The following is a 144,179-nucleotide window of genomic DNA, read 5'->3' on the forward strand; positions in this document are numbered from 1 at the left end:
CCGGGATGGGATATCATTGTAAATATAACTGTGAACAATAAAGTAATTAAACAAGCCATCCTTAGTACGTGACGGGGGTTATTAATGTGTGTGAATGTATGTATTCATACAAAGTCCAGGTATGACAGTGTGCGTTTATAAATAGGTAAGTGATGGACATTGCATGCCGTCTTCGCGTAGACTCAACCTTGGATATGGACAGGTTTACACAGATTTTTGCTAAGAAATAATAATAATAATAAAATATTGTATAGTGCATGGCGATAAATGTGTATTTGTTCGCGTAGTGGAAAGTGATTATGGCTAAGTTACTAACCGTTTTGGTAAGTTATGGCTTAAATATGATTTAACGGATGTATTTTTTACAATAGGTTATTGACCTTTCTATAATCATTTAAATACAATGATATTTTAGTTCAATTGTTTGAGTACCTACATGAAGCTGTATTCATCGTCGGTAATAGAATAAAATATCGCAATTAAACTTTAAAAATTAACTTATATTTTGAATTTTATAATTAATATTAGAAATATACATTATTATAAATATTATTTTGCAGTTTATCTTAGGGAATATACTTTTATCGATTGCACAAGAAGATCACTTTATAGACGACCCTCTTGGACACCAAGAACGTATTGAAGTAAGTATATTTAAATGATTATTTAATGAATTTGCGCCTTACTTGATGACATGATATGAGGTTAACGTATTACATTTTATACTCGTAGAATAAAGATTATTATTAAAACAACTTATTATATTTTTATTAAGTTTATTACTAAATAACTAATAACTGATAAAGTTAAGTGAATAGAATACTTAAATGAAATCAAACGATTATGGTTTAAAGTCGTGTTGGCAATGAAGAAAAATTTCGCGTAAAAGAGTAAGTAAAGTGTAGCATAACCTCCAACTCTTCTTTTTTGTAGAAGAACTTATAATCTGTAGAAGGATATTTATCAAAATTTGTGATCATATGCTATGTATAAAATAAAACGAGACGCCTTTTTATATGTTATAAGTTATATTTAATGTATGGGTAGAAAACTAGAAATTATTATTAAGCGATTAAATATGGTTCTATTTATTTTACAAGGAGAAAGTTTTCTCAACAGCTTTTACATAGAAGTGAGTACATAAAGTGATTTGTATTTATACAAAATTAATATAATAAGAACGACATTGCTCAAGGAAAAGTATAGAAATTGTTATTTAAGTCCAAAAATAATGGTCTCTAAATTATCGCGCTACATTACAAAATCTTTACAACTTCTTAATTTTGAACTCTAGAGATTTTGAAGAGAAAGTCTAGAAGAGTAAAGCCATAATATAAACAGTAAAATTTAAAATGTAACTAATCAACTCTAGTTTTTATAAACAAATGTTAAAAAAATAATAACGTGACCCCTGATTGAAAGCCTAAATCTTGTTAATATTAATTAATGATATATGTGGTTGATTACTGATAAAATATGTACTGTTTTGAATGAGTGGTTTTATTTACGAAATACTTGTTATGTTATGTCGCAAAGTACGCAAATATTGAAAGTGAGTCGATGTTGTAATATAATGGACCAGTATTGGTATCGTTCACCCAGATTTTCCCATAACCAGCTCTAAGGTTGTAAAAGTATAATCGAACCAGTTATAGCTTATTGCAACTCTTAATTTTGCTACAACAGTGACAACTTGAGCATTAATAAGCACTTATCAGGTGTTATAGGTCTTACAATAATCTGTTATGTAAAATAAAAGTAATACGAACTATTCTTGTTAAAGTAGAACATCCTTTTAAAATTAAATATAAATTCCTTATGAAGTTATATAATATTCACTCTAAAAAAAGTGAGCGTGTAATACGGTAAAGAAACGAAAGTTAACATTCTGTCATTGACATTGAGTAAAGCGATGAGCACGCGCTCGCGGCTCTCTCGTCTTGAACTTGAGAAGACGGCCGGCGGCCAAATAAAATGTCATTTATGTTTACAAACAACAATTTGTGAAGAGTTTTAACATATCTCTCATTTTCAATCTTATTTCTCTTGAAAATAATTAATCACTTCGTTGTCAACTGTAGAAAAATCAAATATCTAATAGTGCTGACGGTACGTTTCGTGTAGCTAAAAGTAAATTTTAATGCGAAAATTATTGAATATGAAGCTCAAGTAACTTTAGTTATTTAGATTGCACTAAATGTTAAAAAAATCTTAAATATACAATTTTTATTTAACTTTAACCATAATTTCTGAGTAAAATGTGATTAGTAAACAGTTTTGTAATTTAAAATATTTTTGATAGATCTAGTGAACTTGTAAATCTAGTCAGGATAACAATCAAAGAAAATTAAAGTTTTATTTATATGTTAAGAGAACAAAATGCAAAATTATTCCAGTTCTACTAATGTTTTCGTAGTAAATTATTTAATGTTTGTTCTTAATATTTTCTTCGGATTAGTATTAATGAACTAATATTATATGAAAGATTAAGTGCGTTATTTATCAATGTCATGCGTGTAATAAAGAGGCTCATAAAATTTAGTTGATAGTAAAAAAGTGTAACAGTATTCAAGAAGCGTAGCGTAAAGGAAAGCGTTGAAAGTGTGTAACTATTAGATAGACGCAACTGACATCTGTACTCTCACATCTTTTCGCCTTGATTACACAAGTTGCATTCCAAGTTTATGGAAACTATTAAAAGACTCATTGATTATTCTGAATACTAAAGTATAATCAAGAGACATGCAACGAATCGTCATAATAAGTAAAACACGGAGTCAATGCACGCAAGGTATCATTTCACAAATTCTTCAGTTGGGTTTTTTTTAGTAGTCAATGTCGTCAATATAATTAGAAAATGTCTAAAGTTTTTATCGATTTATTACGGGTGAATTGATGTAGTGTTTATGATTTCAGGATAATCCAAACTACTCATTTGGTTATGGAGTCACTGATACTCAAACTGGTGATGTGAAGACTGTGTGGGAAGCCAAACAAGGAGACACTGTAAAAGGTAAATAATCAAATAAATAAATACATTTTTACAAAATAATGAGTTAGTTTAAGTTTTTATGTTTATTCTTCAGGTCATTACAGTGTAGTAGAACCAGATGGTTCTATGAGAACTGTAGAATACTCTGCTGGGCCTAATATTGGATTTACAGCAACAGTCAATAAAGATGAACTACACCCTGACCTGTTGATTGATGAAAGTGGTATGGAAGACAAAGTTATTCGCGACTATGATAGGTATTATGAATTTTCAGAGGAACCTGATGGAGAACTATCATATAAAGCGAGCGAAAGAAAACGGAATCGACATCCATACGAATCTTTATTTAAAGATTATTCTTTACTAAAACGAGAAAAATACACAACTGACTTAGAACCTAGTGAATATACGCACAGTTTTACCATTAAGCATCCTCACGAAGATCTAGATTCGGAGGCTACCGCTCATAGTCACGTGGGATTTAAGTTCGAACCAGATTGTAAAACAAAACATAAAAAGAAAACCAATACATATAATACAGGAAATTCAGACTTCCGTAAACAAAAGTATCCACCTTTGATACAAGATTCTTACAACGGTGATTTCGATAAGTATATTGGTGATTCAACAAATATGGAAAAGCTTATTCAAATGTATAAGCAAAGTGAACAATATAAACCTTCAAAACCTGATGATTTCGGATGGTCACCAACCAAACATTATCAAGGTCACCAAGGTTTATCAGATGCACATATAGATGACCCATATTCTGACTATACTCCCCCAAGACCTAAAAAGAAATATAAGCCACATAAGAACCCTGAACCATTCGAGCCTGAAGATCTAGACGATTATGTTTTGGTGCCTAAAAAGAAACACAAAAAACCTTATAGAGTAGTAGATTCTCCTGAATATCCACCAGATACCGATGAGAGTTACGATGAAAATTACGATGACGACAGGTATCACAAACCCCCACGAGGTGTAAATCACAAAGAAGTAGTACGAAAAATTGTAAAGAAAAAGAAACCAGGAATAAATTTATTAGATATATTTGATATATAAGTAATATACAAACTAGGTTAGGTATTGTACATTTCGGCATTATTTATTGGTATTATAAACTCTAATTTATGAATCGTAACTAAAGTTTTGATTGGACGTGTTTTTGTTAAATCCATGTCCTCAGTTAAATTTTTGTGTTACCAACCTGTGACTGTTATTTAATAAAACCTTTATTGTTAATGCTTTTTATTGAAAGTTTACAATAAAAATCTACATGTGGTTTGATTTTAACAACAATATTATGTAATTGGTTTAATAGGCTTTCGTTATGCCACCTAAAGATTGCCTTGAACTTCTTTTGATTTCTATTATATATTACAAAAAGTGTACCGTAATTGAGCTGTATGCTGTAAATAGAGCAATTGAATAATATAAAATACAGTTTTAATTATGCAATTGTTTCATTGCAAGGTAATTAAAGTTATGACGTGGCGATATCAGTTAAATGCGTTTGCGCAACTGATCTTACAGTGATAGTGAAAGTAAATAAACTGGAGCAAACGGGTGTGTAGGCCACGTATTACTTCACAAGGACGTTAAAAATGTTTCAATCATGTGTACTTACAGAAACTTTAGTATTCTCATAAATATATTACTTAAGTGCTGAAAGTTAATAAATAAATAACTAAAATAAGTGTAAGGTGCATAAAATGTTGCGACAAAGATTAACTAGAACGTTTAATAATTGTTTATTTACAATGCAATCCACTGTTTATACTCGTACATACATTTGGCAATGAACAAACTTCAAAGACCAATTGCAAGAAATCATAATTATTATAAATACATTTTTGTAAATAAGAAATTACTTTACTTCTTAATATACCATAATATTTCTAATGCTATTTCTACAAACCTACCAAAAAGTTGTTACTATTTTTAAGCCAGAAAGTATTATTTTCAAAATCATGTACTAATTTGGTCCATTATTCTATGTTAGTAGGTATAGCAAAATTAAACTCCTGGTAAATGTAGGTAAGAGTTTAATTTAATTTAACTAAAATAGTTGATATAGGAGATTACCTTGATTAATAGATTTCCATTGGAATTTCGGTTACTTAACTGAAGTAAATTAAATACAGCACAATCTCGGTAGCCTAATCATTGTTGAAACATTATCTTAACACGAAAGACTTGAAAGTGAACATTTATTTAAACAGTGCGAAAATTGATTGATTAGTTTTATTATTTCGTAACCGAATCATAAATGGTTTTTGTAAAAACTATAAACCTTATAAAATTATTTAGAATTTTTTATAGAAACGTATTTAATATGTACGATTTTATTTTTGTGTTACCCACACATTATTCATCAAAATGCTTAGAAACGTATTTTGCAATCACTTTAAAAGACCATATCTATTTTAGTATAGACAAAGCGTTTACCTGGATAGTTTACTCGTGGTGCAGAAATTAATTTTTATAATTACTGCGATGATGTCCGTTAGGCATTAACCGTAATTTAGCTGTAGCATTTCTAATAATTTCCACTATAATTTATTTAAAAAAACTATAATGACGTTACGGAAATTACTCATTATTTGAAATAATAGAAATTATATACATGTAGGAAGATAGGATTGAATTACGCACATTCGCGACGATATGCGTGATAATAAATTCATTTTATTTCACATTATTTTTTTCTTGTAATAAATTAATTTGTTGCAGGGAAAAAGTTATCGTTATGGTTAAACAAGTATTTGCTAATATTGATAGGTGATTTGAATTAAGCAACTGACTATTGAACCTTATTAGTGGCGTTAAGTATTAATATAATTCGTGTAGAGATAAAATCATATCGTTTAATAAATAGTTTTCAATAATAGTCTAAGCTAAAAATGGTCTAGATAAGGCCAGAATGTGGACCAAATTCGTTGTCTCACGAGTGGTATTATGTTTTATTCAACACGTATGTGGTCGTGAACATTCACCGTTGGGCGCGGCCGTGACACGCCAGCTATTGTCGCAATACCAAAGCCACACTCTTTCTTATACCCTTTAGATTTAACCGTATCAACGCACTTTACTAAATCTTTAATAATCACCTTGAAATTTCACCTAACAAGGTTACTCGTATAAAAATAATATAATGACGTTTATTAATAGTATTTACACAAAAACTTAGCTTTTATTTATATTGTCGTATTACATTTCATTTTTACAATATATCTGTATGTAAATTCAATTGTCATGCAAATATGTGGATAATTATGTATTCCAATGTAATTTAAATTTCTTAATTAACGTTATACAATTCTCGTGTCACAATGTTAGTTAACATACTCCTCCGAAACGGCTGAACCGATTTTTATTTTATTTTATTTTTATTTTATTTATAAAAATAAAATTGATTTTTATGAAATTTTGTCTGCATATCGGGTATGTCTGAGAATCGGCCAACATTTTTCATAACCCTAAGTTATAGGGGAGGGGATTAAGGGGGCTTATAACATATATGGCAAAACAACGTTTGCGGGGTCAGAATTACTTAATATTAATTTGAATTATCTATCGAATAACATACATAATATCCGTATATAAGATAACGATTTTGAAATATTGTAATACTCAAATATTGTGACAGTTTAATTTTTAATGATATAAAACTTTGTACCCGTTTTTACGAAAATTAGGCGGACGGAGAAATATAAAACTTCGCACACTTTTAGTTTATATAGAGAAAGAGTGCAGAAGGCTATTATAATATTTTTTTAAACTATGTATAAAAATACATTAAATCAATAAAAAAAACATTACACACAGTAGCATTTATTTGACACTAACACGCATATGTACTTTTTTATTATTATTATAGAAGTATAGTCTTTGACAACAGAATCTTAGTAATATTCAAACTTATAAAAAAATATTATGGTCGAATTTCGACCTCTGGGCGACCACTACTTCAATTAAATAAGCATTATTAGATAATAATAACTCAAAATGTACTCATCAAATCTCGATCAAATTTAAAGGGGATCACATGAGAAGCACTAGCTTTCGTTTTTTTTTAAGTTGGTTAGTACTATAAAGTATTTGAAAGTGAGGGTAATATGTAATAAGTACAACTAAATGCAAAGTTATGTATCTCAAAAAAGGCTTAGCGAGATTATTTCAATATTTATTATATTTATTACATATTTTTAGTTCTTAAGAACAGTATTATTATTATTTCATATTTTGTTTATTAAAATAAATAATAACGTTGACCCTATTATAATGACGACCGCTCTCGTGTAATGGTGCGTGTACCGTGTCGGCGGCGCCTAAACACCGACGGTCGCGGGTCCCGCTCGGAGTGGATATTTTTGTTTATACAAATATTTATTTCCGTTCTGGTTGTTAGTCCTAATGGGTCGCCCCACCGTGCCTCGGAGAGCACGTTAAGCCGTCGGTCCCGGTTGTTATCGTGTACACCTGATAGCGATCGCTACTCACAGTAGGGAATATAGTGATGGATTGAGCTCTGGTCCTTCTTCTACTTGGGGAAAGAGGCCTATGCTCAGCAGTGAGAATATTAAAGGCTAAAGCGCGTGTTTAAAATATGTCAATTATAGAATACTAGCGACATCTGTTCGTCCATAGTTTTTTACACGATAATTATTTGTACCAAAACATTCTACGAAACACGTTGCATCGTATGGTATACGTATTATTCCGATGGGTTCAGTAGTTTTCGTAGTATAACTGAACAAAAAACCGACTCTCCATTTATTAGTATAAGATATAAGATTTCATTTTTATATTCCTAAGAAATTTATTCATCTATTTTGTGCAATAGTTATAAGTGTTTAATTTTGTTTAATTTTAGGAGAAAAATGTTTTGCACACACGCACACACATACTCTTTTTACATATCCTAAGATGGACATGAAAACATTTTTTATACGATTTTCTAATTTCAGTTAATTTTCTAATCAAATTTCTTTCAATAGTAATAAATGATGTGTTATTTATACTACCTACTATTGATAGATGTTAGTCTATATCACTTCTATGGTTAATCTTTATTTTATTTACAAATAAATTTAATAAATATGTCAGCAATAGCACTGTCGGACGCAATTAGTAAGGAATTTATAAACAACAGATGCACATCGTTCGATATTCAACTACCCTCACTTATTATATCACTCAAGTTATTCTGACGTGTATAAAACGAACAGTGCAACCGCCGCTAAGGCAGTCTTGGCTCTGGCTTGGCACGATACATTTGTTGTATCCTGCTAGTAGCTTAACCTAGACTCATTCGATAATTAATTTGTGCATACGAATTAATTGTTACATATTAGGGCGGATAACTCGAGCAGTGAAGGTGAGCGTTGATACGTATCTCAAAGGAGATCTCCTTAAACCTACACCTGGGTCGCAAGTCCTAGGCACTGCTCTGAGTTACTCCCTATGCCACACGATAGATTGGATCGGATCGCATTACAATTTTGTTATAATCATTTTAAGTACTACCTACATAGTATTGTAAAGAGTGCGAGTATAACCTACGCCCGCGCCCTGCAAACATAGAAAAGGACCTTCCAATTAGTCGAAAGACTACAAATAAATATAAAATCAAACAAACAACCCAAGGTTAATTAGACATCTTATCTAGACTAAATTAATCTGCTTTTTTTTTCAATCACAGGTTTTAATTACCTTGAGTTATAATAACCTGATTACGAATCTGTAAGAAGTTGACTTAATAACACACTAATAATTTATTATTATTTATTTCATTGGCTTAGTACATCCTGAGATCTGAAGTTTAAAAAAATTTAATCTGTACACAATTTTAATGAACATACACATTGGGAAGGTACAAAATAAATAAGGTAATATATACATAAATAAATTTAGCACGACCTACATGTAACAAATAATAAAGTTTCCGAACTTTTACACCGATTGTTGTTATTATCAGGACAATGTTTGTATAAAAGAAAATTAATAGAAAAAAAATCCAAAAAAAATATTTAGCAGTACGCACCTTCATATTCATTTCTTTGATCGTAATGGATAAAAATCTCTAGTTGTAAGATAAAAAAATGATAAGTGCATAAGTCCATTGTAAATATACATATTATTATGCCATTGATTAAGAAAGTGATTGATTTTCGAAAGAAGTTTCAATGTAAAAAAAAGATGCCCGCGATTTTGGTCCCAATTTGCAAGGTATAAAAAAAATATCTCCTTAATTGTATTACATTCACTGTATCACAGCATACATTTGAATGTACTGATTACTCTTCCTTTGCCACACTTTACTTATCGAATTTACTAACATATTTAACACTTTTATAAATACGGTGACAAATAAATTGAGTTATATAAATTGAGCCACTTTAGGGTTGACAGTGATACATCGAAACCGGGCTTAAGTCCAGCAAAAACTTAGTTATGTGGGTGTTATGAAAGTGATATCCCTATACAGTTACATGGCATTTTTATTTTGCCTTATATGATTTATGTCAATAATTAAATCAATCAGTAGATCAAGAACGTGAGACTATTTATAAAATTTATTTACAATAGGTATATTAATTTTTAGTATGACGGGTTCAATAGCTTATTCAAAGAAATTATATCTCTCTGTTTATTTGTAGGTACATCTTTAGATATTAAATTAAGGATTGGTACATCAGGATAAATCAAGTTCAAAATCTAGAGATGCCCGTTTTGGGAAGTACCTTACAAAAGATCAGAGCTACGTAATACTGCTAGTTAAATAATACTAAGGTTGTTACGTGCTTGCGATGCTTTTGCAACACCAGAAGTTTTTACGCTTGCTTACCATCAGGTAGGCCGTACACTTGTTTGCTAGTCGTATAAAAACATGACCTATCAGTTTGGTTTTATAACTTCATTAGGACTTAAGTGGTATGTTTATTGAGGATGGTTATTGTTTATAACAATGCGTCCTTCCTGTTTTAACAAACGGTGTAGAGATGTGGACGCTGCCGAGGGGATTGGTCCACAAGCTTAAAGTCGCGCAACGTGCAATGGCATGAGCTATTAGCAAGTTGAAGTGGCAGTGGGCTGGTCACCTGAGTCGCAGGACTGATGGCCGTTTTAGCAGACATGTCCTGGAGTGGAAACCGCGTCTTAACAAGCGCACTGTGGGATGCTCTCCGGCTCGCTGGACCGACGATCTATGTAAGATTGTCGGTTGTGGATATATAATATGTACAGAAATGTGGTTAAATATTATGAAGCGTCATACTAAAACTAGCATGTTTGGCATTTGAAGTAGAAAACATCAGAGGCGTTATTCGACCTTCATTGCAGTAATTAACATAACTAGCTAAGCGAGGTTTAGGCGCCGGTTAGTGACACGATGAGTCATTTAACATTATATAAGGTTTTGTACACAAGTTCAGACAGAAAATTATGTAAATGAAAGAGAAATTCAAGTAGATGTATGTAAAGTAATATGAAAACAACTTCAGGAACACAATTAACTCTATAAAATTACAACACATTTTAAATAACCTATTAATTCTTTCCCTATTTTAAGTAGTTGCCGTGTATATAAAGATTAAGAAGTACCATTCAATTTAAATATTTGAATTATTAATATTTTAAAAATAGATTTGCACAATAATACAATGATACATAACACAAATACTTTGAGAATGATGCATCCGCTTTTCGAATTCCATGACCATGGCAAACATAATGCATACAATTGAGTCTTTTTTTTATACAACTAGGTCGACAAAAAAGCGTACGGCTCAGCTGATATCAGCGATGATCGTAGCTTATGGACGTCTGCAACACTAGAAGCATTGCAAGCGTTTAGGTACCATATCCTTAATTTCCCGCCGGAGCTCTGAACATGTTACCAAAACAGGAGCACAACTCTGCTTGAAAGCAGTATTATTTAGCTGTGATATTCTGTAAGGTCGAGGTACTTACTACCCGAGTCACTCTGTGTGAGAAAGGTGATGAATGTGAGAAAGAAAAAGTATGCAGCATGGAAGTACGAGAGCGAAGCGAGAACGCGAGAACTGGTATGAAAGAGTAGCTAGCAAATACAGTCTCGACCATACATGTCGGAGGTCCAGAAAAAAAAAAAAAAAACTACCCGAGTCAGCCAGCTCCATATTTTGAGCAGGAAATTTCCAACTGTGCTCTACCTCAGTCTTAGCGAAAATGTACGATGAACCTTAATAAATTAATTATTACACTTTGGAAGGCTATACGATCTTGGTTTACGCGGTCAAAAAATAAAAGACTTACCGCAGGTTCAGTGCTCTGATTTCATTGCATTACTTTTGGTAACATTCTTAAAATGGCTTAACATTGTTTCCTTCAACCTTCATAGTTAATAATTTTATTTTTTACAAATTCTATATTACTTTCGTGTCGTTCTTAATTTAATGCTTAACCAAGGGAAAAAGAGAGCCAATGTCATATATTTAGATATTCATTTCTAACACAAGTTGTTCTGACACAGTTTATGTGCGTACGAAATGGATCAAAACTATCTTTATAGAATTCAGCATTCGGTCATTTGAAGTATCTGGTTGTGCACTGCCAGATCACTGTAATTCGTGAATACATGAGCTTCGTTTGATATTTAAATAATTGCTAATAGTTGAATAAGACTTCTCAGAAAGTCCCTTTGAATTTTCCGTTTGTAACATTTTTGCGAAAAACGTTGAATGTAAAGCGATATAGTTCTGATAGGTAATGGTAACGAGAGAAAGTTGCCAGTTTAAAATTCAAAACACGTTTAACAGTTTATATTTAATCACAGCGAACAGATAATCGAGTAATTTCTATTTTATTTAGATAAAACATACATCCTCTATTGAAATTTTATTAGTTATTTTATATTTAAACTAGATTTTTATCTGAACAACACCAATTTACAATTGTATGTAACTCTAAAAAAGCAATTCACATTTATGTAATAAGCCTGAGATTTTCTGTTGCTTGTTTGGGGTGTCAGAGAGTTATAAAGATTTTAAGATGACAAAAAGCTTGACGACACTGTTTGCTTATGTTATTTATTTTGAATTTCAATTTTACAATTTACTCGTATATTAAAAATGAAGTTTTGAATGAAATCTTAAAATGTATTAGGTTTTAAATAAGATTTTAAGCCTTTGAAAGGCAATAAATCTAAACTGTTGTCGATAATTGTGATGACAATGATGATCACAAAAAAAAAGAATGATTTAATTTGGTCTTTCGGATGTTATGCGCGTACATGCATTTCACCGAGTCTTTTTTTATATATAGAGAACGGAGATAGCCTTTAAAAGAAAAATGTTCTATGATTTCTTAATGTCGAAATTTGTTATTATTTTAAATTATAAATGTTTTTATATGTATTGAGCAATATTGTGACCTTTATTGGTTTGCGAAATGTTTATGTCACCTACGAGTTGTTTATTAATAAATATGTATTAAAAGCAAATAATGCTCTTTGTTTTTTATGTTAGTTTAGTCATGATTTTTTCGTTTGCAGAATTTTATATTAATTTAAAATTTTTAACCTTTATGAAATTTAGCTTATTATTAATTTACGGTATCAGCTTCTGAACATGCAAGTTATAATCTGCAAATCGGTAAAAATCTTAGGGAAAAATTATTGTATACAATTTTGGTGTAGTGGCGAGAAAGTTCTATACACGTCGACGTTGTGGGTTTGATTCTCGGTTGGAGTTGATATTAGTATAATGTATGTCTGTTAAAATAAGTTTTTATTATCTGAATGTTTTTATTAGTGATTGAAGGTATTATCATAAAAGCCTGATAGGGATTATCTGTCTTGGTACGGAAATTGAGCGCTATTGATACAGCGTCGTGAAATAAAATCTAACCTTTCGCATAAAAAAATTAAAGGCTTTTGCCCTGGTGTGGGACGTTTACGTGCTGTTTTAGTTCAATTTAGTAAGCTTTATACATAAAATACAACATTTATACAAACATTTTTCTTTTTCATTTGTAATTCTTTTCACATGGCTTTTTAAGAAAAAAAACTGGTGTGCTTTTAACCAGACGACTGAAGTAACACTTTTGTACATAAGCCTGAACTTTGTCTTAGATATATGAAAAGTAACTGGATATAAGAGAAAGAGAGAAAGATAACGTGTGCTCTCGCACTTCCCTCTTTATTGGGAAACAAACAGCACAAAGAATATAATTAGTTCATGTTCACTTCTCTCTTTTGCTCCCTTCGCCTCGCCCAATCACAATTTTCGTAACGCTCTCGTCACGCATTCACTAGCTTACTCCCTAAGTCAAGTGTGCGTAAAGAGGTTTTAGTCCAAAAAACATTATATCACTACATCAACGTATACGTCCGTAGTATAAATTTGTTACGTACGTACGTAACAAATTTATACTATTACATCACTTTTTTTAAATATATGTGTTACAAATATTGTTTTAAATATTTATAAAATTGCTATACTTTATTTATATAACTATTTTTAAAAATAAATGAGTATTTTGGCCTAAAGGTAGGCCTAAATATCAGAATCAGGCCATCAACCAAAAAAAAATATGAGTATTATTTTGTGGGTAGAAATGGGATTAAAAAGAAAAAATATGGACTGGGGAGGGTAAAATGTAATTAGGGACAAGACGAATGTGGAATAAGTAGTGAAAGATTATTTCTGTTAAAAAGAAAAAAATATTCTTTTGAATTTAATCATATGTAAATATGTGACGATCTAGAAAATAAATTCAAAAAGTGGGGATTGATACGTGAGTGTTATTTGCAAAGCCTTCTACCGCTAACAAACGATATCTTCGGCCGTGTCGGAACAAATAATAAACGTTCGAACATAATGCTACTTTACTTGTATATAAATATCCGAGAAAGAATTTATGTTCTACTTTTAAAATAGGTCTTAATACAAAAAGTTACAAATACAGCAATTTATTTTTGTTTTAAAATATCATTGACCAATCAAAAGTAAATGAATATAAGTTTTTGTTATAATTTTAATAGAGTATAAGCGAGTGGAAAATACCTATCTCAAATTTTATAAAAACGGATACCTATAAATTTACGATATTAAACAATTTTAATTTTATTAAATTTACTGTTTATTTTAATTTCTGCTTTATTTGTGAGATTATATGTTTCGAATGGTGTGGCTGAATTAACTTGATATCTTCAAGGTATAAAAAAAACAAGGAGTGTGCTTTAGAAATAGTTACTATATACCATTATAGGCAACTCTGCGTTTTCCTGAAGCGTGTCCTAAGCGACACAGTGTCTGTCTGATACCGTCTAAATCGTCTACAATAGACGGACTAAGGCTAATTATGACAATTTAAAAATATATATTTATGTATATCACTTTTCTCAGAACAAGTTATTTCCCGCTCATATTATCTGTTCGGTTTTTGTTTACATATTTATCAAACAAGTTTTCTCACATTTTGTACAGGGTACATCTTGCTACGCCTTGCATCCTTTGCTTGCAGCGTTTGGGTTGGCAAATACCTATAATATAGATAAGGCTATAATTATGGCTATATGCAAGCATTTTCTTTAATATATTTTTATTTTAAGTATTATAAATTATATTGCGTATTCATTCATAGTATAAAGTAAATTGTCTGAGTTCATTTACATTTACAATTCTATTAGTCTTAGCTTCGTATAATAGCGCTTTTATATAAATTAAATTCAAAATCCCTAGAGTTCAAAATTAAGAAGTTATAAATATTTTTTAATGTTGCGAGGTAATTTAGAGTCCCTTATTATAACAATTTCTATACGTTTCTTTGAGCAATGTTGTTTTTATTATGTTAATTTTATATAAATACAAATCACTTTATGTACTCACTTCTATGTAAAAGCTGGTGAGAAATCTTTCTGCTTGTAAAATTAATAAAATAGAATAATTGATCGCTTAATAATAATTTCTAGTTTTCTACCCATACATTAAATATAACTTTTAACATATAATAACTGTGTTTGCTCACAAACGAAAAAACTGACTTCAATTATATCGACAAGTAGACAACGTAGGTAGACAAAAAAATAGTCAAGTAATACGTGTTATCAAAGATGACTCAAAGCTTTTGATTAAAATAAGAATTATCAAAATCGGTACATCCAGTGAAAAGCTATGCTGTATAATAAATACAACGAAATCAACAAAAAACAGTCAAGTAAATACGCATTATTAGATATAACTAAAAAAGTACTTTAATATTAAAACAAAAATCATCGAAATCAGTCCACCCAGTCAGAAGTTCTGAGGTAACATACATAAAAAAGTACAGTCGAATTGAGAATCTCCTCCTTTTTTTAGAAATCGGTTAAATACTCAAATATAAAGGCCTGTAAATACGTCTTATATTAGTTTTTTTTTATGTTAGTATTCTTGTTCTTTTTTACATATTCAAAAGAGATCCTGTAGTAATTTTTGCAAAAAGTAGATATGTGATATATTTCTGAGCAGCGATTTTATATGTTAACGTATTAAAGGTTATGATATTAAATATTGTAAATGAAAATAATGTTAATGAATGCAATATTTATGTAGCATAAACGGTGTTTAAATATTGTTACTATCATATGAATATTTTGTTACAGTATTAAACTATAATAAGTAGTTATCACGCTAACTGTACGTTACAAAGTTTAATTTATTCCTTATTCTACACTCTCAAGTGTATAAATTTATGGTTCTTAAGCCAATTCTTAACTTGCTTAGCTATGACAGAATTATATGGATGTTCCAATATAAATTCCGATTAATGCAGTTAAGAATCTTAGATTTATATATCAAATTCATTTATGACAATTGATTAAATTATTTTTCTAATTTGACAACAATAAGTACCTAAAATGTTTTTTGCAGACACCTCCATTAGCATGAATTGGTAAGTTTGTAGTAATTTATTTAAATTACGTTACTTGTATATTTTTTACTTGAAAAATATATAAGTGTAATGCTGATAGAATATATATTGTAGTAAATATTAAATGTATAACGTCCATCTTAAACCTTACTATCTAGATTATTGTGGGCAGCGCCCATAACACATAGTTACATAGTTTTGTGCGCGTGCGACACCACAAGCGGGACCTTAGGTCTACCTATAGGGCATAGTATTAGTACAGCCTCTATATAAGCGCCAAGTATCTCAGGTTTAAGCACACATCAAGTCTTAGTGCTTAGTGATCTAGTGTTCTAATCTTAGACATTACAAAATGTTCGCAAAGGTAGTATGACATAATGTGTATTTTATTAAGTCTTAGTACTTAATAAAATCAAAGTATTATTTATTATTATTTTTTCTTCTTTTTTTTGTATTTTTGTAATGTCACAACTATTTTGCAAATTAAATTTTAATTTTGGATTACGTAAAAAAATTTTATAATTTTTTTTTTGTCAATTTCATTAAATGATCCAAATTGATTGTGCCTTTATTGTATTATAGGCTATTGTTGCGTGCGCCTTCTTAGTGGTAGCCCAGGGAGGGCTCATTGCGAGTCCTCATGGGGCTATTTCATCTCAGAGCATAGTTCTCGGCCACCCGGCTCCTGCCATTGCCACACATGCCGTTGGCCCTGCATACGCTGCACCTGCGTTAGCCGCAACCGCATATGGATTTGGACTAGGTAGTGTAAAATTGCATATAGAAGATTGTTCTACATTTTTCTATTACGTAAAGGCTTATTATTAAAATGATAGTTGACTATATGTATATATATATACACACACACACACACATATATATATATATTGTTAGTTATTGGTCAATATTATTAAAGTTTTTTTGAACCTAATTAGTTAATATGCTTTATACATTTATTTCGATGAGTAAGAAATCGCTCTTTAGCGATAAAATCGCCTTTATACATCTTATATTTATCTTTTTTTTATGTGTCTGTATTTTGGTGTACATTAAAAATAAGAATAAATAATACTGGGATACTTTATAAAGTAACTTATTGGTTTACCTGTGACTTCGCCGCATAAGAATTGATAATTTTGTACATGCTATTTATATATGTGCATAATCTGTACGACCTCAATATGCCCTCCGTTATTTATATTACCTTTATATTCAATTATCATTATAATAAGACAACAGCTTTGGATGAATATAGTTAAAAAAAAGATATGGCAAACAAGCGTACGGCTCACCTGATAGTAAGCGATTACCGTAGCTTATAGTCGCCTGCACCACCAGAAGCATCGCAAACGCATTACCGACCCCACCCCCAATCCCCACAGGAGCTCTGATTATCTTGCTCACCACAGGAATACAACACTGCTTGAAAGCAGCTGTGATCTGCAAGATCGGGCCACTTGGGCTGCTCCAAATTTTGAGTAGAATATTTTCTGCTATGCGCTACTTCAGTTAATTACTATTGTTTTAACAATCCTAGGTCACGGTACTATCCTTTCTCACGGCTCCGTGTTGCATGCGCCAGTCGCCCATGCCGTTGCCCCTGTTGATGTATATGTAAGTAATGTAATATTTTGATAAATAAAAACTAAAAAAATCTCTAATAATTGTGTTTGCTAGCAAACGAAAAAAAACGATTTACAGTACTAGTCATCAACTACGATTTTCGAGGGTTTCCTTCAATTTCTCTGGAATTCCATCATCAGATCTAAGTTTCCTTATCATGGTACTACCCTTGGGATATCTCCTTTCCAACAAAAAAGAATAATCAAAATCAGTTCATAAGCGACGAGGTTATCCCCGAACATACATTTAATATATATATATATATATATATGTACGGTCGAATTGAGTAACTTCCTCCTTTTTTGAAGTCGGTTAAAAATTAGTATTACTTTAATATTTTAACGTTAATTCACAATCAGCTACAGTTTAAATAGGGTTTCGTTAAATCTGTGCTTTACCTTCCATTTCGTATTTAGAATTTAAACGAAGAAAACACTTTTTGTTTATTTTTCGAAAACGTATTTTTTAAAAATGTGGTAGATAATATATAAATATTATATATATTACAGGCCCACCCCAAATACCAATTCAACTACGGTGTTACTGACGGCCACACCGGCGACCAGAAGAGCCAATGGGAAGCCCGTGATGGAGACGTTGTAAAGGGCCAGTACTCTCTTGTTGAACCTGATGGCACCATCCGTACCGTCAACTACTCTGCCGATGACCACAATGGGTAACACTATACTTACATTACTATGAACTTGCTATTAATAACGTGTACTGTATGTGTGTAAGTTGCTTCATAACGATTAACTAGTATATATATGACTACAATGTTCGAATAATTATATTTGCTCGCAAATGAAAAAAGACTAACTTTAATTTGCATTGACAAGTGATACAAAAAATAATCAATTAAATACGCATTATTAGCGATAACTCAAAAAGTGCTAGACTCTTTCAATTTTAATGATAAGATGACAGGAAAAGCATCAGTTTTTGATCAAAAAAATAAACAGAAAAAACAGATCACCACTACCACCAGAAAAATACTAAATAGTTATGAGGTAACACATATAAAAAAGAAAATATAGTCAAATTAAGAACCTCGTCTTTTTTGAAGTCAGCTAATTTCGCTTCAGCCTGTAATATCCCACTAATGACATGGTCCTCTTTTCCCATATAGGAGAAGCTTAATCCACCAGGCTACTCCAATGCGGGTGGCGGATATATTCCCTACTATGAGTGAGGATTGCTATCAGGTGTATATGATAACAACCGGGACCGATGGCTTAACGTGCTCTCCGAGGTATGGCGGGGAGACCCACAAGGACTGCACAAACGCCCAGACCACGGCAAATATCTGCATGGCCAATACAAATATGCTTGGATCGAACACGCAACCACCAGCGCAACTGCCACAAACCAGTGCTGTGCCTGTTGCGCCAATGCGTCGTCACACCATTTATATTATATGAATTTACATGTTTAGTTATTTGTATATTAAAATTGAACGATAATTTAGAATCTAACAGTATAATATTTTTGTCTTTTCAGTTTCAATGCTGTTGTCAGCAAACATGGCCACGCAGCGCATCCCGCCCCCGTTGCGCACGCACCAATTGCTGTAGCCGCTCCCTACGGCCACGGTGCTCTCCTCCACGGCTAAATTACCTAAAACTGACTTATTTATTTCCTAAGTTTACTTAGAGTAAGACAGAATACGATAATGTAACTTGAACGCTTCGTGGTAACGGTACAACGGATGGTCTGCTTAAAGGCACAGCGTTTCATAAGGTGTATTCGAGATGGGACGACGGCCCAAGACTTTACAATCAGTACCTCCTATTAAGGTGCTAACTTTTGTAATATAATTTCTTTTAGTTTGTAAGTCTTATACCGTTTTCAAATTTAGTTAAGAATATACATTTTATGAAACGTTAGAAATTGCCTAAGGGGTGCTTGGAGAAGGCTCCAGTTTTGCTTATGTGTAATATACCTTTTCTCATATATTTTGATTTTTATTTTGTTCCGATTTATTGACAAAGATTAAATTTTTTTAAATAAAATATAAAACTATGCTGTTACTGAAGATTTGATTATGCAACTTTTGATAGTTTTTTTTTAATATTGTTTAAATCAAAATACCAGTCACCAGCTAGCTCACCAGAAAATCTCTAAAACCTAAAGAATATATTAACTTTTATGTTATTACGCGCATGAAATTGAACAGTTTTTATATGATTTTAACACTCTAATAAGAAATATTTCAAGATTTTACCTCTCAGGAAATTAACAGAGGAGGTCACATTATTATGACTTTTCATTTTTAATAAAATTATATTAAAAAAAATCTCAAATGATGTAAAACCGTCATTCTATCATTCCATAGTTGAAAAAGTATTAAAACCAGCAATATTTTAGATATATTCATTTAAAATCTTCGTTTATACCTAATTAATATTTAATCAATATTTTATGATTACCAATGAAATATATCACAGTCAGCTGTAGTAAGTAAAAAACGACAGAATATTATTAAAAAAATAATATATAAGTATTCGTTTTTAGTTTTTCTGATGAGTCTGTGATGTTACTTATTAGTATAGAATATTCTTATTTTCTCATATCATGATCTCATGCAAACAAAGTCTCATGTAAGTAGTATGTATCTTTTACAACAGTTATCGTCGCGCTTACATTTTTAACATCGTTTCAATAAACCGACTTAAAGAATCAGAGACTATCAACAGAAAGCATAAACTTTCAAAAGACCGAATATTTTAATGTTATTGTGTCACTTGCGAGCTAAAGACAAATTAGTCTGCCCTCAGTCTTCAAGTGAAGAAGAGACCTTTCTTGTATAGTCACACAATCACACACAATCACAACAGCCTTTCGCAGTCCACTACTGGACATAGGCCTCCACAAGTTCACGCCAAAAATGGCGTGAACTCATATCGTTGTATATTAGACACGATTATCTTATAAGCATCTTAGTAAAATATTTGTCACATAATTAACTATCTTGACAACAAACACAATATTAATTCTGTATAATAAAGACATGAGATAACAATTATATTGAAGACAAACATAACAATAATGTTGCGTGGTAGAAGTACAACTGTGGTTTGTTGAAACTGTATTCCCAGAAGACATAAGCAATATTACATTTAGTAAATTATCTTTACAACATTTTTTTCCACTAAAATTACTTTTAGCCCTTACTTATTTCATAAACATAATTATGTAATAAATATTCATTGCAAGAGATGACATTTTTTAAATCCAGTTATTGCCCTCCTACATGTCACTGAAATACTTTAAAACTCGTACAAAAATGAAAGGTTAATATAAAAACATCAGTCTTTTTTATTGCTCACCATTAATCGGTAGAGTTTAAAATATCAATCACACAAAATGATATCTAAAGTAAGAATCGTCATTTATAAAATTTTATATCAATAATTATATCACCAGTAAAAATTTCTTATTATAATAAAAAAAATATATTTTATTTTTATAATTTGTACATTACGAATCTGTTTTTTGTTACAGATAATCCTATTTATAACTACTGTTTTGACCATTAACGCACAACAATACTCACGAGAATATTCCACTTCTTCACATTCGCTTATTTCACAAGATAGTTCACAAATACCACGTGGTCAAAGCTATACGGAACCTATTGTCCATCGACCAGCACTATTTCGTAGACTATTTCCACTTCATCTTGCTCCTGTGTATGAAAATGTCGTAGAAGATAATATGCCCACTTACTTTGCACCAACAGTACAAGAAGTTCTTCCCTCTGTATATAATGTAGCTCCTAACATCCATTACGCCTATATTGAAACTCCTGTGGTTCGTTACGCTGCTTCTTTCGATTACCCTAATATCAATCATGTTAGTTCTATTCATCATCATAATTACAATTATCCTGTAATTCACCAAGAACATGCCGTAAGTCTCCCCGCGTATTGTTTTGCTTTATTTAATTAATTTTGTAATTATTTCAAACGTTTCGTTATTTTCAGACTTCTCCCGAATATGAATTCAAATACCGTTTAGAAGATCGCTACATCGGTAATGTTGAGTACAAGCAGGAGAAAGAAGTCGGTGATTACGGTACAGGACACTACAGTTCGCACAAGCCTGTTAGTTCGGTTCGCACCGTACTCTACGATACTGACAAACATAGCGGGTAAAAAGTTGTATAATTGAATTTGTTCTTAAATACAAAAAATCGACTTCAAATTACACCTGGAAGTATAGTCCAGAACATATAATAGAGATAATTCAAAAACCACTCGTCAGATCTCGGTTAAAAATTTAATAGCACGACAATCAACTGCTTTTGCATAAAAAAAAGCAATCATCAAAAACGGTACACCAAGTAAAAAGCTATGAAGTAGCACACATAAAAAAATCGATTGAGAACTTAACCTCTTTATAAAGTCGCTTAAAAATGTTACGTCTGATTACTTTAGTAAATATGTTTTATTTTCTAGATTCAGTGCTGTAGTGGATCACTCTCAGCCGTTGACGCACGTCCTTCCAAGTCATCGTAGTTCTTACTCTAGTTACTGAATAATTAAATATTGAAAATATTAGATGATGTTAATTTGAAGCCTCATATTTTTAAGAAAGTCTAGTCTAAACATCATCTTCACTTGTTTTTCTTGTTTATAGATTATAATTGAAATTTACATAAAACGTGTAGCGATTTCTTGCAGTTTTATCCATACCAAAATATTAAGTTACTAATATCTACGTATATGTGTGAAACTGTTTGAGATTTACATATTTTTCAATCTTTAAATATTCTTGATTGAAAAGTAATCAAGATTATTTTAACGTATTTCAATCAGACCATTTGTCTGCACTGAAATAATACTGCAGTTTTTTTTAATTGCATTATTCAATTTATGTGTATTTTGTAATGTTTATAGCAGTACTTTACATGTTTATTAAATAAATTAACAACATGATATTTGTTCTAGATAATTAAGTTGCAGTTTGTTTTATTAACAAATATAAATAAATTTATTCATTAAATAAAAATATTTTATTCATAAATTATAAAATAAAAGAGGGTTATTTTTAGGACGCCTATCCTAACAGATATATCATTTCACATACTGCGTACGATTTTTTTCGGGGGCTTTTGGTTACTTTTTTCAATTGTTGAATTTTTTATAAGTTACTTTTTTCTTTCTTTTTAATTTTATTTGCTAATTTTATTTATTTTTAATTTTATTTAAAAAAATAGTTTTATTTTTTTTTAATTTTATGATTGTAGTTCTTCTGTGTGGTTATTTATGATGAATGTTACATTGATACCGACACTTACGGGTTTGATAATGTTTTTATAAATATGTATCTGGTTTGGCTCTTTGTATTTAAGTATCTCAAATGCGTTGAAAGCCACATATAACGGTCAGTCCTCATGCTTAAATAATTATTTAAATACTATTTAAAATATAAATGCATTTGTATATGAACTTTTCTTAATTATTCAAATTCAACATCATTATGTTTTTATGACTTTGAAAAGTTAACTAGTAACATTATTGTTATTATCTTTATTTCCACTCCAAGTAAAGCAGTCGTTAGTTATAAGATAATTATTGTATTAATATATGATTAATAAATAATTAATAACTATTCGGTTTTCTGTCAACCTCCTGACTGCTTCAAACTTAATCATTACATAATATAAAACAAAGTCGCTTCCCGCTGTATGTATGCTTAGATCTTTAAAACTATGCAACCGATTTTGATTTGATTTTATTTAGTAAATAGAGTAATTTCAGAGGAAGGTTTATACATATAATACATGCATAATATATTAGGAGAACACTGATAGTTTTTGCGACCGCGCGAAGCCGGGGCAGGTCGCTAGTTCGTTTATAAAGATTCACTATAACAATTTAAATGATCGAAGGGATTCAAACCTCGAACAAATTAACAAATTAAGACTATAGATTCGTTGCAAGGCCAGTTCTTATTCAAAAATTATTGTGAATTCGTATTTATAGTAAAAAGTTTCGATGATATACAATGTCTTTAATTACCTTATGTCCCTTTCCTTTTACTCACTGCCCAGATCACTGCTTTACTTTCATTTATTATTTTTAAGTTCTTACTTATTGTCTCTTTGTTCAGAAACTTGGTCAAATTTTTTGGTTTATATACATTTAGTTTTATTAGATTAATCCATATTTATCTTATTTAAATAGGACAATGTAAAAACAGGCACAAGACGTGGACGTCGTTATAATAGCAATGTGTTTTGCTCCTAATCAATAATTTACAAAAAAAAAAAAACAATTCGAAAGCTTTCAGCGTCGAAGGGCATGCAATTGTTGTGTTTTAATATTTATTTTCGATTATCTCGGTATCTAGAACTATCATCATCAAAACACACCAGCACCAGTATTTATTAAGCTATATAGACCGGGTTTTCTAGGACTTGCTTATTGCCTCAAACATGATGAAACGGACGAACATCCCACATAACGTGGTGATAAAAAGGGCACGGTCGAGGATGTCTTACACTTCGACTTTTTAACCGACTTTCAAAAAAGGAGGAGGTTCTCAATTCGACTTTATTTTTTTTTTAAATGAGAGATGAGATGAGTTATATCTAATAATGCGTTTTTACTTGACGCTTTTTTCGTCGACCTACGTTGTATTATACCACATAACTTTCTACTGGATATACCGATTTTGATAATTCTTTTTTTGTTAGAAAGGAGATATCCCAAGCTTAGTACCATGATAAGGAAACTAGGATCTGATGATGTGATCCCAGAGAAATTGATGGAAATTCTTGAAAATCCGCAATAACTTTTTACTGGGTGTACCGATGTTGATAATTTTTTTTTTTGTTGGAAAGGGGATATTCCTGGTTTGGTACCAAGATAAGGAAACCAAGATCTGATAATAATAATAATTTTAGCCCCATTATAAACATTTTTGCTAGTATAGTATTGTATATCAAAAAATAAACACTGGTGAAAACAGTCGGATCATCTATCTAAAATAAGTTATTTCGAAATAAAGGAACAAATTTATCCTCTATTATTATGGACTGATGATAAAAATAATTGTGTTTGCTCGCAAACGAAAAAAAACCGACTTCAATTACATCGACGAGTAGTAAAACGTAGATCGACGAAAAAATAGTCAAGTAACTGCGCGTTATCAAAGATTACTCAAAAAGTGCTGTGTGGCTACGGCACTAAAGAATTTAGCCACCCCCTCTCTTCCCGTGGGTGTCGTAAGAGGCGACTAAGGGATAACAAGGTTCCACAACCACCTTGGAACTTAAGAAGCCGACCGATGGCGGGATAACCATCCAACTGCTGGCTTTGAAATACACAGGCCGAAGACGGGCAGCAGCGTCTTCGGTGCGACAAAGCCAGTACTGCGGTCACCAACCCGCCTGCCCAGCGTGGTGACTATGGGCAAAACACATGAGTTCACGTTATTTTTGGCGTAAACTTGTGGAGGCCTATGTCCAGCAGTGGACTGTATAGGCTGTAATGATGATGATGATGACTCAAAAAGTACTTATCAGATCTCAATAAAATTTATATGTGACCACATGATAAACATCGGCTTTCGATTAAATTAAAAATCATCAAAATCGGTACACCTAGTAAAAAGTTATGCGGATTTTCAAGGGTTTCCCTCGGTTTCTCTGGGATCCCATCATCAGATCCTGATTTCCTTATCATGGATGGACCTGGGATATCTCCTTTCCAACAAAAAAAGAACAATTAAAATCGGTTCATAAACGACGAAGTTATCCCCGAACATACATTAAAAAAAAACATATGTACGGTTGAATTGAGTAACCTCCTCCTTTTTTGAAATCGATTAAAAAAGTATATCACAAACTTTTGAATACCGTTGGACTGTTGAATACCGTAATATATCAGATAGCGTCAGCAGCAGCTAGTGAATAAGCTTCAAGTGGTTTCATGTTTAATTTGATAAAAAATAAACTAGATCAATCCGAATTAAAAACCTGTTTAAAATTGTCTCTGTTAATAAAGTCATATGCAATGAATCGATTTATAAGCACTTGTTTTGAATATAAAAGCACGAGTAATTTCGATTAAAAATCATTAAGTTTTTAAGCTTACAATCAATAACACACAAAATGTTTTTCAAAGTACGCTGCCAATTTCTATTAATTAATTATTACTAGAGATATATATTGTATCAAACACGATTTATTTTTATATCTTTTTATTTTTCTTAATAACTTAATGTTTTGTACAGGTACTCGTCTTAGCTACTTCGTTGGTAGTAGCCAACGCACAATATCACGGACAAAGTCACGGCCACGCCGTTTCTTCTCAATCGATCATCCGACATGACATCTCCCAAGATCAACACAACTACCACCAAGTCCAAGCCGCTCCTCTAGTTCATCACGCAGCTCCAGTAGTTCACCATGTCGCCCCCGTAGTTCATCACGTTGCTCCCGTAGTTCATCACGCTGTTCCCGTCATCCACCAAGCTGCTCCCATCTACCACGGTGAACATCGCGATTCCCACGATTACCACGTAAGCAGATTATTTCCAAAATTTTTAAATTTTGGAATTTTGTTACTAATTAAATAACTATTTATGCTATTTTATTACATCGAATATTAACTTAAAATTTTCCACAGGCTCACCCCAAATACGAGTTCCAGTACCAGGTACAAGATCACCACACCGGCGATATCAAGTCTCAACATGAAGCTCGTGATGGTGACCACGTTACTGGATCATATAGTCTTCATCAACCTGATGGTGTCCTCCGTACTGTACATTACAACGCTGATGATCACAGTGGGTTCAACGCTCAAGTAGAATACTCCGGTCACTCGCAACATGCTCAGCCAGCTCATCATGCTCAGCCAGCTCATCATGCTCTTCAATACCATCATTAAATTTGACACAGATAATAAATAGTTTCTAAGAATTTTTTTAAATAATTCATGTATAGTGATTAAAATTAAGTAATAAATGAATGAAAAATTTATCCGCATTTTTTTATCGAATCCAGTTTGTAGTTATGACATGTAATCTTAATCTTCTATAATACAGATTATAATCATAATCTCCTATAATTATATTATAAAATATATATAATACGGGAAGCAAAAACTTTGTACCCCTTTTGACGAAAATTGTGTTAACGGAGGTGTATGAAATTTTGCCCACTTATAGTTTATATAGAGAAGGAGTTCAAAATGCTAATATACTTTAAAATTATGCATAAAAATATAATTATTAAATCAATAAGAAAAAACAATACACATACTACCATGTATTTGACACAACACGTATATATCTTTTGTTGATTGTCGGTCTGTAGTCAAATTGAATATTTTTTTAAAGGTTCAAATTTTTAATTAGGGTCAAATTTCGACCTCTGGTCGGCCACTAATATATATAAATTTCGCGTCACGTTGTTTGTCCGCGATGGACTCCTAAACTACTTAACCGATTTTAATCAAATTTGCATACCGTGTGCAGTTTTCTAACTTGAAAGATAGGCTATATTTTATTTTTATATATGTAATTATTATATTTAAATAAAAGACGTTACGAAGTTCGCCAGGTCAGCAGCAGCAGCAGCATTCTGTTGTGCTATACTATTTTGACAAAGTTTCCATCAAATTATTTAGTATTAAGCTATGTACAGTAATCCCATAGCACTGATATTTCCCATAGGTGATTTAAAATGAGTTTTTTTTTAATTAATTCAGTCTGTAATATCCCACTGCTGTGTATAAGCGTCTTATTTATTTATTAAACTTTATTGCACACACAAAAAAGAAGATACATTTTAGAACGAAAGCGGTATTATCGCTTATAGCGATCTCTTCCAGACAACCTTTAATAAGGTAGTATATCAAAAATATGTCGGTGTATGTATCCTCTTACCCACTGTAGGAGAAGAATTGAGCTTTCATCCACCACACTGCTCCTCTGCGGGTTGGCGGATATATTCCCTACTATGAGTAATTATTGTTGTGTATAGTAACCAGAACTGACAGCTTAACGCGTTCTTAACTTCAACACGTAACAATTGTATCTATCTACATGAGTCGTTATAATAACATCCTTGAATTCAAACTTAAAGGATTTAAGGTTATGGGTAGTTAAAATATTAATAATATTGTTGTTTAAATAAAAAAAACTCAGTATGAAAATTAAAATCAAATCACCAATCTAATGATTTTGTTTTTTGAACACTAGTCTTCACACAATCGAACGAATAATCTTCTTTTATATGAAAAAAATAATATATTTATGAATAAGTAAGTACTTTTGGTTTCGGAGCGTTTGGAAATAATTTATATTAATTTACTACTAACTAACTTAATTTAAATAAAATAAAATGAAAGACATGTAACCGATTTGGAGGCTTTAATGTCTCTGCTTAAATACTACATTCTTGGGCCCAGCGGATGTCAGGGGGGGCCGACCAGACGCTGAGTTTGCGTCTCTTGCTTATTTCTATGAATCTTATACATTGTAATGTATCCTATGTTCTACCTAATCTAGAGCGGATGGACGAGTCGTAATTATAACTAAGTAGTATTTTCAGCTTGTGATAGGAGTAAACATAAATTGATCAATTTCTGTAAGGCTAAATAATAAGATTCATTCGTAACGATTATTATTTATATTTTTCTATAATTAAACTATGTAGCCTATATTCAAAACTTTAACAATTCTTACTCTAGACAAAGATGATATTTTAATGATTGTTACCTTAAATCTTTACAGGTTTTTACAGCATATGTCATCATCATTATCAAAATCTCAAAATCTACAGATACTATCTTATAACAAAGGGATAACAAACGGAAACCAAGTCGCGAATAGGCTATTTGTATAAATAAAATTTCCAAACATATATATTATTTGTTTATTTCTTAAATTTAATTAGCATACGTGATTTTTTTTACAATAGTGTTGTCCTAAAAGCTCTTAATGATGGTACTGTGGAGCATGATGAGCCAGCTGGGCGTGTTGTGAATGTCCGGAGAATTCAACTTGAGCGTTGAATCTGTAAACAAATAAATAATAATTATAAAATAACAAAATTAACTTTTACTATTTCATAAAATCATTACGAGCAAAAAATCTATTCATTGTGTCGTAAGTCTAAGAAAAATAATTGTGTTTGCTCGCAAACGAAAAAAAACCGACTTCAATTACATTGACGAGTAATACAACGTAGATCGACGAAAAAATAGTCAAGTAACTACGCGTTATCAAAGATTACTCAAAAAGTAGTTATCAGATCTCAATAAAATTTATATGTGACCACATGACCGGTAAAAAGTTATTGCGGATTTTCAAGAGTTTCCCTCGATTTCTCTGGGATACCATCATCAGATCCTAGTTTCCTTATCATGGAACTAAACTAGGGATATCTCCTTTCCAACGAAAAAAGAATTATTAAAATCGGTACATCCAGTAGAAAGTTATGCGGTATAATACAACGTAGGTCGACGAAAAAAGCGTCAAATAAAAACGCATTATTAGATATAACTCGAAAAGTAGTTGTTAGATCTCAAATAAATTTAAATGGGACCAATTGACACACACCACCTTTCGATTAAAAATTTTTTTGTCGAAATCGGTTCACACGGTCAAAAGTTCTGATGTAACATACATAAAAAAAAAATACAGACGAATTGAGAACCTCCTCCTTTTTTGGAAGTCGGTTAAAAAGTAACGTCCCTCAAGATATAACAAATACTATTTTGATCTTATTTGTAATGTTCGTCTTTGTATCTCATGTACTTAGTAAAAAAAAAATGACCCGCTATGCTTGTCAGCGTTGTAATGTACAGTACGGAGGACGCCATCGGGCTGGTGCAGACTGTATGAGCCAGTGACGTGATCACCATCACGAGCTTCGTGCTGAGACTTGATGTCACCGGTGTGGTGATCCGCTACCTGATACTGGAACTCATATTTGGGGTGAGCCTGTTGAAAACATTAAGTTATTGTTAGAATGTGAAAAAATCAATTATTAAAACTTACAATTACTTAAAAAAAACCTCTTACGTAGTAATCCTGGTGTTCATAAGAGTTGTGATTTTCATTGTAGTGAACAGGAGCGGCGTGTTGGACTATGGGAGCGGCATGGTGGACTATGGGAGCAGTATTGTGGATTATGGGAGTGGCATGGTGGACACTGGGAGCTACGTGATGAGCTACAGGAGCTGCGTGGTGAACTACGGGAGCAGCGTAGTGAACTACAGGAGCAGCTTGGACGTGGTTGTAGTTGTGCTGATCGTGGGCGAGGTCGTGACGGATGATCGATTGAGAGGAAACTGCGTGACCATGGCTTTGTTCATTATGTTGTGCGTTCACTACCACAAGTGAAGCCGCGAAAAAAAGTACCTAAAACAATGAAATATGATTATAAAATTTAAAATTAGCAAGCTAGCTAGATAGCGTGGTTCTAAAATTTATATATATATTTTTTTTTTATTTAATATAAACTTACTTTAAAAAACATTTTGAGGTTTTTGTTGTAAGTTTCGGATCGAAATGATATTTAATCGAGATAGCCCGTCGCTTTATATTCAGAATCTCTTACTACGTGTTAACTTTTAACTTAAGTGACAACCTGAAACCGGTTCATACATGGGGAGATGGAGGACAATTTGAGTATTATATAATGTAATTTATAATTGTAACCGATTTAGTACTTTCTGTGCCAACAATAACATAACATAACTGTAATGAAATTTTCATTCGTTATTGTTCTGTTTTCAGAATAAATTCTACTCGTTGTTTATTATTTTTTTTTTAATATTTCCACTTATTTCATGAATTAAGATTTATGCTTTTAAAGAAATCCGTATGGTTTTACCCGCCCGGCACAAGTCAAAATTACATACAAATTTTGAGAAAATAAACTGTGATCTTCTTATCTTACATTTTTATTTGTTTTATTCTAAATATCATCACAATCACGTCAGTAGCTTTGAACTTGTGATGTTTCTGGTGGTTTTGACCTACAGAAATACAAATAGAAATACTTAGACCATGACCAACGTCTATATAGCACGAACAAAAATTTTTCGCCAGACGATTAGAGCTAGTGGCTCTATATAAAGAAGAATATTTCATTTCAAGCTTTTCTGTCTTCTGCTGAATTGATTCATCTACTTGACAGCTTCTATTTTCAGAATTTTCTTATTAAACAAAATTAGAAAAAATAATTTTGAAAATTTACTTTCATCATGAGATAAAGCGAATACGATATTTTATAAAAGCAAAACACATATTTTTACAAGGACGAACATCCTTCAAATATATGTGTGTGTGTGTGTTATGAATATATGTTTATTACATTTTTATGATAAAACCTTTAAATCGATTCTTATGAAACTTATTACGTAAAAAGTTTATGATCTACAATATTTTTTTATTCTTTAATTCCATAATTCCTGCAGGACTTGGGAAAGGAGAAAAAACACAGATCTAAGTAAGTTTAAAACTCAGTGTGATAACTACTAAAATTTGATATGAACGAAACTAAAGGCCCTTTTCGAAAACGAAAACTACAATCATTACGTAGGAGTTATTACATAGTTTAGAAAGTACTGAAATTTTTACAATTACAAATTACTTTACTTAATATTTGATTTTTTTTTTACTCCAATGGTATAAACTGGTTTCAGGTTGCCAATTTAGTAAAAGGCCTACGTAATATGTACTTTAATACGTATCAAGCGTTTTTTAACATAAAGGCACGAGCTATCTCAGTTAAACATCATTGCGATCCAGACCTTACACCGAAAGTCTCATGATGTTTGTCAAAGTAAGTTGAGATTAAACAAGATTAAAACAACTTAATTAAATGAAAACAACGTAAATCCATAAAAAAAAAAATATTTCGGTAGAACATTTTTCAAAATCATGTTGTTTTTTTTTCAGATACTTTTTTTTGTTGCCACCCTTATGGCAGTAAGCGCGCAACATCATGGACAAAATCACGGTGAAGCCATTTCTTCTCAGTCAATCATTCTTCATGATATCGCCCACGATCAACAATACTACAAACCCGCCCAAGTTGCTCACCATGCTGCTCCCATAGTTCATCACGCTGCTCCTGTAGTTCATCATGTTGCTCCTATAGTTCATCACGTCGCTCCTGTTGTTCATCACTCGGCTCCCATAGTTAATCACGTAACACCTATAGTTCACCACGTAGCTCCAATAATTCACCACCCAGCTCCTATAGTTCATCACGCGTCTCCTGTAGTTCATCACACAACGCCCATTGTTCACCACGCAGCTCCCTTAGTTCATCACACTGTTCCCATAGTTCACCACGCTCCATCTTTGGTTCACCAAACACCCATCCAATATAATGAAAACCATAATTCTTATGAACACCACGATTACTACGTAAGCAGTTTTTGTTTCTCTGTAGCTATAGCATTAATATTTTAGTAGGCATTATTTTAACACTAACGTTATTTTTTCTTTAGGCTCACCCCAAATATGAGTTCCAGTACGAGGTGCAAGATCACCACACCGGTGATATCAAGTCACAGCACGAAGCTCGTGATGGTGATCATGTCACAGGCTTTTACAGTTTACACCAACCTGACGGCGTCGTGCGTACCGTACATTATAATGCTGACAAGCACAGCGGGTAATTTTTTTTTCTATTATTTTAAATATATTTAAGAGCTTTTATCCATACGTACATGATAAGCTTATCTATATACAACTAACAATTTCAACATTTTAAAATAAAATAAATTGTATTACCAAATAATTACTAGATCTTAACTTGATACTACTAAATACAAACTCTAGTATAGTTATGGCACATTGGGATGTTGGTTCAGACAAACAAGCCGACTTCCAATAACTTCAGGCCTAGCTTGGACACTAAATCTCTAGATTTGGTGGATTCCATTTTCTTCCAAAAAATAACTTAAAAAAGAGTCTTGAGAAATCTTTGCAAACATATAAAGTAAAAACGTATACCGTGTTGCTTATAGCTGTTAATAGTAAAACGATTTGCTCATATTGCTATTGACATCATTATCAGATCTATAGCATTGCCCAATAATAATTGCTCCAATATTTATTCTTTAAAAATATTTCTTTTCGAGTCCGAAAAAAATATGAATTTTAAACATGAAATCGTAGTATTCGTTACTCTGGAAGCTTAAAAACTTACACCAAAAAAAATGCTACTTAAGTGTGCTTGCTAAACATGAAATACTTACAATTCTGGAAAAAGTTCAGCAGGAGCTTTTTTATTATTTTTTATTTTTTATATTTATTCCAGATTCAATGCACAAGTTGAATTCTCCGGACACTCACAACATCCCCAGCCGGCTCATCATGCTCCACAGTACCATCATTAAGTGATTTTGGCATTAAGTTTACTTTAAAATAATATTAGAATTATTCCTACACATAGTGTTAGTTTAAAATAATAAAACAAATAATATTTCATTTTCGATTTTTTTATTCCACACATTTTAACACATAAACACGTACGTAATAGAGAGTACTCGCTAATTGTTTATTAGTTTCGTAGTAGAAGCAATAGGAAATTTGTGTATATTATGTTACATCACCAGATGATTCCTCGTAAGTATGTATTACCTACAGCTAAATAAATAATTTCCATGTACAGGACTTATCAATTTATTTGCATAATTAATATAATATGATTTTGCACAATATTTTGTTTACCAGTGTGGTCATATCTAAAAATTATCTAAATGAGATTATAAATTAATTTCTTATAAGCATTTTTAAATATATCTATAGGTCTATTGTGTAAATGTTTAAAGTCGATTCTATAGTCCATTGATTACACTTATTATAGTTTGTATCTAGATACATGATCAATTTATATTTATGACTTCATACTAAACGTAAATTTAAGTCTGTACACATTTCAATGTGTTGGTATTAGTCGAAAATAAATCCAAGGAAACTACACCAAAAATAATCTCACATATTAACGAGCCGACGATTTCCCATTATAATTTTATTTTATTCGTAATAATAACTGCTAAAAAGTATTACAAATTAGTAGATTAAAATATTGCAACGTTTCACTAAAAAATTAAATAAGGGGACCAAAAAAACCACAATCATTTTAATTAGTATACATGTATATTAAACAAAACAACATTTTAGTATATTTATACTTAGTAAGACCCAAACAACTATTTATACTTAAATGTTCCGTGAGTTACTCTGCATAGACACAAACAATTATGCTACTATTTCAGTTATAAATAAAAGTTGCAGATAAATAAATTAATGTGTCCAAATGTGTGCTATTTTTTTATAAAAATGATTATATACTGTTTGTTTCCATTAAAAATTAAATAAATAAATAAATAACAAAATAATTTGAAAATATATCATTACAAAATATGTCGACCATGACTTCATTCGTATAGATATTTAATTATTCTATCTTTTATTTTTAGAGTGGATTTGGTGTTGATTCAAAATATATAATTTAATAATTAGTCCAGCTTTAGTGTAATTTTTACGCGTCACTATATCTTAAACGTTTTCTTGTCATATCACTTGTCAAATAAATTACCTAAAATGACAGTTTCATGAAACGTGATAGAGCATGAGGTCTGCGAGCAGTCAGGTCTAGCGCACGAAAGTTCATCCGTAAAATCGTATAAAAAGAAGTCCTAAATTATTGTAATATTATGATAATATGCTCTTTTAGCCCTTCTTCGTAAATGTCGTTAATTTCTACGCGAACGAAGTCACGGGTACCTGCTAGTAAAAATATAAAGTACTAACAATAAAAATTGTTTGGTAATATAGTATTTAATTGTTTAGTAGAACGAGTCCAAAAACTGTTATAAGTCATTATATCTAATATCTACGTAATACGTTCTTGAAAAATGAATATGTAGTAAACAATTGTGCATATAAAAGCACGAATATTTAAAATTTATTATCATTGTTATTAGAATAACACACCAAAAAACTCATAATGTTTATTAAAGTAAGTTGAAATTAATTTGATTAATAATTTAAAAATATACATTAAATTTTTTATTCAAAAAATATATTTCTTTACTTATGTCATATTTTAGTAATATATTACGATTTATCTTTATATTTAAGACCGTACCAATTTTTACAGTCAGTAATCTTTGCTGTCGCGCTGATCGCGGTGAACGCGCACTATCTCGGACAAAGTCACGGTCTCGCCGTTTCTTCTCAGTCGATCCTCCGACATGACGTATCCCATGACCAACACAACTATCACCACGTCCACGCTGGCCACGATCATCATGACTATTACGTAAGTGATTAAATTTATTTACCTTTTCTCACCTGGCTGCAGGTAAGTATAGCAATCTATATATATACTAATATTATAAAGAGGTAAAGTTTATAACTTTGTTTGTATGTAGGGGGTAATCTTCGCAAATACTGATCCGATCATGAAAATTCTTTCACTAACAGAAAGCTACACTATTCAGGAGTGACATAGGCTATATTTTATTGTAATTGAACAAAAAATTCAATAAATAAGAAAAAGATTAAAATATAATATCAAAATGGTAAATAACTTAGCGCCATCTATCGCTATTAGAAAACAATTTATTAGTCTTTCGACGTTATTAATTTAGTCTTATTTTAGTCTATCTACGACGTTTTCTCGATTTTTTGATAGATGGCGTTGGAGCAACATATTATTTATTTAGGTGCTATAAAGTTCTTTAAAGTATGTTATTTGGTTAATATAATAATAATTAAGGCCCAACAAAGTGGGCACGAGTCGGCTAGTCATATAATATGGGTGCCTACTATTATTTAATATTGACACTTTTAGCTTACTACATGAGACACAAAATTATAAGTAAATTAGTTGTTAATTAATTAATTATTATTAATTGCAGGAGACTTACGGTGGCAAATGTGTTTTTTTTTTTTAAATCAGCGTAAAAAATTGTTTCATCTAATTAACAGATAGGGGTATATTTTTCTATTCCCGGATCATAACTATAATGAAACTATAATGAAACAACAATGAAAACAATAATATAACATTTTCACAGGCTCACCCCAAATACGAGTTCGCATACAAGGTAGCTGATCACCACACTGGTGACATCAAGTCTCAGCACGAAGCTCGTGACGGCGACCACGTCACAGGCTCCTACAGCCTGCACCAGCCCGATGGTGCCGTGCGCACCGTACATTACAACGCTGACAAGCACAGCGGGTTCAACGCTCAAGTAGATTACTCCGGTCACTCACAGCACATCCCAACAGTTCACCACGCCGCTCCCGTGGTTCACCATGCTCATGTCTACCACAATGATCACCATGACTCTCACGGTCACCACGATTACTACGTAAGCAGAATGATATTTAGAATGTCTAATTAAATATTATACTTACAAGTATTTTACAATGATAAAATCACATAATTTGTTTAACAGGCACACCCCAAATACGAATTCAATTACAAGGTAGCAGATCACCACACCGGTGACATCAAGTCTCAGCATGAATCTCGTGACGGCGACCACGTCACAGGCTCCTACAGCCTGCACCAGCCCGATGGTGCCGTGCGCACCGTACATTACAACGCTGACAAGCACAGCGGGTTCAACGCTCAAGTGGATTACTCCGGTCACTCACAACACATCCAGCTAGCTCACTATGCTCATCCCTACCTCTACTAAATTATTTTTAGACTCATTGTGACTTACAATGTTTAAAAGTGTCTGATATATACTATTAACATTTGACAATAAAGAATTAAACTTACTTTAAATATTTCCCATGTTTACTTATTTCGTAAAATAGGCATAACCTGCCGTTGTACTGTCAAGTGTCCGCCTTTAAAACATAACCACAAAATTAGCTTTAAAGTTGTTAAAGCTTTGAAATTGCATTCAGCCTGTATCATCCCACTGATGTGCATAACTCCTTTCTCCACTTAGAACATTGGATTTTACCGTACTGCACATTGGATTTGTTCACCTCAGAATACAGTTTATTGTTCAATTTTATTAGTGAACTGAATCAAATACTGACATACAAATGAAAATATCAAGATATGTAATCTGGTATAGTGCCCATTGGCATTTTAACTACTAAGAAACTGCCTTAGTGAATTCAAGCATGATCTATAGAGCAATCAAAGGTTTCCAAATAGGTGTCATTTTAAAGATTTTTTGGCACAATTTACTCAGAGTTTAGTCGAATAATCAAACGAAAAAAAATCCCTATTTAATGTCGAAGATGTTTTACATCGTTTTGGAAAAAAGCTGATAATCTCCAAAATGTTGGATTGCTTTTTATCAAACATAGTAAAGAACCAAAGCAAGGAAACGCTTCCATATTTAAAAAAAACCGTTTCGTACTCAGTCACTCTGTTCGAGGCCTACGAAGTCGTTGACAGACACACAGGCAAACGTTGCTGTCAAATTTACAACATAACACTTTTTGCTTCGGGTGTTAATTAAAACAAAGATGATTAATAGAGCAGGTGTCGGTTGCTCGATAGACGACGTCGTTATGAACTATTTTAGTTATACAGACGACATGGTTCTGTTAGGCCCTCCGGTCGTAGAATAAGCTAAAGAGAACGGACTCAGATATAACAAAAAAAGGATGAAATTTTAATCTTTGAAAGAAAAAAAAACTATTTAATTTTCATCCTAATTTACATATGTGTAGAACTCCTCTGAAACAAGTATCCGAGTTCATATACCTTGGCCATATTGTGAATCAACGCATTCAGCCTGTAACATCTTACTGTTGGGTATAGGCTTCTTTCTCCGTGTAGGAGAAGGATTGGATCTTAATCCACCAAACGGCTATACTGCGGGTTGGCGGATATATTCCCTACTATGAGTATGGTCGCTATCAGATATTTATGATAACAACCGGGACCGAACGCTTAACATGTTCTCCGAGGTACGCTGGAGAGACCCATAAAGACTAACAAACAGACCGGAAATAAATATTTGTATAATCACAACTATCCACTCCGAGCAGGAATCGAACCTGCGATCGTCAGTGTTTAGGCACTCCCGACACTGACTACTCGCACCACTTCACCAGGGCGGTTGTTATGAATAAACACCTGGAAAATATACTAGCGTTATCGAGTGTGAGCGCAGAGCTCTGCCAGTTAGAGGCAATATGTTGGCTCGTAAATTTGTATGATGTACGTTACAGGTGAATTTAATTTTATTTAAAGCCAGTCCAAAGCCAAGTCCAAGCCAGTCCAAGTTTTATGTCAGTCCTTTTACACGTGTTGTCTATGGGAGAACTACACACGGCGAGCATATAGTGCTTTGCGTGTACACTATAACAATGAACTAAGGGTTTTGTTGACAAAGCCTCGGTACTGCAGTGCATCGGTAATGTTTTCGGAGGCTCGTGTTAACTTCTATGCGATCATACGCAAGCGGACCGCATATTCAATGAGCAGATTACTGAACAACTCTAGACAACTTAGGATCTCCTTCCTCAGCACATTGGCTGTAAAGCTGGACAGTCCCCTCTGGATTTGCTGGGATGGCGCACATGTATGCCGTGTGGTGTCAGCCGAGTAGAATAGCACCACCCCCTTTCTTCTCGTGGGATCGTAAAAGGCAACCGAGAGATAAACCTGGCTCAAAATCATCAGGGTCCTGGAGTTGGAAAACTTCATTCGGAACCCGGAATGGGGTCTTTGTCAAGCATTCGTGGCATAGCTCTAAAATGCAAAAGACACCTGTAGCCGAATTGGCTCCACACGTATCGATTCGTCGTTCCTATGGGCCTAGCCAGTGAGGTCGAGAAGGCAGCGCAGAGCTTAGGCAACTCTGCGTTTTCCTGAAGAGTGGCCTAGGCGACACAGCGTGCCTGACATTGTCTAAATCGTCTGCAATAGACGGACTAAAGCCAATGCACACGTAGCAGTGAGGCAAGCCTCAATAAATCTGTTTGGTTTTTCCAGTTTGCATCACTTTTACTTATTTTATCTTCTATTTCTTATTAACTTTGTTAAATTGTGACGACATGTTATGTATGTATGTATGTATGTATGTATGTATGTATGCATGTAAGTATGCTTTGTATGTATGTAGATATTTTATGTATATATGTTGTATGTATGAAGTATGTTTTTTTTCTATATATTTTTTTTAAGTAGGGAAGAAAATGCATCATGTTTGCATGCATAATGTTGAATTTACAAATTATACAGATAATTGCGCTGCTACCTTTTCAATGCATATTATCCTATATCTAAAGGTTCTCTGGAAGAGATCGCTACTAAGCGATAAGACCGCCTTTTGTACATTACTATCTCTATGTGTAAATAACTGTTTTATGTAAAAAAAATTCCGAGTGGTGTGCAATAAAGTATATTCTATTCTATTCTAAATTTGATACGTTTTTTTGTTCAATTTGTTAAAAAATATATGTATAACGAATGCCAGTTGGCGCTATCAGATAGACAAACACATTACAGATTTTTCTCTGAAGTTTCTGTGGATTTCAAACTTTATTGAAGATCTTTAATCATAAAATTTCAAAATATATAAAATAATATCCTTGCTACAACTATGGCTTATATTAACACAACAATTTTAATGTAATACCGACATTATTTATTGGGTTACAAGTTGCGCGTTCTCAACATATGTGACAAAAAGATTTGTGTACTTCTTCAAGCGCCTTAAAGACGTAGCCACGTGAAACTGGCAGTGCTGGAATGCTGCGGGAAAACTTAGTAGAGACGGATAGAGCCTTTACAGTCCAAAAACGTTTAAAGATTGTTATCGGTATATTAATTTGTAAATTTCTGGAAGGACATATTCGATAAACAAATATCTACATTGATTTAAAATAAACAGTTACTTATTTCGAAACAATTCTCGAAACAAACATTTACCACATTTTAAATGAGTATTTACTGTATGTCTTTTTCTTCTTCTTCTGGTTAAAATGGTTTTCAATAGTGCCAAATGAGCACAGATGATTTCGCCAATGTCACGTAGAATACTGTATGTCAATTCTAGACACAAACATCTTAGCATTTCATGGATTCACCGTGTGGGTGCCGGGTCCATCGTGTGACCGAAGAAGAAACTCAGAGCAGTTCCCTCGTAATAAAACACCAGACTCGTAACAAATTGCCAGTTAATATATACATATATATTTTTTTTTAATTTCTGTTAAATTAATTGATCTATAATATTAACAACTAATTGAATGACAAAATGACACGTAGGCTCAGCAGTCATAGCACTGGCTGTTGCGCTTGCAGATTCAATCCCCGTAATGATAAACATTTGTAAATGCCATATAGCTGTTTGTCGTGCACTGGGTGTTTGCGATTGTGTATTGTGTTTTCAGACCTCCGACACAGAAGAACATTCTACTTTTACCCCATTTTACCTATAAGTGTGAAGGTTTATTTGTTTATTATTTAAGATAATTGTGATATTTTACTATTAATTAGCTAAACTTCTGAAAGTTTCTATTTGAAATAATCATAACCGTTACAATATAAAAAAAAAATTGAAAAAATTAATCATGTAAAATTAGTAGGTACAGCCGTTCTAAAGTTTTGTATTTAACGACCAATTTAATACGAGATTATTATTTAAAAACAATATTTATTGCTTTTAACCGACTTTAAAAAATGAGGAGGTTACTCAATTCGACCGTATATATATATATTTTTTTATGTATGTTCGGGGATAGCTTCGTCGTTTATGAACCGATTTTGATAATTCTTTTTTTCTTGGAAAGGAGATATCCCAAGTGTGGTACCATGAGGAAACCAGGATGATATGATCATCAGAATGATGTGATCCCAGATAAATCGGTCAGCAGGAACGGGTAGTTCAAGACCCGACGAGAGTGCACTCCGCCGGGTCTTGAACTACCCGTTCCTGCCGCCCCCGGTCGATAGCGGAATCCTGCCACGCGACTCCCGGGAATATCACCTGCACGGCGAACCAGGAGAGTACCTGAGCCGAACTGCATTTGGAGCTTGTGTGAATTGAGTGCTCGACCCCGCCCATATGACAAAGGAAACCCTCGAAAATCGTAATGACGTCTAGTGCGTTTGTTAATTTTTTTCATCTACTTACTTTGTATTACTTGTCGATGAAATTGAAGTCGTTTTTTTTTTCGTTTACGAGCAAACACAATTGTTTATTTTATAAAATAGCATGTTATTTCAAAAAAGTTATAGCATAAATTAAATTTCTTTAATTATTATATATTTTTTTAATTATTTACATTGAGTAAAAATACGTGTAATATGTAGATTGAAATGCTCAATTTCATATACCATAGTCTGACAAAAAAGTAATTATTCATTTATTTATTTTAATTAGAAGTACCAATAGTAAAAATCATTTCGTAAAAGTAATTAGTTATTTAGTAGAACGAGTAAAATTGCTGTAAGATATCATTATATCAAACATCTACGTAATACGTTCTTGAATAATAAAAACGTAGTAAACCATTGTGAATATAAAAACACGAATACTTCAAATTTATTATCATTGTCATTATAACAACGCATCAAAAACTCAAAATGTTCATTAAAGTAAGTTTAAATTAATTTGATTAATAATTTAATAAAAATCTATTTTATCGTCACTTTTTTTTCTATATTTTGAAATACAGTTAATTTTATGTTTTCTTATTGTATATGTTATATATTATGATTAAGCGTAACATTTAGGTCAAATAAATATTTTTTTTCACAGGTAGTTATCGTCGCTGTCGCGCTGGTCGCGGTGAACGCGCACTATCTCGGACAAAGTTACGGTCTCGCCGTTTCTTCTCAGTCGATCATCCGACATGACGTATCCCATGACCAACATAACTATCACCATGTCCACGCAGCGCCACTCCATCACTCTGTTTCCATAATTCATCCAGTGATTCACCACGCTGCTCCCGTGGTTCACCATGCTCCCATCCACCACAGCGAACAACAGGACTCACACGACTCTTACGACCACCAGGATTACTACGTAAGTAGAATAGTATACTTAAAGTATTATTAAATATTATATACGTATTTACAGTGATAAAATAATGTAATTTGTTTAACAGGCACACCCCAAATACGAATTCAATTACAAGGTAGCGGATCACCACACCGGTGACATCAAGTCTCAGCACGAAGCTCGTGACGGCGACCACGTCACAGGCTCCTACAGCCTGCACCAGCCCGATGGTGCCGTGCGCACCGTACATTACAACGCTGACAAGCACAGCGGGTTCAACGCTCAAGTGCATTACTCCGGTCACTCACAACACATCCAACCTGCTCACCATGCTCATCCCTACCTCTACTAAATTATTTTTAGGCTCATTGTGCTTTACAATGTTTGAAACTGTTTGATATATACTATTAATATTTAACAATAAAGAATGAAAATTTATTTAAAACTTTCTATGTTCATATATTTACTTTTACGAAGTCATTCTTAATATGGACATAATTATGTCAACCACAACCTTTCTGACAAGTCGTCGAGGACCACTATAGGACCCACTTGTAAAGCGTAAAATCAGTAATTAGAATTGCTAACGCTAACTAAAAATTGAATTAACGCTAAAAATTTAATTTATCTACTTTTAATTGTCATCGAAATCGGTCACAAATAAAAATAATTCATTTTACAATTTTAGTTGTGAACGTTATCAAATACTAAATGAAGTGTTAAACATACAAGTTATATATATAAAGCCAGTTTCAAAAAGAAATTTATTTTTATACATATATAGAGATAAAAGTAAGGTGAAAATTAAATATTTAAAAAAAATTACGGTGTGTTTGAAACATAAAACTTTACACCAAATTTCGTAAAAAAAATAAAAAAGATAAAAAAAGGCAAAAACTTGGTTTTTAAATTTTTTCAGATGAATTTTCAGGTTATGTGAAAAAAGTGTTAAGACAAAAGTTGTAGATCTTTTAACTACCTACAACTATGCTTTTGAATTTTTTTCTATAGGACTTGTAGTTTAGCCAGAAATCGAGATAATCCTTTTTTTAATCTTAAATCGGAGGGGGCTCCCTACCACTTCCCGACCTCCGATCGCCCGTAAAAATAAAACGGTAGCTTTAAAATCGTGACATCAAAAATATTACGCTTCAGCCTGTAAATAAAAATATTAATGGGCGTGTAATAACTCAATGTTATTTATAATCCACGTAGAGACAATACAATTAAATAATTATTAGATTTAATTATAATTACTGATCATTTATTTACTTTTATGTAAGTAATAAAGTTCCTATTTAAAAATTAATACATATATAGTAAAAATGCGCACGTTTTTTTATCAAAATTTAAGTTATATTATGTTCATGCTTTGGTTAGAAATTCAATCTCGGTTTGATATATAAAGATTCCTATCTTTACATGTGAAATCGGGATAGCAGGATATATCTGCTCTTCTGGGGAAGTACCTCGACCTTAAAGAAGATCACAGCTAAACAATACTGCTTTCAAGTAGTTTTGTATTCCTGTTGATGAGTAAGGTGGCCAGAGCTCCTGATGAGTATCTGAGGTAGAGTTGGCAAAGCGCTTGCGATTCTTCTGGTGTTGTAGGTGTCTATTAGCTATATAATATAATATATAAGCGAAGTCATAATTGATTGCCAGTACGATAATGTTTTTATTATACTTTTATAATATTGTTTTAAGACAGACACTAGAATCACGCACTTTTCTCAGAAAATTTTAACTCACTAGTAGATAAATTTTAATGTTTTTTTTTTTTGTGTTGCCAAAGAAAACCTTGTGACGATGTAAATTCTTAAAAGTTTACTTTATTATTGACCAGATATCCTATATTTGTGATTTTTCATTCAAAACTTACTTTAATCAAAATAAAATACATCCTCAGACAACAATTATTAATCAAAGCAATATACGTTACTATTTTCAAAAATATATACACAATCAAATTAATTGACGCGAAGATTTTCGAACTTAGACCTAGTTATGTCATTAAAGGTTTTTTACGTTGCAGGTGTTTTTAATCGTCTTCAAAAAAAGAATGAGGTTCTCAATTCGATTTTATTTTTTTGTATGTTTGCTCGCAAACGAATAAAAAACGACTTCAATTACATTGATGAGTAGTCATATATCACAGGAAGACGAAATAATTGTCAACTAAATACGCGTTGTCAAAGATTACTCCAAAAGAGTATAAATCCTCGGCCTAAATAAGGCCTCGAAAAAACTTAAATGAAACCACAATAAGCATCCAAGCATCAGCTATCGATTCAATCAAAAATCATCAAAATCGGTTCACTCAGTGATAAGTTATATGGTATATGTATATAATAGAACGTAGTTTGACGAAAAAACAGTCAAGTAAATACGCATAATTAGATATACTTCGAATAGTACTTGTCAGGTATCCATTAAATTTAAATGGGACTACATAACACACACCACCTTTCGATAAAAAAAAAAAAAACTATTGAAATCGGTACATTTAAAAGTTAAAGATAGTTAAAGAAAACACACATAAAAAAGTTCTAAGATAACACACATTAAAAAGTACAATCGAATTGAGAATCTCTTCTTTTTGACAGATTTTCACTTATAGTGTAAACAATAGATATATATAAATATAATAGTCACAATAAAAAAAAATGTACAGTAAGCATACGCTATAAAAAAAAACAACCAATCTATGTAGAAGAAACGAAATATGAATTCTTATACCCGAAAAATATACAAAAAAGTGAGTAAAAATATACAAAAAAGTACTCACTCAAAAGAATACCTTTGTACTATTTTAATATTATATTTTATATAACAGTACTGTTCTAAAAACACAGTCCACTACAAAACTATAATTGTTTTTGTTGCAAACCTCATCATATTAACGTTAACTTTCTTTATTTTTAATAAATAAGGAGAATGAAAATAAATATAATAATAAAAATAATACATAGCAATATTAATGAACAGACATAAAAAATGTTTCTAATTAAAACCAATTTAAAAGGTTAACAATGCAAATTGCTTAATAATAGTGAAATAATTTCAAAACCATATACGAGTTAATTATTATTCTTTTCATCTAATTAACATGTAACAAAATTATGATTACATATTAACTATGAATATAAAGGCTCGAAAAATAACATTTTACTATCATTATTGTTCGAAGCACCCTACAAAAACAAACTCAATATGTTTTTCAAAGTAAGTTTTAGTTTAATCAATAAATGATTTAATGACTTTAACAAATCATTATAATATGTTAATTTTTTGTCGTTGTTAAGTAGGTGTTTGTGTTTGTTTACGACAAATATGATTTTTTACAGATAACTATCTTCGCTGTCGCGCTGGTCGTGGTTAACGCTTACTATCTAGGACAAAGCCACGGTCACGCCGTTTCTTCTCAATCGATCATCCGACATGACAACTTGCACGATCAACACAACTACCGCCATGTCCACGCAGCCCCATTTCATCACTCTATTTCCATAGTTCATCCAGTGATTCACCACGCTGCTCCCGTGGTTCATCATGCTCCCATCCACCACAACGAACAACACGACTCACACGACTCTTACGATCACCAGAATTACTACGTAAGTAGAATAGTATACTTAAAGTTTTATTAAATATTATGCAAGTATTTTATAATGCTAAAATAATGTAATTTGTTTAACAGGCACATCCCAAATACGAGTTCAACTACCAAGTAGCCGATCACCACACCGGTGACATCAAGTCTCAGCACGAAGCTCGTGACGGCGACCACGTCACAGGCTCCTACAGCCTGCACCAGCCCGATGGTGCCGTGCGCACCGTACATTACAACGCTGACAAGCACAGCGGGTTCAACGCTCAAGTGGATTACTCCGGTCACTCACAACATATCCAACCTGCTCACCATGCTCAGCACTACCTCTACTAAATTATTTTTAGGCCCATTGTACCTTATATTATATATGAATCTGTAACATATTTTTCATGTCTTCTATTAGCATAAGTACCAAACAATAAATAATGAAAATTACTTGGAAATATTTTTGTCTACATACCTAATTGCGTTTATAATAGGTCTATTTCACTATCATTGATAATCCATTTCACTTAATATATAATTAAATGTTATCAAACAAATATCAAAGTACCTAACTAGAAAATAAGTGTATAAATAATTTTATAGATAGCAAGTAAGTGTATATATAAACAGAGATCATAAGAATAATAATGACAATAATAATTAAGGTAACGCGCAATAATAAAAAAAAAAAAATTTTTGAATATCATATCAAAAATTGACCGCTCCAGCGGGATTCGAACCCGCGTCTCCGACTGACCGTGTCGGCGCTCTAGCCAATTAAGCTATGGAACGATGTACCCGCTAGAGCGAAATTTTTGATATGATGATTTTTATTTTCGGTTTAAGCGAACCGTGGCGCCGTCTATAGTGAGTTCTTTACAGAGACCCGTAACTATTCAAAGTTTCATATTGCAATGAAAATCTTTGACAGGAGACGACACCATGCTTGCACCAGAGGGGTATAAAGATGGAAAAATATAAACAGTAAAGTGACGAGATCGTATGAGTACCTATACTCGTGAGTTTAGTAAACTTTTTACGTATATTTTACAGGGTAGGGTATTTTATAGGGTAAATTTGTTAAATATACATGAAAAATATTGCATTTGCAAAGACTAAATATAACTCATAAAAACCAATTCTTAAAGGGATCATGTCTAGTCTTTAGTATCTTTGAAATTTATAAAGCAGTTATTACAATAACTATAACTGATAAGGATGTCCGGAAAGAGCAAATATTTTATAAAAGTTAAAATAATTGTGTTTGCTCGCAAACGTAAAAAAAAACCGACTTCAATTACATCGACGAGTAATACAACGTAGATCGACGAAAAAATAGTCAAGTAACTACGCGTTATCAAAGATAACTCAAAAAGTAGTTATCAGATCTCGATAAAATTTAAATGTGACCACATGATAAACATCCGCTTTCGATAAAATTAAAAATTGTCAAAATCGGTACACCCAGTAAAAAGTTATTGCGGATTTTCGGGAGTTTCCCTCGATTTCTCTGGGATCCCATCATCAGATCCTGGTTTCCTTATCATGGTAGCAAACTAGGGATATCTCCTTTCTAACAAAAAAGAAATATCAAAATCGGTACATTCAGTAGAAAGTTATGCGGTATAATACAACGTAGGTCGACGAAAAAAGCGTCAAGTAAAAACGCATTATTAGATATAACTCGAAAACTAGTTGTTAGATCTCAAATAAATTTAAATGGGACCAATTGGCACACACCACCTTTCGATTAAAACAAAATTTGTCGAAATCGGTTCACCCGGTCAAAAGTTCTGATGTAACATACATAAAAAAAAATTGAGAACCTCCTCCTTTTTTGGAAGTTGGTTAAAAATAAATTAAAGATGACGAATGTGAGCCGCATTGGAGCAGCGGGGTGGATTAAGCTCTGATCCTTCTCCTACATAGGGAAAGAGGCCTATGTTACAGGCTGAAGCGAAGCGACAAATGTGATTGATACTATGAAAATATATACTTGTATTTAATACTATAAAATGTGGTCCGAATACTGCAAATAATTTCTGATTCACTTAACCTCGATAGACTGATTCTGTATCCAAAACACTCAACAAATATTATAATAATACCAACATTACTTTTGAGAATTGTGAAATTATGTTGATTATAAGTATAAAGTATTTTATGGAAACTGGTTTTAAAGTTTATTTTACAAAAATACGTGTAATTGACTAATGAGACCAAAATACGTGTAAATGCCAATGAGCATTAAAGTAAATGCTGCAAACACATATTCTGTAAAAAGAACAACTATTATTATCTACTATCAACTAGATTTATTTTGGGATAAATATCGGTTATTTAAACCAAAGATCTTGAAATTTTTGTAACATTAAAAACCCTCTACGGTACTAAAGTCTACCGTATTATGGTAAATATTTTTAGTACGATGTCAGTAGATTTTTGTAACCCTTTCAGAATTATTTGAACTCGAATATCATAAATGCATTAAATTATTTTCACATTTTAAATATTTATTTATTCAACCCTTTACATGCAAAGACTGTTTACAAGTCCATTAAACCGAAACATTTAACTGAGGTAGGGCACAGTAGGAATTTCCTGCTCAAAATATGGATCAGCCCGACTGGGGAAGTAGGCGTCTATAAGCTACAGTAATCTCTTACCATCAGGTGAGCCGTACACTTGTTTACCGACCTAGTGATAAAAAAAAAAAAAAAAAAAAAAAATAGCCAGTGAGGTCGAAAGGGTGGCGCAGAACTTAGGCAACTCTGCATTTTCCTATCGAGTATTCTAGGTGACATATTGTCTATCTGACACTGTCTAAATCATCTGCATAAGACGGACTAAGACCGATGATGATGGTTACATGTAAAACAAACGAAAAAAACTTGACCCCAAAACTTCTAAAGAATTTTAATACTACCAAATTATAAACCACATTTATTTATTTATTGTCTTTATTTATATTATAATATACATTTATTTTATGTTTATTTTTATTATCTTCATAGTTAAGTACCTTCTAACAAAACTTCTGCATGGTTTGTTTTTTTTCTTTATGGATTCAGGCTTTCGATAATACAGCATAAGAACAGTAGGTACTGCTAGTTGCTAGATACATAAATGGGAAACGCTACATTATGTTCTCTGTTTACACTTTATCTCAAGCCAAGATTATAGTTTTATTTTAATTTATTTAGTAATTCAGCGCAGTACACGAGAAAAATGCTGACAAACAAAAATACAGTTTTCGCTTCAGTATCGATTGATAGATTGGTTAATTTAGCCTGTAACATCACACTACGGGTGTATACATCTTTCTCCATGTAGGACAAGTCTATTAACGATTATGCCTATAGAGTGTAATTTAAAAGACACTTTCAAAATATCTTGATATACAGATTAAGAACTATTATAGTTTTATTGTTATTCATTTGTTATATTATAATAAGAACAGTGTAGCGAATTACTTTACTAGTCGAAAAATTAAGAGTTAATAACGAAGTAATTCTAAATACAAACGATAAATCGTTATTTATACGGATAGTTGTTATATTACGGATACGATGACGTTTCGATCATAATATAATTTAAATATTGGATTTGATTTCACGAGTTTATAACATAGTAAAAAACTTTTAATTATTTTTTAATAAAAATAATACTAATACTAAACAGTAAAATTAATTTTATTCAAATATTATAAATTTTCATTTATCACATGACTGTGTTGTAAGCTTTTTTCGCTATTTAAAACTCTTTATTTTTTTATATATATATAAAAAAAAACTCTAATTTGTTTTTATTGTGAAATGTGATAAATATACATAGGTAAACGGTACTTAGTAAAAGCTTAGAAAATCTTAGACAGTCTTATTTATTAAATTATTATAGGACGCATTAGAAATAATATACAATATCATACATTATACAGTAGAATAGGACTTCTAAGAATTTAGTGGTGGTATTGAGGAGCATGATGAGCTGGCTGAGCATGTTGTGAGTGACCGGAGTATTCTACTTGAGCGTTGAACCCGCTGTGCTTGTCAGCGTTGTAATGTACGGTGCGCACAGCACCATCGGGCTGGTGCAGGCTGTAGGAGCCTGTGACGTGGTCACCATCACGAGCTTCGTGCTGAGACTTGATGTCACCGGTGTGGTGATCAGCTACTTCGTAGTTGAACTCGTACTTTGGATGAGCCTGTAAAATCAATGTTTAATTGTTTGATACCATCATGAATTACACGTACTATATTTATTAAAAAATAGTAAATAATATTGCTTACATAGTAGTCCTGGTGATCATCAGAATAGTGTTGCTGACTGTGGTAGACAGGAGCATGGTGAACCACGGGAGTAGCGTGATGAACTATAGGAGCTGCGTGTTGAACAATTGGAATAGCTTGAATGTGATGTGAGTTGTGTTGGTCGTGAGAGATGTCATGTCTGATGATTGATTGAGAAAAAACGGCGTGACCATGATTTTGACCGTGATTCTGCGCATTTACTGATACTAGCGCAGCAGCAATGATGGCTATCTGTAAAAAGTTAATAATCAAGTAAGACTTGAATTAACTTAAAAGTAAATCTATAACTCATCAGTGCAATTTATTTTTTAAATAATCCATTACGATAGTTAAAACTTACTTTGAAATACATTTTCAAGTTTGGTTTGCTATGCGTTTTATTCAACAATGATATTAAATTATGATCAATCTTGCCTTTATATTCAGTCTCTCACTACGTAGAGATAAATGTGTTATGTCAAAATTTGCGAACATAAAACAGGTTTATGGTTTTGAAACTGTATTAATTAATTAAGATATTTACGTTTACATTATCTTTTTTTAAGTAGAGACAAAGTGTTTTCATATATGCATAATTTGTTATTGTTCTTCATTTTTATCTACTAACATCTAATAGTCCCACTGTAAAACAACTTCTTTTAAGGTGGCTGTATACATATATTATGATATTAAGCCTTCGTAAGATCGTTTTACCGCTTAAAAGTTTCCTAGTCAACTCTAATAATAACAAATAGACAATGTAAAATTTTTGTATTTCACATTACAAGAAGACGAAAATTCGAATATTTGTAGTGATCACATTTTAATTGATTGGTCAAAGCAGTCTTCATTCTTGTAATTACTTTTATGTAAAAATAGATTATAACAAAATGGTTGATCCAGAAAATTTTAACTCTGTGTATTACTGTTTTAATTATTTAAGCATAATAAAATAAATATAGTCTACGCTGCACACTTCAGCCTGTAATATCCTACTGCTGGGCATAGGCCTCTTTTCCCGTGTAGAACAAAAATCAAGAGCCTAATCCACCACGCTGCTCCAATGCCGTATAGTGGATATATTCTCTGCTATGAGTAACGATAGCTATCAGGTGTACATGACAACAACCGGGATCGACGGCTTAACGTGCTCTCCGAGGCACGGTGGGGAGACCCACAAGAGCTGAACAAACACCCAGACCACGACAAACATTTGCATGGCCAAATACAAAGGTTTGTCATATGCGGGGATCGACTCGCAACAGCCACAAACCAATGCTGTGACCGTCTACATGATTAATATAGTTTCCATAGTAATTTTGAGAGCCTTTGAATTTCAATTTTAAGGGCACACACACACACACATCAGCCTATCGCAGTCCACTGCTGGACATAGGCCTCCACAATTTCCCCCTAAAAATGGCGTGAACTTATGTGTTTTGCCCATAGTCACTACGCTGGGCAGGCGGGTTGGTGACCGCAGGGCTGGCTCTGTCGCACCGAACATGCTGCCCGCCTTCGCTCTGTGTATTTCAAAGCTAGACGTTCGGTGGTTATTTTTTTAAGTTCCAAGGTGGTAGTGGAACTGTGTTATCCCTTAGTCACCTCTTACGACACCCACGGGAAGAGAGGGAGTGGCTATATTCTTTGCTGCCATAACAACACAGCCTATTTAAGCCAATTTTAAGGGCACACACTCAGAAAAATGAAAAATATTTCATATCTAGTTTGAAGACGAAAAAGGACAAATGAAAAAATTGCTCAATAATGAAGTTAAAAACTGTAAACCAGTTTGGTGTTGTTACATTAACCAAATTTTAACGTAACGTGTTTATGAGTTCGCAATAAACGCTTGTTATATATAAAGGCAACAGTAATCACAATTTATTATCATTTAGGTTCGAAACAACCAACTAAGAAAAAAGCTCAAAATGTTTTTCAAAGTGAGTCATTCGTCATTTCATTAATTATTAAAGCAATGAAATTTGTTACGAATTATTATGCATCTTGAAGTGAATTATAACAAAGCTTAAGTTTTTCTAATAAATATAATTTTTATAGGTCGTAATATTCGCTACAGTGCTAGCAGCAGTGAACGCGCAACATCACGGTCAAAGTCACGGTCAAGCTATTTCCTCTCAGTCGATCATCCGACATGACATCTCCCACGACCAACACAACTATCACCAAAATGCTCCCTTAGTACATCACGCCGCTCCAGTGATTCACCATGTTGCTCCCGTCGTGCACCATGTTGCTCCAGTAGTCCACCATGCTCCAATTTACCACAGTGAACAACACGACTCTCATGATCACCAAGATTACTACGTAAGTGAAACATTTTACTGTATATAATTATTTCTTAGATATACAAGATACTTATGTCAGTGTTATTACAGGCTCACCCCAAATACGAGTTCAACTACCAAGTAGCTGATCACCACACCGGTGACATCAAGTCTCAGCACGAAGCTCGTGATGGTGACCACGTCACAGGCTCCTACAGCCTGCACCAGCCCGATGGTGCCGTGCGCACCGTACATTACAACGCTGACAAGCACAGCGGGTTCAACGCTCAAGTAGAATACTCCGGTCACTCACAACATGCTCAGCCAGCTCATCACGCTCCTCAATACCCCCATTAAGTCATTAGAGGCCACCTAATTACAACTATAGAATAAATATCATGTATACAATGAGAATTTAGTAATAAATATGTAAAATAATTTTTAATCTTTTATTTAAAAAAAAAAAATACAAAATACAGTCTTATGTAACGAGTAGAGAATCATAATTATTTCAATTATTTGTCGTCAATAATAAAACTTCATATTTTTGTTGTCATTTTAGTACGACTCCTGTGATACCTAAGTAGCGTTTATAAAGTACTAGTCAATAACTAGATACTAGTTTGAGTAGTTTAAATTTTCAAAAAGAAGAAAACAAACTTTTGAAAATAATACACATGGAGAAGCACATTAACTTTTGTCTTGTAGTGTGCGTTATATAATTTTGGATTGTATAACTAAAAAATTACTGCAGTTTACACTGTACCGGCCTTGTAATACCAGTTTACATTATTTTAATCTATCTCATCGTCTCGGTTTATTTTAGCAGTAAAAAGAACTAATATCGCTGCACGTAATTGCACATTGCACAGATACTTAATCTTTTTGACACAATTTAACATTATTTGATTACATATAAACAATCAATTTTATTTTTTGGTTAATTTAAAATAATAAATTTAATAAGTAGGTTGCACTATCGCTAAAAATAAAATTCTCTCCGCTACATATATTTTGATGATTATTGGTTGACATTATTAATGTCAATCAGTAAATTTATTTTATTTTAAGAAATGCTCCTAAAAGTTATTTAAGCTTTTTTAGAGTGTAACAAGATACAATTTATTTTTAAAAATAAATTATTTAAACTTAATTATACAATGGAGTAAGTCCTTAATGGATGTTTTAAGAATAAATCCTTCTAAGACTCAGGCAATAATAATCGGCAGGCACAAAAACTAATATCATGAATTGAGCGAGCGTGATGGGATGCTTATCCTATTGGATAGAAACGAAAAAATATTTAATAAATAGGAAATCTCTATTTGTAAAACTTAGATACGCATTTTTAATTAGATTCCTTGGACTTAAACAAAACATCGATTTATTATATTTAAATTCAAGAAAGACTATAAGAAGTATCGCACCCTGATTAGTGAGTTAGTGTGTGTGTGAAGCTTAGTAAATTTGTTCTAAGACACTTTTTTATTCTGTATTTATTTAATTCAATCCTCTTAAATTTACTATTTATATATCTGTACAAGAACGGTCCGAAGTAATAGAATTGGCGTCTTGAGATGGTTGTTTTTGTTAAGTAAAGAGTTGCTTGATCAACTTGAGCGATTTTAAAATTTATGTATACGGTATATATGTGGGATATGTAACTATTACCATGTCTCCGAAATCCTTGAAATAGTGAAGTGACATCCTATCCACCTTCGCAGAATTATTCACATTATATGTCTACTGTTTACTATTCTTTTCAATCCAGCCAAGTTATACTTATCTAAAAAGCGATTTGAGTTCATCGATGACACTCACAGTTGCGCTTTCCGATCTGATGAAAATATTGTCCTAAAAATTCCATTTCACTACACTTCCTTCTATTCTAAGTGATTCTTCGTTGAAGCAATTGACGTTGGAACTCCTTGCTGCTTCATATCAAACGCGCTCATTAAAAACATTTAAGCGGCTAGTGAAAGCGCAATTTTTCATATATTTTATTTATTTATTTCACACTTTTTATACACAATTTTGCGCCCTTCTTATTCATTTTTATGCTAGTCCTCTATCCAATGCTGGTCTGCAAAGGATCACAGTATTAACGATAAAGCCGTCTATTTCATGTGATGAAAATTGTTGTTATTGAATTTTATTCGTTGTTAATTTTTTATTGGTATGCAAAAATTGTAAATAAAAAATAATTACTTGCGTATACAAGTATAATATATACCCTGAAGCAAAAGTCAGGGTAATTGCAAATTACGCCAAATGGCTAATCAAATCTTTAAATACTAATACCAAATTTATTAATTATTACTAGTTTCGCTAACGTTACCCCACTGATATGTATATTTCATAGTACTATTTTTGACAGAGATACGTTTCAACTTTAAAAAAGGAGGAGTAGTTTATGTATAATATATATATGTATGTTCGGGGATAACTTCGTCGTTTATGAACCGATTTTGATAATTCTTTTTTTGTTGGAAAGCAAATATCCCAAGTGTGGTAGCATGATAAGGAAACTAGGATCTGATGATGGAATCTAAGAGAAATTGAGGGAAACCCTCGAAAATCGTAGTGACTAGTGCGTTTGTAATTTTTTTTTCGCCTAATTACGTTGTACTTGTCGATCTAATTGAAGTCGGTTTTTTTCGTTTGCGAGCAAACACAATTATTATGTTACCTCATAACTTTTGACGAGGTACCGATTTCGATGATTCTTTATTCAATTGAAAGGTGGTACTTGTTATGTAGTGTCATTTAAATTTAATCGTGATCTTACAAGCACTTTTTGAGTTTTCTCTAAAAATGCGTGTTTATTGAAATACATTACTCTCGACCTACGTTGTATTATACCTCATAATTTTTTTTGTACCGATTTTGATGAATCAGATATAATATCAGGAACTACTGGTTCGAATTGTAAATTATTTTTCTGTTAATTAACGCGGGTGAAACCGCGGGGCACGTCTAGTATACAATTAACTAAGATGGCGTGCTTATTTTATGTATCACCTTTAAAATACAATTGTAACCCACAACTGAAAACACTCAACTAAAAAGTTATTTCTCACTTCAAATATATACTTAGTTATTCATTCACAATAGACACTTTTAACTACATTGAATACGTAATCACACTCATCACCTATACGCCACTTATCGAGCAGCAACGCTAGCCGCACAATAATTGAACAATAACTGCTTCTTCACTTACAAATTATCATATTTATAAGACAACAATCCGCAAATACATGACAAAGATGGCGACTAACCAATTAGAAAATTAGTATTAACTATTCGAAAGATGGTGTCGCCACCTTTATGCTCTTCCAGTACTTCAACAAATAATAATCAGAATAAGAACGATACAATTTTATAAAATTACTACCTGACTCCGCAAATGTTGTTTTGCCATAACACAAAATTTCAAATATTTTTCTCAATTTGATCACAGCACCAACTATCGGGACAAACTGAAATTAAAATAGAATAATATTTAATATTTGATGCTGCGACCTAATGTAAAACATTCCAAAATTAACAACTACTTATAAATGAAAAATTAGTTAAATAAACATTTTCCAGTGGACCAAATGGTGAATCTAAACCACCCTCGAAACCCCTTGAACTCACACAAAAAATTTCATCAAAATCCGTCCAGCCGTCTAGGAGGAGTTCAGTGACATACACACGCACACAAGAAATATATATATATAAAAATTAGAAGCTCGCATTTAAATGATAACAGGATTTATTGCGTAACTACCCTGCAAAACAGACAGCAAAGATAGTAACTGACTAATTGTAAATTAATAGGTATAAACCATTCGGTAGATGGCTTCACCACTTTTGTACTGTTCCGGTATTAAACAAAAAAATAATAAGAGTAATATCAACACAAAATACAATATTTTAATAATTTTTAGAATTACAAATTTAAATGCTAACACAATGGAAGCACATTGTAATTCTTCTTTAGATTTTTTTGTGCGTTGTGCCTCCTTTCCCACAAAACTAAGCTTTGTGTTACATACCGTTTAAATAATTACAAAAGTCAAATTTATAGAGAAATAGCAATATAAAAATTAATTATTTTGAAGGTCGAAAGTTATATAACAAGTAGAAAATCAATATAAAAAATATTCCGTTTTAATAATATAAAATGAAAAGGGTTATACATGTAAATTGCTTAATTATAAAGTAGAACGATTCCAAAAATATAAACCAGTTTTATGTTGTCACCTCAAGCAAACTTCTACGTAACACGTTCAAGAGTCCATAAGTGCGAAGTAAATGATTGTGATATAAAAGCACGAGAAATTTCAATATCATATCATTCGAATCCGAAACGCACAACTGATAAATATCCAAAATGTTTTTCAAAGTGAGTTTTAATTAAACAACTATGAATAATCTGTGTAAAAATAAATTGTTTGTTATTTAAACATTATTGTGTTAAAAATAATTTACGTTACCACTGTGTATTTTTATTTTTTCTAAAGACTTTTATTGCTTAGAATTAGTGTTTTTTTTTTCTTAAATATAATTTTGATATCTTTTGTAACAGGTACTCGTCGTCGCAGCTTCGCTGGTAGCAGCTAATGCGCAGCATCACGGTGAAAGTTATGGTCACGCCGTTTCTTCTCAATCGATCATCCGACATGACGTTTCCCACGACCAACACAATTACCACCAAGTCCAAGCTGCTCCCATAGCTCATTACGCTGCTCCCATAGTTCACCATGCTGCTCCCGTCATCCACCACGCTGCTCCGATTGTCCAACATCTTGCACCAGTTGTTCAACACGCTGCTCCCATTGTTCAACATGTTGCTCAACACGCTCCCATCTACCAAGCGTCTCATGATCACCAAGATTACTACGTAAGTAAAAAATTTTACTGTATATAATTACTTCTTAGATATACAAGATACTTATGTCAGTGTTATTACAGGCTCACCCTAAATACGAGTTCAACTACCAAGTAGCTGATCACCACACCGGCGACATCAAGTCTCAGCACGAAGCTCGTGACGGCGACCACGTCACAGGCTCCTACAGTCTGCACCAGCCTGATGGTGCCGTGCGCACCGTACATTACAACGCTGACAAGCACAGCGGGTTCAACGCTCAAGTGGATTACTCCGGTCACTCACAACATGCTCAACCAGCTCTTCACGCTCCTCAATACCATCATTAATTTATCATACGACTGAATGTACTTTTTAATGCAAGTGTAGAATTACGTTTTATTAATTAATGTTATGTCAATTATGAATATAATAATAAACGACGGAAATATACTTTACTATTTCTAACTTAATCTCTATCCTAACTTTGTACCCTTTTTACGGAAATTGCGTAGACGGAGGAGTATGAAATATCGCACACTTATAGTTTATATAGAGAAAAAGTGCAGAATGATAATATTTTTTAAAATTATGCATAAAAAATATATTAAATCAAAAAAAATAACACATAGGTACCACAATGTATTTGACACACACACACACACACACACACACACACACACACACACACACACATATATATATTCTTTTGTTTATCGTTAAAGTCTTTGATCAAATTGATAATACATCATAGATTAATATATATAGATATAATAAATTTATTAAAACCTTAATAATGTTCAAAGTTATTATTTAAAGTATTATGGTAAAATTTTGACCACTGAACGACTACTAGTTTCTATAAATACCTATAAGTACATAGAAGTAAATCAAAGTGTGTGATAATAAAATGATTATATAAAATATATGCTACAACAGACTTTACTAGCGATTACATTACGCGCAGTGATATCTTTCGTTTTGATTAGTATTTGGTTCATATCATCATCATGATCATGATGAGATCATCATCATCATCATCATCATCATTCCAGCCTGTTCCAGTCCACTGCTGGACATAGGCCTCCACAAGCTCGCGCCAAAATGCGTGAACTCATGTGTGTTGCCCATAGTCACCACGCTGGGCAGGCGGGTTGGTGACCGCAGGGCTGGCTTTGTCGCACCTAAGACGCTGCTGCCCGTCTTCGGCCTGTGTGTTTCAAAGCCAGCGTTAGATGGGTATCCCACCATCGGTCGGCTTCTTAAGTTCCAAGGTGGTACTGGAACCATGTTTTATCCCTTAGTCGCCTCTTACGACAACCACGGGAAGCGAGGGGGTGACTATATTCTTTACTACCGTAGCCACACAGCAGTATTCATTAATTATATATATCTAAAGTGAAGCTGCCATCGATTTGAAATCTAAATTCTACAGAAAAAAATCAACAAAAAACTCCGCAGACACTCTTTTTAACCGACTCTCAAAAAAGGAGGAGGTTCTCAATTCGAGTGTATTTTTTTTAATGTATGTTACATCAGAACTTTTGACTGGGTGGAGCGATTTCGACAAATTTTCTTTCAATCAAAGGTGGTGTGTGCCAATTGGTCCCATTTAAATTTATTTGAGATCTAACAACTACTTTTCGAGCTATATCTAATAATGAGTTTTTACTTGACGCTTTTTTCGTCGACCTACGTTGTATTATACCGCATAACTTTCTACTGGATGTACCGATGTTGATAATTCTTTTTTTTTGTTGGAAAGGAGATATAGCAAGTTTAGTACCATGATAAGGAAATCAGGATCTGATGATGGGATCCTAGAGAAATCGATGGAAATTCTTGAAAATCCGCAATAACTTTTCACTGGGTGTACCGATTTTGATAATTCTTTTTTTTTTTGGAAAGAAAATTTCCTTAGTTTAGTACCATGATAAGGAAACCAGGATCTGATGATGGTATCCCAGAGAAATCGAGGGAACTTCTTGAAAATCCGCAATAACTTTTTACTGGGTATACCGATTTTAATAATTTTTAATTAATTCGAAAGCTGATGTTTGTCATGTAGTCACATATAAATTTTATTGAGATCTGATAACTACTTTTTGAGTAATCTTTGATAACGCGTAGTTACTTGACTATTTTTTCGTCGATCTACGTTGTATTACTCGTCGATGTAATTGAAGTCGGTTTTTTTTCGTTTGCGAGCAAACACAATTATCATTATTAAGATTCTGTATTTTATTATAAATTCAGTAATATTTTGCATGATGTACAACACCACAAAACCCACACTTCTTTATATTAATATAATCTCAATAATATGAACCGAGTAATATTCTACTAAAATAAAATCTTTATTAGCTACAATTTTTTTTAATATATAAACTTCTTATTTATGTCCCGCAATTGTAAATCGTTTGTGGAATTTTGTTCTACATACAAATACCATACCTTAAAAGGAGACGTTTACTTTACACAGTTTGAAACTTAAGGGTTTTAGTTTTGTTGTTAGTTCTCGTTTTTATACTGTGGTGATTACGATTTATATAAAAATTAACAATATGTGTGAATATAGACCAGCTGTAAATTTACTGTCACATAATCGTTAGTATACTCGCATTGGCCTTATTACTTACGTATCAAAATCCGTTGCGCAGTTTTAAAGATCTAAACATACAGACAGCGGGAAGCGACTTTGTTTTATACTATGAAAAGATTGTAATAATAGCCTTGTAAGTCTTCAAAGCCTTCGTAGTGCAAAAACGAATCTTTGTTACTTTAAGTCTATACAATTCTTTAAAAGCTGTTGTTGAAAAAAAATACACACTTTTTTAACATCGGCTACTGTAAATGTTTTGCTACGAATATTGAAACCAACAATTACAATATCTATTCGACAGATGCCCTGTCTTGTAAGCTCTCAATTAAGTGAAGTTTAAATAATCGTAAAGTTTTCTGAATTTATTTTTAATTTTCTGTGTAATTTTCTTAATTTTTTTTTCTATAAGAAAATTATACAAAATATTAGAAAACTATAAAAAAATAAGCCGAAAGAATAAGCTGAATTAGTTCGGCTGTTCTCGAGCTATTCACTTCGCAACACACTCGCGATTCATTTTTATTTATACAGATCATAATCATGTTACGACATATATTCAGATAAGTAACTATTAAAATCGTATCGAGTAAAACCGAAGCGCGGTGGGTAATTTGAAAGTTACGGTATTGAAGTCTATGAATTGGACTTCTTATTGAACAGTTTATGCATGCTGTCTTCACATGTCTGGATTATGACATAATAAATGACTAAGTAACTGTAGAGAACTGGCACTTACATTACTTCTAAGTTTTTTTTTTTAGTATAACTGACACCTTTCCATGCAAGTCAGTGGGGTTGGTCATAATTCTTTATGCTATAGTGAACACAATAGATAGACTCATTAAAACTAGAGTTATTAATAAAACTTTAAAGTAATGTTCTTTCGTTTATTTCTTAATGCTAATAATATAAATGAGATTACATAAATTAGTGGTGATATTGAGGAACATGATGTGCTGGCTGTACGTGTTGTGAGTGACCGGAGTAATCTACTTGAGCGTTGAACCCGCTGTGCTTGTCAGCGTTGTAGTGCACGGTGCGTACGGCACCATCGGGCTGGTGCAGGCTGTAGGAGCCTGTGACGTGGTCGCCGTCACGAGCTTCGTGCTGAGACTTGATGTCACCAGTGTGTTGATCAGCTACTTGGTAGTTGAACTCGTATTTGGGGTGAGCCTGTAAAACATTGCACTGATATTAGTATCTAAATAGGTTACGAATAAGAATTACAATAAAATATTTCACTTGCGTAATAATCTTGGTGATCCTGAGAATCGTGATGTTCACTGTGGTAGACGGGAGCGTGGTGAACGACTGGTGCTACGTGTTGAACAATGGGAGCAGCGTGGTGGATGACGGGAGCAACATGTTGAACTATGGGAGCAGCGTGGTGAACTATGGGAGCAGCTTGGATGTTATGGTAGTTATGTTGATCGTGGGAGATGTCATGTCGGATGATTGATTGAGAAGAAATGGCGTGACCGTGACTTTGACCGTGATGCTGTGCATTAGCTGCTACCAGCGAAGCGGCGACTATGAGTACCTATTACAAAATACATTACAATTATATTTAAAAAAAAAACACTAATGCTAAGCAATGAAACTCTATAGAAATGATAAAAATTATATAGTGGTAACGTAAATTATTCAATGTGATAATGCATAAATAACAAATAATTTATTTTTAACACAGTTAATTCACAGACATTTAATTTTAAAAAACTTACTTTAAAAAACATTTTGAGCTTTTGTTAGTTGTGTATTTCGGACTCGAATGATACTGAATTAAAATTGCTCGAGCTTTTATATTCACAATTATATACTACACTTATGAACTCTTGAACATGTTACGCAGAAGTTTGCTTGTCGTGTCAACATAAAACTGGTTTCTTGTGTATGTCTTACTTTTTAATTAATTAATGTACAGCTTTTGACCCCTTTATTTGACTAAATCTAAAACTGCATTAATGCTTTTTTTGTATTAACGTTTACAAGATTAACCTTCAAAACATTTCCATAAACTTTAAAACTAATAGTTATTATTTTGCTAAGAAGTATAATTTTTCACCCAATCTAATATAGAAATCTAAATATAAGAAAGGTACTTTAATCTACAAATGCTTATTTCTTATAGGTATTGAAGTATTACTTAAAAATAATAATTATGTGAAAAATAGTTAATTATAAGTTTTGTGTATATTACTATTTACTACAGTCGCAAAAAATATTGTCTTTTTTAACAATGCTTGTATGAAACTTAATATATCGGAGTCTAATTTGCACTTAACCAACATTAAATTAATAACAATTTTAATTTATTATCAAATTAAGATAAAATATTGGTCCCAAGGGCCTCACATTTAATGGCTAATAGCCAATGTACCATAAAAAAGTATCGTAGTATCCTAAAAAAAAACAGTCCACGTCCACAAGATGAGAAACATTTGTACGGTCTGTAGAAAAATTAATTCTCTACGGGAATTGTACCAACTACCGATTGTGAATTCGGTACTGCAGGAATTACTACTGCTGTTAAAGACGAACATTGAGGACGAAATTATCAATAAGATTCTTGACTGAAATAAAGTGCAATGACACATGGAAAGAAACGTTTCATTTAAATTTAACTGCTCAGTTTCATAATTTTTCTAGTTAATGACACTTAACAGTAGATATGATAGTGTTAAGAATATTAAAATTACTTATTTGTTCTCAGGAACGTACTTAGTATATAATTAAAAAACTAAAAAATATAATTACAACAATATTAATTACTAAAATAAATTATCATAATAATATAGTCATTTTATAAATTTAATTAGTCACATTTAAATTTAAAGCTCAAAGTTTTCGTAACAAAAGTACAATATAAAAACTAATATTATAACCAGTAGTTAAAATATATAATTATTTAAATAAAACAAATTACACAATAATAAAGTAGAACAATTCCAAAAAAAGTGAACCAGTTTTATGTTGTCACTTTAATCATAATCCTACCGTAGCATGTAAATTATTTTGTGGTGATTGGTTTTGATTATAAAAGCATGAATATTTACAATTGTATATCATTACAATACGAATCACACACCTAAACACTCGAAATGTTTTGCAAAGTAAGTTTTTTTTTTAATATTGTTAGTATCGCTTTACAATAAATTGTGTATTTGAAGTTAAATTAATACTGTTTTCTTTTTAAATAACCTAAACTACCAAACTGTCCCTTATTTTATTATTTTTATTTTATCCTTAAAGTGACAGAACTATTACACAAAATTTTATTTTCTCTCTTTACTCAGAAAGACAAACTTCAAGAAAACTAAATAACAATCTCGTACGTTAATATATAATTTTATTCACTACTAGCTGTGCTCGCGACTTCGTCCGCGTGTAATTTAACAAAAACGCTATTGTTCAGTTTGCAAAGATAAATAAATTTCTTAAATAAAAGTAGCCTAAGTTACTCCTTATTACATCATCTGCCAGTTAAAGTCCCGTCAAAATCAGTCCAGCCGTTTCAGAGATTAGCCGGAACAAACAGACAGACAAACAAAAATTTTAAAAAATATATTATTTTGGTATATGTACTGTGCAAACATCCATATGCGTTTAGTAAAAAGCGGTTATTTCAATATTACAAAGAGACACTTCAATTTTATTTGTTTGTATAGATTTCACCCAGTACACCAATTCTGGGGAGGATAAAAAGAAAGCCAATCAGCAAGTCCTTATTGATTATAAGTACATATTAGTTATTAAATTTGTTTTAAGCGAGACTAAATATTTTAACAGGTACTCATCGTCGTTGCTTCGCTCGTAGCAGCTAATGCGCAACATCATGGTGAAAGTCATGGTCACGCCATTTCCTCTCAGTCGATCATCCGACATGACATCTCCCATGATCAACACAACTACCACCACGTCCAAGCTGCTCCCGTATATCATCACGCTGCACCAGTAGTCCACCATGTTGCCCCCGTCGTCCACCATGCTGTTCCAGTCGTCCAACACGTTGCTCCAGCTATCCACCACGCTCCCATCTACAGCAGTGAACATCACGATTCTCATGGTCACCATGATTACTACGTAAGTGAATTTTTTTTTCATAGATATAATTTTGACATATAATTGCTATAATTATTTGCTACATTATATACTAAAAACTCACCCGCCACACTCGTACCAAGATTTTACGCATTTTCTTGTCAATACACTTTACCCAATACCCAAAGGTTATCTGCAAAAATTGCTATTTAGCGATAAGATCGCCTTTGTACATCTTGTATTGTACATTTCTTTATATGTGTCTTTATTACGGTGTACATTAAAAATAAGTACACTATTTTTTTAATACAACATCCAGACCATAACAATCACAGATAAAGCAGAATCAATGAATGGTGCAGTTCGGAAGTTATTAAATTGTTCATGTTTCAGTTGCAGTTCAATACTAAACTTTTAAGTAAACTTCTTTTGTATTGTAAATAAATGAAAACAAAAATTTACATAGAAACAATGTTAAATACTTAGTACAGCGTACAGCGTTTATTCAACACATTATTATACATTTTTCATGTATTAAACATAGTTCGACACTAATGCTATCATAATATTTTTACAGGCTCACCCCAAATACGAGTTCAACTACCAAGTAGCTGATCACCACACCGGTGACATCAAGTCTCAGCACGAAGCTCGTGATGGTGACCACGTCACAGGCTCCTACAGCCTGCACCAGCCCGATGGTGCCGTGCGCACCGTGCATTACAACGCTGACAAGCACAGCGGGTTCAACGCTCAAGTAGAATACTCCGGTCACTCACAACATGCTCAGCCAGCTCATCATATCCCCCAATATCATCATTAATTTATTAAATCTTATTCATTCTACTAGCGATAAGTAATATAGCAAATCAAAATACTAAAAAGATTTTTTTATTGTAATGGATGTCTCCGGATAAAAAATATCATAGTGGATATAACTATATATATATTTTATTTTATACTTTATTGTAAACCACAAATATATTACAAGCAAATGATCAAGATAGTTACAGACAGTGAAGTACAATGCGTGGCCTTACGGCTAATTATTAATTTCTTCCAGACAACCCAATTTATTCTAGAAAAATCATATTTATGATAATGACAGTTTTTTATCGAATTTATTTTTTCTATTGAAAATAATATTATGAAAGGAATATTATAGTTTTACTTTGTTTTTTGGTATTGTAGTATTTTAATATACCCTTCAAAACAAAATTTTCAAATACTTTTAGGCAGTCTATTATTATTTATTAATAATAAGTAATAATTAAACCACTAACTGAGGCGGGGCACAACAGGAAACATCCTAATCTAGATCTGGAGAAGATCGCAGCTAAATAACACTGTTTTCAAGCAGTGCTGTGTTCCTGTGGTGAGTAAGGTGACTAGAGTTCCTGGTTGGGGGTAAGGTTAGCATCGCGCTTGCGATGCTTCTGGTGTTGTAAGCGTGTGTAAGCTACGGTACTCTTCTTGTTTCCGTCCTAGTTGTAAAAAATATATATAAGACAGGTGTCTTAAAACTTACATTATTAAATAATATCTTCCTTACATTACTTTACTGATGACTTTTCAATATTTTATGGTTTCGCATCACTGTAGTGTGGAACATACTCTGAAAGAAACCGTAGGTACGTATTTAAGATAAAGATAAAAAATGTCAATAATTGTGTTTCTTTATTTAGAAACCTCTACTTTTTTTATTTATTTTTTCTTTTTATTTTACATTGGCTATTGATAATTATTATTATTTCTATAGATTAATCTCATAAAGATATACGAGGAGTCTAACAAACTTAGGCTGCTATAAATTTTAAGAGTTTTATTTTAAATAACGAGATTTAATATTTTCCCACATTTGAGCTACTTTGTTTAAAATTTTAACTTCATATCAATAAGATGCACAAATAATAACTACAAATATAATTTTAACTTTTAAGTTCCGTACTTCTTTCTAAGATGTAAGAAAGATGACTAGCAACAATACAAAAAAGTAGCTTTAAAGTCTTTTAGTACTGTTTAAGATCATTTTATAAAGCTAATTTTGTATAATTTTTTTCTATTCATCAAAAGATGGCGTTAGTAGTAGAATAAATCGCGCTATCATTTGTTTTATATTATACCATATGAAGAAACGAAAAATTGTTTTAGAGAGACCAGGCCAAGCGAGAGGTCAAGGGTGACTAGTAGGCCTTAACCGTTAGTTTAAATTAGTGCAATAAATCTCGTCCGAACCACAGTTCAAACCCGGTAGTTTTATTTTATAAGTGAATTCAGTGCAACGCTACCGGGCCCCTTAATCATTGGTCCATCGAGATCGGATAATATCGGGATTTTTGAGTTCAACGGTTCGGCCGTTACATGTACCTGCAGTGGATCGCTGCAATAAAGGGTACATGCCAGTCACCTAAGAAGCGGTGACAAAGCAGAAGCAGAAGCAACAGCAAAGTAGCCCAGCATTGGTGGGCGGACGCAGCAACCCAACGGCGGACTCGTGCAACTGGCCACCAGAGGGCGCCACAAGCAGATCATCATATTGAGTTTGTGTGAAGTGCAATTTTGTGAGTACATTATTTTGAATTATTTAACTATTGTTTGGAAGTTAATTTGTCAAGCTAAATTGAACTTAATTTATATGAAGATTTCAACTTTAAAAAATTCGAAGAAATTTGGACTTATATATTTGTGATCATTCTTAGACTTAGAAAATTATTGTTTTAATTTAAAATAAACTTAGTAACTGTGCATGTTAATTAAGGACTTAGAATATTTTATAAAAAACGGGGGAACGAGAAGTCTATGTCCGATTTCCGTCAAACTTTAATGTGTCTAAAACACTTGTAAAATTTTAAACATTTTTTGAGACTTAGAAAATTTTATGATATTTCATTTCATTTAACTTGTAATATTTATACTAACTACAATCGGGTCTTGCTTTATAAATTGTTTAATAACTCAGTGTTTTTCTTTTTATATCAATATTTACTTTGAGATATTAGTTTTTTTTTTTGTAATATATTTGTAGTAGATTACCAGCTTTATTAATTGAAATAAAAATATATTATAAGTATTATAAAAATGGACGGATTGCTTAATGTTTTAAAGGATTTACAAAATGTTATAACTAGAGGATTGACTAACTTTAAAAAATGTAATAAAGACAAATTAACGGTCGAATATATAGAAGCAAGACAAGAATTACTAGAGAAAGATTGGTCTTTATTTAAAGATACTAATACTAAAATATATGAAAAGTTTAAAATAGAGGATATAGGTCAAAAAGTTGTTGATATTTATGATGGGGTGGAGGACACTTATATAATGTATAAAAGCCTTATGAAAACAACACTTAACAAAATTCGTGTGAGCAAGTGTTCTGTACAAGATGATAGTAATTCTAGTTCAACTAAGTCACCTAATTCTTTTGTTAAGTTGCCAAAAATCGCTATACCAATATTTTCTGGCAAATATGGTGAATGGACTACGTTTCATGATCTTTTCATATCATTAGTTCACAAAAATGAGTCTCTTGATAATGTACAAAAGCTCCACTATCTAAAAAGTCACCTGTCTGGTGAAGCTGAACAGCTTATTCGCCACACTCCAATAACTGATGCTAATTACAGTGAGTGTTGGGCACTGTTAGAAAAACGTTATAATAATAAAAAATATTTAAGTAATTGTATTTTAAAAAGATTGTTTGGTCAAAAACGCATACATACGGAATCAGCAATGTCATTGAAAGAATTGCTCGACACCACATGTGATTGTTTAAATGCACTTAAAAATCTAAATATAAATGTGAGTACATGGGATGTTATTATCATACATATTGTTTCATTTAAATTAGATAACGAGACGCGTAAACAGTGGGAGTTATATATATCTAATAGCGATTCCAACAACGATCTGCCAACCTTAGACCAATTTAAAGTTTTTATTGAAAAACGTTTTAGAGCTTTGGAGTGTATGGAGCCAAAAAATGTCACTGTTCATCGGGCCAATAAGAGTGCTGATGGTTCTCATAGTTCAAAGTCAATGTTAGCCACGAGTTCACCTATGCGCTGTGAGTACTGTTCAGAGTTCCACAAGCTTTGCTTTTGTAAAAGGTTCGCTAAAGAGCCAATTGAAACAAGACGTAATTTTGTTAAGAACAACAGTATTTGTTTTAACTGTTTGGGTAGTAATCATAGCGTGTATAATTGTAAAAGGGACGCGACTTGCAGAGTTTGTAAGAAGCGTCACCATTCTCTGCTTCATATAGATCATGAGGCAAACCAATCCAGTTCGGCACAACAATCTAGCCCTTCAACTAATTCACCACCAATAGTTTCTTGCTTGTCTACGGGAGAGGTGACTCGTCCCAGTCAGGTTTTATTAGCCACTGCATTAGTAAAGATCGAGTCTAGGACTGGTGAGTATTATACCGCACGTGCCTTGCTTGATCAGGGTTCGCAGGCTTGTTTTGTAACAGAGGCCACTGTACAGTGTCTGAGACTGAAAAAGATTCCTATACAAGGTCTTATTTCGGGTCTCGGAAAGGATGAGTCAACCGTGGTAAAGCATATGGTGTATTTGACTATACAGTCCCGAATAGACCCTGAATTTGTAATTAAAGTAAAGGCGTATGTATTAAAGAAAATAACATCTTACTTACCTGAGCGCAGCATCGAAACCACACTGAATTGGTTAGATACAACGAAATTATTTCTTGCAGATCCTGGGTTTAAGAACTCTAATAAAATCGATATATTGTTGGGAGCAGACGCCTATAGTTACATCATAAAAAATGGCATTATTAAAAATCCTTATGGTAATTTGATTGCACAGAATACAATTTTAGGGTGGGTTTTATCAGGAACAATTTCTACAGGAAATATGGAAAGGTCACAAAAAATAAATGTAATGCATGTACAAGTAAATGAAGATGATATCCTCAAGAAATTTTGGGAAATAGAAGAGCAAAGTGGTCAAAAGAAAATACTCACACCTGAAGAGAAAAAATGTGAAGAATTTTATAGTTCTACAACAAGGAGAGATGAAAGCGGAAGATACATTGTTCGGTTACCTTTTAAAGAAGTAGATCTATCTTGCAAATCTGGAAATTCACGTGCTATAGCTGAAAAAAGATTAATCTCATTAGAAAGAAAATTAAGAAATGATAAGGATTTAAAGAAAAAGTACTGTGAAGTAATACACGAATATCTAGAATTAGGACATATGAGGCTTGTTGAAGCGAAAGATTTGAATAAAGAAGCAGCTGTCTACTTACCTCATCATGCCGTGGTAAGGGACGATAAAGCTACCACAAAGGTTCGGGTTGTGTTTAATGCATCACAAAAGAACAGTAACGGAGTCTCACTGAATGATACTCTTATGGTTGGACCGACACTTCAAGCTGACTTAAGACACACTGTATTAAGATGGAGGGTGTATCCCATAGCTCTAGTTGCAGATATTATCAAAATGTATCGTCAAATCAAGGTAGCAGAAACTGATGTCATGTTTCAACGTGTACTTTGGCGAGACGATCCTGAAAAGGAAATAAGGGACTATGAATTGACAACGGTCACCTTTGGAACAGCTTCTGCGCCTTACCAAGCAGTTCGTACACTTCATCAGGTGGCTTTGGATGAAGGTGAAAATTACCCACTTGCAAAGGACAAAGTTCTCAGTTGTTTTTATATGGATGATTTAATGACAGGATGTTACACCGTAGATACGGCAATAGAAATATATAAGCAAGTGACAGGGCTATTAGGAAAAGGTGGATTCGAATTGCAGAAATGGAATAGTAACAATCAAGAAATAATAGACAAAATAAAATTAATGGAATGCAGTAAAGGACAAATAAATAAATATAGAACAAATATAGATATTCATAAGGACATAGATATAAAAGAACACTCAAAAGTAAATAAAATAGACAGTGAAGAAAAAGGAGTAGAAATAAAAATGGATAATATAATGAAAATCTTAGGACTTACCTGGAATCGCAAGGATGACACTTTCCAATACACCGTGAATCTTCCTCCAACGACGACTGCACCTGTAACCAAAAGATCTATAATTTCAAACATAGCTCGATTGTTTGATCCTTTAGGCTGGTTAGCTCCCAGTGTGATACTAGCAAAGGTGTTCATCCAAAAATTGTGGCTTGCAGGTGTGGATTGGGATGAAAAACTTTCAACAGAATTGGTTGAAGAATGGAATATATATCATAAAGAGCTATCACTACTTACTTGTATAAGGATACCTCGTTGGCTTGGTATTAAATTGAATGATGAGTTGGAGCTTCATGGGTTTAGTGATGCGTCTAAAACAGCTTACTCAGCGGTAATTTATTTGAGGATCGTGGATCACAGAGGCGAAGTACATGTATCACTACTAGTTGCAAAAACCAGAGTAGCACCTTTAAAACAAGTGAGTATTCCTCGCTTGGAGTTGTGTGGCGCAGTTCTATTGGCACAACTGTTAAATGAAACAGCTGAAGTCCTGAAAATACCTAAAGACAACATCAGAGCATGGACAGATTCTACAGTCGTGCTAGCCTGGATAAATAGCCACCCAAGTAGATGGAAGACTTTTGTAGCCAATCGAACATCTGAAATTTTAAATAATATAAAAGCATCTCAATGGTTTCACGTTTCCACCAAGAATAACCCAGCGGACATTGCATCAAGGGGAATATTACCAAGTTCATTACTTACCTGTGATTTATGGTTTCGTGGACCGGCATTCTTAAAAGCGACTAAATTAGACTACAGTAGACCAACTTATAAGACTGAAGTTAATGTAGATATGGAGGAGTCAGTGAAGACTCATGTAGCCTTAGTTCCTGAAAGCGGATTATTTGAACGATTTTCGACGTTAACAAAATTACTCAGAACAATCGCGTACTGTCGAAGATTTTTAAAACAGAACAAAATATACCACGGACTATATTTGCAAAAGGTAGAGTTAGACAGTGCGTTAGAATGCTGTATAAGACAAACACAAAAGGAAATATATACAAAAGAATATACACAATTAAAGGATAAAGGATATTTACAATTAAAATCAAGTTCATTAAAATCATTAAGTCCATATCTTGATGCTAAGGGCATTATCAGAGTTGCAGGTAGACTAGAGAAATCACAGTTGAGTGACCAAATGAAACATCCAATACTTTTGCCGCACTCTAGTCATTTAACTCGTCTTATCATTGATGACGCTCATAAGAAAACATTGCACGGAGGTCTGCAATTAATGATAAATTATTTGAGAACAGCTTACTGGATTAAAGGGGTCAGGAATCTAGTTAAATTTCAAGTTCATAGGTGTGTTAAGTGTGCTAGGCAGAGAGCTAAAATCCAAAAGCAATTTATGGGATCATTACCATCTGTTCGATGCACTCCAGCACGACCGTTTTTACACAGTGGAGTGGATTATGCGGGACCCATAAATATTAGGACAACGAAAGGTCGTGGTCACCGGTCTTATAAGGGGTACATTTGCCTGTTTGTATGCATGGTCACTCGTGCCCTGCATTTAGAAGCAGTGAGTGATATGAGTACGCAGTCATTTTTGGCTGCATTTAGAAGATTCGTGTCTAGGCGAGGCCACTGTGCCAAGCTATGGAGTGACAATAGTACAACGTTTGTGGGTGCCTCTAGGGAATTACAGGACTTATTTTCGATTCAACCATCAATAGCAGAACACTTAGAAGCTAACGGAACTGAGTGGCACTTTATTCCTCCTCATAGTCCAAATTTTGGTGGTCTTTGGGAAGCAGGAGTAAAGTCTACGAAATATCACGTGAAACGGGTGATTGGTGATGCTACTCTCACGTTTGAAGAGATCACCACACTTCTTAGTCAAGTTGAAGCTTGCTTAAACTCGCGACCCATAAGCATTATTCATGTGGATGAGCCCGGTGAACCGTTACCTTTAACACCTGGACATTTTCTAATAGGGGAACCCTTAGTTAGCGTACCAGATAATCAACATGAAAGTCCAAATTTAAGTTTATTATCGCGTTGGCAATTTGTTCAGGGGATGGTACAGTCGTTTTGGAAGCGTTGGTATAATGAATACCTCTCAAATTTAATGAATCGGTATAAATGGTCTTATATGGTTCCCGAACCTAAAATTGGAGATATTGTCTTGATAAAAGAAGATGATTTGCCACCTAGTCGTTGGTTGTTGGGTCGCATCTTGGAAAAACATCCAGGTGATGATGGCATAACTCGTGTAGTCACATTGCGCACAAAATCATCTACTATTAAAAGACCAACATCAAAAATTTGTATTTTACCTGTAGCAGAATAGCATAGTTTTATCAATTGTTTATAATTACATCTTATTGTGTTATTTTAAGTTAAGTAAACCATTGTCATAGTAGTTATACCTAGTTTATTAAGCATAAATTTAAGGTTCAATTCATCTTTATATTGTAATAACAATGTGATATTGTTATTATTAATAACTCTAATTATTGTATGCTATATTTAAATCCAAATCTTATATTTAAAGGATTTGATAGATTTTTAGTTTTATATAAGTTCTGAATTATTTTAAATTTTGTTATACTAGTAACAGTTGATGCAGTTCAAGTTCAAATATTTTCATTTATTTAAATTTCGTTTCTTTGATTTATTATTGTATAAAGATTGTATTTTTTTTTCAAGATCAAACTTAAAGTAAGATCAAATAAGTTCTATATGTAGTGTAAGTCTTTTGTAACGTAGTACAACTTTTATCAAAATTTTGAAGGACGTCCCCTCAGTAACGTCCTTGGTGGGCGGTATGTTTAAGATCATTTTATAAAGCTAATTTTGTATAATTTTTTTCTATTCATCAAAAGATGGCGTTAGTAGTAGAATAAATCGCGCTATCATTTGTTTTATATTATACCATATGAAGAAACGAAAAATTGTTTTAGAGAGACCAGGCCAAGCGAGAGGTCAAGGGTGACTAGTAGGCCTTAACCGTTAGTTTAAATTAGTGATGGACATTAAAAAAAAACATCGATGTTTTTTTCGATTGAATGCATCGGATTGTTGCATCGATGTAATATCGATGTATCAAAAAATACATCGATGTTTTCTATACATCGATTGTTTTTCTATAAGTTAAATATGTATGTGGTTTAGAAATAAAAAGCAAGCATCTATTAAAAAAACTTTATTACCTTTACATTTATTTTTAATACATATCCCAATAGTTTTTATCTATACTTTGTAAAAACAAAATTTTACCCAATCTTTTACCCTTTAATCTATTCCTTTGTTGAGTCATTACCTGCGCCGCTTGTGAAAACAGTCTCTCTGATGGCACTGATGTGCCCACCATTGTTAGATATTTAAAGGCAATTTTATGCAATATTGGAAACTGTATTTTGTAGTCTTTCCAAATTTCTAGAGGATTGTCGTTAAGTCTTCCAACAGGACTTGTCAGGTAAACTGAAAGTTCATCCGACAAGCTATCTTCAGATTTATTACTCTTCCAATTGCGATGTACCAGTTTGTAATGATCACTCCATAATGAAAATGTCTCTTCACTTTTATCAGACTTATCAGAGTCTGACTCGATTTCTTCAATTTGACGCAAATGAATCTTCATTAAATCTTTGATTTTCGATACAGCATTGCTACAAGCTATTGCATCGTTAAAGTGAATTTTTTTAAAACGTGGGTCTAAAATGGTTGCTATAGCAAGAGGAGTTACATGTTCAATGGAACCCATTCTTTTCGTAATTTCTTGCAGAGCCAGTTTTTGCACTTCTCGTGCCACAGGTTCTTCTGCGACAACTGCTGAAGTAATTTTGGAAAATATGCAGCGGACTAAAGGTATAATTTTGCTGGTTGTGCAATATTTATCTGCAGAAATTTCTTTTGTGGCTACCTCCAAAGGCCGCAATATCAGGAGGACGGATGAGGCAATGGATATTTCTGAACTGCTGAGCATTGGGGGTGCGGTGGCGTGTCGAAAAAGAATATCATTTATGACACTCCGCAGTTCTAAAAATCTTTGTACCATGTAGTAAGTACTATTCCAGCGCGTCGGTACGCTTTGTATAAGTTTAGTCTCAGTAGAAGTAGCTTTGCGCAATTCGTCACTAGCAACGCAACTTTGTTTGAACCAGGTCACGATTGCTTTAATTTTAGTAACAATTTTTTGCCACTCAGTACATGCCATTGTGCCCTCAGCCACCAAATTTAACGTATGAGCCAAACATGGAATGTGTTTCTTCTTACCAAACGTCAATTCTACAGCTTTCACCATATTGGCAGCATTATCGGTTACAACAGCCGTCACATTATCTTTTTTAATGCCCCATTCTGCACAAGTTTTAAAAAGCATTTCAGAAATATATTGTGACGTATGTCTTTCATCGAGTTCGTACACGCCGAGAGTAACTGAAATGAGTTCAATTTCTATTCCAAAATGAGCAGTTACGCCTATAAAACTTTTCATATTTAATGTATCAGACCAAATATCTGTCGTCAAGGTTAAGTCTTCTATCGAAGACAATTTCTTTTTAAAAGTTTCTGAAACAACCTCATATTTATTATCCAACCATCGTCTTAGACTTGTTCTACTTGGTATTTTATATTGAGGAGCAACTGCTTTCATAAGATTTTTGAAACCTTCATTCTCGACTATTGAGAAAGGCTGGTAATCTTTACAAATCATATATAACAAACAATTGTTAACTTTTCTTGTTTTCATGCCGGATTCTGAATAAGAGGAGATTTCTTGAAAACTGGTCTTGATAGATTTTTGACGTTTTATAGGGATTACTTCAGAGTCAGAATCTAAAGCTTTAACCAACGGTTTTGACGTACTTTGAGAACTACTCGTCGAAGAAATAACGGTTTTGGAATCAGATTGAACTGATTTAAGTTCATCAACAATACCAATGCAAGGTGTCGCATTGGAACTTGAAGCAGCTGGCTCTAGAACTGATTGCGTGATACTTTCCTTCTCCGATGTAGTCCTTTGAAATGGAAAAATTTCAATGTAAGCAGCCCTGTGGACATTGCGAACATGCCCAAATAAGTTTGTTGTATTTCCAGAACACTTGATAACTTTTTGACATAACTTACATTTAGATTTATTGTCATCAATTCTGTCGTAAAAATTCCAGACTAAGCTTTTCTTTTTAGGCGCCATTATATTCTGAAATAGATAAACGAGGAATGTATTTTCAAGTAAAAAAAAATATCGATAACGTGATATCGATAACATGGAATCACTAGTGATATGTTTCGTTATTAACTTCGGTTTATCTAATAAAAATGTATTGATTACCGTAAGTATCATTTGTACGATAAATGATTACTCCCTTTAAAATAATAAATTGGACATTTACATGATTACTTAGATTAGACAGATTAATATGAAAAATATTTTTATATTTCTAACCTAGAAGACTAAAACGCGATGTAATGTTTTACTTAAATAGGTACGACATTAAGCACGAAATACAATTAAAGTATTAGTTACGGAATTTTTGTTTAATTTACAATCATGCTTTTACGGAAATCTCGAAAATTGTTACTTATATATTATTTAGGTGCACGCACTTACCTTTGTTTACTTGTCCAACGTATTCACAGACTTATTATGATATGATAGTAATATTAATATTACATATAACGTGTTTTCAGTTTAACACTTGACACAGCAAATTTTAAAATGAATTCTGAATCAAGCTGAGTAGGTAATTAATTAATACAAAAATTATATGATTTTTGAAGCCAAAGACTGCAACTGTAAGTAAGAGAGAGAGACGGCGGGTGAATTCAGTCATTCAGTCGGCCATTTGCATTTATATTTTTTATAGGTTGCTTGCACTGACTTCTATAATATTGGCTGCTTTTTCAACCAGTGATATCCCTTTTACACGAAACACCTTGCGAGTGCTAAATAATGTAATTGGAAAAGACAAAAAAATGTGGGAGAAGAAGTGAAAAAAATTAGGTTTGATTGTTTGCCTTTTCGATGCATCGAAAAAAAGACATCGATGTATACTCGATGTTTAAAACTTAACAATACATCGGTTTGATTCGATGCATCGTTACTATACATCGAGTATTTTTAAAACATCGATGTATATCGTCCACTCCTAGTTTAAATTAGTGCAATAAATCTCGTCCGAACCACAGTTCAAACCCGGTAGTTTTATTTTATAAGTGAATTCAGTGCAACGCTACCGGGCCCCTTATTCAAGTACAGAGCACTATTTGAATTTATGAGGTGATAAATATTAATTGTAAATGCAATTAATTTTCCGCTATAAATCTTTATTTAGTTTTATTACTCGTAAATTATATCAGTGAAAGTGTACGAAGGAATTTACCTTCGCTTTTAACCTCTCAAGGAGATTATAAAATTGTTATATAATATTTAATAGTCCAGAACACAAGTAAGAAAAAATATAATGGAGTTGAAATAACCGGTTTTTAAACAGTAAACGTATCGATGGCTTATATTTTTAACCAATTTCAATCAAAGGAGGAGGTTTTCAAATTCGCTGTATTTTTTTTTCAAGTATTACCTTATAATAATAATATGTATTTGATTGTTTATTTTTTAACTACCTTCGTATATTATTAACAGAATTAAAATCAGAGCATCATATAATAGAGGAGATGCTTATAGGGGAAGGCTAAGATTTACAAAATAACCAAGTTATAATGTAATCACGCATGACATCTTGTGTATAGAACAAACTATATACTAATGCGTAAATTTTAAAGGAAAGTGGTTCGTTAACATAGATGTAAATAAACATTTAATCCTACTATACATTAATATCTGGACTTGTTTCTATATTTCATTCATGCGTAACCCACGTCGACTGCATTATAATGAGTTTGGAAGATATTTTATTCTACGACAAGCATACAATGTAATTAAATTTGTGCAACTAAGCTAGAAATAATAAAATTTTCATTTTCGTTTATTTAAGCCAACGATACAGCATACTGACCTTTAGACACCAATCCATCCTTCACCATTAAGTCGCATGAAAATATCCACAATAGACGCATCGCAGCGACGTTTTTATACACGTAAAAATCTGTTTAAAGGATAGGTATTTTGTTTGAATTTTTCCAAGAGGATACGTTGGGGTGATTCTATTCTTGCGTATAATGGATTTAATGAGTTTGTACGCCAACAAGAATAAACAGTTTAAATATCATATTTTATATATTTAGTTTCATCTGTCGGTATCTACAGACGTAGAATTATTCTGTCAACTTTTTTAATATGTATTAGAACTGTACCTTGTTCAGAAGTAATGTTAGAGCATCACAGTAGCACTCATAGTAACAAATAGTAATCTTTGGTATCCGGTTGAACATTGTAGGACTTCTACTACCCTGTACAAAAATGTACTGGATGACTTATCGACGCGTAAAAGGTGTTTGAAAAATGCATATCAATGTATAACATACCGTCACTAAAGTCTAATCGCTGAACACAATATTTAATTGTAAAAATAAATTTTAAAAGCGGTTAAAGTCTTACTTAGAAGATAAATTTGAATATCTCAGGAATGCTTCAGTATCAAGGGCATCTCGAAGTCATGTACTGAAGATGCCGATGCACATAAGTAGGTTTGTCAGTTAGTCCTTTACTGTTGAATCTATAAGGCTATAGAATAGTCTGCCGTTATATATAAAAGAGGCTAAGTCACTACAGACATTTAATAAGTGTGTAAAAAGTCGCTATCTTAAACTGGAGACGACATGAATGAGTTTTTGTTCTTCCTTTTTTTTCTCAGAGTTTATTATGTACATATATTTTTGTCTATTATTTTTTATTTTAAATTTTTTAATTTTATGTGTGTATGTATGTATGTATATATTTATATATGTATATATGTATGTACGCATTTATGCATGTATTTTGTATATGTATTAGTATATATATTTGCATGTAAGTTTATCATATAACTGCACTACCTACCCTGTCTCGAACTAATAAGAAATTTATCCTTCCATTACTTGGGTTGTCTGGAAGAAATTGCTAAATAGCCATAAGTCTGCAAATTGTGCTTCAGTCTGTAAATGTCATTTATATGTTTAATGGCCGTGTGGCTACGGCACTAAAGAATTTAGCCACCCCCTCTCTTCTCGTGGGTGTCGTAAGAGGCGACTAAGGGATAACAAGGTTCGACAACCATCTTGGAACTTAAGAAGCCGACCGATGGCGGGATAACCATCCAACTGCTGGCTTTGAAATACACAGGCCGAAGACGGGCAGCAGCGTTTTCGGTGCGACAAAGCCAATACTGCGGTCACCAACCCGCCTGCCCAGCGTGGTGACTATGGGCAAAACACATGAGTTCACGTTATTTTTGGCGTAAACTTGTGGAGGCCTATGTCCAGCAGTGGACTGTATAGGCTGTAATGATGAATGATGATATGTTTAATGTTTTAAATGTAGTTGTGATGTACAATAAAGTATAAAAAAATAATAAAAAAATAAGTACAGTTACATAATTTAGTTTTCTTTTAAATACGTATATTATTACAAATTTAATTTTGCACATAAAATTGTAATCAAGTACGTATATGTAATACGCTTACAAAATTTGTAGAAAAAAAAACCACAAGTATGAACGTTATGTTAAACATTTTACGCACACATATGCATCAGTTAATTCATTCATTCAAGATACAATCGTTTTGGTCGTTAACCTCTTTTAAATGTAACCTTCCGCATCGCTACTCCTTTCACTGATTAAAAAAAATTAACTGTCAGAAATTCCATTGGTTGAAATCAAATTTTTAGTATTGAAAAATTGTATAACATAATTTTTTATTTGATACTAGCCTATACCTGCGACTTCGTTCGCGTTGGAAATTCTATTAGGATCCTCATTATTTTCTAACGTGATCCTGATCCCGTGTGAACTATGGAATAAAAAGTTTTGTCATGTGACCTCCTTTATCTTATTTTAGCCGTTCTACAGATAGTTGTACATACATATTGACATACATTTAAAGTTTTTTGATTTATTAGGTAAATAAAAAAATAATTATAAAGACTACATATTAATATATATATATATATATATATATATATATATATAATTTTTTTTTTGGTATGCAGAATGAAGTATTTTTATTTTATTTACTTTTTACTACTTAGATTTTTATTATATATATATATTTTTAATTTGAACATTTTGGGATTTTAGTCGTTTTTGTTCTAAGAATTATTTATCTCGGCGGTAGGTACTCGCAAGTAGCTAACGTGATTTTCACCGCGTAAATCCCGATTCCGCAGGAATTCTTGGATAAAAAGAACCCTATATATTGCCCCACAACCTTCTCTATCTTTCAAGGAATGTGCTCTACAAATAGGTTCAGCCGTTCCAGATATTAGCCCGGACAAACAGAAAGACAGATAGACAAAAAAATTGAAATCGTTTGTTTGTGTTTTAGTATCGAGTAAGTAACTATATGCACTTGAAAAAAGACAGTTATTTTAAAATCACAGATATTTTCATTTTATTTATAAGTGTAGATTTATTTAATGTTCTTTTTTTACTTTAGTGTAATTAAATATACGAATAACTCCAACGCCTCCAATCCAAGTTAACTAATATCAAAATTTCTAAAAAAATAATGGGAGTGAATAAAAGTAATATTTAAATAAGCAGTACTAAACAATTTATTTACACATATAGCAACAATAGTAACGTTGATAATAATTTAGACTCAGTCAGCCTTAAAAAAATAAAGAAAAAACTAATTTTCGTGATGGCTCTCAATGTGCACGTGTTGGCCAGGTGCTGAGTGTTTTACAACAGCGTTAAATCTGAAAGAAAATAACAATTTAGGTCAATATTGTGTCATAATTAGTAATTATCAGCATAGTAAGTGAATATTAAAAATACCTTTCGTAATTTTACTAACAATATCTCGTGAATAAAGCACGCTGATATGATAATGATGAAATATTACACAAGACTTTTTTACTAAGACTACTATATAAAAACTTTATTGCTTATATTCGTGACACAATAAAAAAGCAAAAATAGAATGTAAAAGTAAAAAACCATCTATAATATAGGTCCTATACATTGTCTAACTGCTAAATGCAATCTCTTTCAGGAAATCTTTAGAAAGAATAGCAAAGTCATTACATTTTGATAGTGCAAATTGCTTGAACAATGAACCTAACGTACATAGTATTGTATTTATAGGAAAAATCAAAGTAAGATTAAAAGCATGATAGCGGTCTAAGTTTGTATGTTGTCATTATTATCATCAGTATGACTAATGTAATAGAATATTTCTTTAAATGTTCCTTATATAGTTCACAACATGCTTACATCGAGTTAGTTATAAAAAATATTTTAAACTGTTTACCCGTGGTGTTTGTCTGAGCTGTATTCAACCGTTCTCACGGAACCGTCAGCCTCGTGCAGAGAGTACACTCCCTTAACACTGTCGCCATCACGGATTTCATGTTGGAACTTGTTGTCTCCCGTATGCGGGTCCTCAACTTTGTATTCGTATTGGTATTTAGGGTAAGCCTGAAATAGAATAATTGTGACAATAAGTACGAAAATGTTTTGTTTGTAGTAGATGTTTAAGGTATGATCTCATTTGTGTATAAAATGTTCTTATGTGATATGAATACATTAATAGAAAGTTACTTTTACATAGGTTCCGGACATCCGTGAACGAGTCAGAGATTTAAATTAAAGTAACTTACATAATAGTCAATAGGCTCCTCGTGCGAATGGGACTCGATTTGATGGTGAGCCTCAACTTGATGGTGAGCAGGTGCTTGGTGTTGGGCTCCTTGAGCGTATTGGTAATGATGAGCAGGTACGCGAATGTAGTGATGGGCTTCTACATTAGCTGGTACGGATTGAGCCTCATAGGATACGCTAGGGTAATGTAATGATTGAATATTGTTTTTAGCATGACCGCCCTGTTGAAGTTTCACTTCCTCATTAGCTTGATGATATTGTTTATGACCAATAGGCTGTTCGTTTTGTTCTCCGTAAGATTCTTGGGACTGAGATTCCTCATAAGCTTGCGGTTGGAAGTGAACAATAGTCTGTGACGAAATCGCTGATTGATGTTGGTTTGCTTCAGAACCAGGAACATGGATCGCTTCACTTTGCTCATCCTCATAAATAGGAGCTGGTTCTTGATTGACAAGTCCGAGAATATTTTGCACCGAGGGATATTTATATACTTTATGGTGCTCTTTTGGAACTGGTCTGTACTTGTAAAAATGCTCATCACCGTAGCAGGCCGACACTGCGATAGTAAAAATCAAAATCTAAAAATAAAAAATTATATTAGAAATAGTTTTTTTATGTGTACTTTAAAATCGCAAATTGTTAAAATATTCAGACGCACTTTAGCTAACATTTTGATCTTTCTTCTTAGACTTCCGCAGTGAAACTGATGAATTAGCATTGAATTAAACCTTAATATATACCGGAGACGTTACGAGAAAGAATTGAATCGATCTGTTACTGCTTGGGGCGTCAAATTTGTAACCCACAGCACGCGCACTCTTATTGTGACGTAATTTACGTAACCAATGTGAAGGTTGGCTGTCTAGCTCAGAACACTGAAAATTAATATATTTTTGAAATGTGTTACATTTCTGCTTGTTAGCAATTCCCGTGTAAAACCCAATCCAATCACAAAGCAATTGTAAAACAATTGACATTTTATGTAATCGGAAATTATTCAACAGTAGATAAATTTTGTCGATGTGAGATGAACGGTGAATTAATTCCATACCTTTAAAAATGTAATATTGTCATTGTCTATATGTACGTACTATATTAACATCCTGTGTATATAATAAGGTATAAGTAGCCGTCGATTGGCGAAAGTTTTTATTACGACCAATCTTTTGTTTCGTTTAATTACTTATTGTGTAATAAATTTAATTTAAATTGTTGTTGCATATTTAATGTACAAATAGACATTTAATTATCTTTTGATTTAGGTATTATTTAATAATATACCAACAGGAAAAGGATATACTAAAAATATTTCTTGTATTGCTAATAAATAAATCTATTGATCTATTATTATATTTTTCTAAAATAAATTATAGTTAAAAAAAAAACTAAAAAACCACGCTTTTATAGCTAATCAAACTAAAAAGTAAAAAATAATTTTTAATTACAAAGAGTTTATATTACAGTAATAGAATATTGAACAATCAATCATAATTAATTACTTCAAAATAAAATTAAACAAAATTAAAGTAATTAAGAAAATAATTCAATTCAGAGTAAAAAACTTTTGACGATGTTTTTTTAACTCTCCGCACATAGATAGTTGCAAGTAGAATAATTGTTACATTTAATATATCAAGCACCCCACGCTTTTTACTCTTACTTACTTTTTACTCGCAGATGGCAGATTTATTCCGACTTACTTGAAAATTATCGTTGTATTTTAGAGAACTCACACACTATCTTTAAAAATTTTAGCCTATGTGTTATTCTAATGTATAAGCCATATTCTTGTAAGCTTTCATTAAAATCCATTCGGTAGTTTTTGCGTCAAAGAGGAACAAACATCCATACATCCAAACTTTTGCGTTTATAATATTAGTAATATTTAAATATTCTGAACTTAGAGTAAGAGAGCGATCTATTTATTTCAAGTCTAATCTAAATAAACGCAATAAAACACCCTGACAATTTGAGGTTTCTAAAACTGCTACAACATACAAAGTCAGTATTAGTATTCAGATTTAACGTAGATTTAGTTTTGTTCGTATCTCAACTTAATGTATTAGAAACTTACTGAATAATTTGTAATGAATTGATCATTTGTATAACTCGAGCAACACGCGATTTACTTAACTATATTAACACATTTTTTTGTAATAATATAAAATGAAAGAGTTTCTAACTTTAATTGCCATATTAAATTAAATTAGGTAATGTTTTTAATATTACAAAAAAGATTTAAAAAAATTATATAAAAACTAAATAAATAAGAAACCTCTCTTTCTTATTTGTTATTTATAAACTTTGTCTATTCTGAAATCATAACACAACATAGGTAGACGAAAAAAATAGCCTAATAACGTTGCGTTTTATAAGAGATTATTAAAAAATTCTGCAGATCTCAATAAAATATAAATGGAACGATGTAACAAGCTCTGACATCGCTCTGGTACAGTACGTGTGCCGTGTATGCGCGACCCAGCCTTTCTGGAATACATCGCCGATACTGGAACACCAACGATTCTGGGTTCGATTCTTGCTCGGATTGATATTTGTATTTGTGCACATATTTTTTTCTGGTCTAGGTATCTGTCCTTGTGAATCTCCCCACCGACCCTCGTAGAGCACGTTGAGCTGATGGTCCCGGTTGTTATCATCTACATATGATAGTAATCGTAACTCATAGTAGGGAATGTACCCGCCAACCTGCAGTGAAGCAGCGTGGTGAATTAAGCTCCGACCCTTCTCCTATATGGAGAAAGAGGCATATGCACAGCAGTGCACATAGGCACAGCAGTGAGATGATACAGGCTGAATCAGATGTAACGAGCAGCAGCTTTTGATTAAAAAAATTGTTAAAATTAGTCCAGTAAAATGTTTGCTAGTGTTATGAGGTAGACACATAGTGAAATATTAGGTATAAATGTTCGTTTTATGTATCGAGTCCATTGTTAGGGATTATATGAATTACATTCACTCATATCAATATTTAGCTTAAATAAAAATCTGACGTTACGAGAAAAAATAAGTAGAAAAAAAAAAAAAAGATTGAAGAAGCTTTTTTTTTTAATTTTTTGTTTTGGTCGTATCAACTCAGAAACCGTTGTGGGCTCATGCACAAAACTTTGCTGAAGATCATGACAATCATGATCAAATGCGTAGTTTACGATTCTATAAAGGACATACAGACAAACATACACATCATATATACAGTGCTATTTTGTATTTTTTTTTTTTTTTTACATATTAATGTGTATAGGCTGTGATGATGATGATATTAATGAACATTATTTTAATTAATAAACTAATATTATAAAGGCAATACGGTATTAACATGTAATTGTTCGTGCGAATGTTAAATTTATTGCGGATTTTTGTCGAAAGTTACTTAATAATTAATTTATAAACTTTGTGTAACTATAACAATTGAATCAATTATACAAAATTAAACTTTGTAGGTCATAGAATTATATTATATAATTATTTTATTTATTTTAGAAATTATTTTAATAAGTTCGCCAGCGGGGATGAGATTTAACGATATTTGACATCCACTTGCATAATAACACTTACATAATAGTGTTAACTAATTATCGTTTTAGCCTATCGCAGTCCACTGCTGGACATAGGCCTACATAAGTTTCGTGCCAAAAATGGCGTGAACTCATGTGTTTTGCCCATTATCACTACGCTGGGCAGGCGGGTTGGTGACCGCAGGCTTGGCTTTGTCGCAACGAAGACGCTGCAGTCTGTCTTCGGCCTGTGTATTTAAAAGCCAGCAGTTGGGTGGTTATCCCGCCATTGGTCGGCTTTTTAAGTTCCAAGGTAGTAATGGAACTGTGTTATAGTGTTAACTAATTGACAAAAAGTTTATATAATTTTTTTAGCGCTATCACTCAAAAATGATAAAATATTGACTCAACTGTCTATATGTTTTTAACTTCTTTTACAAGTTTTGGAGTTAACAACTAAAGAAACAATATAAGGCGCGCTGTGTGCAATGATGCTGTGGAGCAGCGCTGTAAGTGACTTTTTACAGCGCTTTTAGCTCTTTAAATAAGATACTGGTATAATAGCATACTGGCATTTACTGTACCGATAGGAATAGCGACAATTAATATTTAGACTCTTGTTTTATCATTATTTTTTAAAAGAATATATTAATTTTTTAATATCAATCTTAAGTAATTCAGTCACATGTCGGAGCTGACACTCATGATAAAAAAGGTATTAAAAGTGATGTTCACCCTCATACACTCAAACGCTTCATACTCAACGCACCCAGTGGGATTTTCTCCTGTGTCGGGGTCCGGAAACAAACGCAATAGACAAGCACAAATTTCTATCGTCAGCGGAGATCAAACCCGCGACCGCCCACATTCTCGAGCATAATCTCAAGATGGTGATTACTAATAGAGACACCGCCGTCGTTGAGAGTGTTCTCGCGATGTTAAAGTAAAATGCGAATAGGTTGCTTTGCTTGGGGGCAGTAGGTGGTGATATGATATAATATTAAAATATATATTTTTAAGAAAACGTTTACGCATGTAAATAATGTAAGATTAAGTTAGATATAAGTATATTATTATCAGGAAAATGTATTGTTCGTTAGATAATGGAAGATATCATTATATAAAACAACTTTAACAAAAAAGAAAAAGAAATAATTGAAAAAGAAATAATACTAATAATAATAATAATAAATCATAGATAAATTTATACATCTAGAATAAATAACAGAATAGTTAAAATTCACATGTATGTATCATACGTTAGAATAAGAACCGGTCGGTGGACTCACGTCTCTGTTGGAGACATTAAGTTAGTCTAACTTAAACAATGATGATGCTGAGTAACGCATGCCTTGATTTAAAAAAAGGACATGGGTTCAAAAGCCCGTGGATGTATATTACTTATATATAAAAAAAAAACCTCGACCGCCAGCGTAACAGCCAAGGCTGTGACCGCAGCGCCACCGCGTCGTTTTTTCGTCGCGTTTCAAAGAGGAAACACCGCTAGCGTTCTTATCACTATTCCAAGTGGTCATATTTCATAGAGAAACTGCCTATGAGTGTTTTTTATGTTATCGTAAATTTGTATAAAATTGTAAAATATTAAATACTTATTTATTTAAAATTAATGTTTAATTGCTTACTTAAGGAAATTTAATAAAGTTTAGTTTGTACACCAAGTTCACTTAATTACTTACTATTTAAGCAATATTTTATTTTATGTCAAAGCTTTTACTTGCATTTCAATACAGGGTATACAATGCCCAAGCAAAATACGTAGATATATTTTAATACGTAGATATTATTTGTTAACGTGAAAAAAAGTTTTCTTTTTTACTAAAAAAGAAGACATGAAGGAGATTGGTTGGGACATTTTTTAGTTGTTACAAAAAAAATATACTTCAGTAGAGTAAAAAAAATATATGAAATTTAAAGATCTACCTGGCCTTGGCTGTTTCGTCAATTAAAACTAATTCTGAAGTTAATTCTTGTTTATGTATCCTTTTTACTATATGTTATTACGATTATATTACTTACTAGCCGACCCGTGCTCACTTTGTTGGGCGATAATTATTTTTGTGATCCAAATATATGTATAGTTAGGTATTCATCTCGCTCGCATTTCTACGACTTGATTTATATATACTATTATTTTTCACTGAATTTTTTGTTCAAAAACAATAGAATACAGCCTATATCACTCCTGAATAGTGTAACTTTCTTTTAGTGAAAGAATTTTCATGATCGGATCAGTATTTGCGAGGACTACCCCCTACAAACAAACAAAGTTAAAAACTTTACCTCTTTATAATATTATAGTATAGATTTATATATAACTCGGTCCGGCAGACGTTGTCCTGTCCGGAAAACAGCTACGTATCAAATTTGACAGCTGGCATACCGAAAGCAGTACCACCTACCGGGTTCAATTGCGATAAAAACTACCATATCTCCCAAGTTGGACCAAATTACAGATGCTTAAAAATTTGATAAAAATTAGTTCAGTAGTTTTGGAGTTACATACTGATTGCAGCACCACCTATAGGGTCCAATTGAAATAAAAACTATCCTATCTCCCAAGTTGGACCAAATTATAGATGCTTACAAAATTTGATAAAAATTGGTTAAGTAGTTTCGAAGTTACATACTGATAGCAGCGCCACCTATTGGGTCCGATGGAAATAAAAACTATCCTATCTCCCAAGTTTGACCAAATTATAGATGCTTACAAAATTTGATAAAAATTGGTTCAGTAGTTTCGGAGTTACATACTGATAGCAGCGCCATCTATTGGGTCCGGTCGAAATAAAAACTATCCTATCTCCCAAGTTGGACCAAATTATAGATGCTTACAAAATTTGATAAAAATTGGTTTAGTAGTTTCGGAGTAACATACTGATAGCAGCGCCACCTAGCGGGTCCAACTGACATAAAAACTACCATATCTTCTAAGTCAGACCAAATTACAGATGTTTACAAAATTTAATAAAAATTGGTTCAGTAGTTTCAAAGTTACATACATTTAAAATTTAACATTGTTAACCCCCGCAATACTTAGTGGGAATGAGTTATCATAAAATCTGCTCATCGATCTTTTCTACATCAGATATAGGAGATTCCTACCATATTTGAAGTCGATAGGAGCCATAGCTTAGAAACGGGAATTTTCCATTGTTAACGCCTCGCAACCAACTCTTATGGGTGGAATTTCTTAAAATCCGTTCTTAGCTGACCTCTACTTGGCGAAAGAAATATTCCTACCAAATTTCAAGTCTCTACGCCTTTTGGTTCCAGAGATATCGTGATAAGTCAATATATAGGTGGGAATCTCTCTCTAAGAGAATATATATATAAATTAGTTCACTGACCTTTATTCACTTGTGCTACTTTAATTTCTCTTTTCTTTATTCTCTACTTTCATAATATATAAATAAAGAACTAGAAAACTCAACTGTTATTAAAAACACCGAATTTTATTATGTATTTGACATTAAAATAATTTAATTTATTGTATACTAGCTGACTTGGCGAACTTCGTATCACCTTATTTTTTTCTGAAATATAATAATAACATAATATATCAAAATAAAATATAGCCTATCTTTTAAGTTGGATCGAACTGCACATGGTGTGCGAATTTTATTATAATCGGTTAAGTGGTTTAGGAGTCCATTGAGGACAAACATTGTGACACGAGATTTATATTATATTGTATATATTATTAACAAAAACAAAATCGTACAACAATAAATAAGTATAAAAAAATTGCAGATTATAAATTAAAGACTAGGTAACTCCGGATTTGCACTTACTAAGGAAGATCATAAATTATCATTATTATTGGTTTAAAATTATATTGATCTATTTATTACCTTTATATATGACTTTTGAAAAAACATTTAAGGATGATGTAGGTTGCCTGTTGCTTGGAAATTGCAGGCGGAGATCCTCGCTGAAACATATCATTTTGTGGCGGCGAGGAGATCCCGGGGGGAGCCTCCTACGTGGGAGGAGCTCGCACGCATGCAGAGGCTGGCGCAGGATACCCCTGTTGTGAGGTGGCGAATGCTAGCGCGAGCCCATCTCGGCCCACCCAGGCGGACGACTGCTCACAAGTGGTGGTTTTTTAGTCAGTAGAAGTCTGCCATAACATCTGGCGCCCCCGCGCTGGAGGGTACTAAATCATAAATATAATTTTAAAAACAACATTTTAATACATCCTCTTATAGGATACATTATCGCTATTTTTTTACTTCAATTAATTAAAAGTGATATTTTCTATAGAAACATTACTGCCGTATGTGAAACATTCTTGCGTAGTGTGAACACTACATAGCATAAATAATTATGTTTTTGTTTTAATATCTAAAGTCCTTAAATTTTGATTATTTTCAAGTAACCTAATTATTTTTAATCATCTTCAGGGTGACATTTCGATATCAACAACAAACAAGTCTTAATTCATATAAATACTAACAATAATCTAACAGAAAGCAAAAAAGTTGAAATTTTTACAGACCTTAAATTCTAGCAGCGTAGTAGATTTAGTTCCAATACTTCTTCTAGATGGAGAAAGAGACTTATACTCATCAGCGGGATGTCAGAGACTGAATCATCATGACTAGTTTGTACATAAAATTATCAACTGCAGATAATATTTGGAGGTACACCATTGCATCGCAGTGACCTTAGCCCAAGTCATGGCTGCGTATTGTTTTTGTAGGTTCGAACCATGAACTCGATTTCGCTTTGCAATGACCCACGATTATTTTATGCGTTGTGTTCTTCTCGACTTCAAGAAAATAAATACGTAAATAAAAAAATAATTAATGTCATAAAAATAATCATCAACAATCGAGTTGAATATATATATAAAACATGTGTATGTATATACATTTTAATACTAAAATATTAAATCTTATAGCATGACAATTTGCGTACAGTAGCAATACGGCATCTAACCTTGCTTCACAACTTGACAAAAATAAAATACGATATCCAAACGACAGCATACAATGCTCCATTTGTTGTAAGCGTCAATAAAAATAAGTCCTCGATTTCACTTTTAGAGGTCCGTATATTATAATTATTGAATTAAAAACATAATAACAGTTTATATATAATTGTTCTTTTGCAAAATCTTATTATGAACAATATAGACTCTAAATAATCAATATCTCTCTAATAAATAGTATAACATACTGCAATCTTTATAGTCTTAATAATTGTGGTAATTTAGCAAAAATTAAGTGATAATTCCCAAGCGTTTTTTTTTAACATTTTTACAGGCATAAAAAATAAAAAGAAGAACAAAAATCCTTCAATTACCGATACACTTTTAACATAGTTAATGTAATAAATGACCTGTAATAACCGATCATAAATTGATTGGATTTTATTATCAACGATTTCTAAATACTCTACACGTAAACGCACGTATTTATATAATTATATTATGAATCCGGTGTGAAGATGTTAATAACCTAATAATCTTCATTGATTATTATTACGGTTATTGGTATTCGCTTTAGTGATTTTATTTTGTAAATTAGTATTTGGTACGCAAAAGTTCACATGAGTGTATATGATTATTTTTATTTTCGCAATTTTCTTTTTTATTTAATGTGTTTGTTACATTTAATTTAACATCGTATTCTTGTACACCTAATTTAAAATTCATGAACTTACGATACAAAAAAATAAAATACTCATTAATTTTTATATAATTGCTATTGAACAACGTGAAAACGTTGCTTTTTTACGAAAATATCATGCCTGACAGAATATTAGTGTTATAAGTATCTTGAAGTTAAGAACATTCGTTTACAAGACAGTGACGAAGAATTCAAACGAATAAGAAGTAGAATGCTCATGAATATGCATCTAATATTGTATTTGCATAATTGTTCAACATTTTTAACGTAATTTAAAATGAACTTGAAACAAGGAGTTTCTGCTATACGTGAATATCGCTGTAGAGAGATCCCAGTCAATTTTTGATATGATATTCAAAATGTTTAGAATCCATAATGTGTGGGTAACATAAAAATAAAATCGTACAAACTACTAAATAATCAAAAAGCATAGTTATGTTTAACAAAGTTTGATTTTTTTTATCTAATACATAATGCAATCATAAGAAGGAAAGTTTTTCTAATACAACAATATATTTATTTACTTATTAAAAAGATATTAGTGTTTTCACTCATACGAAAAAAAAAATACGACGTAGTCGGTAAAACAGTTAAACAAATACGCGTTTTTAGCGATAACTCAAAAATTACTCGTCAGATATCAATCTTTAAATTGGACCACATAACAAGCACCACAGCCACCGCTTATGATTTGAAAAAGAATAATCAAAATCGCTACACCCTGTAAAAAGCTATGAGGTATCATCACACATTAAAAAAAACACTCGGATTGATAATTCTCTCCTTTTTCAAGTCAGTTAAAAACACATTTTAACCGACTTTAAAAAAGGAGGAGGTTTCTCAATTCAACCGTAAATATATGTTTATGTGTGTTCGCGGATAACTTCGTCATTCACACACACATCCCAAGGGTGGTACTATGATAAGGAAACAAGGATCTGATGATGGCATCCCAGAGAAATCCCGGGGAATCTTCGAAAATCGTAGTGGTGACTAGTGCTTGTGTGCTTATACCTGTCGGAGTAATTGAAGTTGTTTTTTTTTCGTTTGTTAGCAAACATAACTATCTTAATAATTATACAATGATGTATATGTATTTTGCATCATTCTATTTTATCAACAATCTTCTCAGATTTGATATGGGATGTGATGATAAATTTATTCGTATATACTATAAAAATATATATATTTTGAAAATAACAATTTAGAATTTCAAAATGTAGCATTACTGTAGTTTTTCATTGGTACCTGTTTCATGGAATGATTTTATATAATAGAATTGAGTTTTCATTTAGAGTTTACAAAACAATTATCTTTTTATGCAAAGGGTTTAATTGTTGACTTAGTAATATCATTACACCATTGTCAACGAATTATGATCTATGCAATGAATTGCATAATTTAAACTTCATTTACAACGTACAACGGTATGATTGTAAGTGTTAGTAGCTTTTACGAAATTATTGCAAACTGTACCGAGTATGCGGTGCATATTCTAACTACCAGCATTAGTGAAATCATTATTACCTTGGTAAGATACCCTTGTTATAGATATAAAAGACTTGAATCATAACTGAAACGTATCAGTCAACAGTTTGACTTTGTACCCTCAACGGAAAATAATCATATCAAAATGTACTCCAAGGTAGTTAATCCTTAAATAATTTAGTGAAATGTGAAAAAGTGTGTTAAAAAAGTGATTTTGAATTTAAGTCTATACTTAAATATCGTCTCATATGCTTACAATTATATGCTAATATTTTCACCGTAAAAAAAGTGCAAACATACAGACGGTCTAATTTTTAAAATTTTCGACAGGTGCTTTGCTTAGCCGCCCTTGTCGCCGCTGTAGTCGCGTATGATTACCATCATGGTCCCGCGTACTCATCTCAACACATCTCTCGTCACGATGGAAAGCCTGAAATAGTACATGTCGGACATGGCCATGACAGTTATGGTCATGGCCACGATGGACATGGACACGGCCATGCCGTTGACTACTATGTAAGTACTTATTTTAAATTAGGATAATATAATTAAACTTACTATTACAAAAATAATAGATCTGTTTGCTTGCAAACGATATGTGCATGTAAACTTTGACATTGATTTTAAAAAAAGTGTGCGTATACTTAACTTCACGTTGCTAACTTCTTCTTGGTTGACTAGAAAACTTCAGGCTGTCCGTTATTGTGACGGTGTGCGCGCGCATCGTAAAAATTTACTCTCATCATTTTTTTCTAACGCGCCAAAATAATTATAAGTTCAAAAATTACCAAAAAAATACCAGATAGGCGAAACTTAGGAATTTAAAAATCCCATTACACGTACTAACAAAAGAGTAGCCACAAATAACAGCGGCAAAAATTACAAGAAACATCTATCCAAAATAGAGTTGGACATTTATTTGAATAACAATCACTATATTTTATAAACCGACTTCAAAAAAGGAGGAGGTTACTCATTAGAGAGGAGGTTATACATTATGTATGTTCGGGGATAACTCTGTCGTTTATGAACCGATTTGGATAATTCTTTTTTTGTTGGTAAGAAGATATCCCTAGCTTAATACCATGATAAAGAAACCAGGATCTGATGATGGGATCCCAGAGAAATCGAGGGAAACTCTCAAAAATCATAATTTTTTTACTGGGTGTACCGATTTTAATGATCTTTTATTTAATCGAAAGCCGATGTTCAATTGAAAATCATGTGGTCACATTTAAATTTCATCGAGATTCAATTACAACTGTTGGAGTAATCTTTGATAATGCGTATTAACTTGACTATGTTTTCGTCTACCTCCGTTGTGTTACTTGTCGATAAAATTCAAGTCGGTTTTTCTTCGTTTGCCTGCAAACACAATTATACATTATAATTTAATGTAACATTGTAATACTTTTTTAAAAGGCGCTTTTATGTGATATTTTTGATTCCAAAAATTCCAAACCACAATTCACAGCATATTTTAAAAGTCTAATTGTTTTTATGTTATTTAATTTACAGGCCTACCCTAAATACGACTTTGCTTACAAAGTAGAAGACCATCACACCGGCGACATCAAGTCTCAGCATGAGAGCCGCGACGGTGATGTCGTAAAGGGCTACTACGCTCTTCACCAGCCCGATGGCAACGAAAGACAAGTACACTACCATGGCGACAAGCACACCGGGTAAATAATTTTATTGGTATACACGCTGACCCGATAAACGTAGCTCTTTCTTGCTTTTTTTTAAACGCGGTAAGCTTAATACTGAAATCTTATAAATTTCTCTGAATTTTCTGAACATTTTATTCCATAAGAAGCTTCTGCAAATTGTTAAAAAAATTAAAAAATATATCTAGCCTACAAAGTACCCATGTCAGGAGTGAAACTTCCCTGGCAAACTAATTAAAAAAGTAATTAAAAAAACGAAATGAAAAAAAAAACAAACAAAAAGCCAACGTCACGCGGAGTTCCCAGGCGGTCACCCATCCAAGTACTGACCGCGCCTAACGTTGCTTAACTTCAGTGATCGGACGAGAAACGGTGTATCCAACTTGTTGTGGACTTTTAAAAGTTTGTGACTCGTGACGCCGTGACGCATTTGATCCGTATTTTTTTTTTCACTTAAAAAACATATATATCCAGCCATTTTCGAGTTTAGTACCCCTGTAAATCCTAAACCACTTATTCGATTTTTTATTCTCTTTTAGATTCCACGCTGATGTCAAATACAACGTGCATCACGTCGCTCCTCCTAAACACTACCATCATTGAGTATTTGTTATCCAAATATGAACACTTGTTGTCCAAGCATCTTGGGTATATTGTTAATTAATATTTTATATGTTTTATATGAGTAAAAGCAAATTGTTAAAAAAATGTTGTATTTTCATTTTTCTGTTTCGGTCTTCCTTCTTTAAAAGTTTTATGGACATACTAAATCAAAGTTATGATTCAACCAATTAAAATTGAGTCATTGTGTATTTCAAACAAACAAACAAATAAATGTATGTTTAAATATACATTTACGTATACATATTAAATAATTTTATATTACTCGAATTTCATCTAAATCAATATCATAAATAAAATTAAAATGCATTTAAAATTTGTGAAAGAAAAACGGAATGTTAACTTTACTTAAAATTAAGACTATATTGCTAGCAATCTTTGAAATATAATCAAATATAACAGCAAAATAGTTAAATCTTTACAAAAAAAAAAAAAAACAATAATAAATAAATAAACTGTGCACGGCACCAAAGAATATAGCCACCCCCTCTCTTCCCGTGGGTGTCGTAAGAGGTGATTATGGGATAACACAGTACAACTATTATCTTGGAACTTAAAAAGCCGACCGATGGCTGGATAACCATCTAACTACTCTGGCTTTGAAATACACAGACTGAAAACGGGCAGCAGCGTCTTCGGTGCGACAAAGCCACCCCTGTAGTCAAGCGTGGTGACTATGGGCAACACACATGAGTTCACGCCATTTTTGGCGCGAACTTGTGAAGGCCTATGTCCAGCAGTGGACTGAAATAGGCTGGGATGATGATGATGATGATGAAATAAATAAACGCTTGACATTCAACGTCCACAACAAATATCTATATGGCCTATACAAATGTTTGTCAGCGGGGATCGAACCCACGGTCATACGCGCAACAATTAGTGCTGCCGGTGCACCAAGCATGTAAATAACTGATATATACAATCTCCCTTTTTGAATTTAGGTTAATTTTTTACATAAAAAGTTTTAATAAAGTCAAGTCTCACCATCCATCTACGGGATAATGTAATGTTTAAATGATCTGGTCTGTGTCATCGTCTACTAATGTAATATCTTCAATATCTTTGTATTGTAAAGTGTTAAAAATCTGTACTTTTACTAACATTATTAGGCATTCCAAATATTATCAGTCACCTTCAAATTCCATCCTCTTTGTTTTAAGGAGAAATAAACAGAACTAGTTAAAACGAGTCAAATAATTATTGATTGTCATTGATATATTTGATATTGATTGGTTTAGTTAGGAAATCCAGGGTTTCATCTCCTAACTTCGAGCTCTATTATCAGAGTAGCGTAGCGCAATGGTACTTGCATAGATGGGTGTATCAAATGCTATCTTACAAATTGCCTTGTTTGTATATTGTAACGTGTGTTTGCATGTATTTGAAAATAAAGTAAATAACTATAACGCTTGTAGAATTCCTACCACAACTAACAAAATAAGAGTTGATATTCTTAAACCACCTCAGTAGATCTTTATAAATTATATGAAATAATCATCTCAATCACGTCACCTTTTAAACGAAAAAAAAATCTCATAATCATGAGGCTAATTCGTTTCCATAAACGAATTAACCGATTATGAATTTTCGTAGCTCCATGCTACGATTCTACAGACAGACAAACAGATAGGTTAGACTGAAAACACAAATTTTATTTCATCGGAGTTTAAAAGTGAACTGTAGAAAATCTTCCTGTAAATTTTTCAATGTCTCTTGTTTTTCTTACATACTCATACAGGAAAAGGGGTAAAAATTAATCGCATCTCGACTGTAGTTTCATAAATAAAATTTACGTTATGTTAGTGACGATCGCTATTTAGAGTATGTGATAACAACCGAATCCAATAGCTTCACGTACTATAGTGGAGAAAGGAGACTTACAAAGACAAACCAGTAAAGAAAGTAATACTTGTAAAACTACAAATATCTGTCCAAAATCATCATCAAAACCAAGACATCCAGTATTATGACGAGTTCAAAGATCAATATACCGGAACAGTTGTAAGTAAAAAAGCAATAGTTTTTATTATGTATACAATATTAAATTATTATCAGTATATCTACTATGAGGTGGACCAACGATCTGGTCAAGGTCGCGGGAAGCTGCTGGATGCGTGCTGCGCAGGACCGATCGTCGCAGAAAATTTTAGGGGAGTCTTATGCCCAGCAGTGGGCGTCCGTGAGCTGAAATGATGATGATGATGATATTTACTAGAGAAATTAATTTTTTTTTTTTTTTTTTTTATGTAGAAGAGGGGGCAAACGGACAGTTGGCTCACCTGATGGTAAGTGAAAACAACATCCACAAACACCCGCTACATCAAAGGATTAGCAGGCGCGTTGCCGGCCTTTCAAAAAGGAGTATGCTCTTCTTTTGAAGGTCCCTAGGTCGTATTTGTTCGGAAATACCGTAGGTGGTAGCTGGTTCCAAAGAGGGATCGTGCGTGGCAGAAAATGGCGCAAAAATCGAGCTGTCGTAGACTTCCAGACATCGAGGTGATGTGGATGAAATTTTGAATTTTGACGAGATGTCCGGTGGTGGAATTCTGCTGTAGGTATTAGTCCGAACAATTCCTCAGAACACTCCCCGTGGTAAATACGGTAGAAGATGCACAGTGACCCGACATCTCTACGCAGCGCCAAAGAATCGAGCCGATCGGAGAGAGTCTTGTCGCCAACGATTCGAGCCGCTCGGCGTTGAACACGGTCAAATGGAAGGAGCTGGTACTGGGGCGCCCCAGCCCATAGGTGAGAGCAGTATTCCATGTGGGGCCGTATCTGTGCCTTATATAATTGTAGGCGGTGGCAGGGCATGAAATACTGCTTCGCCCTACTGAGCACACCAAGTTTCTTCGAGGCTAGTTTAGCCTTTCCTTCCAGATGACCACGAAATTGCACATTGCTCGATATGTCGACGCCTAGTATCCCAATACTGGCTGAGGCTGTTAGGGGAGTGCCTTCAAATTTGAGAGGAACGACGAAGGGTGATTTTTTTGCGGTAAACGCGCAAACTTGTGTCTTAATGGGGTTGAACTGGACCAGATTATGTCGTCCCCATTGCGAGACTTTGGCTAAAAGAGACTCGATTTCAGACACAAGTTTGTTCCGACACTCATCGACTTGTTCCCGAGAAATATTAGGACGGCCTGTGTATAAGGCGTCCCCGGTGCTGTCGTCCGCATAACAATGAATGCCACTAGTTTGTAACAGGTCATTGATATGCAGAAGGAACAAAGTAGGTGATAGTACACAGCCTTGGGGAACGCCAGCATTGACAGACTTGAGGTCCGAGCATGCACCGTCAACAACGACCTTGATGTTCCTGTCTGTCAAAAAACTGGTGATCCATTTACATAGTTTCTCGGGAAGCCCATAGGATGGTAGCTTTGTTAGAAGTGCCCTATGCCACACCCGATCGAAGGCCTTCGCTATGTCCAAACTAACCGCCAGCGCTTCTCCCTTGCTCTCAACCGCCTCCGCCCATCGGTGAGTTAAGAATATTAGAAGATCACCAGCCGAGCGACTCCGTTGAAAGCCATATTGGCGATCGCTAATCAGCTGGTGCTCCTCTAAATACCGTCGGAGCTGGCAGTTGATTAAGGATTCCATAATCTTTGAGAACAAGGAAGTTATAGCAATTGGTCTATAATTGGACGGATCTGAGCGGTCCCCTTTCTTAGGGATCGGGTGCACCAAAGCCATCTTCCACGAGCGTGGGACAACGCCTAACGAATAAGAGTGCCGGAAAAGACGCGTGAGGACGGGTGCCAACTCAGGAGCACAAGTTCGTAGCACTAACGAAGGGACGCCATCGGGCCCACTCGATTTATTGATGTCCAACGAAAAAAGGGCTTTGCGTACGGAGCTCTGTTGGAAAATTATTTCCGGCATTATTGTATCACACCGAGGGATCGTCGGTGGTATTTTTCCGCTATCATCCAAAGTCGAGTTGGACGCAAAAAGAGAGCATAAAAGATCGATAAATTGTTAATTAATTAAATTAATTTAATTTATTTAAATTAAATAAGATTAATAAATTGTTTTTGCTCACAAACGAAAAAAAAACAACTTCTATTACATCGACAAGTAATACAACGTAAGTAGATGAAAAACTAGTCAAGTAAATACCCGCTATCAAAGATTACTCAAAAAGTATTCATCAGATCTCGATCAAATTTAAATGGGACCGTAAGACAAGCATCCGCATTCGATTAAAATAAGAATAATCAAAATTATTTATAAAGAATAAACTGCTATCCTAGTGGATAATACAGCCTCACTACGTTATAGTAGATGTGGCACGTAGCATCCTTTGATCGATATTCCCTGAAGTAGTTTTACCTAATTCAAATAGATGGCGTTACGAGAAAGTACGCGCCAATTCATAAATACGCATCATCAAAGATTAATCAAAAAGTACTCATTATATCTCGATTATATTTAAATGGGACCACATGACAAGTAACACCTTTCAATAAAATTTTTTTATCGAAATCGGCCCTCTCCAATAATATATGTAATAAATGTGAATGAATCGAACAAGAACTGCAAGGATAGTCATAGTAAATTATAAAATGATTGTTGGTGCTTTTAACCACACGAGACTAATTAAGTTAGTTCAATTTTCAGTTCTCTGTGTAAATCATAATTGTGTTTGCAGGCAAACGAAAAAAAACCGACTTTAATTATATCGACAAGTAATACAACGTAGGTAGACGAAAAAATTGTCAAGTAAATACGCACTATAAAAGATTACTCTAAAAGTTGTAATCAGATCGCGATGAAATTTAAATGTGACCATATGATAAACATTGGCTTTCGATTAAATTAAAAATCATCAAAATCGGTATACCCAGTAAAAAGAAATGCGGATTTTTGAGAGTTTCCTTCGATTTCTCTGGGATCCCATCATCAGATACTGGTTTTCTTATGATGATACCACACCAGGGATATCTTTTTTCCACCAAAAAAAGAATTATCATAATCGGTTCATAAACGACGAAGTTATCCCCGAACATACATTAAAAATATATATATTTGTACGGTCGAATTGAGTCCTCCTTTTTTGAGATCGGTTAAAGAAGAATTAGCTCCAATTAATTTATATAAAAAAATACACACAAATTGAGAATATCCTATTTTTTTTGCAAGTCGGTTAAAAAGGATATTATTTTAAATTCAATTAATACTCAACGAACCAAAGAAGGTCTGAAAAAAAAAATACTTTTGGCGAGTGAAGAAAAGGGAGGATCCTCCACCAGACGGGTGTTGTGTCTGGCGGGCTAATGCCCCCGACGGTTGTTGTCAGGATCTTGTATATATAGTTATTCACTTTGAAAACTCTGATAGCGCGATGTAGCATACGTCAGTAATTACGTCTCTAATTACGTAGTTTGTAGTCGTTCGTATTTCGCGCGGTAGATGTCGCCACATCACTCCCCTCCGAGACCGGAGGTCGATAGCAGGTTAAGTCGTCCATTCATCTTGTGATGCTTGCCGGGCCAGTGGAAAGTTCCAGTGAGTCGGAACCAGATGCCGCATAGTTCACGGTGAGTCGGAACTGTCTGCGGTGATGCTGCATATGCTCCAGTGAGTCGGAGTGGTGCAGTACTGCGTAGTGGCTGGCTGCTGCGTCGACCAGGAGAGAAGTGCGTCTCTGCTTGCTGACCGGCCGAAGTGCAGTGTGCTGTGCCAAAGTCGCTGAGAAGGCTGTGGGGTGATGACCAGGAATGCGCATCCGCTGCATGCTGGTGGTCAGGGTACCCGTAGTAGCCGTAGATGCTGGCTGGCTGAAGCCGTAGATGCTGGATGCTACTCGCTGCTCGAAAGCTTGAGGAAGTGATGATGACGATGAAGGTTGCGTTGATGTTCATGCTTTGGGTCAAGTGATGATGACGTCACGATGACGTGGCTTTTGCGAAGGCTGCGCTGACGATCACGTCGGGGTCACCAGTTTGGCGAGTGAAGAAAAGGGAGGATCCTCCACCAGACGGGTGTTGTGTCTGGCGGGCTAATGCCCCCGACGGTTGTTGTCAGGATCTTGTATATATAGTTATTCACTTTGAAAACTCTGATAGCGCGATGTAGCATACGTCAGTAATTACGTCTCTAATTACGTAGTTTGTAGTCGTTCGTATTTCGCGCGGTAGATGTCGCCACATCCTTGAAGACAAAAGTCTTCGAGCAATGGTCCTACCTGTGTTAACGTACGGAGCCGAGACGTGGACGCTGACGAAGGGAATGGTCCACAAGCTTAAAGTCGCTCAACGTGCAATGGAACGGGCTATGCTTGGGGTTTCTCTCAAAGATAGGATTAGAAATAAGACTATCCGCGAGAGAACAAAAGTAATCGACATAGCCCACAAAATTTGCAAGTTGAAGTAGCAGTCGGTTGGTCATCTGTGTCGCAGGACCGATGGCCGTTGGAGCAGACGGGTCCTGGAGTGGAGACCGCGTCTTGGCAAACGCAGTGTGAGACGTCCTCCGGCCCGTTGAACCGACTATCTACGTAAGATTGCTGGTGTAGGCTGGATGACGATTGCGAAAAACCGTCAGAAAAATGTCCAGCAGTGGACTGCAATAGGCTGAGCTGATGAACAAAAGAAAAGTGAAACAACATATATGGTGTTCGACTCCTAACTGCGTACCTTCAAATGAGAAATTCTGTAGCTGAATAGTTTGCTGTGTGGCTACAGCATTAAAGAATATAGCCACCCTCTCTCTTCCCGTGGGTGTCGTAAGAGGCGACTAAGGGATAGCATAGTTCCACAACCATCTTGGAACTTATAAAACCGACCGATGGCGGGATAACCTTCCAGCCGCTGGCTTTGAAATACACAGGCCGAAGAAGGGCAGCAGCGTCTTCGGTGTGACAAAGCCAGCCCTGCAGTCACCAACCCATCTGCCCAGCGTGGTTACTATGGGCAATACACATGAGTTCGCGCCATATTTGGCGCGAACTTGTGGAGGCCTACGTCCAGCAGTGGACTGCAGTAGGCTGAAATGATGTAGGTAAATAGATCACGACCCACGGAAAAAGAAATCCTGGCCTCTTTTAAATTTTACTTTAGGCTAATATACAAGCTGTCATGGCAAGGTCTCTCTGCGTAATCCGTAGAATTTACACAGCTATTATTTACAATGAAAAACATTCTACGAGAGAAAAAGTCGTTTCCATACACGGTTCTTTAGTTGTATGCGGCAGCTTGTTTTGTATTAATATTTCACCTTTTCGACGTTTTTAGGATTTCGTACCTCGAAAGGAAAAAACGGAACCCTTATACTCGTAGGAACACTTTATTGTCCGTCTGTCTGTCAAGACCCTTTTTTCTCAGGAACACGTGGAACTATCAAGCTGAAATTCAAATCAAATACTCAAGATCACTGTCCTTTGGAGCTTTGAAAAAGTCAAACACCTAAGCCAACGCAATCAAAAGATACAGCTGTTTATGCTGCAAATTTTCGACACTCGCAAGGGAATCAAATCCTATAGGGTATATCCCTTGAACTTGAAATTTGGTACGAAGCAACGTCTTATAGCATAGATAAAGGAAAAAGTGATAAAAGCATAAATTTTTTGTTACATCATATAAAAGAAAGAAAGAAGAAAAATAGTAATATTTTAGTCTTCTATATTAGCATATGCTTAACTAACGTCTCGTTTATGTATCAATACCTTTTTAACAGACTTCCAAAAAAAGGAGGAGGTTCTCAATTCGACTGTATTTTTTTTTTTTATGTATGTTACATCAGAACTTTTGACCGGGTAGACCGATTTCGACAAATTTTGTTTTAATCGAAAGGTGGTGTGTGTCAATTGGTCCCATTTAAATTTATTTGAGATCTAACAACCACTTTTCGAGTTATATCTAATAATGCGTTTTTACTTGACGCTTTTTTCGTCGACCTACGTTTTATTATACCGCATAACTTTTTACTGGATGTACCGATTTTGATAATTCTTTTTTTGTTGGAAAAAAGATATCCCTAGTTTTGTACCATTATAAAAAAAACAAGGATCTGATGATGGAATCCCAGAGAAATCGAGGGAAACTCTCGAAAATCCGCAATAACTTTTTACTGGGTGTACCGATTTTGATAATTTTTAATTTAATCAAAAGCTGATATTTATCATGTGGTTACATATAAATTTTATCGAGATCTGGTAACTACTTTTTGAGTAATCTTTGATAACGCGTAGTTACTTGATTATTTTTTCGTCGATCTACGTTGTATTACTCTTCGATGATAATTAAAGTCGGTTTTTTTTTTCGTTTGCGAGCAAACACAATTATAACACAACCATTAGCGTGTTTAGAAGAGAATCTGAAACTCGCATAAACAAAAATAAACACTTAGGTATTGCATTAACGTTTTAGTTATAACTGTCAATAATAAATTATGCCACTTATTACGATAAAAGTAACTATAAAACTATAAGGCATAAAAACGATATAAACCATATTATTAAATGATATTTCATTTATTACGAAAAACAATCAATAGATTATAAAGAAAAGCCAATACTAGTTTTAGTATTGTAAGAAAGAGATTCTGAGACTTAAACATTCGCTAGGGCAGCGTAGCGAAGAAACAAAAATGTACTTCATTTTATGAAGAGGCTTATGACCACATTATTTTATTTATTTATTTATTTATTCTTAATGTACACCGAAATACAGACACATATAAAGAAAGATACAATAGAAGATGTACAAAGGCGATCTTATCGCTAAATAGCGATTTATATATCGATTAATATATTTATATAAATAGCGATTATAATAGATAATAGCGATTTATATATTTATATAAATAGCGATTTATATTTTTATTTTATTGATATATTTTACCTCATATGAAATCATCACACTATTATTTTATTTCCTTAAATAAAAATTAATTGCTGCAAGTTCTATTCACAATTACAAATGTTTTTATTATTTAATCGTTAAATTCGTGCGAATGGTGTGTGATTTATTCAAAACAAAAATTGAAAATAATCAATAATATGGCAACAATCTTAAAGAGCCTCGCCATTTAAAATATTTGGAAAACTATTTTAAAATTTTAAACCCAATGGTTCATAGTTTTACCCAAACTGGTCCCATTTCATATGTCTTCAACTTTTTGAAGAATATCTATTACAATTACAGTACCAACCTTCTTGGGGTAAAGATGTCATCCAAAATTAATTTTATCAATGCGTTGAATCTATCGACTATAGGTATATATTAAATAGTGAATGTTTATAGCTTTTACGAAATGATTGCAAAGTGTACCGAGTATGCGATAAATATTTTTACTACGAACAACAATGCAATCGCTATTACCTTGAATAGATACCCTAGTAATATGTATAAAAGACTTGATTCAAAACTTAAACGTATCAGTTCACTGCTTGACTTTGTACCTTCAACGGAAAATAACCAATCCAAAATGTACTCCAAGGTACTTGATTCTAAAATAATAGTGAAAAGTGATATAAATGTGATCATACAAAGTGATTTTTTAATTACGAGTTTATCTATACAAATCAATAAAATTAGAGAGTCTGTTTGTGACATTAAAATAACCACTTTTTACGAAATGCATATGAACGTATACACGAGACATATATCAAAATAACATTTTTACTATTTTTGTCAATCTGTCTGTCTGTCTGTTTGTTCCGGCTAATCTGTGAGACAGCTGGGCCGATTTTGACAGGACTTTCACTGACAGATAGCTGATATAGTAAGGAGTAACTTAGGCTACTTTTATTTTAGAAATTGCGAACTGAACATTAACTTTTTTGTTAAATTCCACGAGGGTGAAGTCGCGGGCACAGCTAGTTCTTAAATATAATCGCATACAGTTACGATTATGTTTAAATAGTTCCATGAAATAATAATAAAAACGGAATCTAGTTGTTCATACTTCTTCTACAGGTGCTTTGCTTAGCCGTTCTTGTCGCCGCCGTAGTCGCGTATGACTACCACCATGGTCCCGCGTACTCATCTCAACACATCTCTCGGCACGATTATGGTTATGGACATGGATATGGTCATGACCATGACTACTATGTAAGTAATTACTATAAATGATAATAATGTTAGTAACATTATAAAATAAAATAAAAAACAGCGTAGCAGGCTATATTGAAATGGCATTTAATTTTAAATATCACCCCATACAACATCAGAGTGAAATAATATCTACTACCAACTCCGAGTAAAGCTGTGAAGATCATAAATTAATATATTTGACTTATCATAAATAGCCAGTTAACGCATACCAAATTTTATTTACATCATAATTTTTTTATATATTCTCTAAATGGCCACAACTAAGCCACAGCCTATAAATAATAATACAAATTGCAGGCCCATCCCAAGTATCAGTTTGACTACAAAGTAGAAGACCATCACACCGGCGACATCAAGTCTCAGCACGAGAGTCGCGACGGTGATGTCGTAAAGGGCTACTACGGTCTCCACCAGCCCGACGGCAACGAAAGACAAGTGCACTACCATGGCGACGGGCATACCGGGTACATAACTATTAATTAGTTTATTACACTATATCTTTAATAAATTAACCAACAACACTAGAATTTATTTAAGTGCGCTTCTTTCGAAATCAACTGATCTAATTGTAAAATTTGATTTCGTTTTATCTCTTAATAAGAAAGGCATAAAATATCAGACTAATATATAGAAAAACATAAAAGTGTAAAAATATTTCAATAATCTACTGAACCACTAATTTAATTTCTTATTCTGTTACAGATTCCACGCTGATGTCAAATACAACGTGCATCACGTCGCTCCTAAACATTACCATTATTGAGTATTTGTTAGCCGCACATTGTTGTCCAAGCATCTTAGGTGTATTGTTAAAACATGTTTTTTTTTTGTATTAGTAAAAGCAGATGATTTTAAAAATATTGTCTCATTTTCTTATATCCTTTAACCTCTAAAAGTTCTGCTTCCGAACTACGATCAGCTTAAAATTCGTTTAGAAAGTTATATTGTTTCATTCATGGTAAAACATTTGCAATATACACATCATCATCAGCTCAGCCTATTGCAGTCCAATGCTGGACATAGGCCTCCTCAAGTTCGCGCCAGACATTCCGGTTTTCCGCAATCCTCATCCAGCCTACACCGGCGATCCTACGTAGATCGTCGGTTCAACGGGCCGGAAAACATCCCACACTGCATTTGCCAACATTTCTCCAACGGCCATCGGTCCTGCGACACATATGACCAGCCCACTGCCACTTCACCTTGCTAATTTTGTGGGCTATATCGGTTACTTTCGCAATATACATATACGCATACGCATTCAGCCTGCAACATCCCACTGCTGGGCATAGGCCTCTTTCTTCAAGCAAGAAAAGGATTGGAGTTTAATCCATTACACTGCTCAACTGCTGGTTGGCGGATATGATCCCTACTATGAGAAACGATACATCCAAACCGGAAAGATATTTTTGTGCAAATCAAATATCAATCCCGAGCGGGAATCGAACCCGTAAACCGTCGGTGTTTTGCATTCGCTCTGTTATAGTCGTGTTAGTAATCACCTAAACCACCAAATTAGTGTGTGTGTGTGTGTGTGTGTGTGAGGGGTTCACTATATGCTACAAGTAAGCTGTACTTAACACTTGAACTAGTTAACACTTGAACAACATCATAATTTTTAAAGTTTTTTGGTTATTACACAGTGTGAAAAATATTAATTAGTAATTTTTGTTGGCAACAACATAAAAATTAAAATTAATACTGGCAATACCTCGAGCTGTCAATTCCTTTTTACTTGCCTTTTCGATTCAACGTATTACGGTGTGTTTGATTTTGTACTAATTTGCTTATAATTCTAAATAATTAAAAACTCAGTGATTAGTGTGTTTAAATTTCCTTTACTATTTTCTTCCTGCCTATCAATACAAAAATACAGTCTACTCGATTACTCTCCCAACACGTTTTTTATGGTTACACCAATTTTAATTTGGAATAACAAAAGCAATAATATTTTTAACCGACTTTAAAAAAGGAGAAGCTTACTCAATTCGACTGTGTATATATATATATATAATATGTATGTTCGGGGATAACTTCGTCGTTTATGAACTGATTTTGATATTTCTTTTTTTGGTGGAAAGTAGATATCCCAGGTGTGGTACCATAATAAGGAAATTGGGATCTGGTGATGGGATCCCAGAAAAATCGAAGGAAAATCTCGAAAATCCGCATTTCTTTTTACTGGGTATACAGATTTTGATGACTTTTGATTTTGATGATTAAATAATCGACAGCCGATGTTTATCATGTGGTCACATTTCAATTTCATCGAGATCTGAATACAACTTTTGAAGTAATTTTGATAATGCCCATTTACTTGACTATTTTTATCATCTACCTACGTTGTATTACTTGTCGATGTAATTGAAGTCGGTTTTTTTCGTTTTCAGCAAATTTGTATCGTAAATTTCAATTAATAAGCTAAGAAAGAATATTTTAATGAGAAATTTGAGCTTGATTGTGTTGAGTTTGTTTAACTGAGGTAGGTCACAGCAGGAATTGCCTGCTCAAAATATGGAGCAGCCCACTGGGGTAGTACCTCGACCTTACAGACGACCACAGCTAAATAATACTGTTTTTAAGCAGTATTTTGTTCCTGTTGGTGAGTAAAGGGACTAGAGCTCCTGGGGGAGGGGAGGGGTTGGAGATTGGGTCAGCAACGCGCTTGCGATGCTTCTGATATTGCAGGCGTCTATATGCTACAGTAATCGCTTACCATCAGGTGAGACATAAGCTTGTTTGCCGACCTAGTTGTATAAAAAATAAAAAAAATCACTAAGATAGGTTTGAAAAAAATATAAATATATGTAATACATAAGACCATTTACACATATATTTAAAACTTGTGGGCACATTTTCAAAATTTGATGACACGCCTTAACAATATGCAGCAACCCAAATGTTATATTTAGTGATTAATAACAGAATTTGTTGACGTGACGTTCTTTAGAACTCAGCATTTATAGCTGTATTTATGTCTCTGAGATACCGTTACCTCCTAACACCAAATGTTAGCACGATGCGGTCTTCTGGCCGTGAGTGTCGGGTTACGGAAACCGTTTTGCTAAGGTAATGGTAGGCTAAGTAAATGGGATATCCAATACAAAAAAGAATTCTTCGATTCGAACCGGTAGTTCCTGAGATAATACTAGTATTATTACATATTTTATTTTATTATTTATTTAATGTTAGTTAGTTATTTTATTAATTTATTTAATATGTGTGCATGAAGTGTTTTTTTTTTTTTAATGTTTGTGTATATTAACATTTTTTAATTTTGTTGGGAAATTTTTGTTTAATTGAATGTCTCCAAATGTATTACGGTTTTGTTATAGTTTACAGTCTAAATTGTGAAGTCAGTAAATTCATCACGTAGGTAATTAGACTCAAATTTTACACATTTACCACTAGAAGAAACATTGATAACAGAGTGCCAGTCAAAAAGTGGTGGCAAATACTTTTAATTAAAATACGTAGTGTTATTATACGTAGTGTATTAAAAAATAATAATAATTGTGTTTTAAATAAAATTCGTTCATATCACAGCAATCTGTGAAAAAAAATTTGAAACTTGTCCGCAACTACTCCCCAGTCACTTGTAAATCATGAAATACTTATTAGGTCGGGGGTCAGATTATTTTATACAGAAATGCAAGGTAAGATTTTAAGAAAAACTTTTTTTAAGAAAAATTTTAAGAAAAACTTACCGCCATCTCTTAGGTAGTGACAAGATTCCGCTGCTGTAGAAATTTTGGGACTTCTCATTAAAAACCATGTCAAGTAGTTTTGGCAGTCTTCTCTTTACACTAACATAAAAATTCTAAAGAGACCAAAACAGATATAATCTGACGGTGCAAGATTGGGGCTATATGGTGAAATGGTGAATGCATTAAGACTTCCCAGTTAAGGTTTCTCAATATTTGTAGACTTGGCTAAAGACGTATCTGTGTGGTCGGGCGTTGTGATAAAAGATTACACTTTTTGTGTTGATCAATTCTGGCCACTTATTCTCATTTCTTAAGCCTCATCAGATGTTGACAGTGAAATCCGAATCGATGGTTATGCCCCGCGATAAAATCTTATAATGAATGATTCACTTTCAATCTATACAAATACTTCACTTCCAAAACACTCAACATCACTTTATTTCGAGTCAACCCAGGTTTCACGATAGTCTGTACAGCTTGACCGTCCATCAACACGATCTCTTTCGTAGATTTTTATCATAGGTTGTTTCTTTTTCGTTACCAGTGATCAACCTCTTAGAAAATGGTCGATAGTATTACGTCTTAAAATAGAATCGCTAATAAGTACACGATCCTTTAGTTTTTAATTCTTATTCTTTTTATTTTTATTTATTTTTATACAAATAGGTCAGCAAAAAAGCGTTCGGCTCATCTGATGGTAAGCGAATACCGTAGCTTATAGAAATCTGCACCACCAGAAGCTTTACAAGCACTTTGTCGACCCTACCCTCAATCCGGAATCAGAAACACAACATTGCTTAAAAACAATAACCTTAATACCTCCCAGCATTCCTGAGAAAAGGGGTCTTGACAGAAAGACGGACAACAAAGTGATCCTATAAGGGTTCCATTTTTTCCTTTTGAGGTACGGAACCCTAAAAATAATAAGATTAATAATAAAGTTAGAGTTTTAGAAACGAGTTTTTAGCTGATTCTTATTTACGAGTATAAGCGAGTTCGTTTTTTTTTTTTTTTTGAGGTACAGGGAATAAGACAATTTTTTAAAATAATCTGCTTTTAATCATATAAAACATATCAAATTAACAATATTAACAATACACCCAAGATGCTTGAACGACAAAGTGTGGCTAACAAATACTCAGTGATGGTAATATTTATGATGCACGTTGTATTTGACATCAGCGTGGAATCTGTAAGACAAGAAGAAATTGTTTAGGTATTATAAAACTTACGCGATGGTACATGATTATATATAAACAAATGCTAAAATAATGTCCTATTAGTAAAAAGGTTTATTTTATTATATACGTTATTACCATTGTCACACCTACTGAGTATTATTGTTGTAAAAAACAATAATTCGTAATTAAATTTTTTAAATTTACTTTTCTATTTAGTAAAATTTGTCTTCTACAAACATAAAACTTAATTTTCTTTAAACTACTACTAATTAATTGAGATACCTAGTATTTTTTTAAAAAAACCTTTTTTTCTTATGCTACACTTGATTATACAAAAATGTGATCATTACTTTCTATTCACTAGCCTACTGAAACTGTTTCGATTAAGTAGACTGTACAAATATGTTTACACTTTGAATGTTTTTGTTTAAATTATTCTGATATTTTATACCTTTCCTATAAACAGGCAAAATAAAATCAAACTTTAAAATTAAATCAGACGATTTCACACTAAAACAGATTCTAGTGTTGATGGTTATATTAAAAGATATAGTGTAATAAACTAATTAATAGTTATGTACCCGGTATGCCCGTCGCCATGGTAGTGCACTTGTCTTTCGTTGCCGTCGGGCTGGTGGAGAGCGTAGTAGCCCTTTACGATATCACCGTCGCGACTCTCGTGCTGAGACTTGATGTCGCCGGTGTGATGGTCTTCTACTTTGTAGTCAAACTGATATTTGGGGTGGGCCTGCAATTGGCATTATTATTTATAAGCTGTGGCTCGTAGTTTGGGACTATATCAAAAATAATTACGACTTAAATTAAATGTTATACATGCATAATGGTTGTTTGTGATTAATCAAATATATAGATAGATAGATAGATACTCTTTATTGTACACAACAACAATCAACACAATAACATATTACAAATAAAAAAACAGTGTGCAAAGGCGGTCTTATCGCTAGAATAGCGACCTCTTCCAGACAACCTTTGGGCATATAGGACACAGCGTAATGAAAGCGGTAGGGAAGTGTACACAGAGAGGTGACAATTAGTGCCACCTAGAACAATATCATATATTAATTATTTTTAAGTAAATATTCATGTTTGTAACGATAAGATGATCGTCACAGCTTTACTCGGGGTCGTTAGTGGATTTTCTTTCGCTACGATGTTATATTAACATTTAAAGTAATCACTTACATAGTAGTCATGGTCATGACCGTATCCATGTCCATAACCATAATCGTGCCGAGAGATGTGTTGAGATGAGTACGCGGGACCATGGTGGTAGTCATACGCGGCTACAGCGGTGACAAGGGCGGCTAAGCAAAGCACCTGTAGAAGAAGTATTGAAAATTAATTTTATAATAATAATAATAAAACTAGTTTATTTCAGACTGTACATCCATAGTGTGTTAGTGTGTTAGCAACAATATTTACTTATAAACTATATTAGTTATTGTAAATAAGATTATAATTAAATAAAATGAAAGAATAGTTTTATTTGGCCGTGATTGTCCCTTAGAATGCTGTTCTTGTTGGCCCTCATGCGCCGCAGCAGAGAAGATGAAATCCATAAACCCGCGCGTCCGCGAACATCCCTAAGACGCTGCTAAAGCGCGGTACCCGCAACAGAATTCTGAAGGCATTATTATACTGCACACGTAGTGCGCTGTAGGCTCGACCCGTGTAGCTCACCCACAGGCCACCTGAGAAAAAAGACTGACAAAAAGCCCAAAATAGGGTATGTTTGACACCCATATAGTACCACGAGCTAGCCTACGTGCGAGCATATTGCGTCTCACCGCCAGCGCCCTACGTTCCCTCTCAATTACGTCATCATCATTCAAATCAGCAGTGACTATATTGCCCAAATATTAAAATTTGTTTTTATCGAGGATTGTTTAAAAATAACTGCTTTGATTCACGTTTCTTTTATATTTTTTTTTAATAAAATAAAAATAATGTCTCATATACCTTGGAGTACATTTTGGTTTGTTTATTTTTAGTTGAGGGTTCAAAGTTAAACTGACGACTGATACGTTTTAATTTTGAATCCAGTCTTTTATACCCGTAACGATGTGTCTAACCAAGGTAACAATTATTTCATTAACGCTAGAAGTTAAAATATTAAGCGCATACCCGATACATTTTGTAACAATTTTGTTAGTGTCGACCATTCACGGCCGTAGTGTTGGATTCTATGCATTGTAGAAGTTGACATTGGATTTTTGTCGAAGTATTAACCCCTTGAAAATTGATGCTTTCTGTTATAGGAATGTGGCAAGAATTCGAAAAAGTCGAAGTCATACGAATTAGATTCAGTTTAGTAAAAACAACAATACCTACAAATTGAACGCATGGGATAAAACTGAGTATGCGCTACCTTAATCCGAAGTTCTACTCAAAGTCAACATTCTGACATTTTACTAAAGCATGAGATTTAGATTAAAAGGTCGAGTGTGGGGATAAATTTGTCAAACTATAAAAAAAATCATCATTATCAACTTCACATATTGTGTTATGAAAGATGAAATATAGGATTATAAATTATTTTCTATTCTTCCACAAAATGCAATTGTATAGATATTATAATATCAAATATTGAACTAGAAATATTATTAATATAATAGCTGTGCCCGCGACTTCATCGGCGTGGAATTTAAAAAAAAAAGTTATTGTTCAGTTCACAGAGTTAGAAAATAAATAAATTTCTAAAATATAACAACTAAAATGTATTCTTTTTACATTATATGATTCTATTTTAACGAATAAACGGTTTTTTGTATGTTTTGTTATTTATTTTTAAATTGTATTGTGAGAATCAACCTAATACATACTTAGTAAAGATATAGTAATAATTCTGAACAGAGATTACACCCGTTTCTGATAACACTTTATCATGCCTCGGCAACGCGGTAAGTGAAACAACACTGAACGAATAAAACTCTTGAAAGATTTTCGTAAAAGAATTTCATAGTCACATGCGAACCAAAAAAGGTTAAATTCTTTACGGAAAATCTATTACTATATCGTCTAATATATTTTTTAATCCTAGTATTCTTCATAAGTCTGTTAACCACAATTGATTCTACATATCAAAACACGCTAATAATCACGCCTCTATATAGACGAGTCTTGGTTTCAAAGTATTCAATAATTTTACAGCACATGTGACATCCTCGTCGCTTTGTTATATAAAGCTACTGTTGGTGTTGTAGGGCATGGAACTTCACCATAAGTGGAACCTTTTTCAGACTACAATTTGTTTTGTATAGCAAATTATATTATATATCGTCATAGAAGAATAAAATTATATCAAAATATAAAGTAATAACGCAAGCATAGAGCTTATGGTCAAATTTTTTTTCTCGTGCTGAATTTTACCGTTTTGGATCCCTTCCTTCCTTCGTTAGGCTGTCATACTTTTATTAACAACTGTTATAAATATTACTTACACCTACCTTCCTGCCTATAAACTCAAAAAAGAAAACGTGCCTATAAACTCAAAACAAGAAATTTTATCGTTATCAAAATAGCATGAGAACTGTTAAGAAATGAAACAAAACTAAAAATTAATATACTTAGTGCAAACGTCACATTTTGCCATTCTCCCCTTGTCCTATCCTTTTCAAATCTACTTATAATATACTAGCGGACCCGGCAGACGTTGTCCTGCCCGGAAAACAGCTACCAAATTTGATAGCCTACATACCGATAGCAGTGCCACCTACCAAGTGCAATTGAGATAAAAACTACCATATCTTCCAAGTCAGACAAAATTACAGATGCTTACAAAATTTGATAAAAAGTTGTTCAGTAGTTTCGGAGTTACATACTGATATCAGCGCCACCTACCAAGTCCGATTGAGATAAAAACTACCCTATCTTCCAAGTTGGACAAAATTATAGATGCGTACAAAATATGATAAAAATTGGTTCAGTAGTTTCGGAATTACATACAATAGCAGCGCCACCCATCGGGTCCAATTAAGATAAAAACTACCCTATCTCCCAAGTTGGACCAAATTACAGATACTTAAAAAATTTGATAAAAATTGGTTCAGTAGTTTCGGAGTTATGTACATACATTTAAAATTTTCATTGTTAACGCCCACCCCCGTAATCCTTATTGGGCATGAGTTATCCTAAAATCCGCTCATCGATCATTTCTACATCACATATAGGAGATTCGTACCAAATTAAAATTTGGAGTCGATAGTTTAAAAACGGGAATTTTCCATTGTTAACGCCCCCGCAACAATATAATAGGTAATGTGAAATAGCTAGTTAATACCATTTTTACTGTATATAAATTAAATTAAAATGCGGTCTGCGAATAAGATAAATGTAATAATTTAATAACTTACGTATTTAAAATGTTCGTTAAAGTCCAAGGATGCTTGAACTTCAACGAACATTTTAAAAAAAGAATTGGTAAAATTAGTCAATTTAATTAAATTAGTAAATTGTTGAGTTATACGCTTACGAACACATTTTACGATTCATTTTTATATATAAGATAAAGCCCCAACTCGTTTGCAGACCTATTTTATAGAAGACATCTAACAGACATATGAAAATTTGAAATAAACGTACTATATCTAATCTAATTAGTATGTAACTGCTTACATATAGTTATAAACAGTTTTACCAAAACCATAAAATACAAAAAAATACCGAACTAATTTTTAACTACACTAGTACTAGTAGTAGTCGCGCGGAGACACATAAACCTCTGGTACTACCGTACACAATGTCTATTAACTTCCACTGCGCGGACGCCACAGAAGCTAACAAGTTTTTTTTATTTAACAGTCTTTCAAGTTCCTAGTGTAAATAGACAACAAAATATCAACCACTAAAGACCAACTGGAGTCGTGAAGACCCCGTGTGCGTAATTGAATGTTACAATGTCATACAAAATTAATTTCAGCCATGCAGCGAATCTAATACCAACAATTTAATAGTCGATGTTTGTAGCTTTTACGAAATTATTGCAAAGTATGTTGTACCGAGTATGTATGCGATAAATATTTTTACTACAAACAACAATGCAATCGTTATTACCTTGAATAAATACCCTAATATTATGTATAAAAGGCTTGATTCAAAACTAAAACGTATCAGTTCACTGCTTGACTTTGTACCCTCAACGGAAAATAATCAATCCAAAATGTACTCCAAGGTAAAATTCTAGAATAATGAATTAAAATGTGTAAAAAGTGTGATTAAATATGGTTAATTTTTTTTCAATACGTGTTTATTCTTAAATATAACCGCATACACTTACAACGGATAATCTAATAGTTTCATGAAATCATAAAAAATACTATCTAGTTTTCAATACTTCTTCTACAGGTGCTTTGTTTAGCCGCCCTTGTCGCCGCCGTAGTCGCGTATGATTACCACCATGCTCCTGCATACTCTTCTCAACACATCTCTCGCCACGATTATGGTTATGGACATGGATATGGTCATGATCATGACTACTATGTAAGTATTACAAATATTATAAAATTTAAAGAAGCCGGTTATATTGAAATGACATTTAATGTTAAATATCGCCCCATACAAGACCATAGTGAAATAATATCTACTACCAACTCCGAGTAAAGCTGTGACGGTCATAAATTAATATATTTGAATAATTATAAATAGCCAGTAAACGCATATACAATTTTATTTACTTAATAAAAGTAATTATATTTTTATGTAGTCCCAATATGGCCACAACCGAGCCACAGCTTATAAAAAATACCTGATATAAATTGCAGGCCCACCCTAAATATCAATTTGACTACAAAGTAGAAGACCATCACACCGGCGACATTAAGTCTCAGCACGAGAGTCGCGACGGTGATGTCGTAAAGGGCTACTACGGTCTCCACCAGCCCGACGGCAACGAAAGACAAGTGCACTACCATGGCGACGGGCATACCGGGTACATAACTATTAATTAGTTTATTACACTATATCTTTAATAAATTAACCAACAACACTAGAACTTAAATAAAATATTAAAAAAAATTGATTGCATTTAATCTCTTTAAAAGAAAGGCATAAAATATCAAACTAATATATAGAAAAACATAAAAGTGTAAAAATATTTCAATAATCTACTGAACCACTAATTTAATTTCTTATTCTGTTACAGATTCCACGCTGATGTCAAATACAACGTGCATCACGTCGCTCCTAAACATTACTATTATTATTTGTTAGCCGCACATTGTTGTTCAAGCATCTTGCATCAAGCATCATCATTCATCGGGTGTATTGTTAATACGTGATTTTTTTTTTTGTATTAGTAAAAGCAGATGATTTTAAAAATGTTGTCTTTTTTATCCTATTTCCTTTAACATCTAAAAGTTATGCTTACGAACTATAATCTTAAAACTCACCTAGAAAGATATATTGTTTCATTCAAGGCAAAACATTTGCAATATACATATTATACGCATACGCATTCAGCCTGCAACATCCCACCCCGTATTTTGTCATAAATTTCAGTTAATAAGCTAATGATAAGAACATTTAATGAGAAATTTAAGCTTGATTTTGAAAATTCCTCTAAGATAGTTTGAAAAAATATAAATATATGTAATTCGTACGAAAATTTACACATATTTTTTTAAAATTTGTGGAAACACTTCAAAATTTGACGACATGCCTCAATAATATGAAGCAACCCAAATGTTTTATTTAGTGATTAATAACAGGAAGTTAAACGAAAAAATGTGTTTAAGTGGAGTAGGTGACGCTAGTCTAATAATTAATTATGCTGTACAGTTATATTTTGAAGTATATTATCAAATTATCTCTCGCCATCATTACTGCCCGTGGCCCGCACGCGTTAACTTTAGAGTAAAAGCCAGCCGGAACCGCCGCAAACGCTACGTATCGCAATTTTTAAATCTGTAATATCTTCGAAAATATTCATTTAAATCATATGCTGTAAATCGCCATATAGATCTATATTAAATCAACGCCGTATTTAAGGTATTTAATTAGATAAGAATTAATGAAAGAAAGAAAGAAAGAAAGAAAGAAAAGTTCTTTATTGGCCATTATCATTTAAAATTTTAATAATACAATTAAGTTAGAAGGCCTAGAACCAGGTCTCTGCCTCAGCATTGCTTAGCAGCAAATTGTTACTGCTAAGGCGCTGCTCTTCCGTCAGAGCCTGCATCGGCGACTTCAGACGCCAAACGCCACAAGAACATAATGTGCTTAATAAAAAAGATAATATAAAATAAAAATCAACGAAAGATCTTAATGCTGTCTTTGTTAAAATCGCTTCGAAAATTAGCCATTATTTGTCGTAAAAAGTAAATGACATAAAAATGTTACTGTGGGATATCCATAAGAGATAGACATATACCATAGCGGAGTTTTCTGTAGACCTCTTCAATGTGTGCAATACTTAGAACATTATTTTGATAAATCTCGTAGGTTTCAGACTGCGTTGGCAATGTAAGCGGAAAAAATGTAATTATTTACGACATCACATTAGAAACCTCAAAAATAACTTTCTCCACTATTTAATGGATGTTATTATACATATAAAACTTACTCTTCAATCACTCTATCTATTAAAAAACCCGCATCAAAATCCGTTGCGTAGTTTTAAAGATTTAAGCATACATAGGGACATAGGAATAGCGAAAGCGACTTGGTTTTATACTATGTAGTGATTTATGTTTCGAAAATACAAAAAACTACTGTAGAGTCGTAAAACTAACGTGTGAGATCAGCTCAGCTTTCACACGTTATTTTCACACTAAAAATAACGTGTGATAGATGCGGAACGGAGCATGAGTGGCATTTCCCGCAGCGCCGGAGCTAAGATGGAGTCAGACGCGGAGCTCGAAGGTATTATAATAGCTTTAATTTTTTTTCTAATGTCAAAACTTTAACCGCGGATATTTCCATAATATCTTTATAACCATGGGGTTCCGAAGGGTGGCAGTGATACCGGGGGTAGCGCCCCCCCAAAACCATAAATCGACGGGTCTTAATCTAGAGACTAGCCAAGCTTAATCGACCACGCTATAATAACGATTACTATTGCGGGTCTAAGATAACACTAGGGAGCGACGGCTTTACATGGCATGGCACTAGGAATGGCGAGGAGAAATACATGCAAATACGATCAGTGATAAAAATAAAACGTATAAAATGTGGAATAAATAACTGAACTGAGTCGGAATCCAAACCACAACAGTGAGTGTCGAGTCTTGTTCACGCAGCAGTTATACCACTACAGTTATTCTTAAAAAAAATATGCCTTTAGACATGGAGATATAAAAAATTCAAGTATATGGAAACATTTTTAAATAGTTACATTTACAACTGACTTTACATTGTTTGTATGATTAACATCCAGCCCACACCCACAATCTTAGGTAGATCGTCGGCCCAACGAGCTGGAGGACGTCCCACACTGCGTTTGCCAAGACGTCACGGTCTCCACTCCAGGACCCGCCTGCTCCAACGGCCATCGGTCCTGCGACACAGATGACCAGCCCACTGCCACTTCAACTTGCTAATTCTGTGGGCTGTGTCGGTTACTTTCGTTGTCTCGCGGATAGTCTTATTTCGAATCCTATCTTTGAGAGAAACCCCAAGTATAGCCTTAGACTTTAAACTTGTGGACCTGTCCCTTCGTCAGTGTCCACTTCTTGGCTTAGTATGTTAAAACAGGCAGGACGCATTGTTATAAATAACGTATTGTTATTATAAACAATAATTTCTGGTTCGATCCCTGCACATGACACACATTTTTATTGGCCATAGAGAGGTTTGCCGTGGTCTTGGCGTTTGTGCATGAGTATTGTATGTATTTCAGGACCCACGTCATTGGAGTAAATCCTTTTGGAGTCCGTTTCGTGCATTTATAAACAAACAGTCTAAAAAGAGAAACAAGATATTAGCTTTCTTTAATCTTCCTTCTTTGTGTTTTAATTTAGTTGTTAAATTAATTAAAAAATATTATAAAACATTGCGCTAGGAATCGTTGGATAGTTACGATTTTTAAATTAGTGCTTTGTTAATATTATACAGATATAACTGCTGTACAACGACATATTTGAATACAAGTGCTGTGTTATGCATGTCCTACATTGTTATCTACTATTCTTGTCTCGAATATAATTTTTAACTACTTTCATTGTAACTTGATGAATTTTCAATGATGTTACATAATAAATAGTAAGTATTCAGAAAATAACATTGCAAATGTAGTATTAAATAATTAGATTCATGACATGCAATAGAATGCTCGCGATGAATTGTCGTACTGAATAATGTCGGATGATCTGAGTTTAGTTTTTTTTTTTTTTTTATTAGACTTATAGGAGTAAAAGAAATAGGATAGTGTACAAAGAATAAAGACAATATTTCTAGAAGGATCTGGTTTTACTTTTATAAAACATTTCAAAAATTAACAGTACACCCAAGATGCTTGAAAAACAAAGTGTGGCTAACAAATACTCAGTGATGGTAATATTTATGATGCACGTTGTATTTGACATCAGCGTGGAATCTGTAAGAGAAAAATAAATTAAATATGAGGTTCAGAATTTACGCAAGAATACATGAACATACATAAACAAGTGCTGAATCATATCTTATTAGTAAACACATTTATTACGTTATTACCATTGTTACATCTACATTATTATAGATGTAAAAAAAAAAACATTAATTCGATTTTAAAAATTGATTTTAATAAATTTACTGTTTTAAATAAGATTAATCGATTTCGAAAGAACATACTTAAACAAATTCTAGTGTCATTTATTATCTAAGAAAAAATTAATGTCAAATAGGTACTAATAAATATGTAATTACCTGGTGTGTTCGTCGCCATGGTAGTGTACTTGTCTTTCGTTGCCGTCGGGCTGGTGGAGAGCGTAGTAGCCCTTTACGACATCACCGTTGCGACTCTCGTGCTGAAACTTGATGTCGCCGGTGTGATGGTCTTCTACTTTGTAGTCAAACTGATATTTGGGGTGGGCCTGCAATTTGCATTATTATTTATAAGCTGTGGCTCGTAGTTCGGGACTATATCAGAAATAATTACGACTTAAATAAAATGTTATACATGCATAATGGTTGTTTGTGATTAATCAAATATATTAGTTTTTGTTAAGTAAACAATCCGCTATTTTAATGCTTAGATGATCGTCACAGCTTTACTTGGAGTGGTTGGCACATTATTGTGAGTGTATGCGTAGTCATAAAGTCATCGCAATGACGCATAACGTTACTTGATATTGCTGCCGAGATGTTGAGATGAGTTTCAAATATCTGTGATACCCAGAAAGCCTTTATTTTAAAACAGTTACTATACTTCCTTAATAATTTTTGTCAACTCTCTTATTAGCCATTTGTTTCATTTAAGTCACAGACAATTTTATCAAATACTCACGGCTGCAATCACTATCGTAGTTTTTATTCGCTGTGCCTACAGTTTAGTAATTCTTATTTTTTGGGTAGCTATTCAAAAGCCTAGGTGACACAAATAATACATAGTAACTTAGTGTAATTTTTCTGTTCAATGGAATTGCATCGTCGAGTCAATGCGACGATATTACCGAGACTACTAACCAACTTCAGAACTTTCGTCAAACTCGCCACCACTCATGACCTGTTCCTACTTAAACTCACATTGATGGTTCTGTTCTTCCAAATGATTAATTGCTTCGTCAAGGCTTGGTGCCAAGGCCGAAGCCTTTCACCTTTCTTCGAATTTACGACTAACTTCAGCGAGGCATGACTAAATATTTGTAAATTGTCAATTACCCATTTTTATTCTAAAAAAATAAAGTAATATTGTGTTATAATAATATCATGCGTATACGTAATAACCTCAATATCTCAACGTTTACTTCAAAATTAATTTTGCATATGTAATCCAAGCATGTTTGTGGACAACCAAATAGTACTTGGGCTCATATTGTATGAGGAACATTATTTGAACATTCGTTTGAAAGAATTTGGAAGCGCACGAAGCTAACGCTAGCCGATTTCAAGAATTTATCGATTTTATATTGATGGACTTCGAACTTCCATTAATTATTCATCATCATTATCATCACTTCAGCCTATTGCAGTCTACCGCTGGACAGCCGAGGCCTCCACAAGTTCGCGCTAAAAATGGCGTGAACTCATGTGTGTTGCCCATAGTCACCACGCTGGCGTGTTGATGACCGCAGGGCTGACTTTGTCGCACCGAAGACTCTGCTACCCGTCTTCGGTCTGTGTATTTCAAAGCCAGCAGCTGGATGGCTCTTCCTAGCTATGTGGCTACGGCATTAAAGAATATAGTCTTTCTTCCCGTGGGTGTCGCAAGAGGCGACTAAGGAATAACACAGTTCCACTACCACCTTGGAACTTATAAAGCCGACCATCCATTAATTATTATACATAGCATTCACGTTGCACGTATGTCGAAATAAATATCCAAAACCTAGGATTCCGAAATCTTTGTGTTTGTAAGCAACGTGACAGAAAGGTAAAGTAAGTACGTCCACTCTTAAGTAGAACAAGCCCTTAAGGTGAAAGAGACTCAAGCAGAAAATACTGATATGATTGAGTAGTTTCTGATTATTATAACGACAACTCAATTAAATCAAATTATTTTAAAAGCAGCATGTTTGCTGCCACTAATTAGAGTAAGTACGTGATTGCGATTGTGTATCCAGAGTGTCCATATTATCGGGAATAAATATTTCGTCATATTTCAAGTTCAGGTATGCATACAATCTGATACCAACGATATGACAGTGAACGTTCGTAGCTTTTACGAAATTATTGCAAACTTTAACGAGTGTGCGGCAAATATTTTACTACGAGCAACAATGAAATCGTTTTTACCTTGGATAGATACCCTAGTAATATGTATAAAAGACGTGATTAACAACTATAACGTATCAGTTCACTGCTTGACTTTGCACCCTCAACGGCAAATAATCAATCCAAAATGTACTCCAAGGTACTTAATTCTAGAATAATTCAGTGAAATGTGAAAAAAGTGTGATTTAAAATAGTGATATCTTAAAGACAAGTTCATTCTTAAATATCATCGCATCCACTCACAATAATTTGCGAATAGTTTTATGAAATAATAAAAAACACTATCTAGTTTTCAATACTTCTTCTACAGGTGCTTTGCTTAGCCGTCCTTGTCGCCGCTGTAGTCGCGTATGACTACCACCATGGCCCCGCGTACTCATCTCAACACATCTCTCGCCACGATTATGGTTATGGACATGGATACGGTCATGACCACGACTACTATGTAAATATTACAAATATTATAAAATTAGAAGTAACAGGTTATGTTGAAATGTTATTTAATTTTAAATATCGCCCCATACAATATCGTGTAATAATATCTACTACCAACTCCAAGTAAAGCTGTGACGATCATCTAAGCATTAATATAGCGGAATATTTATTTAACAAAAAATAATATTTTTGATTAATCATAAATAACCAGTAAACGCATGTAAAATTTTATTTTCATCATAATTATTTTTATATAATAGCAAAATGTCCACAACCGAGCCACAGCTTATAAATAATAATATAAATTGCAGGCCCACCCCAAATACCAATTTGACTACAAAGTAGAAGACCATCACACCGGCGACATCAAGTCTCAGCACGAGAGTCGCGACGGTGATATTGTAAATGGCTACTACGCTCTCCACCAGTCCGACGGTAACGAAAGACAAGTACACTACCATGGCGACGAACACACCGGGTAAATACATATTTATTAGTACCTATTTGACATTAATTTTTTTTTAGATAATAAATAGCACTAGAATTTGTTTAAGTATGTTCTTTCGAAATCGATTAATCTTATTTAAAACAGTAAATTTATTAAAATCAATTTTTAAAATCGAATTAATGTTTTTTTTTTACATCTATAATAATGTAGATGTAACAATGGTAATAACGTAATAAATGTGTTTACTAATAAGATATGATTCAGCACTTGTTTATGTATGTTCATGTATTCTTGCGTAAATTCTGAACCTCATATTTAATTTATTTTTCTCTTACAGATTCCACGCTGATGTCAAATACAACGTGCATCATAAATATTACCATCACTGAGTATTTGTTAGCCACACTTTGTTTTTCAAGCATCTTGGGTGTACTGTTAATTTTTGAAATGTTTTATAAAAGTAAAACCAGATCCTTCTAGAAATATTGTCTTTATTCTTTGTACACTATCCTATTTCTTTTACTCCTATAAGTCTAATAAAAAAAAAAAAAAACTAAACTCAGATCATCCGACATTATTCAGTACGACAATTCATCGCGAGCATTCTATTGCATGTCATGAATCTAATTATTTAATACTACATTTGCAATGTTATTTTCTGAATACTTACTATTTATTATGTAACATCATTGAAAATTCATCAAGTTACAATGAAAGTAGTTAAAAATTATATTCGAGACAAGAATAGTAGATAACAATGTAGGACATGCATAACACAGCACTTGTATTCAAATATGTCGTTGTACAGCAGTTATATCTGTATAATATTAACAAAGCACTAATTTAAAAATCGTAACTATCCAACGATTCCTAGCGCAATGTTTTATAATATTTTTTAATTAATTTAACAACTAAATTAAAACACAAAGAAGGAAGATTAAAGAAAGCTAATATCTTGTTTCTCTTTTTAGACTGTTTGTTTATAAATGCACGAAACGGACTCCAAAAGGATTTACTCCAATGACGTGGGTCCTGAAATACATACAATACTCATGCACAAACACCAAGACCACGGCAAACCTCTCTATGGCCAATAAAAATGTGTGTCATGTGCAGGGATCGAACCAGAAATTATTGTTTATAATAACAATACGTTATTTATAACAATGCGTCCTGCCTGTTTTAACATACTAAGCCAAGACGTGGACACTGACGAAGGGACAGGTCCACAAGTTTAAAGTCTAAGGCTATACTTGGGGTTTCTCTCAAAGATAGGATTCGAAATAAGACTATCCGCGAGACAACGAAAGTAACCGACACAGCCCACAGAATTAGCAAGTTGAAGTGGCAGTGGGCTGGTCATCTGTGTCGCAGGACCGATGGCCGTTGGAGCAGGCGGGTCCTGGAGTGGAGACCGTGACGTCTTGGCAAACGCAGTGTGGGACGTCCTCCAGCTCGTTGGGCCGACGATCTACCTAAGATTGTGGGTGTGGGCTGGATGTTAATCATACAAACAATGTAAAGTCAGTTGTAAATGTAACTATTTAAAAATGTTTCCATATACTTGAATTTTTTATATCTCCATGTCTAAAGGCATATTTTTTTTAAGAATAACTGTAGTGGTATAACTGCTGCGTGAACAAGACTCGACACTCACTGTTGTGGTTTGGATTCCGACTCAGTTCAGTTATTTATTCCACATTTTATACGTTTTATTTTTATCACTGATCGTATTTGCATGTATTTCTCCTCGCCATTCCTAGTGCCATGCCATGTAAAGCCGTCGCTCCCTAGTGTTATCTTAGACCCGCAATAGTAATCGTTATTATAGCGTGGTCGATTAAGCTTGGCTAGTCTCTAGATTAAGACCCGTCGATTTATGGTTTTGGGGGGGCGCTACCCCCGGTATCACTGCCACCCTTCGGAACCCCATGGTTATAAAGATATTATGGAAATATCCGCGGTTAAAGTTTTGACATTAGAAAAAAAATTAAAGCTATTATAATACCTTCGAGCTCCGCGTCTGACTCCATCTTAGCTCCGGCGCTGCGGGAAATGCCACTCATGCTCCGTTCCGCATCTATCACACGTTATTTTTAGTGTGAAAATAACGTGTGAAAGCTGAGCTGATCTCACACGTTAGTTTTACGACTCTACAGTAGTTTTTTGTATTTTCGAAACATAAATCACTACATAGTATAAAACCAAGTCGCTTTCGCTATTCCTATGTCCCTATGTATGCTTAAATCTTTAAAACTACGCAACGGATTTTGATGCGGGTTTTTTAATAGATAGAGTGATTGAAGAGTAAGTTTTATATGTATAATAACATCCATTAAATAGTGGAGAAAGTTATTTTTGAGGTTTCTAATGTGATGTCGTAAATAATTACATTTTTTCCGCTTACATTGCCAACGCAGTCTGAAACCTACGAGATTTATCAAAATAATGTTCTAAGTATTGCACACATTGAAGAGGTCTACAGAAAACTCCGCTATGGTATATGTCTATCTCTTATGGATATCCCACAGTAACATTTTTATGTCATTTACTTTTTACGACAAATAATGGCTAATTTTCGAAGCGATTTTAACAAAGACAGCATTAAGATCTTTCGTTGATTTTTATTTTATATTATCTTTTTTATTAAGCACATTATGTTCTTGTGGCGTTTGGCGTCTGAAGTCGCCGATGCAGGCTCTGACGGAAGAGCAGCGCCTTAGCAGTAACAATTTGCTGCTAAGCAATGCTGAGGCAGAGACCTGGTTCTAGGCCTTCTAACTTAATTGTATTATTAAAATTTTAAATGATAATGGCCAATAAAGAACTTTTCTTTCTTTCTTTCATTAATTCTTATCTAATTAAATACCTTAAATACGGCGTTGATTTAATATAGATCTATATGGCGATTTACAGCATATGATTTAAATGAATATTTTCGAAGATATTACAGATTTAAAAATTGCGATACGTAGCGTTTGCGGCGGTTCCGGCTGGCTTTTACTCTAAAGTTAACGCGTGCGGGCCACGGGCAGTAATGATGGCGAGAGATAATTTGATAATATACTTCAAAATATAACTGTACAGCATAATTAATTATTAGACTAGCGTCACCTACTCCACTTAAACACATTTTTTCGTTTAACTTCCTGTTATTAATCACTAAATAAAACATTTGGGTTGCTTCATATTATTGAGGCATGTCGTCAAATTTTGAAGTGTTTCCACAAATTTTAAAAAAATATGTGTAAATTTTCGTACGAATTACATATATTTATATTTTTTCAAACTATCTTAGAGGAATTTTCAAAATCAAGCTTAAATTTCTCATTAAATGTTCTTATCATTAGCTTATTAACTGAAATTTATGACAAAATACGGGGTGGGATGTTGCAGGCTGAATGCGTATGCGTATAATATGTATATTGCAAATGTTTTGCCTTGAATGAAACAATATATCTTTCTAGGTGAGTTTTAAGATTATAGTTCGTAAGCATAACTTTTAGATGTTAAAGGAAATAGGATAAAAAAGACAACATTTTTAAAATCATCTGCTTTTACTAATACAAAAAAAAAAATCACGTATTAACAATACACCCGATGAATGATGATGCTTGATGCAAGATGCTTGAACAACAATGTGCGGCTAACAAATACTCAATAATAGTAATGTTTAGGAGCGACGTGATGCACGTTGTATTTGACATCAGCGTGGAATCTGTAACAGAATAAGAAATTAAATTAGTGGTTCAGTAGATTATTGAAATATTTTTACACTTTTATGTTTTTCTATATATTAGTTTGATATTTTATGCCTTTCTTTTAAAGAGATTAAATGCAATCAATTTTTTTTAATATTTTATTTAAGTTCTAGTGTTGTTGGTTAATTTATTAAAGATATAGTGTAATAAACTAATTAATAGTTATGTACCCGGTATGCCCGTCGCCATGGTAGTGCACTTGTCTTTCGTTGCCGTCGGGCTGGTGGAGACCGTAGTAGCCCTTTACGACATCACCGTCGCGACTCTCGTGCTGAGACTTAATGTCGCCGGTGTGATGGTCTTCTACTTTGTAGTCAAATTGATATTTAGGGTGGGCCTGCAATTTATATCAGGTATTTTTTATAAGCTGTGGCTCGGTTGTGGCCATATTGGGACTACATAAAAATATAATTACTTTTATTAAGTAAATAAAATTGTATATGCGTTTACTGGCTATTTATAATTATTCAAATATATTAATTTATGACCGTCACAGCTTTACTCGGAGTTGGTAGTAGATATTATTTCACTATGGTCTTGTATGGGGCGATATTTAACATTAAATGTCATTTCAATATAACCGGCTTCTTTAAATTTTATAATATTTGTAATACTTACATAGTAGTCATGATCATGACCATATCCATGTCCATAACCATAATCGTGGCGAGAGATGTGTTGAGAAGAGTATGCAGGAGCATGGTGGTAATCATACGCGACTACGGCGGCGACAAGGGCGGCTAAACAAAGCACCTGTAGAAGAAGTATTGAAAACTAGATAGTATTTTTTATGATTTCATGAAACTATTAGATTATCCGTTGTAAGTGTATGCGGTTATATTTAAGAATAAACACGTATTGAAAAAAAATTAACCATATTTAATCACACTTTTTACACATTTTAATTCATTATTCTAGAATTTTACCTTGGAGTACATTTTGGATTGATTATTTTCCGTTGAGGGTACAAAGTCAAGCAGTGAACTGATACGTTTTAGTTTTGAATCAAGCCTTTTATACATAATATTAGGGTATTTATTCAAGGTAATAACGATTGCATTGTTGTTTGTAGTAAAAATATTTATCGCATACATACTCGGTACAACATACTTTGCAATAATTTCGTAAAAGCTACAAACATCGACTATTAAATTGTTGGTATTAGATTCGCTGCATGGCTGAAATTAATTTTGTATGACATTGTAACATTCAATTACGCACACGGGGTCTTCACGACTCCAGTTGGTCTTTAGTGGTTGATATTTTGTTGTCTATTTACACTAGGAACTTGAAAGACTGTTAAATAAAAAAAACTTGTTAGCTTCTGTGGCGTCCGCGCAGTGGAAGTTAATAGACATTGTGTACGGTAGTACCAGAGGTTTATGTGTCTCCGCGCGACTACTACTAGTACTAGTGTAGTTAAAAATTAGTTCGGTATTTTTTTGTATTTTATGGTTTTGGTAAAACTGTTTATAACTATATGTAAGCAGTTACATACTAATTAGATTAGATATAGTACGTTTATTTCAAATTTTCATATGTCTGTTAGATGTCTTCTATAAAATAGGTCTGCAAACGAGTTGGGGCTTTATCTTATATATAAAAATGAATCGTAAAATGTGTTCGTAAGCGTATAACTCAACAATTTACTAATTTAATTAAATTGACTAATTTTACCAATTCTTTTTTTAAAATGTTCGTTGAAGTTCAAGCATCCTTGGACTTTAACGAACATTTTAAATACGTAAGTTATTAAATTATTACATTTATCTTATTCGCAGACCGCATTTTAATTTAATTTATATACAGTAAAAATGGTATTAACTAGCTATTTCACATTACCTATTATATTGTTGCGGGGGCGTTAACAATGGAAAATTCCCGTTTTTAAACTATCGACTCCAAATTTTAATTTGGTACGAATCTCCTATATGTGATGTAGAAATGATCGATGAGCGGATTTTAGGATAACTCATGCCCAATAAGGATTACGGGGGTGGGCGTTAACAATGAAAATTTTAAATGTATGTACATAACTCCGAAACTACTGAACCAATTTTTATCAAATTTTTTAAGTATCTGTAATTTGGTCCAACTTGGGAGATAGGGTAGTTTTTATCTTAATTGGACCCGATGGGTGGCGCTGCTATTGTATGTAATTCCGAAACTACTGAACCAATTTTTATCATATTTTGTACGCATCTATAATTTTGTCCAACTTGGAAGATAGGGTAGTTTTTATCTCAATCGGACTTGGTAGGTGGCGCTGATATCAGTATGTAACTCCGAAACTACTGAACAACTTTTTATCAAATTTTGTAAGCATCTGTAATTTTGTCTGACTTGGAAGATATGGTAGTTTTTATCTCAATTGCACTTGGTAGGTGGCACTGCTATCGGTATGTAGGCTATCAAATTTGGTAGCTGTTTTCCGGGCAGGACAACGTCTGCCGGGTCCGCTAGTATATTATAAGTAGATTTGAAAAGGATAGGACAAGGGGAGAATGGCAAAATGTGACGTTTGCACTAAGTATATTAATTTTTAGTTTTGTTTCATTTCTTAACAGTTCTCATGCTATTTTGATAACGATAAAATTTCTTGTTTTGAGTTTATAGGCACGTTTTCTTTTTTGAGTTTATAGGCAGGAAGGTAGGTGTAAGTAATATTTATAACAGTTGTTAATAAAAGTATGACAGCCTAACGAAGGAAGGAAGGGATCCAAAACGGTAAAATTCAGCACGAGAAAAAAAATTTGACCATAAGCTCTATGCTTGCGTTATTACTTTATATTTTGATATAATTTTATTCTTCTATGACGATATATAATATAATTTGCTATACAAAACAAATTGTAGTCTGAAAAAGGTTCCACTTATGGTGAAGTTCCATGCCCTACAACACCAACAGTAGCTTTATATAACAAAGCGACGAGGATGTCACATGTGCTGTAAAATTATTGAATACTTTGAAACCAAGACTCGTCTATATAGAGGCGTGATTATTAGCGTGTTTTGATATGTAGAATCAATTGTGGTTAACAGACTTATGAAGAATACTAGGATTAAAAAATATATTAGACGATATAGTAATAGATTTTCCGTAAAGAATTTAACCTTTTTTGGTTCGCATGTGACTATGAAATTCTTTTACGAAAATCTTTCAAGAGTTTTATTCGTTCAGTGTTGTTTCACTTACCGCGTTGCCGAGGCATGATAAAGTGTTATCAGAAACGGGTGTAATCTCTGTTCAGAATTATTACTATATCTTTACTAAGTATGTATTAGGTTGATTCTCACAATACAATTTAAAAATAAATAACAAAACATACAAAAAACCGTTTATTCGTTAAAATAGAATCATATAATGTAAAAAGAATACATTTTAGTTGTTATATTTTAGAAATTTATTTATTTTCTAACTCTGTGAACTGAACAATAACTTTTTTTTTTAAATTCCACGCCGATGAAGTCGCGGGCACAGCTATTATATTAATAATATTTCTAGTTCAATATTTGATATTATAATATCTATACAATTGCATTTTGTGGAAGAATAGAAAATAATTTATAATCCTATATTTCATCTTTCATAACACAATATGTGAAGTTGATAATGATGATTTTTTTTATAGTTTGACAAATTTATCCCCACACTCGACCTTTTAATCTAAATCTCATGCTTTAGTAAAATGTCAGAATGTTGACTTTGAGTAGAACTTCGGATTAAGGTAGCGCATACTCAGTTTTATCCCATGCGTTCAATTTGTAGGTATTGTTGTTTTTACTAAACTGAATCTAATTCGTATGACTTCGACTTTTTCGAATTCTTGCCACATTCCTATAACAGAAAGCATCAATTTTCAAGGGGTTAATACTTCGACAAAAATCCAATGTCAACTTCTACAATGCATAGAATCCAACACTACGGCCGTGAATGGTCGACACTAACAAAATTGTTACAAAATGTATCGGGTATGCGCTTAATATTTTAACTTCTAGCGTTAATGAAATAATTGTTACCTTGGTTAGACACATCGTTACGGGTATAAAAGACTGGATTCAAAATTAAAACGTATCAGTCGTCAGTTTAACTTTGAACCCTCAACTAAAAATAAACAAACCAAAATGTACTCCAAGGTATATGAGACATTATTTTTATTTTATTAAAAAAAAATATAAAAGAAACGTGAATCAAAGCAGTTATTTTTAAACAATCCTCGATAAAAACAAATTTTAATATTTGGGCAATATAGTCACTGCTGATTTGAATGATGATGACGTAATTGAGAGGGAACGTAGGGCGCTGGCGGTGAGACGCAATATGCTCGCACGTAGGCTAGCTCGTGGTACTATATGGGTGTCAAACATACCCTATTTTGGGCTTTTTGTCAGTCTTTTTTCTCAGGTGGCCTGTGGGTGAGCTACACGGGTCGAGCCTACAGCGCACTACGTGTGCAGTATAATAATGCCTTCAGAATTCTGTTGCGGGTACCGCGCTTTAGCAGCGTCTTAGGGATGTTCGCGGACGCGCGGGTTTATGGATTTTACACAATGCATAAAAAAGCATCTTCTCTGCTGCGGCGCATGAGGGCCAACAAGAACAGCATTCTAAGGGACAATCACGGCCAAATAAAACTATTCTTTCATTTTATTTAATTATAATCTTATTTACAATAACTAATATAGTTTATAAGTAAATATTGTTACTAACACACTAATACACTATGGATGTACAGTTTGAAATAAACTACATTTATTATTATTATAAAATTAATTTTCAATACTTATTCTACAGGTGCTTTGCTTAGCCGCCCTTGTCGCCGCTGTAGCCGCGTATGACTACCACCATGGTCCCGCGTACTCATCTCAACACATCTCTCGGCACGATTATGGTTATGGACATGGATACGGTCATGACCATGACTACTATGTAAGTGATTACTTTAAAGGTTAATATAACATCTTAGCGAAAGAAAATCCACTAACGACCCCGAGTAAAGCTGTGACGATCATCTTATCGTTACAAAGATGAATATTTACTTTTAAAAAAATAATTTATGATATTGTTCTAGGTGGCACTAATTGTCACCTCTCTGTGTACACTTCCCTACCGCTTTAATTACGCTGTGTCCTATATGCCCAAAGGTTGTCTGGAAGAGGTCGCTATTCTAGCGATAAGACCGCCTTTGCACACTGTTTTTTTATTGTGTTGATTGTTGTTGTGTACAATAAAGAGTATCTATCTATCTATATATTTGATTAATCACAAACAACCATTATGCATGTATAACATTTTATTTAAGTCGTAATTATTTTTGATATAGTCCCAAATTACGAGCCACAGCTTATAAATAATAATGCCAATTGCAGGCCCACCCCAAATATCAGTTTGACTACAAAGTAGAAGACCATCACACCGGCGACATCAAGTCTCAGCACGAGAGTCGCGACGGTGATGTCGTAAAGGGCTACTACGCTCTCCACCAGCCCGACGGCAACGAAAGACAAGTGCACTACCATGGCGACGGGCATACCGGGTACATAACTATTAATTAGTTTATTACACTATATCTTTTAATATAACCATCAACACTAGAATCTGTTTTAGTGTGAAATCGTCTGATTTAATTTTAAAGTTTGATTTTATTTTGCCTGTTTATAGGAAAGGTATAAAATATCAGAATAATTTAAACAAAAACATTCAAAGTGTAAACATATTTATTTCTACAGTCTACTTAATCGAAACAGTTTCAGTAGGCTAGTGAATAAAAAGTAATGATCACATTTTTGTATAATCAAGTGTAGCATAAGGAAAAAGGTTTTTTAAAAAAATACTAGGTATCTCAATTTATTAGTAGTAGTTTAAAGAAAATTAAGTTTTATGTTTGTAGAAGACAAATTTTACTAAATAGAAAAGTAAATTTAAAAAATTTAATTACGAATTATTGTTTTTTACAACAATAATACTCAGTAGGTGTGACAATGGTAATAACGTATATAATAAAATAAACCTTTTTACTAATAGGACATTATTTTAGCATTTGTTTATATATAATCATGTACCATCGCGTAAGTTTTATAATACCTAAACAATTTCTTCTTGTCTTACAGATTCCACGCTGATGTCAAATACAACGTGCATCATAAATATTACCATCACTGAGTATTTGTTAGCCACACTTTGTCGTTCAAGCATCTTGGGTGTATTGTTAATATTGTTAATTTGATATGTTTTATATGATTAAAAGCAGATTATTTTAAAAAACTGTCTTATTCCCTGTACCTCAAAAAAAAAAAAAAAAAACGAACTCGCTTATACTCGTAAATAAGAATCAGCTAAAAACTCGTTTCTAAAAAGGGAAATCACGGGTACGGTGTTAGGAGGTATCGGTATCTCAGAGACGTAAGTACAACTATACATGCTGAGTTCTAAAGAATGTCACATCAACAAAACCGTTTTAATTCTCTTGTGTCTGTGGTACATCACTTCAGTATATCGTCTATATTTGCTAAGTGTCTTTTAACCCATATTTTCCATTTTCCAATTATATTTCGAAAACAAATTGCACTCATTTTTATTTTTGTATAATAACTAACCATTTACAAACAAAGTTCTAATACAGTTCTAAGGTATTCGAAAGCGATCAAAAGCAACGACCGAAACATAACGATCGTTTTTTGACAAAATTTAGTTCATCCAGCGTTGATATGATTAGTTTATAAATATCCACTACTAAGAGAACTGCATTTGACAATTCAAAGAGTCCAGGACCAGGAACAAAATAACGCAACGTTCGTATAGTCTGCAGACTAAAAATATATACACGATTATCCTGATAAGCACGCAAAAAGACAATTTTCCTTCAATTTTCAACGCAACTCTCTATCTATCAAAAGGGTGAACTCTCTGCCTATTAAAATGGGTTAAACTTGAGATTGAATTGTACCATCTGATCTCAATATTTTTCTGTTATTATTCCTACATTATGTAATATAATAATAAAATAAGAAAAGAAAATCAATTATTTTGTATGAAAAAAGTGCTACACGTAGCGGAAGCATTAACTAAAAATTTAAATGGCCGCAAACAATGCAAAGCAATTATGTAGTTTTATTTCTATGTCTCCTTATTTAACATTGTAAATTAGCTTAGTCTATTAATGTCTATTTTAATATTTAATCTTTTGGTTTAATGTAAATATATAAAAAAATTGGTAATGTTTAATTTTTACTTCTGACAAAGTACGCCTCAATCTTTTATGAACAATAAACTCACCTCGATTAAACAAATAAATACGTTACTCATCACAAGTATTTATTTTTAAACAAAATTGTTTTACGTCATTTGATATCAAGTAATATTTAAGAATATATCATACTTTTAAAATAACTCTGCAACGAGATAATCATCACAAAAAAACCGAAAAGGTGGTTTTATTGGATTATACCATCCAGACATACGAATTCCTACGAATCAAAAATTGTTCAGCAAAAAGATAATTTTATGAAGATAAATTTTGCCCTTTATAGAATTTAATTTGGTCGCATAATTTAGGAGATAGTGTAAAATCAAATGAAACGACACCCTTGTTTAAGTCTCCAGAGTTGCACTATGGCTTAAAAATATTTGAGGACGTTTTTCCTGAAATTACCGTTGCTGAAACTGATTTTCTAAAAATACTAGACTAAGAAACTTGTCCAGCGACAACTAAAAAATTAATTAAAATAAAAAACTTTTTAAAAAAATATTTTTTTTAATGCTCTAAAATAGTAAAAGTAACTTTTACTTTAAAACTTTAACTATCAACATATAAAAGAAAGAAGATGTAGTGACAAAAATTGAGAAAGATATGCTCAGATGATTTGGCCATGTCGAGAGAATGAGTGAAGAACGATTGACGAAAAAAGTGTATAAGGCGAGTGTGAATGGAAGAGTTGGAAGGGGTAGACCTAGACGGACGTCCCGAGACCAAATAAGGGACGTCTTGAAAAAAAGCCAGGTCAAGAGTACCCTAAACCGAAGAGCATGTATGAAGGGAATAATGAAAGTGGACGAAGCGAAAGAAGGTTGTAAGGATCGTAGCAAGTGGAAAGAAGTGGTCTCTGCCTACCCCTACGGGAAAAAGGCGTGATTATATATGTATGTATCAACTTATATTAAGTATGTATCAATTTATATTAAGCTTGTCGCAAGACTTACCTACATACAAAAACAAGTAAATTTAATAAATTAATCTAATTGATTTCAACTTTATAATTTTGAAACTAAGTACGAGTACTTGAATACAAATAAATAAAATTTAGTGTCTGTTTGTACTATTAAATTAACCGCTTTTTACTAAATGCATATGTATTTATACACGGTACATATACCAAAATAACATTTTTACAATTTTTGTCTGTCTATCTGTCTGTTCCAGCTAATCTCTAAAACGGCTGGACCGATTTTGACCCGACTTTCACTGGCATATAGCTGATATAGTTAGAAGTAACTTAAGCTACTTTTATTTTAGAAATTTATTTATTTTATAACTCTGAAAAATTTTACAAAAACATTTTTTTAAATTCTACGCGGACGAAGTCGCGGGCACAGATAGTCTTTAAATAATATTAGTTATCTCATGGTAAGTGAACATTTGTTCTTATGAGAATAAATAATGCTTTAAAACCGAAACCAAAAAGGTGAATTAACACTAGTAACACTTTACCAATCAACCTTTCGAGCCATAATCAAAAAAAATAAAAAAAAATAACCAGATTAATAAGAACATTAGAGATTTCGAAGCGAGTACTAAGCTGATTTCAGCTTTAAGTAAAACTTTAAGAGGTATAAGAAGAGGGGAGAAAAAAAACAATATTTTCAGAATAATTTGCTTTTACTCATATACGACATATCAAATTTTAACAATACACCTAAGATGCCTGGACAACAGTATTTGGCTAACAAGTTTTCAATAATGATAATGTTTATGGGGAGCAATGTGATGCACGTTGTATTTTACATCAGCATGGAATCTGCAAGACAAGAAAAAATTATTAGGTTTTATATATAAAATACGCGATGATACATGAAGATACATAAACAAGCGCTGAAATCATGTGTAATGTATAGTAAATGTATAACATTATTACTTAAATTGTTATTATTTTATTTACTTTTAAGAACAGCAAGATAGCATTTAATTTTCACTTAACTACTACCAATTTACTACAACAATATTAATTAAAAATGATTTCGGTATTTATGTGTTCTTGTAGCAACATGTGACATATAAAAATGCTATCATTACTTCATATAGTAAAATAAACCTGAAACAATCATATTTCCATCAAATAGATTGTTCGTTTTTGTACAGATTAGCTTGATAGTTTATGATCTTCTCATGGAAAGGTAAAATAAAGTTGATTTTTCTACTATTTCAGACACTGAAAAGACACTTTCGAACTATTTCAGACACTGAAAAGAACACACTTACGGCCGTTTTCAACGATCTACTTATCTCTGGTATGCTTACTAGCTATAGGTATGTTTTTAGACAATTGTAGCTTAAGTCAAAATTCTATCTCAAATACACAAATTCAGAGTAAAATAAAGTACCTATTGAAATTGGCCGTAAAATAAATTCTAGTGTTGTTAGTTATATTATTAAAGATATAGTGTAATAAACTAATTAATAGCTATGTACCCAGTGTGTCCGTCGCCATGGTAGTGCACTTGTCTTTCGTTGCCGTCGGGCTGGTGAAGACCGTAGTAGCCCTTTACGACATCACCGTCGCGACTCTCGTGCTGAGACTTGATGTCGCCGGTGTGATGGTCTTCTACTTTGTAGTCAAATTGATATTTGGGGTGGGCCTGCAATTTATATGATTGTTTATATACGGCTCACATTTTGGGAGTGTATCAAAAACAATTACGATGTCAATATTTATATTCGTTTACTGGTTATTTATGATTAATCAAATATATTAGTTTTTGTTAAGTAAACATTCTGCTGTGTTAATGATTAGATGATTATCACAGCTTTACTCGCAGTTAGTAGTATCTATTATTTCACTACGATGTTGTATAAGGCGATATTTAAAATTAAATGTCATTTCAATATAACCCGCTAATTTTAATTTTATAATATTTGTAATACTTACATAGTAGTCATAGTCATGACCATATCCATGTCCATAACCATAATCGTGGCGAGAGATGTGTTGAGAAGAGTATGCAGGAGCATGGTGGTAATCATACGCGACTACAGCGGCGACAAGGGCGGCTAAGCAAAGTACCTGTAGAAGAAGTATTGAAAATTAAATCGTTTTTATCATCTATTCTATGCATATAAATATATGTAAGTATAAGTAACTGCGTTATGTCACGTTTCGTGCACATTTTACAATAATAATAATGGCTAATATACCTTGGAGTACATTTTTGTTTGATAGTTTTGATTTGAGTTTGCTAAATTAAACTGTCGATTGATACGTTTTAATTTTGAATCCAGTCTTTTATACCTGTAACCAAGGTAAAAATTATTTCATTAAAACTAGAACTGAAAATATTAACCGAATACTCGCTACATTTTGTAACAATTTTGTTAAAGTAACGACCATTCATGGCCATATACCTAGTTAGTATTGGATACTATGCATTGTTGAAGTTGAGATTGTTTTTGGTCGAAATATTGACCCCTAGAACATTGATTCTGTTAGCTATAGGTATCAGGGGAAGAAATAGAAAAATTTGAAATCATACGAAATAGATTCGATTATTAATTTATTAGTTAATACGAATAAAACGGTCATTCTCCAATTCGGCGTTCTTTGCCTAATTACCGTGACGTTTTTTATTTTTCACTGATTTGACTTAAACACATTAAAATATGAAACAAATCAAAAATACGAATTCAATAATTATTTTGGCATGTAACAGTTAATTGTGGTTTTCTAGATAATGAGACTTAAAAAATTTATGGGTATGGTAATTAGAAAATTTTTATATTTAATGTAACGGTAATTAGAAAATATGCTGTGTGGTTACGGCAGTAAGAATATAGCCACTCCCTCTCTTCCCGTGAGTATCGTAAGAGGCGACTAAGGGATTACACAGTTCCACTACCACCCTGGAACTTGAAAGTGCAGACCGATGGTGGGATAATCATCCAACTATACTGGTTTTGAAATATACAGGCCGAAGACGGGCAGCAGCGTCTTAGGTGCAACAAAGCCAGCCCTGCGGTCTCCAACCCGCCTGCCCAGCGTGGTGACTATGGGCAAGACAAGACAAGACACATGAGTTCACGCCACGTTTTTCTTGAAATATATTCTCTCTTGCCAGGACAAATGCGACTGATCTCATCTTGCTCTACAAAAATTTGGACGTCTTGTTTGGTTTTCTCTACAGTAGTCCCTATATTATTACTATGTAAATACTTTGGTTCTATTTCTTTATCATGACTTTGCTTTTCTTTTGCTCTTCTTAGCTCTACTGTTTGGTCTCAAATATGACATTTCTTTATGTGTTTTCTATACATGCCTTCTAAATAACAATAAGAGTGAGATTTTTTTACGTATCGGTTTCTCGACAGTTATCTTTGAAGATGGTGAAGTTGGTGAAGTTGGTGTTGAACACAAGGAAGACGCTCGTTCCGTAATATTCACACTTGTATCTTTATTTTCGGTCAAATGCTCATTATTGATTAATAATAAAATAACATACTTTCAGTAGAAGATGATGACAGAGCACTAGATGGACGCGGCGTTGATGTGGTTAAAGAAGGTTTAAAATTTGGTGCCCTTTTCAAGGGAACTAATTCTTTTTCAAAAGAAGTCGACTGCAGAAAAATTTGGTCTTGCTGATTATCTTCTTTTTTTGATTTGGGATTTTCGGGACAATTTTGTACTCTTTTAGTGTACTTTTTAGCGCAGCGAGTATGATAAATCATTGAGATGTGGTGTGACAAAGTTTCAAGAGGATCTGTTATATTGTTATCAAGCACCTCTATATCTAAGGTCACTTCTTCCTCGATTGTTTTCAATTTTCCCTTTTCCTTTTGTCTTTTATAGTAAGCTCTGAAATTTTCTCTACTTCTTTTTTGAGTTTTCTTCCGGCTTTTGGTGACATTTCGCAGATAGGCAGTATTTTTTTTTATTGTACCCTTCTTTCTCCTTTATTTTTTTTGATTGCTAATACAAAAAGGGGCATTTTTAATTCGTTCTCGGCATTGTCGCGCGGCAAGTCTTCTATTTTCTTTAACTTCCTCTTTGGTCTTTTAGGTTTATCTTATAAATTAAATAATTTGATGAATGGTCAGCATATAATATAGACATATTTACGGACAATAATAATAATAATCTACGAAATCCGCGGTAAACAAGTATTACTTTTTCATACAACGGTAATTATAAACATATGGTAATTAGTATACGGTAATTAGAAAACGATAAATTTTCATAAAAATGTTTAAAACCGACACAGTATACAAATTCTAGCTTATTATAACGTACGGAGGCCAAAGTACTGTCTTCATTTACATGATCAGCTTGGGTCTATCTTAAAAATTTAGTATTAAAATAAGAACAACGGTAATTAGAAAAGTTTTTAACCAAGGCTACGGTAATTATATACTTACGTGCTTCATTGGCGGTACACTAACATGAGAGTCATACAACTGCTGATGGACCTCGGTACATACTGAGGAGACGCGATGCGTACGGTAGTGATGTGCCAAATACTTTTATTTAGGGATGTGCACTCGAGAACAGCAGATGTTACGGTAATTAGAAGTTTCCATTGGACATACGATTACTTCATAATAATTATTTGTAGACTGGTTCTATTGAGTTGATATTTTGTTATGCGATAGACGCTGCTTAATATCGTTTAAAACGTTTAATGGATCAAAGTAAATCTATACGCTATAAAAATTACAAGCAAGTTTTAAGATTAAGTTGGTGTGCGGACACGCCACGGTAATTAGAGAACAGAGGTTTTTTGAACATAAGTTAAATTAATTTAGTCTTAATTACTTAAAACAGAAGCCAATATTTTTTTAACAGCTAGGTACGGATGCTATCTTTAATATATAAAAAAGTGCATGATTGAATAGGATGATATTACGGTTTAAACAAGCCCGGACACGAAAAATTTGCTAATCGGAGAATGGCCGAAAAGTGAGAATGCGCTATTGCAATTGAAAGCTTTATTCAAAGTCAACTTTCTAGTATTTCACTAAAAGCTGAGCTGCAGATTTTAGGATTTAGTTGTACCAGTTCCAGCATAGTAAAAAGTTTGACAAATTAACATCACTCCTGCATTGCTAACACTTAAGAATATAAATTGTTATTCGAAAAGCGAACGTTAATCAAATTGGTAGAGAAAGGTCTATTTTCTTCTAGGAAGCATTATTTTATTGATGTCATATTATTGAATTTAGAAACTTTTATGAATTATTATAAAAATATAATTTTATCGAATTATTTGTAAATTAAAAACGATTTATAAGGATTTCGACTGATAGAATCGATTGTTTTCAAAATTATATATATTGTAAGTATAACGCTAATTTACTTTAAACAACATAGTGATTTGAAAATAGTATATCAAAGGATAAAAAAATATATATTTATGGAGAATAATTATATGCGTATCTCCCAACAAATATCATACCGCCAATCTATACCGCCTTTGTACATCTTTCATCGTATCAAGGTAATTAATAAATACTACACGCGATACTGCACTCATAAAATAATGATTTAAAATCAAATTGAAATAACAGGTAGGTACTTGTTTGCCACATTATATATAATAAACTTTTATTTGACACCGTATATATTATTTAACATTCATAATTTGTTTCCTAACAAAATAATAAATAAATCATACTCAGAGTTTTCAAACTAATCGCGTAAATTACCTCTTAATCAGAAACGCTTACGATTAGGCAATTATCGTTAACCCTTTATTTTAATTTTCTTCCTTTGACATTAAAACTATAATTACTTTATTTTGGCCTAACTCTTAACTTTATGGCGTCGTTTAATTTAGTTTGATTCATACCCTTACGAATAAAATTTAATTAAACACATACAATAATCTACTATTTTACTTCGATAAGTAACCTATCGTATAAACTTTTTGAAAATACGCCCTTGAAAAGAAAATGGCGTTTATAGTTTCAATTTTCAACCGTCTTGTTATCGAACTTCAATATAAGCTGAAACCAAAAAAGCTTTTTCGGCTTATACACTTGTAGGTTGAACCTTCATAAAAAAATATCATAGTCATGTCGCTTGTTGTATGTCTCTTTTTATATTTCTTTTTTTTTGTTTTAGTTCTTTCTCCAACTCTTCCTTTAACGTGATAACAAAGCCTGTGTCAATTTCAGGTGTTCCAGCTATATGAACTTTTCGAAAATGTGATTTTCGTACTCCTAATTATCTCCAAATACTGTGATTGGCGAATTAGTGGCGTGTGAGTGGCGTATTACCCGAAATATCCGATATTTGGTGGGTCAGGATCCAGCAGGTCAAAAAATGTAGTGGGATTTCGCTTTACGGGATTGCTATCCCTAACAGCCTTTGGACAACTTAAACATAATACACTTGAAACAATCTTATAAATAAATAAGTTCATAGGTAAAGTGTCAATAAACAAATTAAATTAAAAGTAAAAAACTTAGTTTGTTTAAATGTTTTTTAATTGTCACTGGATAAGTTTCTCAGTATGTTATTCTTAGCAAATCCTTTTAATTTATATCCATAATTTGTAAAAGCATAAAAAACTTAGTCCGCCATCTTTAGAAATACAATGAATTGGATTTAGAATAACGTCATTTTATTTTTGGAGTTACTTTTAGCAAATTCTTTCATTTGATACCCATATTGTAGAAGTGTTTTAAAAATAATTAATCCGATATCTATGAATCCGATATATATGAATTTGAAAAGTATTTCATACAATATTAAAGAATATTATGCTTGTATTATTAGATTAATAGGAATGTTCAATAAAAGGTTAGGTAATACTTCCTAGATTTTGGTTTTATACATTAAAAGGTATTTTCTTAGCTTTTCGATAAACAATGTTGTATATTCGATTATCAATTTATTAACCGACTATTTAACTGAGGTAGGGCACAGCAGGAATTTCCTGCTCAAAATATGGAGCAGCCCGACTGGGGTAGTACCTCGACCTTACAGAAGATCACAGCAAAATAATACTGTTTTCAAGCAGTATTGTGTTCCTGTTGGTGAGTAAGGTGACCAGAGCTCCTGGGGGGATCGGGGATTGGGTCGGCAACGCGCTTGCGATGCTTCTGGTTTTGCAGGCGTCTGTAAGCTACGGTAATCGCTTACCATCAGGTGAGCCGTACGCTTGTTTGTTGACCTAGTGACATAAAAAAAAAAAAAAAATCAATGCTAATATTACAAAAAGGTAAAATTTTTAACTTTGTTTGTAGGGACTAATCTTCGCAATTACTGATCCGATCATGAAAATTCTTTCATTAAAAGAAAACTACACTATTCAGGAGTGATATAGGCTATATTTTATTGTTATTGAATTAAAAATTCCGTGAAAAATAATAGTATACGTAAATCAAGTCAGAGAAATGCGAGCACGATGAAAACTACTACAAGTATATATTTGCATCACAAAAATAATTAATGCCTAACGATGTGGGTACTGGTCGGCTAGTAATTGATAAATGTATATCGTTTATTGAATTTAGTTTTAGGTGCCAGATATATATTTTATAACTGCGAGTACATTTGTAAATTGAGAAACATCTGTCTATATAAACCTTAGAAGTTAAGCTTAACAAGACCCTAATTAATCGGATAATGGTAATGAATTTAATTTATAGATTCATTGGGCTTTTTAGTGAACCCCAACTTTTTTTATTATTATTTAAAGTTATTTTACATAAAAAATTAGAGTAATACACACTATTCACAATATTCATCAAAACTACTTATAATATTTTTTGCACATTTAAGTACTTTTAAATTTATCTATATTTCACATAGCAACACTTTTTTAAAAAATAATGAATTATCTAAGTATGAATTAAGTATAACTAGTAATAATATATGAATTAATAAAATAATTTATAATAAAAGAATGTATTAAGTATAACTTTACTTAAAGCATTAATTTGTTATTTGCTACACAATAGGTTTGTCGTCCGCCAACCCTCATTTAGGCTTTTTTTTAAATAAAAGTTTTAAAAATAAAGGGAAAAAGGAAACTAAAGACATTATTTTTAGAAGAATTTTCTTTTATTCATAGAAAACGTATCAAATATTAACGACACACCTAAGACGTTTGATAACAATGTTTGGCTAACAAATACTCAATGATGGTAATGTTTATGATGCACGTTGTATTTGACATCAGCGTGGAATCTGTAAGAGAATAAGACAAGACGGTTCACTAGATTATTGAAATATATTCACACTTTTATGATTTTGTGTAGATTAGTCTGATATTTTTTATTCCTTTCTTATAAAGATATAAAACGAAATTAAATTTTAAAATTAGATCAGTCGATTTCGAAAAAAACGCACTTCAACAAATTCTAGTGTTGTTGGTTAATTTATTAAAGATAATAAACTAAAAGTAAAGTAAGTAATAAACTAATTAATAGCCATGTACCCGGTGTGTCCGTCGCCATGGTAGTGCACTTGTCTTTCGTTGCCGTCGGGCTGGTGGAGAGCGTAGTAGCCCTTTACGACATCACCGTCGCGACTCTCGTGCTGAGACTTGATGTCGCCGGTGTGATGGTCTTCTACTTTGTAGTCAAACTGATACTTGGGGTGGGCCTGAAATTTATATGAATACTTATAAGGCTTTACATGTAATTTGATATTTCATCAAAAATAACAATGTTATGAATAAAATATAATAATAACATAATTTTGTTATGGTATTCACTAGATGTCCTCGTAATTTTTCATACGTAGATGTTAGTCGCTACTGTTTCACAGAATATAAAAAAAATATATATATTGTTAACTTTCAAAGTAAAGACTTACATAGTAGTCATGGTCATGACCGTATCCATGTCCGACATCGTGCCGAGAGATGTGTTGAGATGAGTACGCGGGACCATGGTGGTAGTCATACGCGACTACAGCGGCGATAAGAGTGGCTAAGCAAAGTACCTGTAGAAAAAGTATTGAAAACTAGAAAGTGTTTTTTTTTTTGTTTATACTTAAATAAAAATATCTGCGCATTATTGTTAGTATATGTATGTCTTAAAAACAATTATTTTAATTATTTTTTTTCACATTTGACCATTATATTCAAGAATTAAGTACCTTGGAGTACATTTTGGCTTGATTATTTTCAGTTGAGCGTTCAAAGTCAAGCAGTGAACTGATACCTTATTATTGTAAATCACGTTTTTTATACATATTACTAGGTATCTAATCAAGGTAATAATGATTTCATTGATGCTAGCTAAAATATTTACTGCATATTCAGTACAGTTTGCAATAATTTCATAAAAGTTGCGAACATTCACTATTGTACTAGATCGTTCAATAAGTCCCGAGACTAACCTGGAAATGGCGCATATATTAAAAACTCTTTTGATTTTTAAAAAGTACTGGCTATCAATACAAGAATAGGTGTCAAATTTTTAAAAATGGAACAATAAAATTATTGATTTTGAAACATTTAAGTGACGCTACGGTTGTAATTTCGATACAATGGAAAAAAACGAGTTTCGCGTGTTGATAAAACATTGTTTTTTAATGGGAAAAAATACCGTTGAAGCACAGCAATGGCTTATAAAATGTTATGCAGGATCAGCTCCCTCTAAAGCAACCATTTGTCGGTGGTATGCCGACTTCAAACGCGGTCGCATGGACACCAATGATGGGGAACGCTCAGGTCGTCCAAATGAAGCAGTGACTCAACAAAATATTAACCAAGTCCTCAAAATCGTATTAGAAGATCGGAAGGTAAAAGTGCGAGAGATAGCCGAGATAGTGAAGATTTCAGCTGGTAGTGTTTTCACTATTTTACATAAAAATTTGGCCATGAAAAAGCTTTTTTCTAAGTGGGTGCCGCGTTTGCTTACAACTAATCAAAAGGAACAACGTATCAATGATTCAGAGCGATGTTTGGCGCTGATGAATCATAATAAAAAGGATTTTTTACATCGGTACGTAACAATGGATGAAACCTGGATATACCATTTCACTCCGGAATCCAATCGGCAGGCAGCGGAGTGGAGAGCGGCTAGTGAAAGCCGCCCGAAGCGTCCAAAGACTTAGAAATCGGCCGGTAAGGTTATGGCGTCTATATTTTGGGATGCGCATGGAATACTTTTCATCGACTACCTTGAAAAGGGGCAAAATATAAATAGTGACTATTACATGTGCTTATTGGAGCGATTGAAGTACGAAATTGCGGATAAACGGTCTCACATGAACAAAAAGAAAGTGGTGTTTCACCAGGACAACGCGCCTTGTCACAAGTCCGTGAGAACGATGGCCAAAATTAACGAATTGGGCTTCGAATTGCTTCCTATTCGCCAGACTTGGCCCCCAGCGATTACTGGCTGTTTGCAGACCTTAAATAAATGCTTCAGGGTAAGAAATTTGACTCAAATAGTGAAGTTATCGCAGCAACGGAGGCTTATTTTGAAGCCAAAGACAAATCGTTCTACACACATGGGATAGAAAAGTTAGAAAAGCGTTGGAGGGACTGTATCGCTCTTGGAGGAGACTATGTTGATGAATAAAAATTAATTTTATAAAAAAGACCTTTTTTTAGTACTTAGTCTCGGGACTTATTGAACCACGTGTTATCTCTCTATATCGTATATTGGATTCCGTATATTGCTGAAGTTGAGGCAGAGAATCATGAAAATAAGTCCCGAATAGTTGCTTTCACGTATGGTATCCATCCTTTTAGTGGCAGCAAATGCTGCGTCTAGGGAGAAATAAATTGAATTAAGTTGTCGTTACACTAATGACTGAACTGTTTCGTCATATCAGTGTGTTCCACCGAAGTCTCTTTTACCTCAAGCGCTTTATTTTTACTAGCTTGAGAACTGGATGTACCCTAAATCTTTTTTTCACGTTCCTACCACCTACAAACACAAAGATATCGAAATTAGATAAGATATTTTCGCTATTTATTTATGTTGTGGTGATTTCGATATATGTACAAAGTCAATGTTATGTATGTTTAATGGAAGTCAAGTTATGTGATTAGATTAATTATTCTGAATTTCAACCGTATCAAATACAAATGACAAAAATGTTGTTTCTATTGTTTTAAGTGATGAGGCTCATTTCGAATACTAACTTAAGGATGACCGTCATTGTTAGTTTCACGCTAATTTAAGTTCTTATATGGCAGATCTAACGATTGTGAAAAAAGTAAAAAAAAACCTAATTATTAATTTAATATTATATTTTTTTTACTTAATCGTATCAACGTAAACATTATACCACATTATGTTATAATTAATAATTAAAAGAAGAATAATTAAGATGTAAGATATATTCACCAAGCACACAAAATAAAAAGATTTCTTAAGTATTTATGAAATGGTCGTAGAATCAACTTACAGCTTTTTCTCAGTTGCAGACTGACACAATATTATGTGTATTGTTGTTGATTGATTCATAACGGGAATCGAAAATTGATGAATGAAGAAAATGAAATGAAAACAGGTCAACTATTCTGCGATCATTGGTTTTTTCAAAACATAAATTATCAGTAAACATAAAACAACAGAATATTAAATGTTGAATATACTTTCTTCCTTTTGTTTCAATGTAATTAAAAACATATATTGGATTGTAAAACCGAAATGTCAAGAAATTTTACACGGTGACGCC

The 144,179-nt window shown here is 33.1% G+C and overlaps 19 protein-coding genes and 1 pseudogene across 19 annotated transcripts; 12 read left to right on the forward strand and 8 right to left on the reverse strand.

Annotated features, from left to right (window-relative positions):
* Positions 1 to 299: 299 nt before the first annotated feature.
* Positions 300 to 4,270, forward strand: LOC123654509. Its single transcript, XM_045590408.1, has 4 exons — positions 300 to 323; positions 561 to 644; positions 2,917 to 3,013; positions 3,087 to 4,270. The coding sequence occupies exons 1-4, from the start codon at positions 300 to 302 to the stop codon at positions 4,055 to 4,057; spliced, it is 1,176 nt and encodes a 391-aa protein (XP_045446364.1). The 3' UTR covers positions 4,058 to 4,270.
* Positions 4,271 to 16,183: 11,913 nt separating this feature from the next.
* Positions 16,184 to 19,470, forward strand: LOC123654260 (cuticle protein 8-like). Its single transcript, XM_045590174.1, has 5 exons — positions 16,184 to 16,256; positions 16,475 to 16,655; positions 17,430 to 17,506; positions 18,025 to 18,191; positions 19,016 to 19,470. Exons 1-5 carry the CDS (start codon positions 16,245 to 16,247, stop codon positions 19,125 to 19,127), a joined length of 549 nt encoding a protein of 182 aa, XP_045446130.1. The 5' UTR covers positions 16,184 to 16,244; the 3' UTR covers positions 19,128 to 19,470.
* Positions 19,267 to 26,435, forward strand: LOC123654510 (histidine-rich protein PFHRP-II-like). Its single transcript, XM_045590409.1, has 5 exons — positions 19,267 to 19,311; positions 21,020 to 21,328; positions 21,502 to 21,621; positions 25,760 to 26,047; positions 26,155 to 26,435. Exons 1-5 carry the CDS (start codon positions 19,267 to 19,269, stop codon positions 26,416 to 26,418), a joined length of 1,026 nt encoding a protein of 341 aa, XP_045446365.1. The 3' UTR covers positions 26,419 to 26,435.
* A 1,959-nt stretch (positions 26,436 to 28,394) lies between these two features.
* LOC123654511 (cuticle protein 19-like) lies at positions 28,395 to 30,017 on the reverse strand. The gene is made up of 4 exons (XM_045590410.1): positions 30,006 to 30,017; positions 29,561 to 29,899; positions 29,313 to 29,479; positions 28,395 to 28,550 (listed from the first exon to the last, which is right to left on the reverse strand). Exons 1-4 carry the CDS (start codon positions 30,015 to 30,017, stop codon positions 28,472 to 28,474), a joined length of 597 nt encoding a protein of 198 aa, XP_045446366.1. The 3' UTR covers positions 28,395 to 28,471.
* Positions 30,018 to 31,316: 1,299 nt separating this feature from the next.
* LOC123654512 (histidine-rich protein PFHRP-II-like) lies at positions 31,317 to 36,307 on the forward strand. The gene is made up of 8 exons (XM_045590412.1): positions 31,317 to 31,328; positions 31,445 to 31,789; positions 31,889 to 31,918; positions 32,002 to 32,168; positions 32,817 to 32,882; positions 34,646 to 34,826; positions 35,587 to 35,886; positions 35,974 to 36,307. The coding sequence occupies exons 1-8, from the start codon at positions 31,317 to 31,319 to the stop codon at positions 36,217 to 36,219; spliced, it is 1,347 nt and encodes a 448-aa protein (XP_045446368.1). The 3' UTR covers positions 36,220 to 36,307.
* Positions 36,308 to 41,087: 4,780 nt separating this feature from the next.
* On the forward strand, positions 41,088 to 41,860 carry LOC123654513 (cuticle protein 8-like). The gene is made up of 3 exons (XM_045590413.1): positions 41,088 to 41,099; positions 41,263 to 41,532; positions 41,615 to 41,860. The coding sequence occupies exons 1-3, from the start codon at positions 41,088 to 41,090 to the stop codon at positions 41,858 to 41,860; spliced, it is 528 nt and encodes a 175-aa protein (XP_045446369.1).
* Positions 41,861 to 44,721: 2,861 nt separating this feature from the next.
* LOC123654514 (cuticle protein 18.6-like) lies at positions 44,722 to 45,454 on the forward strand. The gene is made up of 3 exons (XM_045590414.1): positions 44,722 to 44,733; positions 44,856 to 45,125; positions 45,209 to 45,454. The coding sequence occupies exons 1-3, from the start codon at positions 44,722 to 44,724 to the stop codon at positions 45,452 to 45,454; spliced, it is 528 nt and encodes a 175-aa protein (XP_045446370.1).
* A 3,519-nt stretch (positions 45,455 to 48,973) lies between these two features.
* LOC123654515 (cuticle protein 7-like) lies at positions 48,974 to 49,768 on the reverse strand. Its single transcript, XM_045590415.1, has 3 exons — positions 49,757 to 49,768; positions 49,396 to 49,647; positions 48,974 to 49,310 (listed from the first exon to the last, which is right to left on the reverse strand). The coding sequence occupies exons 1-3, from the start codon at positions 49,766 to 49,768 to the stop codon at positions 49,065 to 49,067; spliced, it is 510 nt and encodes a 169-aa protein (XP_045446371.1). The 3' UTR covers positions 48,974 to 49,064.
* Positions 49,769 to 51,326: 1,558 nt separating this feature from the next.
* On the forward strand, positions 51,327 to 52,114 carry LOC123654516 (cuticle protein 8-like). Its single transcript, XM_045590416.1, has 3 exons — positions 51,327 to 51,338; positions 51,457 to 51,723; positions 51,795 to 52,114. The coding sequence occupies exons 1-3, from the start codon at positions 51,327 to 51,329 to the stop codon at positions 52,038 to 52,040; spliced, it is 525 nt and encodes a 174-aa protein (XP_045446372.1). The 3' UTR covers positions 52,041 to 52,114.
* A 3,910-nt stretch (positions 52,115 to 56,024) lies between these two features.
* Positions 56,025 to 57,002, forward strand: LOC123654258 (cuticle protein 19-like). Its single transcript, XM_045590172.1, has 3 exons — positions 56,025 to 56,076; positions 56,260 to 56,574; positions 56,646 to 57,002. Exons 1-3 carry the CDS (start codon positions 56,065 to 56,067, stop codon positions 56,889 to 56,891), a joined length of 573 nt encoding a protein of 190 aa, XP_045446128.1. The 5' UTR covers positions 56,025 to 56,064; the 3' UTR covers positions 56,892 to 57,002.
* A 3,014-nt stretch (positions 57,003 to 60,016) lies between these two features.
* Positions 60,017 to 60,689, reverse strand: LOC123654261 (cuticle protein 8-like; the record flags this gene model as incomplete). Its single annotated transcript, XM_045590175.1, is given in 2 exon segments — positions 60,017 to 60,316; positions 60,390 to 60,689. Coding segments are annotated over 2 exon segments (546 nt in total), but the record flags the coding sequence as incomplete, so codon positions are not given.
* Positions 60,690 to 62,207: 1,518 nt separating this feature from the next.
* LOC123654259 (cuticle protein 7-like) lies at positions 62,208 to 64,068 on the forward strand. Its single transcript, XM_045590173.1, has 3 exons — positions 62,208 to 62,256; positions 62,933 to 63,226; positions 63,762 to 64,068. Exons 1-3 carry the CDS (start codon positions 62,245 to 62,247, stop codon positions 64,005 to 64,007), a joined length of 552 nt encoding a protein of 183 aa, XP_045446129.1. The 5' UTR covers positions 62,208 to 62,244; the 3' UTR covers positions 64,008 to 64,068.
* A 2,194-nt stretch (positions 64,069 to 66,262) lies between these two features.
* Positions 66,263 to 71,494, forward strand: LOC123654517. The gene is made up of 2 exons (XM_045590417.1): positions 66,263 to 66,825; positions 67,141 to 71,494. The coding sequence occupies exons 1-2, from the start codon at positions 66,263 to 66,265 to the stop codon at positions 71,492 to 71,494; spliced, it is 4,917 nt and encodes a 1,638-aa protein (XP_045446373.1).
* An 854-nt stretch (positions 71,495 to 72,348) lies between these two features.
* Positions 72,349 to 74,341, reverse strand: LOC123654518 (E3 SUMO-protein ligase ZBED1-like). Its single transcript, XM_045590418.1, has one exon. The coding sequence runs from the start codon at positions 74,339 to 74,341 to the stop codon at positions 72,371 to 72,373; it is 1,971 nt and encodes a 656-aa protein (XP_045446374.1). The 3' UTR covers positions 72,349 to 72,370.
* A 16,299-nt stretch (positions 74,342 to 90,640) lies between these two features.
* On the forward strand, positions 90,641 to 103,783 carry LOC123654263 (histidine-rich glycoprotein-like). Its single transcript, XM_045590177.1, has 7 exons — positions 90,641 to 90,721; positions 90,895 to 91,080; positions 92,083 to 92,249; positions 92,774 to 92,810; positions 102,788 to 102,922; positions 103,223 to 103,389; positions 103,628 to 103,783. Exons 1-7 carry the CDS (start codon positions 90,710 to 90,712, stop codon positions 103,686 to 103,688), a joined length of 765 nt encoding a protein of 254 aa, XP_045446133.1. The 5' UTR covers positions 90,641 to 90,709; the 3' UTR covers positions 103,689 to 103,783.
* On the reverse strand, positions 92,516 to 92,634 carry LOC123654833 (annotated as a pseudogene).
* A 3,885-nt stretch (positions 103,784 to 107,668) lies between the features above and the next one.
* Positions 107,669 to 109,970, reverse strand: LOC123654519 (cuticle protein 19-like). Its single transcript, XM_045590419.1, has 5 exons — positions 109,962 to 109,970; positions 109,797 to 109,904; positions 109,020 to 109,154; positions 108,395 to 108,561; positions 107,669 to 107,822 (listed from the first exon to the last, which is right to left on the reverse strand). Exons 1-5 carry the CDS (start codon positions 109,968 to 109,970, stop codon positions 107,771 to 107,773), a joined length of 471 nt encoding a protein of 156 aa, XP_045446375.1. The 3' UTR covers positions 107,669 to 107,770.
* Positions 109,971 to 112,950: 2,980 nt separating this feature from the next.
* Positions 112,951 to 121,047, forward strand: LOC123654262 (cuticle protein 19-like). Its single transcript, XM_045590176.1, has 7 exons — positions 112,951 to 113,007; positions 113,181 to 113,315; positions 113,597 to 113,763; positions 113,977 to 114,013; positions 119,992 to 120,126; positions 120,428 to 120,594; positions 120,902 to 121,047. The coding sequence occupies exons 1-7, from the start codon at positions 112,996 to 112,998 to the stop codon at positions 120,951 to 120,953; spliced, it is 705 nt and encodes a 234-aa protein (XP_045446132.1). The 5' UTR covers positions 112,951 to 112,995; the 3' UTR covers positions 120,954 to 121,047.
* Positions 121,048 to 124,192: 3,145 nt separating this feature from the next.
* Positions 124,193 to 134,793, reverse strand: LOC123654520. The gene is made up of 9 exons (XM_045590420.1): positions 134,735 to 134,793; positions 134,469 to 134,603; positions 134,012 to 134,178; positions 133,287 to 133,340; positions 129,661 to 129,870; positions 125,252 to 125,336; positions 124,944 to 125,078; positions 124,496 to 124,662; positions 124,193 to 124,282 (listed from the first exon to the last, which is right to left on the reverse strand). Exons 1-9 carry the CDS (start codon positions 134,744 to 134,746, stop codon positions 124,222 to 124,224), a joined length of 1,026 nt encoding a protein of 341 aa, XP_045446376.1. The 5' UTR covers positions 134,747 to 134,793; the 3' UTR covers positions 124,193 to 124,221.
* A 5,810-nt stretch (positions 134,794 to 140,603) lies between these two features.
* LOC123654521 (cuticle protein 19-like) lies at positions 140,604 to 141,650 on the reverse strand. The gene is made up of 4 exons (XM_045590421.1): positions 141,639 to 141,650; positions 141,354 to 141,503; positions 140,974 to 141,140; positions 140,604 to 140,723 (listed from the first exon to the last, which is right to left on the reverse strand). The coding sequence occupies exons 1-4, from the start codon at positions 141,648 to 141,650 to the stop codon at positions 140,672 to 140,674; spliced, it is 381 nt and encodes a 126-aa protein (XP_045446377.1). The 3' UTR covers positions 140,604 to 140,671.
* Between the last annotated feature and the right edge of the window lie 2,529 nt (positions 141,651 to 144,179).

Source organism: Melitaea cinxia, chromosome 6, assembly GCF_905220565.1.
Source record: "Melitaea cinxia chromosome 6, ilMelCinx1.1, whole genome shotgun sequence".
NCBI lineage: Eukaryota > Metazoa > Arthropoda > Insecta > Lepidoptera > Nymphalidae > Melitaea > Melitaea cinxia.

What these genes read in the sequence shown, in the direction of transcription:
- LOC123654509 (XM_045590408.1), top strand. Translation starts at nt 300, where the DNA reads ATGGCTAAGTTACTAACCGTTTTG. An exon ending in GACACCAAGAACGTATTGAA is followed by an intron (nt 645 to 2,916) that starts GTAAGTATATTT and finishes TTATGATTTCAG; the next exon opens with GATAATCCAAACTACTCATT. An exon ending in ACAAGGAGACACTGTAAAAG is followed by an intron (nt 3,014 to 3,086) that starts GTAAATAATCAA and finishes TTTATTCTTCAG; the next exon opens with GTCATTACAGTGTAGTAGAA.
- LOC123654260 (XM_045590174.1), top strand. An exon ending in TTGCCCCTGTTGATGTATAT is followed by an intron (nt 17,507 to 18,024) that starts GTAAGTAATGTA and finishes TATATATTACAG; the next exon opens with GCCCACCCCAAATACCAATT. An exon ending in TCTGCCGATGACCACAATGG is followed by an intron (nt 18,192 to 19,015) that starts GTAACACTATAC and finishes TTGTCTTTTCAG; the next exon opens with TTTCAATGCTGTTGTCAGCA.
- LOC123654510 (XM_045590409.1), top strand. Translation starts at nt 19,267, where the DNA reads ATGGGACGACGGCCCAAGACTTTACAATCAGTACCTCCTATTAAG. An exon ending in AATCAGTACCTCCTATTAAG is followed by an intron (nt 19,312 to 21,019) that starts GTGCTAACTTTT and finishes TTTTTGTTACAG; the next exon opens with ATAATCCTATTTATAACTAC. An exon ending in ACTACAGTTCGCACAAGCCT is followed by an intron (nt 21,622 to 25,759) that starts GTTAGTTCGGTT and finishes TGTTTTGTACAG; the next exon opens with GTACTCGTCTTAGCTACTTC.
- LOC123654511 (XM_045590410.1), bottom strand. An exon ending in ATGAACACCAGGATTACTAC is followed by an intron (nt 29,480 to 29,560) that starts GTAAGAGGTTTT and finishes TGTTTTCAACAG; the next exon opens with GCTCACCCCAAATATGAGTT. An exon ending in AACGCTGACAAGCATAGCGG is followed by an intron (nt 28,551 to 29,312) that starts GTCATTTTTTTT and finishes ATTTGTTTACAG; the next exon opens with ATTCAACGCTCAAGTTGAAT.
- LOC123654512 (XM_045590412.1), top strand. An exon ending in TAGTTCATCACACAACGCCC is followed by an intron (nt 31,790 to 31,888) that starts ATTGTTCACCAC and finishes TATAATGAAAAC; the next exon opens with CATAATTCTTATGAACACCA. An exon ending in CCGGCTCATCATGCTCCACA is followed by an intron (nt 32,883 to 34,645) that starts GTACCATCATTA and finishes TTTATATTTAAG; the next exon opens with ACCGTACCAATTTTTACAGT.
- LOC123654513 (XM_045590413.1), top strand. An exon ending in ACGACCACCAGGATTACTAC is followed by an intron (nt 41,533 to 41,614) that starts GTAAGTAGAATA and finishes TTTGTTTAACAG; the next exon opens with GCACACCCCAAATACGAATT.
- LOC123654514 (XM_045590414.1), top strand. An exon ending in ACGATCACCAGAATTACTAC is followed by an intron (nt 45,126 to 45,208) that starts GTAAGTAGAATA and finishes TTTGTTTAACAG; the next exon opens with GCACATCCCAAATACGAGTT.
- LOC123654515 (XM_045590415.1), bottom strand. An exon ending in ATGATCACCAGGACTACTAT is followed by an intron (nt 49,311 to 49,395) that starts GTAAGCAATATT and finishes TTGATTTTACAG; the next exon opens with GCTCATCCAAAGTACGAGTT.
- LOC123654516 (XM_045590416.1), top strand. An exon ending in ATGATCACCAAGATTACTAC is followed by an intron (nt 51,724 to 51,794) that starts GTAAGTGAAACA and finishes GTGTTATTACAG; the next exon opens with GCTCACCCCAAATACGAGTT.
- LOC123654258 (XM_045590172.1), top strand. An exon ending in ATGATCACCAAGATTACTAC is followed by an intron (nt 56,575 to 56,645) that starts GTAAGTAAAAAA and finishes GTGTTATTACAG; the next exon opens with GCTCACCCTAAATACGAGTT.
- LOC123654259 (XM_045590173.1), top strand. An exon ending in ATGGTCACCATGATTACTAC is followed by an intron (nt 63,227 to 63,761) that starts GTAAGTGAATTT and finishes ATATTTTTACAG; the next exon opens with GCTCACCCCAAATACGAGTT.
- LOC123654517 (XM_045590417.1), top strand. Translation starts at nt 66,263, where the DNA reads ATGGACGGATTGCTTAATGTTTTAAAGGATTTACAAAATGTTATAACT. An exon ending in TACAGTGAGTGTTGGGCACT is followed by an intron (nt 66,826 to 67,140) that starts GTTAGAAAAACG and finishes AAAACGTTTTAG; the next exon opens with AGCTTTGGAGTGTATGGAGC.
- LOC123654518 (XM_045590418.1), bottom strand. Translation starts at nt 74,341, where the DNA reads ATGGCGCCTAAAAAGAAAAGCTTAGTCTGGAATTTTTACGACAGAATT.
- LOC123654263 (XM_045590177.1), top strand. An exon ending in GCCATGCCGTTGACTACTAT is followed by an intron (nt 91,081 to 92,082) that starts GTAAGTACTTAT and finishes TTTAATTTACAG; the next exon opens with GCCTACCCTAAATACGACTT. An exon ending in GTCATGACCATGACTACTAT is followed by an intron (nt 102,923 to 103,222) that starts GTAAGTAATTAC and finishes TACAAATTGCAG; the next exon opens with GCCCATCCCAAGTATCAGTT.
- LOC123654519 (XM_045590419.1), bottom strand. An exon ending in AAACCAAAATGTACTCCAAG is followed by an intron (nt 109,155 to 109,796) that starts GTATATGAGACA and finishes CTTCTTCTACAG; the next exon opens with GTGCTTTGCTTAGCCGCCCT. An exon ending in GTCATGACCATGACTACTAT is followed by an intron (nt 108,562 to 109,019) that starts GTAAGTGATTAC and finishes TGCCAATTGCAG; the next exon opens with GCCCACCCCAAATATCAGTT.
- LOC123654262 (XM_045590176.1), top strand. An exon ending in GTCATGATCATGACTACTAT is followed by an intron (nt 113,316 to 113,596) that starts GTAAGTATTACA and finishes TATAAATTGCAG; the next exon opens with GCCCACCCTAAATATCAATT. An exon ending in GTCATGACCACGACTACTAT is followed by an intron (nt 120,127 to 120,427) that starts GTAAATATTACA and finishes TATAAATTGCAG; the next exon opens with GCCCACCCCAAATACCAATT.
- LOC123654520 (XM_045590420.1), bottom strand. An exon ending in GTCATGACTATGACTACTAT is followed by an intron (nt 134,179 to 134,468) that starts GTAAGTATTACA and finishes TATAAATTGCAG; the next exon opens with GCCCACCCCAAATATCAATT. An exon ending in AATCCAAAATGTACTCCAAG is followed by an intron (nt 125,079 to 125,251) that starts GTAAAATTCTAG and finishes CTTCTTCTACAG; the next exon opens with GTGCTTTGTTTAGCCGCCCT.
- LOC123654521 (XM_045590421.1), bottom strand. An exon ending in GTCATGACCATGACTACTAT is followed by an intron (nt 141,141 to 141,353) that starts GTAAGTCTTTAC and finishes TATAAATTTCAG; the next exon opens with GCCCACCCCAAGTATCAGTT. An exon ending in CATGGCGACGGACACACCGG is followed by an intron (nt 140,724 to 140,973) that starts GTACATGGCTAT and finishes ATTCTCTTACAG; the next exon opens with ATTCCACGCTGATGTCAAAT.